Here is a 144,179-nt window from a genome sequence, read left to right on the forward strand (position 1 = left end):
GGGGGGTCTGAGGGCAATCTGAGCGTGTGGGCGGGTGATTGGGTGCCCGCAAGGGGCAGATTAGGGTCTAATCTGATGGGTAACAGTGACAGGTGGTGATAGGGGGTGATTGATGGGTAATTAGTGGGTGTTTAGAGGAGAGAATAGATGTAAACACTGAGCTTGGGAGGTGATCTGATGTCGGATCTGCGGGCGATCTATTGGTGTGGGTGGGTGATCAGATTGCCCGCAAGGGGCAGGTTAGGGGCTGATTGATGGGTGGCAGTGACAGGGGGTGATTGATGGGTGGCAGTGACAGGGGGTGATTGACAGGTGATCAGTGGGTTATTACAGGGAAGAACGAATGTAAATAATGCACTGGCGAATCGATAAGAGGGGGTTTGAGGGCAATCTGAGCGTGTGGGCGGGCGATTGGGTGCCCGCAAGGGTCTAATCTGATGGGTAACAGTGACAGGTGGTGATAGGGGGTGATTGATGGGTAATTAGTGGGTGTTTAGAGGAGAGAATAGATGTAAACGATGGATTTGGTAGGTGATCTGATGTCGGATCTGCGGGCGATCTATTGGTGTGGGTGGGTGATCAGATTGCCCGCAAGGGGCAGGTTAGGGGCTGATTGATGGGTGGCAGTGACAGGGGGTGATTGATGGGTGGCAGTGACAGGGGGTGATTGACAGGTGATCAGTGGGTTATTACAGGGAAGAACGGATGTAAATAATGCACTGGCGAATCGATAAGGGGGGGGGGTTGAGGGCAATCTGAGTGTGTGGGCGGGCGATTGGGTGCCCGCAAGGGTCTAATCTGATGGGTAACAGTGACAGGTGGTGATAGGGGGTGATTGATGGGTGATTGATGGGTAATTAGTGGGTGTTTAGAGGAGAGAATAGATGTAAACGATGGATTTGGGAGGTGATCTGATGTCGGATCTGCGGGCGATCTATTGGTGTGGGTGGGTGATCAGATTGCCCGCAAGGGGCAGGTTAGGGGCTGATTGATGGGTGGCAGTGACAGGGGGTGATTGACGGGTGATTGACAGGTGATTGACAGGTGATTGACAGGTGATTGACAGTTGATCAGGGGGGATAGATGCATACAGTACACAGGGGGGGGGAGGGTCTGGGGGGGTCTGGGGAGAATCTGAGGGGTGGGGGGGTGATCAGGAGGGAGCAGGGGGCAGTTTAGGGACTAAAAAAAAAATAGCGTTGACAGATAGTGACAGGGAGTGATTGATTGGTGATTAGGGGGGTGATTGTGTGCAAATGGTGGTCTGGGGGGTGGGCAGGGGGGGGTCTGAGGGGTACTGTGGGCGATCAGGGGGCAGGGGGGGGGCAGATCAGTGTGTTTGGGTGCAGACTAGGGTGGCTGCAGCCTGCCCTGGTGGTCCCTCGGACACTGGGACCACCAGGGCAGGAGGCAGCCAGTATAATACACTTTGTATACATTACAAAGTGTATTATACACTTTGTAGCGGCGATCGCGGGGTTAACAACCCGCCGGCGCTTCCGATTGGCCGGCGGGTTGACGTCGCGGGTGGGCGGAGCCTATTGCCGGTGGATGCGCGCGCATCCCAGCGCGCGATCCCCGGCCAGAGAGTGCCCCAGGACCTGACGCCAATCTGCGTTACGTGGTCCTGGGGCTGCCACTTTGCCGCCGCCAATATGAAGTAGGCGGTCGGCAAGTGGTTAAACATGGTGGAACGTGGATAAATTATACCTTTCAGACAACTCTGGATTTGAACATACTGGCCCATTTGCTAGTAACTTTTTCTCCCAAATTTTCTCCCAGGTGATATTTTCATATCTTATCAATAAATTACCTTTTTAAAACACCAGCAAACAAGAAAATACTCAAAATATTTTTTAATTTTTTTTCATCAATAAGGTTTTTATTAACATATTGCAAACATACAATTATACTATACGTATGCAAATGACAGTAAGTAACATTTGGACAGAAATTAGTTTCCGGTGTGGGCATTGTCCTTTGGAATTTACACGACCTAATAGGTATCCAAGGCAATCGCTGCATATAGGTCTTTGATGTCATCAGTCTGCCAAGGCCAGCACCAAAGATATAAACTGTGAAGTCTGTTCTCTGCATGTTAGTGATGGCTGCTTAGTCTCTTGCATATTTCCAAAATGTAACAGAGGTCGCTTAGATTGTATGATCTCGAATATACATTAGTCATACAAATAAATACTCTAGTAGTATATTATAATATAAAAAAAAAAAATAACCATAAACCGAGGTCTAACTCCAACCTCAACTGTCTATCTATGTTCCTCTCACTCTTCAACTTATGACATCCTGTGTGAGTATTGCTTAAGGTAAGCACTCATTTTGTGGGTGGGGTCTGACCAGGGATAGGTCAAATTTCAAGGGGTGCTATGTGTGGGGATAGGGTCTATCGAAGGCAGCCATGATCGAGGGATAGCATAATGTTCTCTATTTATGCCTAGTCTGCTTCTGATCCATGTTTAGTTTAGGTTGGATCTGGTGTTATTTAAGATATAGGCTGAGGAAAGTTCTTCTTCTGATTTCCAGTTTGAGAGAATTAAGTGTTGGGCACTGAGTATGAGGTGGCAGATGAGGTTTCTATATTTATTGGGCAAGTCTCCGGCACCCACAAAAAGTAGGGCCAGCTGGGGGGTAAGTTTAAACCTAGCCCATAAGATTCGTCTAATTAGGGATTCAACGCTGGACCAAAGGTGAGAAACTATAGGACACTCCCATAACATGTGTATGTATGTGCCTATACCTTCCTTGCATTTCCAACATAAATGGGAGGAGTTAGGCGAGAATGCGGCAATTTGTCTGGGGGTCAAATACCATCTGAAAATAATTTTCCTCAAGGTCTCCCAGTATGTGTTGCATTTGGAGATATATAACGCCATTTTATTAGCTAGAAGTAGCTGTTCAATTGTTATGTTTCTTTTGAGATCAGTAGACCAGACATCAGCATATCGTTTAAGGGGAGAAGATTGGGCTGCGTTCAGAGTTTTGTACCAAACAGCCAAACTACTTTTGGGGGCTGCTTAGTCTCTTGCATATTTCCAAAATTTAACAGAGGTCGCTTAGATTGTATAATCCCGAATATACATTAGTCATACAAATAAATTCTCTAGTAGTATATTATAATATAAAAAAAAATAACCATAAACCGAGGTCTAACTCAAACCTCAACTGTCTATCTATGTTCCTCTCACTCTTTAACTTATGACATCCTGTGTGAGTATTGCTTAAGGTAAGCACTCATTTTGTGGGTGCGGTCTGACCAGGGATAGGTCAAATTTCAAGGGGTGCTATGTGTGGGGATAGGGTCTATCGAAGGCAGCCATGATGGAGGGATAGCATAATGTTCTCTATTTATGCCTAGTCTGCTTCTGATCATTAGTTCCATGTTTAGGTTGGATCTGGTGTTATTTAAGATATAGGCTGAGGAAAGTTCTTCTTCTGATTTCCAGTTTGAGAGAATTAAGTGTTGGGCACTGAGTATGAGGTGGCAGATGAGGTTTCTATATTTATTGGGCAAGTCTCCGGCACCCACAAAAAGTAGGGCCAGCTGGGGGGTAAGTTTAAACCTAGCCCATAAGATTTGTCTAATTAGGGATTCAACGCTGGACCAAAGGTGAGAAACTATAGGACACTCCCATAACATGTGTATGTATGTGCCTATACCTTCCTTGCATTTCCAACATAAATGGGAGGAGTTAGGCGAGAATGCGGCAATTTGTCTGGGGGTCAAATACCATCTGAAAATAATTTTCCTCAAGGTCTCCCAGTATGTGTTGCATTTGGAGATATATAACGCCATTTTATTAGCTAGAAGTAGCTGTTCAATTGTTATGTTTCTTTTGAGATCAGTAGACCAGACATCAGCATATCGTTTAAGGGGAGAAGATTGGGCTGCGTTCAGAGTTTTGTACCAAACAGCCAAACTACTTTTGGGGGCTGCTTAGTCTCTTGCATATTTCCAAAATTTAACAGAGGTCGCTTAGATTGTATAATCCCGAATATACATTAGTCATACAAATAAATTCTCTAGTAGTATATTATAATATAAAAAAAAAATAACCATAAACCGAGGTCTAACTCAAACCTCAACTGTCTATCTATGTTCCTCTCACTCTTTAACTTATGACATCCTGTGTGAGTATTGCTTAAGGTAAGCACTCATTTTGTGGGTGCGGTCTGACCAGGGATAGGTCAAATTTCAAGGGGTGCTATGTGTGGGGATAGGGTCTATCGAAGGCAGCCATGATGGAGGGATAGCATAATGTTCTCTATTTATGCCTAGTCTGCTTCTGATCATTAGTTCCATGTTTAGGTTGGATCTGGTGTTATTTAAGATATAGGCTGAGGAAAGTTCTTCTTCTGATTTCCAGTTTGAGAGAATTAAGTGTTGGGCACTGAGTATGAGGTGGCAGATGAGGTTTCTATATTTATTGTGCAAGTCTCCGGCACCCACAAAAAGTAGGGCCAACTGGGGGGTAAGTTTAAACCTAGCCCATAAGATTCGTCTAATTAGGGATTCAACGCTGGACCAAAGGTGAGAAACTATAGGACACTCCCATAACATGTGTATGTATGTGCCTATACCTTCCTTGCATTTCCAACATAAATGGGAGGAGTTAGGCGAGAATGCGGCAATTTGTCTGGGGGTCAAATACCATCTGAAAATAATTTTCCTCAAGGTCTCCCAGTATGTGTTGCATTTGGAGATATATAACGCCATTTTATTAGCTAGAAGTAGCTGTTCAATTGTTATGTTTCTTTTGAGATCAGTAGACCAGACATCAGCATATCGTTTAAGGGGAGAAGATTGGGCTGCGTTCAGAGTTTTGTACCAAACAGCCGAACTACTTTTGGGGGGGCCTTTGTAGTTGAGCATAGTGGCTATGCTGGCTGGTAGGCAAGGTATAGTTAGGCCCTTTGTTTTGATAAGGTGATTGTTAGGAACTGACTAGAATTCTCTTCAGTCCCTGTTGACCTTCCCACGATGGAAGAGACTTTACCCAGTAGTGGAGTCTAGGTGACCACGGGTCTTCACCCACACCCCCTTGAGGGGGATGCAGGACCACACTCCCAGGAGGGGAATGTGGAACTTCGCTGCCTAGTGCCCTACCAGGTCACTACTGGGATCGCCTCAGCAAGTGGTTGGGAGAACAGAGACACTAATTGTGGAGCAAGCGTGGTCAGACAAGATCCGGAAGTCCAGGCAAACAGAGATCAGCAGTAGTTGGGGTCACAAGCCAGGGGTCAGGGCAGGCGGCAGACAACGGTAATCCAGGAGACAAGCCAAAGGTCAGGGCAGGCGGCAGACAACGGTAATTCAGAAGACAAGCCAAAGGTCAGGGCAGGCGGCAATCAGGAGTAGTCGGGGTCACAAGCCGGGGTCACAACAGGAGATCAAATCAGAATATCAGTAGAACTGGAACAACGGTTCACCAACAGGCTAACCAAACTGATCAGAACGAGCAGCACTGCAGTTAGGGGCAGTGCTGCTTTTATACTGTGTATTGGCGCCGAAATTAGCGCTCTGCGCATGCGCAGAGCGCGCGCACCCGTTTGCGCATGCGTGCGTGCGCATAACTATGCGCGCGCACAGTACTGTGCGCATGCGCACCGCGCGCAGTGCCAAACGCCGTGCAGGAAGAGGGACTACAAGGACCAGAGAGCCCCCGTGCGTGCGCACTAGAGGACGCCCCCGAGAGCTCCGAGGAGGACCCCGATGGTGAGTATGACATTGCCTCCCTCCCAGGGGCAACCTCCGGGTGCCCCTAGGACCCGGTTTGCCAGGGAATCTCTTGTGGAATTGTTTGACCAACCTAGGGGCATGTACATTTCGGGCAGGTTCCCATGAGTTCTCCTCCAGGCCATATCCCCTCCATTTGATGAGATACTGAAGCGACTGTCTAATTCTTCTGCTGTCCAGTATCTTCTCCACCTCAAATTCTTCCATACCGTCAATCACAACTGGTTGTGGTGGATCCGAGGAGCGGCCTGGAAAGCTATTTGGAATCACCCTCTTCAAACTGGAGACGTGGAACACGGGATGCACCCGGAGTGAAGTAGGCAAAGTAAGTTTGAACGCTACTGGGTTGATTTGTTTGGATACCGGGAAAGGCCCAATGTACCTGGGCGCCAGTTTCTTGGAGGCACAACGCAACTTAAGGTTCGCGGTGGAGAGCCAGACCAGGTCTCCGGGGGCGAAGACTGGACTCTCTTTCCGTCGACGGTCAGCAAACCTTTTCCCCTTCTTCTGGGCCTGTTTTAAAGTATCATGGACAGTGTTAATATTGTCCTTAATGGCAGAAATCCTTTCTTGGGCTCCGGGACAGACAGAGGTAAAGTTCACATCAGGTAAGAATGAAGGATGAAAACCGTAGTTGATGAAGAACGGTGACTGCTGAGTAGAGGAATGAATGGAATTATTGTATGCAAATTCTGCCGTGGCCAGCAGTGGGTACCAATCGTCCTGAGAGGCTGAAGTAAAGCACCTTATATACTGCTCCAGGGTCTGGTTTGTCCTTTCAGTTTGTCCACTGGATTGTGGATGGTAACCCGAAGAAAGGGAGACCCTAATTCCCAGACCCCTACAGAGTTCTTGCCAGAATTTGGAAGTGAACTGGGTGCCCCGGTCAGATACGATGTCCTCAGGTAAACCGTGGAGTCTGACAATTTCCCTCACGAAGGCTTGAGCTGTCTCTGCAGCAGACGGAACGTGTTTGAACGGCAGGAAGTGAGCCATTTTGGAAAAACGGTCAACAATGACTAGTATAGTAGTAAACCCCTCTGAAGGTGGCAGATCCACCACGAAATCCATTGCGATGGCTTTCCAAGGTTGTGTTGGCACCGGAAGAGGTTTTAGAAGACCCCATGGTCGGCCCCGCGTGGTCTTAGAACGGGCACAGACCTCACAAGAGGCCACGTATGACTTGCAGTCCTGAGATAGTTCAGGCCACCAGAAGTTCCTCTGTACTAGGTCTTGCGTCTTATGAACCCCAAAGTGTCCAGCCAATTGATTATCATGGCAAGCTTGCAGGACTGACAAGCGAGTCTCGGAGGGTACAAAGATCTTCCCTTGAAATAAGTAGAGTCCTTCTTTTAGTGGTAAATCCGGGGGCGAGCTCAGGCCCGCAGATGCTTGTCTGATAGAATCCATCAGGTTGGAATGCAGGAGCAGGAAATGCTGTGGAGACAGGATGTTTTCAGGTGATGACCCAGGGCCTGACTCGGACTGGTACATGCGGGACAATGCGTCTGGCTTTATATTTTTGGATCCGGGACGGTAGGTCAAGTGGAAGGTAAACCTGAAGAAGAAGAGTGACCACCTAGCCTGACGTGGTCGGAGTCTCTTAGCAGTCTTGAGGTACTCTAGGTTTTTATGGTCTGTAAGTACCAGTATGGGATGTTCAGCACCTTCGAGAAGGTATCGCCACTCCTCCAGAGCTGCCTTGATGGCCAAGAGTTCCCGATCCGCCACGTCATAATTCCTTTCTGAAGGATTCAATTTCCGGGAGAAGAAGGCAACTGGATGGAGGACCGCCTTAGGACCGAAGCGTTGGGAGAGGATTGCTCCAATAGCAACTTCGGAGGCGTCTACCTCCAAGACGAAGGCTTTGGTGGGATCGGGGTGTTGAAGGATGGGTGCTGAAGTGAAGCACGACTTTAATTTTTCAAAAGCTGACTGGGCTTCTGGAGTCCAGCGTAAGGACTGACGGGTACTGGTCAACTGAGTAATGGGTGCTACAATCCGTGAGAAATTCTTGATGAAACGTCTATAAAAGTTGGCGAATCCAATGAAACGCTGTATGGCCTTCCTATCAGCAGGTACCGGCCAGTCAAGGATTGCCGAGACCTTCTGGGGATCCATCTCCACTCCTTCCGGGGAAATCTTTAGACCCAGAAACTGGATGTTAGTTTTATGAAACTCGCACTTCTCGGGTTTAGCGTAAAGTCCATGGGTTCGGAGACGGGCCAAGACCCGTTTTACATGACTATAATGGGCCTCCTGAGAAGGTGAGAAGATAAGGATGTCATCTAGATAGACCACCATGAAGTTGTCAATAAAATCCCTGAAGATATCATTGACGAAGTGTTGAAAAGTGGCTGGAGCATTGCACAAGCCAAACGGCATCACAAGGTACTCGAAATGTCCGAAACGAGAACGGAAAGCCGTCTTCCACTCATCTCCTTTGCGGATCCTGATCAGGTTGTAGGCCCCTCTCAAGTCAAGCTTGGAAAAGATGCAGGCTGATCCAAGTCGCTGAAACAAATCAGGCATCAATGGTAGAGGGTATCGGTTCTTAATGGTTATCTTGTTCAGATCCCGATAATCGATGCAGGGACGAAGGGAACCATCCTTCTTTTCAACAAAGAAAATCCCGGCCCCAGCGGGAGACGTAGAAGGTCGGATGAACCCCTTTTTGATATTTTCCTCTATGTACTCCTTGAGGATCTGGGTCTCGGGTTCTGATAATGGATAGGTTCTGCCGAAAGGGATGGGAGCACCTGGCTGGAGGTCAATCGGACAGTCATAAGGGCGGTGTGGTGGAAGAGCATCCGCCTTGGACTTGTCGAAGACATCTAGGAAGTCGTGATAGACTCTTGGGATAATGTCCTTCTTGGGTGAGTCCATGCAGAACAAGGACCCAGCTCGAGGGAAACAAGAACGAAGACAGTAGTTGGAATTGAAGGAAACTTCACGAGAAACCCAATTAATAATAGGGTTGTGAGTTCTCAGCCAGGGCATCCCCAGGATGACCGGAAATAAGGGAGAAGGCAGAAGGTCGAAACTCAAGTATTCTTGATGTTCTCCCTGGATGGAAACAAGGAGTGGTAGTGTCTCGGAGACAATAGGACCGGAGCAAATAGCAGATCCATCTGCCAACTGAATGGATAAAGGTTGACTTTTGCGGCGGACAGGGAGGAGTAGTTGCTGTGCCAGTTGAACATCCAGGAAACAAGAGCAGGCTCCCGAATCCACTATGGCCTCAATAGTTGCGGTCTCTCCGTGTGGGCCCTGTAATGAGAGAGTAAGCGGGACATGAGAGGAGGCCAGTGGAGGAACAGGAAAACCACTAGCACACACCACTAATTCAGGCTCACCAGGTGGTCTGACTGGGCAATTGTTGCGGAAGTGTCCGGAGGCCCCACAGTACATACACAAGTTGGATGATCTCCGACGTTGCCTCTCCTCTTGTGAAATAGCTGGTCGGGCAAGGCCAATCTGCATGGGTTCCGGCTCATCCGAAGTCACGGGAACGGGAGGTATCGGAGCAGACAAAGTCTTGGGAGTAGGTATATTCCAGGCCGGTCTGACTGAACCGGAGCGTTCGGCTCGTCTCTCCCTCAGTCTTCTGTCAATTTGGATAGAGAGACGAATGAGCTCCTTTAGAGTGCCTGGTACCCCAACCCTGGCTAGTTCATCTTTAAGGGCTTCTGAGAGACCCTGGCGAAACTGAAAGCTCAGAGCGGAGTCATTCCAGTCGACGTCTGCCTCCCAACGACGGAAGTCCAAGACATAGTCCTCGACAGGTCTCCTTCCTTGTCGCAGGGCTTGGAGCGCGTTTTCAGCCGACGCCGCTCTTCCTGGATCATCAAAGACCTCAGACATGGTCTCAAAGAAGGTGTCGAGGGTCAGTAAAGCCGGGTGCCGCTGTTCCACCAGGCGAAGGGCCCATGCCTGGGGTTCTCCTTGCAGGAGGGAGATGACTGCTCCCACTTTGATCTCCTCGTTAGCAAAGGTGCGAGGCAAAAGCGAAAAGTGAAGCCGGCAAGCACTCTGGAACCATCTGAATTTGGATCGATCCCCTGAAAACCGTTCCGGTAAAGGTAACTTGGGCTCTGGAAGCAATGCTGCGGCTCCCTCTCCTAGGCCCGGAGCAGGTTCGTTATGAGCCGGAGGAACAGCTGCTTGAGCAGGGACTGCAGGAGGAACCAAGACAGGAGCAGGGGCACGCAGTTGGTCGTGGATCTCCTGGTATCCCTTCTGTACTTCGTCCATGGAGACTCGAAGTTGGGTAACCAGGTCGTACAGGATCTCCACCGGGGTACGAGCTCCACTAGTGTCCATTATGGCTGCTCGTTACTGTTAGGAACTGACTGGAATTCTCTTCAGTCCCTGTTGACCTTCCCACGATGGAAGAGACTTTACCCAGTAGTGGAGTCTAGGTGACCACGGGTCTTCACCCACACCCCCTTGAGGGGGATGCAGGACCACACTCCCAGGAGGGGAATGTGGAACTTCGCTGCCTAGTGCCCTACCAGGTCACTACTGGGATCGCCTCAGCAAGTGGTTGGGAGAACAGAGACACTAATTGTGGAGCAAGCGTGGTCAGACAAGATCCGGAAGTCCAGGCAAACAGAGATCAGCAGTAGTTGGGGTCACAAGCCAGGGGTCAGGGCAGGCGGCAGACAACGGTAATCCAGGAGACAAGCCAATGGTCAGGGCAGGCGGCAGACAACGGTAATTCAGAAGACAAGCCAAAGGTCAGGGCAGGCGGCAATCAGGAGTAGTCGGGGTCACAAGCCGGGGTCACAACAGGAGATCAAATCAGAATATCAGTAGAACTGGAACAACGGTTCACCAACAGGCTAACCAAACTGATCAGAACGAGCAGCACTGCAGTTAGGGGCAGTGCTGCTTTTATACTGTGTATTGGCGCCGAAATTAGCGTGCGCACCCGTTTGCGCATGCGTGCGCGCGCATAACTATAACAGTACTGTGCGCATGCGCACCGCGCGCAGCGCCAAACGCCGTGCAGGAAGAGGGACTACAAGGACCAGAGAGCCCCCGTGCGTGCGCACTAGAGGACGCCCCCGAGAGCTCCGAGGAGGACCCCGATGGTGAGTATGACAGTGATAGATTCTGTGGTACGTGAATAATTGGGATTGGAGCAAGGGCAATTGTTTGGTGAGCACAGAAAAGTGTTTAAGTTGAGCATTGTCGAAAATGTTGTGTAGGTTGTCTATCCCTGCTTCTTTCCAGGCCGCAAGATCTAAATCTTGTGTGAAGTGTGCTAGGGCTAAAATTGAGGTTGTGATGGGGATTAATTCACCCACGGGAGGGGGGTGTTTTATAAAAAATTCCCAAGATTTCAGTGAAGCTTGAATTGTTGGGTATGTGGACGGAGGGGCTTTTGCTCCCATTAGGATGCTAGTTAACATAGGCCTAAATTCAGTGTTTAAAGCCTGAGATTCAAAGACCACCCAAGGTTTCAGAGACGTCGGGGACCACCACTGTCTTATTGTTTCCAGAAGTGAAGACCTGTAGTATAATTCTAGGTTGGGGAGACCCATTCCTCCTATTTTGTTTTTTTTGCTAGAGTCATTACTTGGAATGAGGTGCGGATTCTCTTCCCCTTCCAAACAAAGGTATTAATACATTTCCTCATATCACTAAACCAAGAATTAGGGATCACCATGTGTACAGTACGGAAGACGTAGAGTATCTTGGGCATGAGAAACTGCTTAAAAGTTGCAATTCGTCCTGACCAAGTGACCATGACAGCCAAAGATTAGACATGTCAGAACATTCTTTCCGTATTGACTCTAGTAGAGGTACATAGTTTAGTTTGAACAAATTAGATAGTTGACTAGGTAGTTGTATTCCCAGATAAGTTACCGCCTCATCCACCCAAGGAAATGGGTACGACTCTAGGAGGGAAGCTTTTAATGGACAGGGGATATTTAAACCTAAGACAAATGATTTGGTTTGATTCAGTTTGTATAATGAGGCCAGGGAGAATTTTTGAAGATCTTGTATGAGGGCTGGGAGGGATGTAGCTGGGTCCGATATAATTATTATTATAGATTTATAAAGCGCCAACATATTCCGTGGCGCTGTACAAAGTAAGAAACAAACATGGAGTACATAATAATACAGACAATGGTGTACACCAATATACAAGATACATAATTAGTGACAAAATACAAAGAATAATACAAAATACAAATTATAGAATTGGTAATGACAGTGATAAAATGAACATGATGAATAAAATGTATAATGGTTACCAAGACACAAAAGGGGGAGAGAGGCGACATCGTCTGCGAACATGCTAATTACATGTTCAAGGCCTCCAAATTCTATGCCTGAGATGGCTGGGTTAGATCTAATTTTTTGGGCGACTGTCTCCATCAAGAGCACAAATAGTATCGGGGATAGGGGCAGCCCTGTCGCGTTCCATTGGTTATTAGGAAGGATTCTGAGATAAAGCCTGCTGCATTAACTCAGACGGATGGAGCGGTATATAAAGCCATTATGGCCGACATAACAGTACCTGAAAAGCCAAATTTGTCTAATGTGGCCTTGAGAAAGCGCCAGTGAACTCTGTTGAACGCCTTCTCCGCATCCAGTGTTAGTAGCAGTGAAGGCGTCCGACAGAGCTCAATGTGTCTCAAAACATCCAGCATGCGCCTGGTGGCATCAGAGGCCTGACACCCTCTGGTAAATCCCACTTGATCCTGGGCTAGCAGTGTAGGGGTGATTTCCATGAGCCTGTTGGCTAGTAGTTTGGCGTAAAGTTTGACATCCGAATTGAGTAGGGAAATAGGCCTATAGTTGGCTGTATTAGTAGGGTCCTTCCCTTCTTTATGTATGACCGTGATCATAGCTTCCAAATATTCTGCTGGGATTAGTCCTGTGTGGGCAAATTCTAAGAAAAGGTCTACCAGAAGGGGAGAGATAGTTTGATTCATAGCCAGAAAGAACTCCCCACTAAACTCATCAGGGCCTGGGGCTTTGTTTCGTTTTAGGGATCTGATCGCTTTAGTAGTTTCCTCCAAAGAAAAGGGTTGGTTCACTCGGTTAAGTTGGGAAGGGCTTAAAGTCAGTAAATTGATAGAGTTTAAGAAGGAGGCAATGGTTTCATCGGTGGGTTGGGGAGTGTTAATGTCGTTTTTAATATTATACAGTTTGGAGTAATAGTCGCAAAAAAGATCCGCTATTTTCTTGGGGTTGTATACCGTTTGTCTTGTTGCTGGATTTACTAGTGAGTGGATTTTGGCTTTGACTTGTTGTTGCTTTATATATCTGGCTAAGTAAGCCCCAGCCTTATTGCCTTGGAAGTATGAGTTTAATTTAGCTTTTTGGATATTAAGGTCATATTTAGATTGTAGTAAAAGTTGAAGGTCATGTCTCAGTTGGAAGAGTTGTAGGGACATCACACAGCAAGCGATGGTGGGGGAGATTGAAGCGCTCCTGCATCTTGGCGAGTGCCCCCGAAGCAGTACTGGAATTTCTACAATGTTTGGCCACTCGTTGCACCTTCAACAGAAGATCGGCCACGCCTGGGTATGTCCTCAGGAACCGCTGAACTACTAGGTTCATCACGTGCGCCAGGCAAGGGATGTGTGTCAGCTTAGCCAACCTTAAAGCGCGAATGAGATTACTCCCATTATCACACACAACCATGCCCGGTTTCAGGTTCAGCGGTGCCAGCCACAAATCCGTCTGTTCCTTTATTCCCCTCCAAATTTCCTCCCCTGTGTGCTGCTTATCCCCAAGGCAGATCAGCTTCAGCAACGCTTGCTGACGCATGCCAACAGCTGTGCTGCACTGCTTCCACGATCCTACTGCTGCTGGGTTAGCGTTTCCGGATGAGGTACAGCTTTGAGATGCGTTGGAGGAGAAGGAGTCAGAGAGGTAGGTGCTGCTGTTGTTATCCAGTGGGAGGGACGGCGGTGCAGCTGTTTGCGGCGTGGGCAACACCCGCGCCGTAGCAGGTGAGGAATCGCTGCCAGGATCCACAAGGTTCACCCAGTGCGCGGTAAGGGAGATGTATCGACCCTGGCCGAACGCACTCGTCCAGGTGTCAGTGGTGAGGTGAACCTTGCAGGCAACGGCATTCTTCAAGCTTCGGGTTATTTTGCTGACAACGTGCTCATGCAACTCAGGCACTGCAGAGTGCACAAAGTGGTAGCGGCTGGGATCCAAGTAACGTGGGATGGCCACTGACATCATGCCCTTGAAGCTGTTTGTCTCCACCACTCGATATGGCAGCATTTCGCAGGCCAGAAGCTTGGCTATGCTGGCTGTTAGTGCCACGGCCTGGGGGTCATTTGCTGGCAATTTCCTCTTGCGCTCAAACATCTCCGAGACAGACAACTGAACCGTAGGGCTGCACACTGAAGGGCTGTTGGTTGTTGTGTTTGATGAAGACTGGGAGACCTCAAGAGCACTATTCCGGAAAGTGACAGTGTCAGCGTCGTCTGATGTTTGTGAATGTTGTTGTGAACCACGCAATAGCTGGGCTACTGCTGCTGCTGAGGAGGGTCTGGTGGTGAGTCTGGTGACCCCAAGGGAGGCAGTGTTGCTGGTACCCTGTCCTGCCGCGTTTGCCCACAGAGTGGGATGTTTGGATACCATGTGGCGGGTCATGCTGGTGGTGGAGAGGTTGTTAATATTTTTTCCCCTGCTCAGGCGGGTCTTGCACACCTTGCAAATCACCATAGTACCGTCCTCACTGCAGTCTTCAAAGAAAGGCCAGACTTTGGAGCACCTGCCTTGCTGGCGATTTCTGTTTGTGCCTCTTTTGCATCTCACTTGAACTTCCACGCTTGTGGTGCCTGAAATTTCGCGCCGCCTACCTTGTGGCACAAGGCGAACTCGTGCAGCAGTGGGTTCTTCAACAGACTCATCTGTGCTGCTACGACGGCGATGTTCTCCTTCACATACAAAATCTGGGTCTGTGTCCAAATTGTCCAAACCTTCCTCTTCCATCTCCTCAAACTCGTCATATGTGATTGTGGGCCGCCGCCGTGGAGTAGAGCTCCCCAGAACAACCTCTGCGCAGCTCACTCCAACGTCGTCTTCCAGATCTTCTCGGCCGACCTCCTGCAATTGAAACCCCTCCTGCCCAACTTGCTCTGGGATTTGGGTTTCAAAGTCCTCGGACTCGCCTTGCATTTCAGTGCGCGGTGCATTTCCCACAGTAAATGGTTGTGAATCCGGGCACAACATTTCTGGCTGTTCCATTGACCTTTGAAAGGTGGAAGTTTGTTGGGCTGGGAATAGCTCCTGCGAATACCCCATTGTGTCCTGAGGAAATTCTTCAGACTGGCTATTTGGCAGTTGTGTGCGTGGTGTCGCTGCCGGTTGTGTCAGCTTTGTGCCCACTGGCTCCTTGTAACTGGCTGAGGACTCGGACCTCGTGCGTGATGTGCTGGTGCTGCTTAACCCACTGCTGGACGCTTGAGAGGTCATCCAATTAATTATCTGGTCCTGTTCTTTTAGATTTGTGAGGGTTGATTTCCTGGACAACATGGGCGGTATTGAGTGGGTTTTCTTCGGTGCTCCACTGTGGCCTGTACGTGAACCGTCAGGGGAAACACCTCTTCCCTTGCCCCTCCCTCTTTCACAGGATTTCTTCTTCATTTCACTTATCCTTAAAGTACACGCTGACTGGCAGCAGTACAGTGGCAGTACAGAAATGCTATATAGTGGTGGGTGAGCGGTGTACTACTATTCCCAGCAGCGACACAGAGCACAATGCTATACAGTGGTTGGTGAGCGGTGTACTACTATTCCCAGCAGCGACACAGAGCACAATGCTACACAGTGGTGGGTGAGCGGTGTACTACTGTTCCCAGCAGCGACACAGAGCACAATGCTATACAGTGGTGGGTGAGCGGTGTACTACTATTCCCAGCAGCGACACAGAGCACAATGCTATACAGTGGTGGGTGAGCGGTGTACTACTATTCCCAGCAGCGACACAGAGCACAATGCTATACAGTGGTGGGTGAGCGGTGTACTACTATTCCCAGCAGCGACACAGAGCACAATGCTATACAGTGGTGGGTGAGCGGTGTACTACTATTCCCAGCAGCGACACAGAGCACAATGCTATACAGTGGTGGGTGAGCGGTGTACTACTATTCCCAGCAGCGACACAGAGCACAATGCTATACAGTGGTGGGTGAGCGGTGTACTACTATTCCCAGCAGCGACACAGAGCACAATGCTATACAGTGGTGGGTGAGCGGTGTACTACTGTTCCCAGCAGCGACACAGAGCACAATGCTATACAGTGGTGGGTGAGCGGTGTACTACTATTCCCAGCAGCGACACAGAGCACAATGCTTTACAGTGGCGCGTGAGCGGTGTACTACTGTTCCCAGCAGAGACACAGAGTGGCAGTAAACACAATGCTATACAGTGGTGGGTGAGCGGTGTACACAGAGTGGCAGTAAACACAACGCTATACAGTGTGGGTGAGCGGTGTACTACTGTTCCCAGCAGCGACACAATGACTGGGGGGACCCTGGCTAGCCTGGCTGGAGAGAGAACTACCCTGCCTGCCTACCCAAAGCTAAACCCACAGACAAATGGCGGAGAAATGACGTGGATCGGGTATTTATTTACCCGAACCATGTGACCCGTTCGGCCAATCAGAGCGCGTTTGGGTCCGAACCACGTGACCCGTTCGGCCAATCACAGCGCTAGCCGAACGTTCGGGGAACGTTCGGCCATGCGCTCTTAGTTCGGCCATATGGCCGAACGGTTTGGCCGAACATCATCAGGTGTTCGGTCGAACTCGAACATCACCCGAACAGGGTGATGTTCTGCAGAACCCGAACAGTGGCGAACACTGTTCGCCCAACACTAGTGCCTGGTAAGAGGGCCTTCGTCAGGTTCTGTAAGAAATGCTTTAACTCCTGCTCTTGTGTACTTGTTCTGGGATGCCTCTGAACTTTAAATTGTTCCGGCGGTTCCTGTCCTCCAGATCTGCGGATTTGGCTTTTAACTATCTAATATCATCTGTGGAGGCTGCTGCAGAATCAACCATGACATTGAATTCTTTAACCACTTCACTCACTTTCTCTTCTACTGTGTTAACTCTATTGCCCAGAGAGGCTATCTCTGTATGTAAGCCTGCATTAAGTGATGAGATTTCTGCCATTAGAGATGAGCGGAATGACAGGAGAATGTCCTTGATAAAAGTTTGTGTGGCATAGGTGTCAGAGGCAGAAAAGGCTTCTATAGAGAGAGACATGGTGTCTGGATGTGCTGCCACATGGGGCTGATTGCTTACCGAGGCTCCGGAGTCCCTTCTCGGTCTAGATTTAGCTGGACTGCCTGTGGGAGATGATTCATTGTCCTGCAATGAGGGCTCTTCTTGTGTGGGCTCAGGCGCATTATCTCTGCTGCGCGAGGAGACAGCCTGTGATGGAGTGGTGTCTCCTACAAGCGCGGCGCCATCTTGGGCCTGCTCCGTCCGTCTGGACTGGAAGAAGTCTGTCAGTTTGCGTAGAGCTGGCGGGCCTTGCTTCCTTTTTTTCGAGATGACCGTCTCCAGCGGCATCTCCTCCACGTTTTGCATCGTGACCCCGGCTGGGTTGGTGTCGCTGTGAGCCCCTCTATCTGCCATTCAGCGGGAGCTGAGCTAGTGTGCGTCCGTCTCTTCCACAGCGGAAGCCACGCCCCTCCCTCAAAATAATTTTGATAGTGCTTTTACACCAACTTTTTGGTACTTTTTCAACTGCAAGTGTTAAAAAGTTATTCTAAATAAAAAATTAAAAATGATCTCCCAAGAGAAAATGCAGGAGAAAAAGTTAATTGCATATGGGCCACTGTGTAGTAAAAACAGTGTTTTTTTATTTTATTTTTGTTTTGTTTTTTTGTTTTCAATGTGCTATTAGGCCTAGTGCACACCAGACCGGTTCGGCTGCGTTTTGCGATCCGCTTGCGGCTACGGATACGCTTGGGTAATGTATTTCAATGGGCTGGTGCACACCAGAGCGGGAGGCGTTTTGCAGAAACGCATACTCCCGGGCTGCTGCAGATTTTGTTCAGTAACAGCTTTACTGTAACAATACATGAAATCTACTACACCAAAAACGCTTCACAAAACCGCAAAATGCTAGCTGAAACGCTACAGAAAAATAAGAAAAAGCGTTTCAAAATCTGCTAGCGGTTTTTGGTGTGCACTAGGCCTTAATGTTTTTTTAATCTACTTATAACAGCTTATACAACACTGTAACATGCAACAATGAAAATATGTAATAATAACAGTATGGTGAAGTATGAAAGACAACTTTGTATGTACGAAAAGTTGTAACTTGAGCTGTTTGTAACTAAGTAGGGGACTGCCTGTACTCTTTTTCACCTACGGTATTTTTGGGACTTTTTCAATTGCAAAATGCTGAAAATGTATTTAAATAGAAGATGAAAAATAATCTTCTAGGAGATATTGTAGGAGAAAAAGTGAATTGAATAAGGGTCTCATGCCCATATGTTATTAACTTTTTCTCCCGTGTTTTCTCCGAGGTGATATTTCACACCTTGCAAATAAAATGCCCTTTAAATCACCAGCAAGCAAGAAAATACTCAAAATAATTGTAATAGTATTTTCCCCTACTTGGTAGTACTTTTTCAATTGTGAAGGGCTGAAAGGGTATTTTAAAAAGAAGTTAAAAAAGTATCTCCTAGGAGAAAACTTGAATTGCATATGGGTCTCAGGCTCTTAACTACTTAAAGACCAGTCGGCCGGCCACCATGCGTATTATTGGACGCATTCCCTACTGCAATTGGCGCTGTTGCGGACTGCAACGCGTACAAAGATATGCGTGGCCACATATCTACGTATGCGGAATGCGGCAACGCGTATTTGCGGTCCCCAACAGCGCTAGTTGCTGTAGGGAATGCATCCAATAATACGCATGGCGGGCGGCCGGCCGACTGGTGAGTCGTCAAAAACGAAACTAAGTGACAGCGGGGGACCGGAGGATTCCAGAGTGGCTCCGAGGGCACAGGACTGCTGCAGGGGGCTGGTAATAGCCCCAGGTAAGTGAAACTCTTTACCCCCTGTTCAGTTAAGGTTCCCTTTAAAGGACCTCTGTCGCGAAAATCTTTAAACATACACAAATAAGAAGTACATTTCTTCCAGAGTAAAATGAGCCATACATTTATTTTCTCCTGTGTTGCCGTCACTTACAGTAAGTAGTAGAAATCTGACATTACAGACTAGCCCATCTTCTCATAGGGGGTTCTTAGGGTTTTCTTTATTTTTAAAAGCGCTTCTTTATCTGCATTTAAAGGGGGCTTAGATGCTTTCCTTGCGTTGAAAGACATCCATGGCTACAATTACTAGGAATGCCCAATGATGTTGATCCAGGGATGTTATCTAATTGCCACCTGGAGTCGGGAAGGAATTTTTCCCCTTTTGGGGCTAATTGGACCACGCCTTCCTCTGGATCAACAGGGATATGTGAGGGAGCAGGCTGTTGTTGTACTTTGTTCTCTGGTTGAAGTCGATGGATGTATGTCTTTTTTCAACCCAAGTAACTATGTAACTAAAGAATGACAGTTCCTCCGCCCAACTGTAAGTGACAGCAACATAGGAGAAAAATCATTTATGGCTCATTTTACTCGGGAAAAAATGTACTTCTTATTTGCATGTGTTTTAAATTTTAAGATTTTCGTGACAGTTCTTCTGTAATAAAACTTGGCTGAAGGGCTTTGCAGGCCCAAAGACGCCATGTTGTTCATAGGCATCCATTTCTCTTAAGATAATAATACATTTTTATATTTTTTATAGAATAAGGTAAAATAGGATAACATGTTTAGTTTAGCTATGATATTAAAGTGTAGTTACATAGATGTGTCTTGCAAAGCTCAACCTGCAAGCTTGCATCCATTGTCACTCTTATGATAAATTTTCCCTAATGGCCCAGCCACCGCATGTCCTGGGCACACAGCCAAAGAATGTTACACTTGATTACTGATTCTTGTAGCAAGAAATTTTGGGGACTTTTTATATGAGCTGTAAGATATATATTTTGATCATGTATAATTACTGCGCATGTGCTAATGTTTTACCGCTCTGCGGTTTCTGTCTTTAAAGGGACACTATAGCGAAAATTTTCATAATGTAACCACTTAATGACATGCTGACTTATAAAAACGTCCTGCTAGAGCCTCTTAATGGCTCCAGGACGTTTTTATAAGTCAGACAGTGCTACTGCCGCTGTGCGCGTTCCTGCACGTGCACGTGCATTCCCGTGCGCGTGCACATGAAAATAGTGAAAAAAAAACCTTTTAAAGAAAAAATACACCTTTATTTCCAAATACTATATTGTCACCATACTTTGCACTAGGGACATAATTAAAATCTTATGATAACCAGAACAAATAGTCAGATAAAATGTGTGGTGTTTAGGTACAGTAGCAGTGTTTATATTAAAGCTGTAGGGGATGAAATAGGAGAAATAGTGTTTGTTTTTTTTTTCGTTTTTTCCTTGTTTTTCCCTTTAAAATGCACAGAAAATAAAGTAATTACTGAAAACAAATATCAACCCCAAAAAGCACAATTGGTGGTGAAAAAAACAAGATATAGATCATTTCATTGTGATTAGTAGTGATTAAGTTATTGACAAATGAATGAGATGAGTACTGAAAGGTGAAAATCGCCCTTGTCCATTAGGGTAAAAACACCTTTGGGGTGATGTGGTTAAAATATGTGCAAACATAGACAAATAAGAAGTCAATTTTTTTCCAGAGTAAAATGAGCCATAAATTACTTTTCTCCTATGTTGCTGTCACTTACAGTAGGTAGTAGAAATCTGACCGAAGCGACAGGTTTAGGACTAGTCCATCTCTTCATAGGGGATTCTAAGGGATATATTTATTTTTAAAAGCACTTAGTGAATGGCAGTTGCTCTGTCCAACTGCTGAAAAACTGTGTAGCGAGCAGGGAGGCTGGCCAGCATCATTGTTTAAATCCTTTTTAGGGAATATCTTTATAAAGAATAAAAGCCTTGCTGAGAATCCCTTATGCAGAGATGGACTAGTCCAAAACCTGTCACTTCTGTCAGATTTCTTAAAACAGAAAGAATTTGCGATAATTCAGGTTGGAGTGAGCTTGAGATGTCTGCCAGAGCATCACTGCTGAATATATGCAAATTAACCATTGTACCCTTAGAAGCTAAACACACCTCCAGAACCGCTGGAATGCAATGATGTGTCAGCTTGTTAATTTGTACAGAGCCATAATAATCAAACATGCATACAGACTGTTTCGGATTGTTTGATCCTCATCAGTGCATGGCATGGATTAATTTGGCTCTATGCAGTAGGGCTTGTAACACCGAGAGGTACAGACTAACCAGCAAGCTCATGGTGACCCAGAACTCATTGGAGATGCTCTGGGAGACATCTCAAGCTCACTCCAACCTGAATTATCGCACATTTTTTCTGTTTTAAGAAAGCAAACTTTTGTTTTTTTAACATCTTAGTAAGGGGGCTTTTAGGACCATTGTAGTCCCTTACACACTCCAATGAGTTCTGGGTCACCATGAGCTTGCTGGTTAGTCTGTACCTCTTCTGTCAGATTTCTACTACCTACTGTAAGTGACAGCAACATAGGAGAAAAGTCATTTATGGCTAATTTTTCTCTGTTTTGTATTGTTTTTCTCTGTTATTATTGTTTTGTATTTGTTTGCACATATTTTAAAATTTTTCACCATAGCGCCCCTTTAAAGAGACTCTGAAGCGAGAATAATTCTCGCTTCAGAGCTCATAGTTAGCAGGGGCATGTGTGCCCCTGCTAAAACGCCGCTATCCCGCGGCTAAACGGAGGTCCCTTCACCCCCAAACCCACCCCCACAAACCTTTGGTCGTAAATTATCTTTTCCTGGAGGAAGGGCTAACGGCCGCAGCCCTGCCTCCAGTCGCGTCTATCAGCGGCGCATCGCCGCCTCTCCCCCGCCCCTCTCAGTGAAGGAAGACTGAGAGGGGCGGGGGAGAGGCGGAGATACGCGCTGACAGACGCGGTTAGCCCTGCCCCAACCAGGAAGCGCTCCCCCGCTGCACCGAGGGCATTTGGGGGTTAAGGGACCCCCGTTAAGCCGCGGGATAGCGGCGGTTTAGCAGGGTCACACATGCCCCTGCTATCTATGAGGTCTGAAGCGAGATTTATTCTTTAAATACTGAAGGAAATTTATTATAGATTCATCCTGTTCACTAAGCACCAGACAACTGAGTTTGTGTGTTTCTTTCATGTGAATAGGAGCGGGCATGCCCATGATTAAACCATTAAGAGTGTTTATTGATATTATACAAATATCTTATAATAGTGTTAAATAAGTTTTGCTTTCACTCTTCAATGCCTTCCTGGCTGGAGGTGGGAGAAATAAATCACAGACAAGTGAACTGAAAAATATGGCATTCCCAGCATCCTCACCGATGTGTCCTTTCCCTCCCTGTGTAGTGGAGTGATTTTCAGAAAACCCAGAGGTAAAATACATGCAGCGTTGTCAGAAGTGACACGTGACCTGATCAGATACACATAGGTACATAGTACTGGTGTATAAGACTACTTTTTAACTCTTGAAAATCTTCAGTCAGGGGTCGTCTTATACACCGGGTGTCATTGATGCCGGGTGATCCGCCCTATCCTGTTACCGCCTCTCAGATCTCGCTGCTGAGGACTGTAGTGAAGCAGCGCAGGCGCACATGTGCGAGATCTGAGAGGCAGAGAAGGAGGTAAATAGGATACAAGGGTGGGCCAGAAGGGTGAAAGAGGCGTGTTTTATGGGCACAGCACCATCTATTCTTCCATACTGCTCTGATAAACAGGGAGACAGGGAGAGCTGACCAATCCGCTTAGGGAGAGGGAGGGTTGACCAATCCAACCAGTCAATCCCCTGTATAGTGTGTTATACTGGGTACCACATACAGTACAGCACTAGTATCTGTTCATACATAGATCCAGTAGATGATGTTTTTTTTTTTACATTTTTATTTGGTGTGCAAGAGGGGCAGTCTTATAGTTACATAGTTACATAGTTATTTTGGTTGAAAAAAGACATACGTCCATCGAGTTCAACCAGTACAAAGTACAACTCCAGCCCGTCCCCCACATACCCCTGTTGATCCAGAGGAAGGCGAAAAAAACCCCACAAGGCATGGTCCAATTAGCCCCAAATGGGAAAAATTCCTTCCTGACTCCAGATGGCAATCAGATAAAATCCCTGGATCAACATCATTAGGCATAACCTAGTAATTGTAGCCATGGATGTCTTTCAACGCAAGGAAAGCATCTAAGCCCCCTTTAAATGCAGGTATAGAGTTTGCCATAACAACTTCCTGTGGCAATGCATAGGGCGAATATATACCAAACTCTATATTTCAACTGGAAAGGATGGGGGGGGGAGGTCACGTTATACGCTCAGTCGTCTTATACGCCGGAATATATGGTAGTACTAGTCCTACAAGCAATTTGTCTTCTAAAGTTCATTCGTGATTTCCAGCGGGGCAAGTGTTAAACAAGTTGTTATCTATGCAAATGAGCTTGTGAAACAGCTTATAAGATTCAGTGCAATTTGTCAAAAGTTAATATAAGCCAAAAGAGTTGTATCTGGCTGAGAAAAGGTTTTGAAGCTAAAAAGTTGAATTGGTCATTACATCTGTTTCTTCTGCAGCTCAGCAATGCTGATCTTACATCAAGCTGTCACAGCTCCTGTTTAGAAGTCTTAAAGCTAATGGGAATCGATAACTAAATAAAAATAGTCAGATACCCACATAAGGAGAGGGAAGGCTCGGGTCCCAATGAGCCATCCCTCTCCTCTCCCGGTGCCCTCGGTACTGCGCTGGCTCCATCATTCAAATCCCCCGCCACTGGGGACTTCGGAAGTCTTCAGGAGCCAAGTCCTCCCGAAGACTGGCGGCTCCATACTGCGCACATGCGAGTGCGTCATAGAGGGCGCATGCGCAGTGTAGAGCGGCCCGTCTTCGGGGGCACCTGGGCTCCCGAAGCATTTCCGAAGCCTTCCTTCGGCGGGGAAACAGCGGTATTTGACCAAAACGGTCGAATACCGCTATGGGGGAGCCAGCGCAACAGCGGTGACCAGGAGAGGAGAGGGAATGCTCTATGGGACCCAGAGCTTCCCTCTCCTTAGGTGAGTATCTGACTTTTTTATTTAAATTTCGGTTCCCATTCACTTTAAGAATGAAGCTCTGAAAATAAAAGTATGAAACTCAGTTCTATATTACTACTGCAGTATTTTCAGAGTGATCCTGTTGCAATAGCATTCAATGTCTGCAGGGCAAAATTCTGATCACTTTGAGAAACACGTTTAAAATCCCTGTATTTCACGATTTGCATACTCCAAGAAATTTTAATGTACGTAAACTATAACACGATAACCATTGGCGTACACGTACACGATAACTATTGGCCAAGATGGCTGATAAAGGGCCCTTATGACCTCTTCTTGACCCTTGACTGTAAATTGGACTGCCGCTTACCATAATCTCTTTTATTACAGATATGTTCCTATCTCCCCTCAGCTTGTACTTGACTTTTCGTTTATCATGCCATGACCTCTAATACTAACCCCTAGCCTGGCTCCTGAACTCTGGCTCTGTTTGGCTTTAAAGGGAACCAGAGACGAGGGGAACCTTAAAAATGGAAAAAGATTTTATACATACCTGGGGCTTCCTCCAGCCCATAAGCCTGGATCGCTCCCACGCCACCTTTCTCCGCTGCCTCTATCCGCCGGTACCGGGTCCCGTCACTTCCGTCTGACGCGGTCAGTTTTCCGCATCCACAGGGACTCCCTATGTCTCTTTATGCATGCACCTGCACAGTACAGAGGGAGCGCACTGCGCTTGCATCGACTGGCCCTGACTGGCTGAAATGACGGGGCAGAGGCAGCGGAGAAAGGCGGCGTGGGAGCGATCCAGGCTTAGGGGGCTGGAGGAAGCCCCAGATATGTATAAATCTATTTATTCTTTGTCTCTGGTTCTCTTTAAGGTATTTTATTGGTTTCCTCAGTCTCAGATTCTATATCTTGCACATAGATGAGCTCTGAGAGACGTAACGCGCAGGGCGGAGCTTAGGACAGAGTGTGCAGGACACTGGCAGCCACCTGGGAACTTTGATATTACATGCCCATATGATCTTATTGAATGTGAGTGCTTTTTTTAAATAACTTTTTTATATCTGATAAATGGAGTTACACTATGTAAGGATGTGATTGAGAACTGTTTCCTGTGAGAAGACAGAGGAGAGACATCTGATCTGCATTGAATGCTCTGTTGCTGGTATGTGGTCGGTCAGCCAGTTTATCTGGTGCGCGGTTCATTTGTATATTAGTGATTGGGATCGCAAGTGGTAAATAGTAGTTCATGTGCACAGGGTTATAAGGAGAGGTAACAACTGGAATCACCAATACTGCACCATAAGGAATTCTTGTTTGGCTGTTCCAAGGATTTGACAGGACAAGGAGCTGAGACAGTGAGGAGATCGGTGGATGTTTTAAGAGCTGATTGCTGGTCTGTTGCTGGTCAGCCTGAGATCTGGTGAGCGATTACTTCACATGTCAATAGTGGATCAAATCTACGTTGTTCTGTGTGGAATTTGAAAATTATTGGAACTTTGTCTGTCACGTTATTATGTGGGAGCACCTACACGCCATACAATTTATTTAAGATTTAACTGTGAGTAACTCTACCTAGAGGTGTAGCGAACCAATAAGGTTTCTAATTGTGTAATATTAGGAAGCAACGCAATTATATTAAATACAGGTAGTCCTCGGTTAACGAACGAGATAGGGACTGTCGTCTCGTTCTTAACCTGAATCTGTCCTTAAAGGATACCTCAACTGACATGTGACATGATGAGATAGACATGTGTATGTACAGTGCCTAGCACACACATAACTATGCTGTGTTCCTTTTTTTCTTTCTGTGCCTGAAAGAGTTAAATATCAGGTATGTTAAGTGACTGACTCAGTCCTGACTCAGACAGGAAGTGACTACAGTGTGACCCTCCCTGATAAGAAATTCCAACTATAAAACACTTTCCTAGCAGAAAATGGCTTCTGAGAGCAAGAAAGAGATAAAGAGGAATTTCTTATCAGTGAGGGCCACACTGTAGTCACTTCCTGTCTGAGTCAGGACTGAGTCAGCCACTTACATACCTGATATTTAACTCTTACAGATAGAGAAAGAAAAAAAAGGAACACAGCATAGTTATTTGTGTGCTAGTCACTGTACATACACATGTCTATCTCATTATGTCACATTTCAGTTTGGGTATCCTTTAAGTCGGGACAGCCACCATTGCCCCTGTTTTTAATGCAGAGTATGCGCAGCGGAAGGTAGATAGAGGACATCTCACCTGTTCCACAGCGGTAGAAGGTCCCATCGTGCTGCTCGAAAGCTTCGCGGCCCGTCCTCTCTCTTCGTTCACTGTCCCCCCGGCAGCTTCTCATGCGTCGCATAATGACGCATTAGGAGGCGCCGCCACTAGGGGACATTTCCTGATTGCGTCATTATTCGACGCATAAGAAGCCAACGGGGAACAGTGAACGGAACGAGAGGACGGGCCGCGCAGCTTCCAGGCAGCACGATGGGACCTTCTACCGCTGTGGAACAGGTGAGATGTCCTCTATCTACCTTCAGCTGCGCATACTCTGCATTAAAAACGGCAGCAGAGGATGTAGTCCCCGGCGGTGTGACATCATCGCGGCGGTTTGGCGGGCGTTCATTTCAGCGGGTCGTTCGTAAGTTGGGCATTCGTAAACCGGGGACTACCTATATATATCTTGCACATACAAGTCCTTGAGGCAACCAGAGTCGGGTAGACACATTCAGTCTCCTGTTCAAGCCATGGCTTTTCTATAGCTAAAGAGCATGGCAAAGATAGGATCTGAAGGCAAACCAGTGATTGCCTGGAACCCAATTACAGTTTCTTATACCCTTCCTTAAAGGGGCACTATGGCGAAAAATTAAAAATTTTTAAATATGTGCAAACATAAATAAATAAGAAGTACATTTTTTTCTAGCGTAAAATGAGCCACAAATTACTTTTCTCCTATGTTGCTGTCACTTACAGCAGGTAGTCGAAATCTGACAGAAGTGACAGGTTTTGGACTAGTTCATCGCTTCATGGGTGATTCTCAGGTATTTATTTATTTTCAAAAGCACTTAGTGAATGGCAGTTGCTCTGTCCAACTGTCAAAAAATTGTGTAGCGAGCAGAGAAGCTGGCTAGCATCATTGTTTAAATCCTTTTTAGGGAATATCTTTAATTCTTTATAAAGAATAAAAGCCGTGCTGAGAATCCCCTATGAAGAGATGGGCTAGCCCAAAACCTGTCGCTTCTGTCAGATTTCTACTAGCTACTGTAGGTGACAGCAACATAGGAGAAAAGTAATGTATGTCTCTATCACGCTGGTGCGTGACGAGGTAACATACAAGTAAATACACAATCAAAGGACAAGGTGTAGTCTTACAGTCAGAACTTGTACACAAGTTAATAATATCGAGGTACAAAGTCGTAAAGCTAAATCGTAATCAATTCGAGCAGGGTCATACATGTGAATCAGATGTCAGTTGTGTTGTAAGGTTTAGGCAGTAACAGGGTCAGGGACAGGCCGAGTCAGTAACGTAAATCAGACGGCAGCGGTTCAGAAGGACTAGACAAGAGCGAGGTCAGAAAACAAGTGAAAGGTCGGTACAAAGGATAATTATTCAATCAAGAATAATACGAAAATAACAAATGACTGACTAACTGGAGTACATATATATTGTGCGTCTACACAATATATTAATGTAGCTCAAAGTAGCTAGCTAGACCTAGAGCCAGCGAACTGATTAGTATCAAGGTCGCCGAGCAATGAATGCTCTGGCTTTAAATACATGAACTCCCTATCAACAGCCACTCCCATTTGGTGATGTCACCTAGTGGCATCACCTGCAATCATCCCTAACCCTCCTCCTGAGCCTTTAAGGCTCACTAGAACTCGTGCGTGTGTGATGTGACATTTGGGTCGTGCGCGAGCCGGAAGACACCACCGGAGGGAAGCCGGGGATGCCGCCAGAGGATTCCAGCACGGCTGTCCCGCTGCTCGCCCGGACCACGCCGGAGACGACGCGGGACCTGCCGCTGGAAGTTAAGCTCGTCACAGGCTCATTTTACTCTGGAAAAAACATACCGTACTTCTTTTTTGTTTGTTTGCACATATTTTAAATTTGACAGTTTTTCGCCATAGTGCTCCTTTAATACTCTTCCTACTTCACTGCTATCTTGCTGCAAAATGGTAACTATAAATAAAAAGCGCTATAATCAGGAGACCACAGTGCGTGAAGCACTATAATGAAGGGAGCATTTCTAATGAGGTACTGTAGTGGGAGATGTACCATAATGAGTGGCACTGAAAGGAAGGGAGCATTATAATACAGGGAGCCCATGAAGAAGGGCAGTACTATAATTAGGCAATTTATAGTATAGCGAGGAATGTTACAAAAAGGTAATGGTGGCACTAACATGAGCAGCAGAATAATGAAGGGAGCACCATGATTGTGGCACAATTACGGCGTCCCTCCCACCCCTCCGATCCCCGCCGGCGCAACACCCGCCGGAAATCCCATTCTGAACGGGATTTCCAGAAGTGCTTGCCCCGTCGCCATGGTGACGACCGCCGTAATGTCATTGGCGTCATGACGTCACAGGGAGTCCCGATCCACACCTCAGCGCTGCCTGGCACTGATTGGCCAGGCCGCGCACGGGGTCTGGGGGGGGAAAGAGGCTATATCGCAGCGGGTAGCGGCGGATCGGCGGCGAGTGGCGGCGATCAGGCACAACACGCAGCAAGCAAAGTGCTTGCTGCATGTTTTAAAAAAAAATTATTCAAATCGGCCCAGCGGGGCCTGAGCGGCGACCTCCGGCGTCTCTGGACGAGCCTAGCTCGTCCAGAATGCCAGGGAGGTTAATAGGGAAGCTTGGCTCCATAATGGGTAGTACCATACTCAGAGCACTTTGACACAAACTCTAGAGGGAAGGGATCAGGCATCAGACTGGTTGGGCAGACTTTGGGCACTATGGGCCCAATCCAATTCACTTTTTTATGGATTGGAAAGAAACCCAACACTGCCGGCAATGTGTCTTTCATTGTTAACAATGTAGTGTGACATACGGCAGGATTACATATCGACATACTTTCATTCCGCTGATGTAAGTGCAATATAGTATACTTTGTCCTACCGTGTCATTTGAAGGGAGGATGGCGCAGTGGGTGCTGGGCACTGAAGGTGGGCCTGACAGCCGTTTAGCACATCATGTGCTTCTTCCCAGGCCAATCCACCTGACATATGAAAGTGGAGCAAGGGCTGGTGCACACCAAGCGTTTTTGGTAGCGTTTTCAAAACCTCTTCCGCCTGTAAAAACGCATGGCTAATGTATCTTAATGGGATGGTGCACACCAGCGGTTTGAGGTTTTTAGCAAACCGCAAATGTGGCTCCTGCAGCATTTTTGCGGTTTACAGAAGCGATTCTGCCTCAATGTAAAGTATAGTAAAAGCTAAAACCCCTCTGAAAAACGCCAGATCAGATCTGTTTTCCAGGCGTTTTTGTTACAGAAGCTGTTCAGTAACAGCTTTACTGTAACAATATTTGAAATCTGCTCCACAAAAACGCTCAAAAAACCTCTAGGCATGTTTAGAAAATATCTCTAAACATGCCTAGAATCGCTCTGAAAATCTGCTTCAAAAACCTCTAGCGTTTTGCAGATCTGCTAGAGGTGTTTGGTGTGCACTGGGTCAAAGCTGGCTTTCCTGCTCACATCCCATTACCACCATCTTTACAACAGATGGATGCAACAAAATACTCAGAATAATTTTTGCTGTACTTTTTCATTTACTTTTTGCTACTTTTTCAGTTGAAGAGGATACAAGTAATTATAAACAGATGATGAAAAATGATCTCCTAAGAGAAAATTTAAGAGAAAAAGTACATTCAATTGGACTGGGCTCAATGTGTTTTTCACGCACTTATATTATGCTTACCGTTTAATACACTATACCCTATTGGATTATGCTTTTACATTCAATTTTGTACGACCTCTCTGTTGTTTCTTCCTGTTCACATACCCAGAGGGAAACCAAAGCCACCAATGAGCAATGTGTGTGCACCGCAGAACTAAAGACACAGAAGAGCATGAATTCTGAAAGATTGTGTAAACCAAACATCATACCGTTACCATGGCTTCAAGGAAACTTCTTTATTGCCAGTAGCAGAAAAGTGCAGCAGCTACAGACTGAGATGGAAAGTACTTTTAATAACATTAAAGTACAGAATAATTTGTACAGCATCAAGGAATGTTATATCAAGCGTTTGATGAAAAGTGCCCATGCCAGTACAGTGGTTTGGCATCGCAGATGGACCATACCAAATGCTTCTTGCCTCTTGTTCCTGGGTTTGTACTTTTTCACAATGCAGTTTACAATATTTGAACATGATGGGAAAACAAAACCCCATCCATGATGTGTAGTTTTATTTGCAAACAAGGTGGGTTCCTGTGTACCTTCCATTAACCTTTCTGCGTGTCTTCATTTGGGTATTAAGCTGCAAAATAAAAGTAAAAAAAGTAGATGATGATGAGTTGTACAAAGCCAGGGCCAGTCAGGGCAGCGTCATTCACACCTGTTCCTAATCCTCCCTTTACTGTGACAATGACATCACTGTTCTCTTGCTCACGCCTGACAGGCAGGGGGGTTATGCTCAATAATCCAGTGCTCTTTTCGAGACTTATTTAATAGCTATTATTACAGGCACATCTGACACACAAAAGATGGAGAAGGCATTGTTGCAACTTGATCATCTAATATTATGGTGGCTTAATAGCTTGTAATATCGTCTTTGCCCTTTTGAACTTATTATTCACAGTCATATCAATTATCTGGCACCAAAATACAGCTCTGCTAAGCATCTAAAGGAGAACTACGTCATCTGTAAAAAACTTTTGCAGTCTATGGAAAGATGCCAGTTGTCACTCAGTTCTTTGTAACATTGAAGTGGTCACTCAGGCTTTGCTAGCATAGCAGTGGTTTATTGGGCTCATTGCCAAAGCAGTGAGAAGGACGACTGAATGCTGAAGAATCAATGCCTTTGAAATCTAGTGCTGGAGGAGACTTTTAAGAATCCTTGGACTGCAAGAAGATCCAATCAGTCAATCCTTACAGAAATTAACCCTGAGGGCCCGTTTCCATTAGAGCGAATCTGCATGCGTTTTCTGCATAACCAATACAAGTGGATGGGACTGTTTCCACTTGTCAGGATTTGTAAGCGTTTTTCTGTGCAGAAAAAATCTGCACGGCAGAGCCAGGGCCGGATTTAGGACAAGGCCACCTAGGCCATGGCATAGGGCACCACAGGAACAAGGGCACCAAAGCAGCAGGTTAAATTGCAAATGCTGCAATGCAGGAAGATCAGGTGAGCTCCTGACCACGGTACTCTGCTGCTAGCCACCTGTGCAGCAACCACCTTGCTCTCTGTGCACGTTGGCGTTGTGGCCGGCAGCTATGGACTTGGGCAGCATTGGAGACGGAATGGAAGAGGAAGCTTCTGCACTGGAGTCAAGCGGAGAAATGACTGACACTGATGGCTGCTGCGGTGTGAAGGCGAGCTGGCTACCTATACTGAATGAGGGGTGGGAAAAGGAGGAATTAAGGAAGTAATCTGGCTACCTATACCGGAGGGAAAGGGGGGGGGGTCATCTGGCTACCTATACTGTGGAGGTCATCAGGCTACCTATACTAAAGGGAAGGTGGGGAGGGGTCATCTCGCTAGCTATGCTGAAAGGGGGGGGGGGGGGCTGGTGACCGTGGCCTTGGGCGGTAAAAAGTAAAAATCCGGCCCTGGGCACGGCCATCAGCCACCGAAGTTCGCCGGGAACCGTTCGGGCCATCTATACTTCTAATTTGACAGTCAGTTCTGAGTATCATGTCTCCAACATCCAAATATCAACAAACAAGACAGACAGCTGTGCCTGATTTAAAATGTCACAATCAAAACAATTTATGTCACATGCTGATCAATGTCTGGTTGTGAAGGACCTCTACAAATGGTGTAAAAAAGTGTAATACCTCTGGTTCTATTAAAAGCAAAACTTGTACTTGTATAATTAAATCTTACATATTATGTTATCCTTGATATATGGGTATCACAGACAAGATGGCAGCATGTTATGCTACAGAAAGGTTGGTGTGGTGAATAGCACCCTTGCTGCTTAGCAACACTGTGGTCCAAGGGTCAAATCTCAGCCAAGAACTTATCTGCATGGCACATGAATGATCTCCCAGTGTTTGCATAGGCTTCCTTCCAGCGTTCCAACCCACAATCCACAAACATACTGGTAAGTTGATTGATTCCCCCAAAATTATCTTATGCAGGCTGCCATATTTATCTATTTTTAAACTATAGCAGTTGCCTGATAGCCCTGCTGATGATCTTTGTGGCATCAGTAGTATATAAATGACACACCTGAAACAATCATGCAGCTAATCTTGTCAGATTTGAGTTGGAAATATCTGATCTGCATACTTGTTCAGTGTCTGTGGCTAAAAGTATTAAAGGAAGTGGATCTGTAGGACAACCAGGCAATGTGCATTATTTAAAAGGATATAAATGTCAACCTCCGTATGTCTCTCACCTCAAGTTCCCCTTAGGCTCCCTATATATGCTAGACTGAACTCACCTGAGACAGCAATTGTTCAGTCAGCATTGTTGAGTCAAGAATTTAGCATTTGTATAAGCGTCGCCCCAGATGACATAAAGACATGCCAGATCCTTAAAGGGGAAATGAAGTAAGAGGTATACAGGGACGGATCTAGGAGGGGGCATACGGGTCTCTTGCCCTAGGCGCAGTTTGTTGAATTCTTAAAAAGGCGGCAAAATTTGGATGGAGAATGGCAGTTTAGGCGCCAAAACCTGATCTTTAGGCACCAAAACCTGACCACTTGGTGCCAAAACTGGATGGGGAATGGCAGTTTAGGTGCCAAAACCTGATCTTTAGGCACCAAAACCTGACCATTAGGTGCCAAAACTGGATGGGGAATGGCAGTTTAGGTGCCAAAACCTGATCTTTAGGCACCAAAACCTGACCATTAGGTGCCAAAACTGGATGGGGAATGGCAGTTTAGGTGCCAAAACCTGATCTTTAGGCACCAAAACCTGACCTTTAGGCGCCAAAACTGGATGGGGAATGGCAGTTTAGGCGCCAAAACCTGACCTTTAGGCGCAAAAACCTGACCTTGCCCCAGGCGCAACTTGGTCTAGATCCGTCCGTCCCTGGAGGTATACGGAGGCTGCCATATTTATTTCCTTTTAATCAATACCAGTTGCCTGGCAGACCTGCTGGTCTATTTCTCTGCAGTAGTATCTGAATAACACCAACAAACAAGCATGCAGCTAGTCTTGTCAGATCTGACTTTAAAGTCTGAAACAGCTGATCTGCTGCATGCTTGTTCAGGGGCTATGGCTAATAGTATTAGAGGTAGAGGATCAGCAGGGCTGCCAGGCAGCTGGTATTGCTTAAAGGGAAAAAACATGGCAGCCTCCATATACCTCTCTCTTCTTCAGTTGTCCTTTAAGTGAAAGCAATGGCTAAGCACATTGTTCCCCTCCTTTACCCTACCTGCTGGAAACCGCTCCATCATGCACTGTGCCATAGCTAGAGCTCAGATCATTTGGTCAAAGACAAAGGCTTCAGACAGCCACTGCCATTGCTGATATATCACTTTGTCAATTACATTGTATTGTGCACTTTTACTTATAATAGTGTGTTACTACTGCTACTGCAGAAGGATGAGATTGTGCAGATTTGTGCATAACTGTGCATTCCTGTCATCAAAAAGGTTGATATTGTGCACACTTTCATTTATTTCTGCATCATCTGCACACATTTTCAAGAAAAAAAAGTTGGTGACGTATTAACTTTTTGCCTACATCAAAACTAAATGATTAAAAATTGCGTAACAACTGAGGTGAGACAGTGCAGCAATAGCTGTTAATAGAAATGATTACAGTGTCCCATTAAGATGACAGTAAATTGCATAGTATTATCATGGGAAGTTGATGCACATCACCAGAGAGGGTGTTTGCTGCATGTGTGTGGGCACCTATTGGCAGACGCATACCGTAGTCACTTTTTAATAACTATTTGAGCACTTTCCCAGCCCGGGTGTTTTGCAACGTCTATTTCAACAGATTGATTTTATTTACGTGATGTGTATTCATCCCTTATAATAATGCATTTTAATATCTCTAATTTGTTCTCATGTAAATATAGATTGGTTACATAAATACAGGATAGTATGATATTTTTGCAATGTAAATGTTTTCATTAACTTTTTTTTTAATCACACTATTTGTACTTTATTGTGAAGAAGAAATGGAAAATATGTGATATAAATGGATGATTAGTTTACATGCAGAGATAAAGTCTATTTAAAGGGTCACTACAGCGAAAAACTGTAAAATTTTAAATATGTGCAAACATATACAAATAAGAAGTACGTTTTTTCCAGAGTAAAATGAGCCATAAATTACTTTTCTCCTATGTTGCTGTCACTTACAGTAAGTAGTAGAAATCTGACAGAAGTGACAGGTTTTGGACTAGTCCATCTCTTTATATGGGATTCTCAGGGATATATATGTATTTTCAAAAGCACTTAGTGAATGGCAGTTGCTCTGTCCAACTGCCAAAAAACTGTGCAGCGAGCAGGGAAGCTGGCCAGCATCATTGTTTAAATCCTTTTTAGGGAACATTTTTATAAAGGATAAAAGCCTTGCTGAATATCCCCCATGAAGAGATGGACTAGTCCAAAACCTGTCGCTTCTGTCAGATTTCTACTACCTACTGTAAGTGACAGCAACATAGGAGAAAAGTAATTTATGTCTGATTTTACTCTGGAAGAAACGTACTTCCGATTTGTGTATGTTTGCACATATTTTACATTTTACAGTTTTTCGCTTTAGTGCCCCTTTAATTAATTTATGCTTATAGAGACTGCGCTTCGGGTTATTATTAGTTAGATTGTGTATACTTTATATGCCTCCTTGGCATTGTTTTATGGAATTTTATTTATTAAGGTTCCCATGCTCATGCTGTTAGAGGTTTAGATCATGATATAACTCCTGTAGACATTTGTCTTTATTGTGCAACAGGTTGTCCATCAGCTACGTCTTCTGCCTTAAAGTAAACTGATGAGATAACAATTATATTTATCCTCCTACTCCTGAAAATGACTTTAAGTATCCATGGTTTGCTTTTATATTTAAACATTTACATAGTAGGTTGAATGTTTTACTGTCTTTAATCAGTGGCAGCCTATTAAGTGTCCCAGACTTAAAATACATGAACTATTTACCTTTTTATATCTTTCTCCTGAGCTTAGATGTTGTATTCTGCCAGGAAAACTTTTATGGCTGTAATTGGCTTATCAGTGATGTTAACTGTAGTAAAACAGACGGGTTATTTATATGTTTTGTACTGTATTTACATGTTCATCATGTCACATGTCACCGCGGGTACACTTTAAAGGGAAGGTTCACGGTCCACTAAAAAAAAAAAAATGCTAATCCACTTACCTGGGGCTTCCTTCAGCCCCCGTGGCAGGCAGGATGTGCCCTCAACGCCGCTCCGGAGGCTCCTGGTCCTCCGGGCTGTACTGCGCAGGCGCAGAACTACTGCGCCTGCGCAGTACAGCCCGGAGGACTTCCGATGACATCAGCGCGCATGCGTGAGATGCATTTTGGAGCGCAGAAGAGCCCGACCTGGAAGCCGGCCTGGCCAGGTCGGGTGCACCACCGAAGAAGACCGGGAGCCTCCGGAGCGGCGTCGAGGGCACGTCCTGTCTGCCACGGGCTAGAGGAAGCCCCAGGTAAGTGGAGTACATTTTTTTTTTTTAGCGGACCGTGAACCTTCCCTTTAAGTTTGTTTAGAGTGCTTTTATATAAGAGATTTTTATATGTTTCTGTATTAATCTTCTATGGATTAATTTTGTTTGTATTTAAAAATACACATTAATCTATTATTTGTGTTATGCGTTTTATCATAATTGATAGTTTATGAATAGTTAATGTCTCCTGGAACTACCTAGAAAATTAATGCAACCTGCGGATGGAATTAAGGTTGAAGCTGGTTTCACAGTGGGACGTTAAAGTCCCACGTTACAGCAGCCAGTAACGCAGCCTAACTCACAGCACTGTAAAATCAATGTGCTGTTCACAGTGCCCACGCTGCGTTACATAGTAACGCAGCACGTTTAAACAAAGTGCTACATGCTGTACGTTATACTGTGCTAAGCCAGGTAAGACTATTTGCACATGCTCAGTAATGTTGGAGGAGGAGGTCTCCCCTCCTCCTCTGCGGCCAGCCACATGGCTAATTAATATTCACTGCACCGAGGAGACTCCTGGTGGGCCTGTAGTGTTGTCCGGATCATGAACAAATCGTTCATTTGATCCGGATCTTTTTTGTGAGTCGAATCATCCGGATCATCACAATGAAAGATTCGGTTCACAGTGGATGTCTTCCTGGAAGAAACAGGAACATACAGAATGTACAGCGCAGGGAAAGTCCTGTCTTGCTAATCATTTCACGCAGTCTACTTCCCTAGTAAAATGATTCAAATGATTCGGTTCAAAGATCCAGATCTTTTCAATGATCCAATTCAAATGATCCGAATCCTTAAAAAGATCTGGACTTTCTATCACTAACCTGGAGCGGCTGCTTTGAGAGCTGCATAACGCAGCTCAATCTGACGTCCAACTTCAACACTACCATGCGTTGCGTTAGTGTAACGTTATGCGACCATAACATCCCCTAAAACGCAACGTCTTGGTGTGAAAGTAGCCTAAAAAAATTCAGGCCGAATTTTACACTAGTGGAAATAGGCCCTTTGTCTTTACTTATATCTGGTAATTGGTAGACAGTCAATATAGTATTACCCACCTAGTTCCTCCATCAAGAAGGTTACGGTAAGTTGCAATTTCGGCCTCCAGCTGTGATTTCAAGCTCAGGAGAAGAGTGAATTCAGAGATTTGGTGGTTGACGTCTCTTCTTGTTTGCTGATGCAATGTCTCAATGTGGGTAATACGTTCTTGGGCTTCCGCCAACTGTATAGCGTATTGAGCATTTATATTGTCCAGCGCCACATTTGCTGCATTTTTCTGTCAACGGAACAAGAAGTTATGAGTGGCTAAACCCTAAAAGGTCAGGATAGAAGACATATATCTGGAAAGGGCCTCCTTCTAGCTTCAAAGTGTGGTTTAGGTGGCATGAACATGATTAAGTTGAGGTTTTTACTCATAGTTTACCTTGGCAAGACAACTGATTATTATTTTGACATTAATACAAAACTAACAGTAACGTGGAATTGTTCGGTAGTTCAACTTCAACAGTTTTGGTGTGAATGCTTTCAGTTAGCCTCCAAAGTTCTTGAGGTCTAACTGTCCTCTGATCCTAGGGTGGCCCTTTTCATAAGAAAATCTTCACCCCTTAACAAATACCTGTCCTTATTGCTCGATCAGCTTTGTAACGTGGTTAAAGCGATCATAGCCAAGGACTGGAAATCTCCCTTCCTTCACATCAATGTATTTGATAGACGAGATATACCTACTAGAGAAGATCACCTTCTCCCTGGCCAATCAAGAAGATCATTTCATAAAGGTCTGGTCCCCCTGGTTTATGAGTCGCCTCACCCATTAATCATATTGTATGCCTTATTTCATTCAGATTTGCCTTGTCATGCCTTATCCAATGTTAATGTTCCATATTTTCTAGTCACTGGAGTGTATCAATATTTGTACAGAATGAACACAATTGAAGAAATGAACAAAGAAGTCCAATGTTTAATGTAAGAGTCAATTTTTTTCATGGCCCAGGTTATGTGCATAGGATTTAAAGTGGTAAGATACTCAAAAATACATGTTTGCTCTAAAACATTAAACATAGCAAACAAAAAGAAAAACAGTCAAAAGAAGAGAACAGTCATTGCGTAGTGTCACTTAAAGACATAGCTGCACTTCACCGAAGCTAATTGATACTGTTGCCTGTTGTAGGACAAATTATCAGATTGTCTTGTAACTTTCACAAATCACTGCGCCTTTATCACCCTGTAATAGAAATCAAAGATTGCACATAGTGCCCAGTATTGCCTAGGACAAATCACTATAGACACCCCGTGCCGCACTCCAGGGGGTAGTGTCACCACCTTATAGGGATTATAACTTGCTCTCCCCCTTTGTGGGTGCACTCACCAAAAGCGCTTCTTGAGTCACTGCATATAACAACCACATCTCTGGCCAGCCAAGAAGTAGAGGTACGCGTTGTCACAGCACTCACTTTATTAAAATCCTTGCTCACAGGCTTACAGTTCATGTGTATCGGCTCAAGCCGCGGACAGCCGCGGACACTAACTCATTCAGGGGCTGGAGACTGCGTCCCGACGTCAGGCTAAAATAGACGACTATTTTAGTCTCCAGCCCCTGAATGAGTTACGTAGTGTAACGAAACGCGTAGGGCGGAGTCGGAGGCACGCTGACGTCATACCAGGAAGCAGGAAAGACAGGGACGTGTGGCTTGATAGTGTCCGCGGCTGGAGCCGATACACACGAACTGTAAGCCTGCGAGCAAGGATTTTAATAAAGTGAGTGCTGTGACAACGCGTACCTCTACTTCTTGGCTGGCCAGAGATGTGGTTGTTATATGCAGTGACTCAAGAAGCGCTTTTGGTGAGTGCACCCACAAAGGGGGAGAGCAAGTTATAATCCCTATAAGGTGGTGACACTACCCCCTGGAGTGCGGCACGGGGTGTCTATAGTGATTTGTCCTAGGCAATACTGGGCACTATGTGCAATCTTTGATTTCTATTACAGGGTGATAAAGGCGCAGTGATTTGTGAAAGTTATTGTTAAAGGTGAAGTGTCCTGTTCATTGCTGCGATCCACTGGTGTATTGGTTGTTGGTCCAGTGGAGCGCAGTACATTTTCCTCATATTTGGTCAGATTGTCTTGTAGTTAAGTAATTGCTGTCCAAACAAAGAAGAGATTATTTTCAAAGCTCCGTATTGCTCAAGTCTCTAGTAATTTTGATATGGCAACCTTATCAGTTGGCTTCTGACTGAAGTAGATGTTTGCGTGTTAACCTTTCTAGTAAATTGGTAGCTATTTATAGCTTTTTGTTGTTGTTGTTGTTGTTGTTTAGTTTTATCCAGTTTATAATGCTTTAGACCACAGGTGTCAAACTCCAGGCCTGGAGGGCCAGATCTATGCCAGTGTTTAGGATGGACTGAGAAATGGAGAAATGTGTTCTACCTGATGGACCACACCTCTCCTAATTCAGTCACATCAATTCATTTGAGCTGTGTCAAAAATGTGGGAGGACCTCGGCCCTCATAGGACCGGTTTGACATGCCTGCTTTAGACCATGTAGATTTGAATGGAATACAACTTCAGTTACTCGATAAATCACTTCTCTAGGTCAAGAGATCTCTAAAAACCAACTGCTCTAAAGTACCACGTGGCCAACGGCAAGTCAATTAGCCTCCAATCACAAGTGGACAAGTTATGCCCAATGTGGTCTCAGGTCTGTTCTCTAAAGCTGTGACACAGGAAGATGGCTCCTAGCGACGTCCCACGATGATGAGCATTCTCCGATCAATTTTTCTGCCAGCGGGTATACATGTTGTCACAGCAGGCAAATGATGAGTGTATACTAGAGTTTAGGTGATCATGGTACTATGAGCTAGAGTTCCTGGGGATCTTATGCTGGGAATACATGGTACGTTTTTGCGGCTCGATTCTGCGCCCAATCGATTCCCCGCTCGATTTCACACCCGATTCTCTTATCATCCATTCATTTTTTTAAATCTTTTACCATTGTTCCCAAATCGAGCGTAGAATCGATCGGGCGGGAGATCGGACATGTTGGAAATTATCAATCGAGCCATCTATATGGCTCAAAAACGTACCGTGTATTCCCAGCATTAAAGAAAACATGAAACGAAAAAACCTCCCCTGGTGGGTTCTCACCTCGGGTGGGTGAAGCCTCCGGATCCTATTGAGGCTTACCCCGTCCTCCTCGGTCCCACGGCAGCGGCCATATAGTTCCTCGAACAGCGGGGATGTAAATATTTACCTTCCCGGATCCAGCGCAGGCACAGTATTGGCTCTCCGCTCGGAGATAGGCAGAAATAGTCGATCGTTGTCGGGACGCTCTACTGCGCAGGCACAAGTCTCCTGCACCTGCAGGATCGGACCCGATAGAGATCGGCTATTTTCGCCTATCTCCACAACAGCGACCCTGCTGGTGCCAGGGGAGGTAAATAAATCAGCGCTTATCAGCTCTTGTCAGAGTTGTCGAGGGAGGATTCCGTGATGCTTCGGGGGAGGTAGCCCTGGATTGCCTGCAGCTACAGGGGAGGAAGAAGCCTCATTGGGACCCTGAGGTTTCCCCCTCTCAAGGTGAGAACCCCCCAGGGGAACTTTTTGTTGTTACAGGTTCTCTTTAAAGATCTGATCCGCCGTAGTCACCGCCCATCACCAAACATTGTTTGCATGATCGCTTGTGCCTACGTTGTGATATTGTGGAAATGATTACTAGTCGGACACAAAAATCACCAGTAGTCAGGCAAAATCATCAGAAAAATTGCATAGAGGGTACGGCCTTCACATAGAAGAAAAAGTCCTCAATGACTTTGCTGAATTATTAGGGTTGTATTATTACCGGACACTGACCTTGTTGACTTCCGCTTGGGATTCTATTTCCAGCGTTTGCACTGTTTGCTTGAGCGCCTTTAGTTCCTTGCGACTGTTCTCCAGTTCAGTGGTGTTAATGTGCACCTCCTCATTACATTCTTCTACCTGGAATATTACGTGGAACACACCAGTGAATCTGTCTCTGTCACCATAGTGGGTTATTATGATTGATTAATATAGCAACAACACCTTTCGTGGTGCATTACTAATAAGAAGTATATAGTACAAATAAATTACATGAATAAATAAAAACAATTATCTCACCTTGTACAAAGTTTTTGTAGGTGAGACAGCCAAGTAAATACAATTATACCAAGACACAACAGGCAAGTGAGCCCAACCCATGTGAACTTGCAGTCTAAAGAGATAATTGGTGGACATAAAGGGCCTGTTTTACAAACAGAGATCTCCAAGCAACTCCAGTAGGTACATTATAAGGAGGTCCTGGAAACCTAGTCTGGATTTTTAAGTAATTGTCCATTATTATGCGGTAATGTGGTAAGGTCTCTGTCATAATTGGAGCATAGTAGGCTTGCTGAAAGGTAATTACGTTAGCAGTTGTATGATTGCAGTCTTATGCAAGCACTAACAGTAAGAACTTTTGTCATTGAACTTAGGTTATGCAACATTCTCAAAGGAAGATGTGGAATGCATTGCCACAGGAAGTCGTGATGGCAAACTCTATACCTGCATTTAAAGGGGGCTTAGATGCTTTCCTTGCGTTGAAAGACATTCATGGCTACAATTACTAGGTAATGCCTAATGATGTTGATCCAGGGATTTTATCTGATTGCCATCTGGAGTCGGGAAGGAATTGTTTTCCCTTTTGGGGCTAATTGGACCATGCCTTGTAAGGGTTTTTTCGCCTTCCTCTGCATCAACAGGGATATGTGAGGGAGTAGGCTGGTGTTGTACTTTGTTCTCTGGTTGAACTCGATGGACGTGTGTCTTTTTTTAACCAAAATAACTATGTAACTCTGTAACATTTAGTAATGAGCACAGATTACGCATAGATGTAATTTCGCATCAAAATTCGCAATTATGATGCAAAATCGTAATGTGAAATTTAGGGAAAAATCTTAATTCCATTGTAATTATAATCATTCATAATTTTGCGCAATGTTCAAGTCATTTTGTGCCGACATTAGCGGTTAATAGCAAAGCCCCCTTTACATGTAGTTTTTGAGAAAATCTATTTTTAAAACTTCAAAGGAAAAAGGGTTTTTGAACGGTTGATTTTCTGAGTTTAAAAACCATTTCTCCTTTGCATTTTTAAAATCAATCCTCTCAAAAACGACAGGGTCTTTTTGAATTTTTTTTTCTTTTTGACTTGCACTATTCCCCTTAGCATTTGGTGACAATGGCATTCATGGGGGCTTTGCTAGTCAATCCTCATGTAGGCATGAACTTTAGCAAAAAAATAATTCAAAATTGTATGCATGATTACACGAAATCAATTGAGTTTTCAAATCGTAATGACCTATTGGCGTTATTGCTGATCATCACTAGTTCTGAAGAAACATTTCTTGACTGTGAATGCTGCATGCAACTGCAATAACTCAACCACTAATTCACAAACCTTTCAGCAGAAGCGGCCAATAAGTTGCAAAAAAATCCAGCTTGCATGTAATGTAATGCACATGATATATAGCTAGGAATTGGGTCAACAATCAAATGCAATAGCTGATTACCTTGATTAGCCCAAATTGAATTTGCAATAAATTTGCATGTAAGCCAGACTTTACTGGCATCTCATTGAACATCTCTGCCTTTTTTTTGTGATTTCATATGACCCAGATGAACCACTTCCGGACCTTGGCAATTGAAATTTACAGTTTGTTTTGGACCTGTTATCCCTGCCGATAGATTTTAAAATACGGCGCCGCACTCTACCGCTGATCACAATGCTCTTTCATTGCTGCAGCCTGCCCACTCACTCTGCTTTAATTATTTCACAGAGGCGCTCGGCCACGAAAAAGATTTTCTGGAGTTTCTCCAAATATTGTCTGATAAAGTGGGTTTGTGCGCGCGCGAAACGCGTTGCAAAGTGGAGTGTTATTAATAAATGTAAGAGTGAACAGAGGCGCCAGCAGGATAAAAGGTTCTAAAAGGCTTAAAATCCCTCAGGAGGTAGTGGTGGACTCACCTCCCCGAAGCAGACAAGATACCGTCAGTTTTATGACAATGGGTTTATTAATATACTCCAAAACAAACAGTGCAACGCGTTTCACGGGTATGTTCCCGCTTCCTCAGGCAATAAACAGATTGGAGTACACAGTATACCGTATTTTTCGGACTATAGGACGCTCCGGACTATAAGACGCACCTAAGTTTAAAGGGCAAAAACTAGGGAAAAAAAATATGAAACATAGGTGAGTCCATGGTCCAGGAGGGTCTTATTGATCTTTCCTCCCCCCTCCCCCAACAAGATATCTCTATCTAAATTACACTGACAAGCTAACTAACCCCTGCTGCTCCCCTAGCTACACTGCACTACACTACACAACAACACCCCATCCTCCCCAGCTACAATAATCAATCACTAAAATTAAATTTCAGGTTATCTCACCAGAATGGGTGGCAGTAGCTGGGTCCCTCTGGTCTGGGCATTCAGGCTGAAAATGATGCTGCTGATGTGCGCAGAGGGGAGGCTGCAGCGTGATCCATAGTGTTTCCATGCGGCATTGAAGAAGCCGCTGTAATTACCCACAATGTATTTCCTCTAATCTTTCTCTTAAATAATGCCCGGCATCGGTCCCGCAGCATAGCACGATCCACGTGGTTTTCATGTTGCATAGTAGCAGCCACTGTAAATATCCGCGTTGCTGAGCCCTTTGATCCCCGCAGCGCAGCACGATCCACGTGGTTTTCATGTTGCATAGTAGCAGCCGCTGTAAATATCCGCGTTGCTGAGCCCTTTGATTCCCCCTCTTTCTTCATGCCGGTATCAGCGCGATCCCCGCTGACAGGCACATCTTCAGCCGCTATAGCGGCAGAGTCCTCAAAGGCTTCTGTACTGCAGTGTTTACTAGTGTTGGGCGAACATCTAGATGTTCGGGTTCGGGCCGAACAGGCCGAACATGGCCGCGATGTTCGGGTGTTCGACCCGAACTCCGAACATAATGGAAGTCAATGGGGACCCGAACTTTTGTGGTTTGTAAAGCCTCCTTACATGCTACATACCCCAAATTTACAGGGTATGTGCACCTTGGGAGTGGGTACAAGAGGGAAAAAAAATTAGCAAAAAGAGCTTATAGTTTTTGAGAAAATCGATTTTAAAGTTTCAAAGGGAAAACTGTCTTTTAAATGCGGGAAATGTCTGTTTTCTTTGCACAGGTAACATGTTTTTTGTCGGCATGCAGTCATAAATGTAATACATATAAGAGGTTCCAGGAAAAGGGACCGGTAACGCTAACCCAGCAGCAGCACACGTGATGGAACAGGAGCAGGCGCAGGAGGAGAAGGCCACGCTTTGTGAGACACAACAACCCAGGCCTTGCATGAGGGCAAGAAGCGTGCGGATAGCATGCTTTGTACCGCCATGCAGTCATAAATGTAATAAAGATAAGTGGTTCAATAAACAGGGACCACGCGGCAACGCTAACCCAGCAGCAGCAGACGTGATGGAACAGGAGCAGGCGCAGGAGGAGAAGGCCACGGTTTTTGAGACACAACAACCTAGGCCTTGCATGAGGACAAAAAGCGTGCGGATATAGCAGCAATGCTTTTTGCCGCCATGCAGTCATAAATGTAATACAGATGAGAGGTTCAATAAACAGGGACCGGAAATGCTACACCATCCCAGATGTTCATTGGTCATGTTACTTGGTTGGGGTCCTGGAGTGTTGCGTAGTCATTTCCAATCCAGGATTGATTCATTTTAATTTGAGTCAGACGGTCTGCATTTTCTGTGGAGAGGCGGATACGCCGATCTGTGACGATGCCTCCGGCAGCACTGAAACAACGTTCCGACATAACGCTGGCTGCCGGGCAAGCCAGCACCTCTATTGCGTACATTGCCAGTTCGTGCCAGGTGGCTAGCTTCGATACCCAATAGTTGAAGGGTGCAGATGGATTGTTCGACACAGCTACGTCATCTGACATGTAGTCCTTGACCATCTTCTCCAGGCGATCGGTGTTGGAGGTGGATCTGCACGCTTGCTGTTCAGTGGGCTGCTGCTGCATGGGTGTCAGAAAATTTTCCCACTCCAAGGACACTGCCGATACCATTCCCTTTTGGGCACTAGCTGCGGCTTGCATTGTTTGCTGCCCTCCTGGTCGTCCTGGGTTTGCGGAAGTCAGTCTGTCTGCGTACAACTGGCTAGAGGAGGGGGAGGATGTCAATCTCCTCTCTAAAGTCTCCACAAGGGCCTGCTGGTATTCTTCCATTTTGACCTGTCTGACTCTTTCTTCAAGCAGTTTTGGAACATTGTGTTTGTACCGTGGATCCAGAAGGGTATAAACCCAGTAATTGGTGTTGTCCAGAATGCGCACAATGCGTGGGTCACGTTCAATGCAGTCTAGCATGAATTGAGCCATGTGTGCCAGAGTCCTACCAGAATCCTCATCATCCTCTTGTGAGCGTTGTGATAGTTGTTGTGATGCATCATAGTCGTCACCTTCCTCCTGGTCTGCTTCTGCTGACCATTCACGTTGAATTGTGGAAGTCCAACGTGCACCGCTCTGGCCCTCGTCAGTGGTGGCATGAAATTCCTGCTCCAACTCCAGCTGTTCCTCCTCCTCTTCTTCGTCATAGCTGCTGGGGCCAGCGTTCCCTGAGGCGGATGGCCTGATGTTGGTACCATCACGCTGATCGTTTTCTCCTTCAGATTCCCCCAGTTGCATCATGACAGCTGTTTCCTTGATTTTCAACATTGACCTCTTCAGTAAACACAGCAGTGGTATGGTAATGCTGACTGAAGAGTTGTCACTGCTCACAAGCAACGTGGATTGCTCAAAATTTTGGAGGACTTGGCAGAGGTCCAACATGTTGGCCCAATCGGATCCACAGAAGCTTGGCAGCTGTCCGGATGCGCCTCGGTACTGCGCCGTCATGTACTGGACCACTGCACTCTTCTGCTCACAAAAGCGTGCTAGCATGTGCAGCGTAGAATTCCAGCGCGTAGGGACATCACACAGCAAGCGATGGTGGGGGAGATTGAAGCGCTCCTGCATCTTGGCGAGTGCCCCCGAAGCAGTACTGGAATTTCTACAATGTTTGGCCACTCGACGCACCTTCAACAGAAGATCGGCCACGCCTGGGTATGTCCTCAGGAACCGCTGAACTACTAGGTTCATCACGTGCGCCAGGCAAGGGATGTGTGTCAGCTTAGCCAACCTTAAAGCGCGAATGAGATTACTCCCATTATCACACACAACCATGCCCGGTTTCAAGTCCAGCTGTGCCAGCCACAAATCCGTCTATTCCTTTATTCCCTTCCAAATTTCCTCCCCTGTGTGCTGCTTATCCCCAAGGCAGATCAGCTTCAGCAACGCTTGCTGACGCATGCCAACAGCTGTGCTGCACTGCTTCCACGATCCTACTGCTGCTGGGAGACCTCAAGAGCACTACTCCGGAAAGTGACAGTGTCAGCGTCGTCTGATGTTTGTGAATGTTGTGAACCACGCAATGGCTGGGCTACTGCTGCTGCTGAGGCGGGTCTGGTGGTGAGTCTGGTGAACCCAAGGGAGGCAGTGTTGCTGGTACCCTGTCCTGCCGCGTTTGCCCACAGAGTGGGATGTTTGGATAGCATGTGGCGGCTCATGCTGGTGGTGGAGAGGTTGTTAATACTTTTCCCCCTGCTCAGGCGAGTCTTGCACACCTTGCAAATCGCCATGGTAACATCCTCAGTGCAGTCTTCAAAGAAAGCCCAGACTTTGGAGCACCTGCCTCCTTGCTGGCGATTTCTGTTTCCTCCTCTTTTGCCTCTCACTTGAACTTCCACGCTTGTGGTGCCTGAAATTGCGCGCCGCCTACCTTGTGGCACAAGGCGAACTCGTGCAGCAGTGGGTTCTTCAACAGACTCATCTGTGCTGCTGCTACGACGGCGATGTTCTCGTTCACAAATAAAATCTGGGTCTCTGTCCACATTGTCCATACCCTCCTCTTTCATCTCCTCAAACTCGTCATATGTCATTGTGGGGGGCCGCCGCCGTGGAGTAGAGCTCCCCAGAACAACCTCTGCGCAGCTCACTCCAACGTCGTCTTCCAGATCTTGTCGGCCGACCTCCTGCAATTGCAACCCCTCCTGCCCAACTTGCTCTGGGATTTGGGTTTCCGAGTCCTCCTCGGACTCGCCTTGTATTTCAGTGCGCGGTGCATTTCCCACAGTTAATGGTTGTGAATCCGGGCACAACATTTCTGGCTGTTCCTCCATTGACCTTTCATAGGTGGAAGTTTGTTGGGCTGGGAATAGCTCCTGCGAATACCCCATTGTGTCCTGAGGTAATTCATAGGACTGGTTATCTGGCAGTTGTGTGCGTGGTGTCGCTGCCGGTTGTGTCAGCTTTGTGCCCACTGGCTCCTTGTAACTGGCTGAGGACTCGGACCTCGTGCGTGATGTGCTGGTGCTGCTTAACCCACTGCTGGACGCTTGAGAGGTCATCCAAGTAATTATCTGGTCCTGTTCTTTTGGATTTGTGAGGGTTGTTGTCCTGGACAACATAGGCGGTATTGAGTGGGTTTTCTTGGGTGCTCCCCTGTGGCCTGTACGTGAACCGTCAGGGGAAACACCTCTTCCCTTGCCCCTTCCTCTTTCACCGGATTTCTTCCTCATTTCACTTATCCTTACAGTACACGCTGACTGGCAGCAGTACAGTGGCAGTACAGAAATGCTATACAGTACCACTATTCCCAGCAGCGACACAGAGCACAATGCTATACAGTGGCGGGTGAGCGGTGTACCACTATTCCCAGCAGCGACACAGAGCACAATGCTATACAGTGGCGGGTGAGCGGTGTACTACTGTTCCCAGGCCCAGCAGACACAGAGTGGAAGTAAACACAATGCTATATAGTCTGGCTGAGCGGTGTACACAGAGTGGCAGTACACACAATGCTATATAGTCTGGCTAAGCCGTGTACACAGAGTGTCAGAAAACACAATGCTATATATAGCGTGGCTGAGCGAGGTGCACAGTGGCAGTACACACAATGCTATATAGTCAGGCTAAGCCGTGTACACAGAGTGTCAGAAAACACAATGCTATATATAGCGTGGCTGAGCGAGGTGCACAGTGGCAGTACACACAATGCTATATAGTCAGGCTAAGCCGTGTACACAGAGTGTCAGAAAACACAATGCTATATATAGCGTGGCTGAGCGAGGTGCACAGTGGCAGTACACACAATGCTATATAGTCAGGCTGAGCCGTGTACACAGAGTGTCAGTAAACAATGGTATATAGTCTGGCTGAGCGGTGTACACAGAGTGTCAGTAAACAACGGTATATAGTCTGGCTGAGCGGTGTACACAGAGTGGCAGTAAACACAATGCTATATATAGCGTGGCTGAGCGAGGTGCACAGTGGCAGTACACACAATGCTATATAGCCAGGCTAAGCCGTGTACACAGAGTGTCAGAAAACACAATGCTATATATAGCGTGGCTGAGCGAGGTGCACAGTGGCAGTACACACAATGCTTTATAGTCAGGCTGAGCCGTGTACACAGAGTGTCAGTAAACAATGGTATATAGTCTGGCTGAGCGGTGTACACAGAGTGTCAGTAAACAACGGTATATAGTCTGGCTGAGCGGCGTACACAGAGTGGCAGTAAACACAATGCTATATATAGCGTGGCTGAGCGAGGTGCACAGTGGCAGTACACACAATGCTATATAGTCAGGCTAAGCCGTGTACACAGAGTGTCAGAAAACACAATGCTATATATAGCGTGGCTGAGCGAGGTGCACAGTGGCAGTACACACAATGCTTTATAGTCAGGCTGAGCCGTGTACACAGAGTGTCAGTAAACAATGGTATATAGTCTGGCTGAGCGGTGTACACAGAGTGTCAGTAAACAACGGTATATAGTCTGGCTGAGCGGTGTACACAGAGTGGCAGTAAACACAATGCTATATATAGCGTGGCTGAGCGAGGTGCACAGTGGCAGTACACACAATGCTATATAGCCAGGCTAAGCCGTGTACACAGAGTGTCAGAAAACACAATGCTATATATAGCGTGGCTGAGCGAGGTGCACAGTGGCAGTACACACAATGCTATATTAGTCAGGCTAAGCCGTGTACACAGAGTGTCAGAAAACACAATGCTATATATAGTGTGGCTGAGCGAGGTGCACAGTGGCAGTACACACAATGCTATATATAGCGTGGCTGAGCGAGGTGCACAGTGGCAGTACACACAATGCTATATATAGCGTGGCTGAGCGAGGTGCACAGTGGCAGTACACACAATGCTATATTAGTCAGGCTAAGCCGTGTACACAGAGTGTCAGAAAACACAATGCTATATATATAGCGTGGCTGAGCGAGGTGCACAGTGGCAGTACACACAATGCTATATATAGCGTGGCTGAGCGAGGTGCACAGTGGCAGTACACACAATGCTATATATAGCGTGGCTGAGCGAGGTGCACAGTGGCAGTACACACAATGCTATATTAGTCAGGCTAAGCCGTGTACACAGAGTGTCAGAAAACACAATGCTATATATATAGCGTGGCTGAGCGAGGTGCACAGTGGCAGTACACACAATGCTATATATAGCGTGGCTGAGCGAGGTGCACAGTGGCAGTACACACAATGCTATATATAGCGTGGCTGAGCGAGGTGCACAGTGGCAGTACACACAATGCTATATTAGTCAGGCTAAGCCGTGTACACAGAGTGTCAGAAAACACAATGCTATATATATAGCGTGGCTGAGCGAGGTACACAGTGGCAGTAAACAATGCTATATATAGTGTGGCTGAGCGAGCGGTGTACTACTGTTCCCAGCAGCGACACACAATGACTGGGGGGGACCCTGGCTAGCGTGGCTGGAGAGCGAACTACCCTGCCTGCCTACCCAAAGCTAAACCCACAGACAAATGGCGGAGATATGACGTGGTTCGGGTATTTATTTACCCGAACCACATGACCGTTCGGCCAATCAGAGCGCGTTCGGGCCCGAACCACGTGACCCGTTCGGCCAATCACAGCGCTAGCCGAACGTTCGGGGAACGTTCGGCCATGCGCTCTTAGTTCGGCCATGTGGCCGAACAGTTTGGCCGAGCACCGTCAGGTGTTCGGCCGAACTCGAACATCACCCGAACAGGGTGATGTTCTGCAGAACCCGAACAGTGGCGAACACTGTTCGCCCAACACTAGTGTTTACTGGCGCCCTCTCATGACCACGTGGGTCGCAGGTCATGAGAGGGCGCCAGTAAACACTGCAGTACGGAAGCCTCTGAGGATTCTGCCGCTATAGCGGCTGAAGATGTGCCTGTCAGCAGGGATCGCGCTGATACCGGCATGAAGAAAGAGGGGGAATCAAAGGGCTCAGCGGCTATTTACAGCGGCTAACTTGAAAGTGATTGGAGGCGCCCGTGTTGGATCGGGAGGACTGTAACTATTGTCCCCGGTTTGTGTGCATGTATGTGGTCCTGATATTACAGCTCTACAATTTGAAAGGTAGCCTACCTTATTAGTAGTAATCAAACCATGTAAAAAGAAGTTCAAGGTTTATTGGTGCACATCGACAACGCGTTTCACGGTCTTAGCCGCTTCATCAGGTCAAATATACGTGCTTGAAATAAGAACATAAAAACAGATTGCAAAGGCGCTCAAGATACCAATTCATACAGAAAGAACATAAAATACATATAGCTACAGAAGCCAGAATTCTTTTAAAAAAGCATAAGAAGATCAATACATTTAGTACTATAGTATGCATAAACATAAATATAAAATACCTAACATAGGTAGTAATCTTAGCTGGGCTAAAACAGTGATAAGTATCACATGTGTGTCATAGATAATATAGTGGCCACGGAGGACAAATGCTGCCCTGGATTATCATGAAATGATAAAAATATAAATATAACCAGGGAGGAGGAAACCAACAGTACTCTCTTGTTTATGAGATAAGTGGCGCTGCACATGGGTGGAATATAAGCACATCACATGTCCGCTCCTCCCCACGCCAGACAGGGCAGAGCGCACGTCTACGGAGTGACGTACGCTCGGGCTCTACACTAAGCCGCCTCACCAGGGCGGGCAAGCGTAGATGCGTCTCCGGAGAGATGACGCTGCTCGCCCGTCCTTGACCACGCCCCCTACTTCTTTTTCCTTGGCCACACAGGGCCTGTGTTTTAGCCCAGCTAAGATTACTACCTATGTTAGGTATTTTGTATTTTATATTTATGTTTATGCATACTATAGTACTAAATGTATTGATCTTCTTATGCTTTTTTAAAAGAATTCTGGCTTCTGTAGCTATATGTATTTTATGTTCTTTCTGTATGAATTGGTATCTTGAGCGCCTTTGCAATCTGTTTTTATGTTCTTATTTCAAGCACGTATATTTGACCTGATGAAGCGGCTAAGACCGTGAAACGCGTTGTCGATGTGCACCAATAAACCTTGAACTTCTTTTTACATGGTTTGATTACTACTAATAAGGTAGGCTACCTTTCAAATTGTAGAGCTGTAATATCAGGACCACATACATGCACACAAACCGGGGACAATAGTTACAGTCCTCCCGATCCAACACGGGCGCCTCCAATCACTTTCAAGTTTACGCTATATCCCCCTAGAGGATCCAGAGATACCAGGTATACCCTGTCATATCTGAACTTTTTCTGGAGTGACGACCGAACCGGACGGGAAAAGGCCGAGTGAGGGCGGTACTCCCCCACATGCCAAGACGAGTGGTTGCCTACAGCAACCCACACTTGTGAGTATTATTTTTATACCACTAGTTACCTGACGTCAGTCCAACGTTAATACACCAGATTGGGCTCCCGATCTCCCTGTATTTTTGTCATTTCAAGTTTGGATTTACAGCGGCTGCTACTATGCAACATGGAAACCACGTGGATCGCGCTGTGCTGTGGGACTGATGCCGGGCATTATTTAAGAGGAAGATTAGAGGAAATACACTGCGGGTAATTACAGCGGATCTTCAATGCCGCATGGAAACACTATGGATCACGCTGCAGCCTCCCCTCTGCGCACCGCAATAGAGTACGGTAATTACTGATGGAAACAAATGCCAGGATTGCTACATTCGGAGTATAAGACGCAGTAACTTTTTCTCCCCACTTTTGGGGGAGAAAAAGTGCGTCTTATAGTCCGAAAAATACGGTAGTCTCAAGGTCACGAATAGCACCTCTGTTATTAATACATGTTATTTTTTATATAAAATACCAAACCCCTGTCTGTAATTCCTTGAGGGAGGTAAGTCCACCACTTCCCCCCTTTCTAAACGGCATTTAGACATTTTTATTTTATTTTGAAACCTCTGTTCAAAATTTTCAACAATGTTTAGTCCACCCTGGGTGAAGGGGTGTTACCCCATCTACCTTCCTATCTACAGAGATCGACTTCTTAAACCTGAGTGGGGTCAGGTAATAATTCTCCCCACCTGCGATTACAGTGGTTGCCCAGTGGTTACAGTGGTTGTAGTAAGTGGAAAATTCACATTGTTAACAATGTAATTCTGTATATATCAAAGATACTACTCGGTTTTTACCTATTCTCTTCTTACAAATCATGACTGCAGAGCTCTGTGTGTCGGTCAGGAGAGGATTTCATTGGCTCTTAACCCTGTGATCACTGTGATTGACTGTGATTGGCTCACAGTGATCACAGGGTCAAGAGCCAATGAAATTGGCTCCTGACCGGCTCACAGTGGCTATGCTGTCATACTGACAGCAGAGCAAGTGGGCTGCAGCAACAAGAGAGAGGCGGGAACAGCAAGAGAGACTGGTCTGTGTGGCCTGATGTCGGTGAGCCCCGTTTCTTAACCAAAAAGTCTCTGGTCCTTAAGGGGACAGAGGCTACTGGTTAGGGAGGGGTTAAGGATGAAAATCTTATTTATATCTGAGCAGATGATGAATCCAGTCCAGGTTTGCTGGAACACTTGTGATATCTCCAGGGGATGCTTTAGTGATGTAGGCACATTAGGTAAGTTGGAAACAGCAAGCTGTGTCTAAGGAGATAGTGTGGGACTTTTAAAGGAAACCAGATACTGTGTATTAAAAAAATGTGTTACTTAACCAGGGCTTCCTCCAGCCCCATAAGCATGGATGTGTCCCACGTTGTCCTCCTGAGTGCCTCCATTTAGCACAATCACTCCCGTAATCTGGCTCAGGAGGCACTCGGGAGGACGGCGAGGGGCTCACACGTGCTCATGGGGCTGGAGGAAGCCCCGGGTAAGTAACAAATCTTTTTAATACGTCATCTCTGGTACACTTTAAGTGCATAGATTAGGAGTAAACAATGATGGCCGAGTCATTGGCTAGAATGGCTCAAGTCACATGATATACTTTTGTGTTTAGGTTGCACTGGAACTAAGAGGAACACGGAACATGAAATGTAGTTTTATGTACCTTGGGCTTCTTCCAGCCCCCAGAAGTTTGGGACCCTTGGTGCAGCTCCGGTCCTCTCCGGGGTCCTGCTTGAAGCTTGTAAGGATCATCAACCCCCAATGAGTCGGCACCTTCTGCGCATACGTGGTTTATTAGCGGGACCCTGGAGAGGACCGGAGATGCGACCAGGGACCCAAATCACTACTAGGGACTGGGAAAAGCCAAATAAAAGTAAAACTACATTTTTTTTTCTGGCCTTGTGAGTCCTTTAACTACTTTAGGACCGAGCTGATTGAAATCTACGCCCTGTTTTGGTGGTCACCTGGCTGGCAGGGAGTAGATTTCAATCAGCCGTTGCTGTGCGCATCCGCTGTTTCCATAACTCCTGCCGATCTCGCCGCTAAAACCTGACGTCTCTTGCCTCAGCTCACTGGCTCTGCCTGTCTCTATGACGGCAGAGCCATGTGAGCTGGTCAGGAGCCGATTTAATTGGCTCCTGGCCGTGTCTATCTATGTAAGATGCTCCCATAGGCTTTCATTGATAGACATGGTCAGGAGCCAATGAAAGTGGCTCCTGACCGGCTCACATAACTCTGCCGTCATAGAGACGGCAGAGTGGATGTCAGGAGGATCACGGCATGCAGCGGTGACGGCGGATGCAGCGGGTATGCGTGGCAATTCGTTGGGATTCCGTCAGTATTGTACCAGCGGTCTCTGGTCCTTAAGGGGGCAGAGACCGCTGGTACTTAAATGGTTAAACGATCCACATTGCCTGGCTGCCCTGCTGATCATCTGCCTTTGTTACTCTTAGATAGAGGTCACAATTGCATCCCTGGAAACTGGCATGAATATTCAATGTCTACTGACGCGACTGACAGCAGTAGGGAATCACCAGAGCCGAAATTTACCATAATGCACTGTCTGTTGGCACATGCCTACAGGCACCTGATGATGGATAAGTGGCTCACTCCCCTTCCCGATAGCCTCCCTTCTCCCCTTTGCAGAGTCCTGATGAGAGTGTAAATGACAGGTTACTCACCCTCTGCATACTCTTGGATTCCACTGGCGAGATTTCCCTTCAGTCAGGGACACCTCTAGTTACTTAATATTGAGGGTACCTCTGGCTACCTAATATTTGGAGGAACCTCTAGCTACCTAATATTGAGAGTGCTTCTGGCTACCTAATTCTAAGGGGCACCTATAGCTACCTGTAATGGGCAAGGGAAGTAAGTGAGAAGTGACAGCTGGGCCAGCCAGCACACTAGTGGTGCAGTCTGGTGGGGGTTTGTAGGTTCATGGAGGGCGAAGTCTAAAGTGCCAGGACATCTGTGCCTATAGGCACCTTTGAGATAAATCCAGGCCTGGGAATCACACAAGTTGTGCGAGAAAAAGCAGCACTGCCAGTATTTTTTTTCTGCTGCAGGAAAACGCACATTACTCCCACAGCATTGCAATTCTGCATTGGGAAGCATTTCCCAAGCATTTTAGTGGTGTGGGGAAAAGTCCATGATTTTTGGCAAGTGTGCTTCCCTGCCTTAGCCATAGACCCTGAAGAAGCATGGCAATTGGGTGTTCCTGAAGTGTGACTGGATTAGCTGCATGCTGGTTTCTGCTCTCATGGAAGCGGACATAGGGTTAACATCCTGTGTTTACAAATTGGCAGCTCTCCGTTTGTATTTCTCTGCTTTCCTTTGTGTCCTGTGCAAGAGTTCAGGTCCACTTTAAAGGACACCCGAAGCGAAAATAAACGAATGAAATAAACGATTCTATCTATCTTCCTTCTCCTAAAAATGCCTTTTTAAGATATTCCACAATTTTATTTTATGTTTTAATCTACTTTTTAAGTTGTAACTGTTTTATTGTTTTTGCTCAATGACACATCCATTGAAGTATACGAGAGCTAAAATCTATGAACTATTGACCTGTTTTATCTCCTTCCTGCTCTCAGAAACCATTTTCTGCTAGGAAAGTGTTTTATTGTTGGAATTTCTTATCAGTGAGGGTCACACTGTAGTCACTTCCTGTCTGAGTCAGGATTAAGTCAGCCACTTACATACCTGATATTTAGTGTAACTCTTTCAGGCAGAGAAAGATAAAAAGGAACACAGCATAGTTATTTGTGTGCTAGGCACTGTACATACACATGTCTATCTCATCATGTCACATGTCACTTCAGGTATCCTTTAAATGAATAAAATCTTCTTTAAAAAAAATGATATATTACTGTATTTCAATTTGAGCATTGGGCATTCAGAAAAAAGAATTCTGCGAGAAGTGATCAGACCTGATGTAGAAATCACAGATCACTGATAGGTAAGTTACGCTGTTGCACACTCCTTGGCTATCAGGCGATGCACAGCGACTGGGGCAGGGGAGGTGTTGAGTCAAACCAGTAGCACATTATAATAACTGCGTGATCACTATCAGGAGGCATTTGTGAATTCCTTTAGAAAATATGTTTTGTAACTACACATATACTATGGGCTTGATTCACAAAAGTGTGCTAACTGTTAGCATGGCCGTTTTCGCGTGAATTTTCGCATTGCACGCGATCGCGAATTTTCGCGTGAATCAATATCGTTTTCGCGCGCAAACGCAATTTTTTGTGCGAAATCGTTATTGTTTTCGCGCGAAAATTCATGTTTGTGCGCGAAAACGATATCGATTCACGCGAAAATTCGCAAATGCGCGCAATGCAAAAATTCACGCAAAAACGGCCATGCTAACAGTTAGCACGCTTTTGTGAATCAAGCCCTATATGTTTAATGATATTCCCACCTTCTTTTCAAACCAGTACTTTGCCTCCAGACGTTGTTTTTCAATCATTTTTTCGTACTGTTCTCTCATATCTTCCATGACTTTACCAAGATTAGCAGTTGGAGCAACGTCCACTTCTACCTCGATGGCTCCACCAGATCGCTTATGGAGTTCAGTGATTTCCTGCGTAATGTGAAGAACACATGTAATTATAGATGACTTCGAACAGAACTACAACCGTGAATTCAGGCAAAATAAAGGATGCCTGGCCTGAGGCAAAGCTTCCTAAGCTAAGCACAGAGGTATACTCATGCTATATATCGACATAGCTCTGTGCATTGCACGTTCCTTCCTAGTTTCCCCAGGCTATCGTAATCATCATTCATTGAAAAATCTGACTTTTGGCTAAAAGACAGGAGGCAGGCTTGCTGCAATGTTTCCTCCCATCACCCTCCATTTCCCTGCCCAATTCACTCCCCTTAGGGGTGAGGAAGAGGATGGAATTAGAGGGCGATAGGAGGAAACATTCTGGCAAGCCTGACTCTTAGTCTAAAAATTTGACTTTTTGCTAAAGTGATTACGGTGACCAGTGGGGACAAGGAGAGGAATGGACAACACACAGTGGGTTGCTTTGCCTCGGGTCAGGTGTGCTTTAACCACTTCAGTGCCGGGGGGGGGGGGCTGCCTGATCGGTGCTGCGTGGGCTCTCCAGCCCGCAGCACCGATCAGCTGGCAGCCAGGGCGATCAGGCTTCCCCCCTTTTTTCCCCACTAGGGGGATGTCCTGCTGGGGGGGCCTGATCGCCGCCGGCTGCCTGCGCTTGCGGGGGGGGGGGCTCTTCAAAGCCCCTGTCCACAGCGCTTCCTGGCCTCCTTCCCCTTCCCTCCCTCTCCCTCCCCGTGTGAGGCGGCGCAGGACAGAATTCGTCCTGCGCCGGATAGGATAGGCTTCAGCCTATCAGGTGCCGGCGGTCCCCGGCCAATCAGAGGCCGGGGATCGCCGATCTCAGCCACGGCGCTGCTGCGCAGCAGAGCCGTTTACATGTAAACACCGGGGAAGATCTTCCCCGTGTGTTTACATTTACCCTGCGAGCTGCGATCAGCGGCTCGCAGGGTGTTCACGGAGACACGCTCCGTGAACTGACATGGAACGGCCGCTCTTACGAGCGGCCGTTTCCATGGAAGCCACTTCAGGATTCAGGGGCGTAGTTAAGCGTACGCCGAATCCTGAAGTGGTTAAACATCTGGAATCTACAGTAGGCTTCAGTAATGCAAAACAGGATGCTTTTAACTTACCATACCCAAAATGTCTCTGTTAACTCACCATACTTAACATTTTAAATAGAATTAATGAAAGGTGACCAATCACTAGTTACCAAATCTGCTACCCTTCCAGAAAGCTGCCATTGGGGAGAAGGTTCACTTTTCAACATGACCCAAGCAACTCAGCAAGACTATAAATGTAATAGATATAGATGAATGGCCTTGTGTGAGCTAGTCAGAGCCCAGACTTAAAACCTATTGAAAATATGTAGACTGACTTGAAGATTACAGTCCATAAATTGTCACTATCCAGTTTGACTGGATTGAACAGTTCTGTTAAGAAGAGTGGGAAAATATTGCACAGTCCAGAGAAAAGACTGGCTCAGCTCTATATCGTATACTATCTTAGTTACTCCATACAGGTTATGTTAATTTATAAGAAATCAATTCCCAGACAGCCCCAGATGAGACTTGTGGGATCCATCCTTAAAGGGGAACTTCAGCCTAAACAAACATACTGTTATTAAGTTACATTAGTTATGTTAATTAGAATAGATAGGTAATATAATCTCTTACCTACCCTGTTTTAAAAGAACAGGCAAATGTTTGTGATTCATGGGGGCTGCCATCTTTGTCATGGGGGCAGCCATCTTTTTGGTTGAAAGGAGGTGACAGGGAGCATGAGACACAGTTCTAACTGTCCTGTGTCCTGATAACCCCTCCCAGCTGCACGCTAGGCTTCAAATGTCAAATTCAAAATGTGTAAAATAAAAATTGCACCAAAAACAGCAGAACGAGAGCAACAACATCAGAAATCCCATCATGCTTTGCACAGCATAAGGGGAAAACTGCCCGGGCAGTTTTCTTTTGTGCAGCTAAAAATGAGGCTTGTATAAGAGAAACAAAGTTCTGATGCTGTAAAACTGTTAAAGAACCACCAGGCCTTTTCAGTGCTGCTGAGTCGATTTTTAGTCTGGAGGTTCACTTTAACTGAGAGTGATATGGATGTTTCCTTTTAAACAATACCAGTTGCCTGGCAGTCCTACTGATCTATTTGGCTGCAGTAGTGGCTGAATCACAGACCTGAAATCAAGCATGCAGATAATCCAGTCTGATTTCAGTCAGAGCACCTGATCTGCATGCTTGTTCAGAAGCTGTAGCTATTAGAGACACAGGAACAGCAGGAGAGTCGGGCAACTGGTATTATTTTGAACGGAAAAATCCACATCCTTATCAGTTTAGGTTTCCTTTAATGCTCCGGACCCAGATATGCTCTCCCCACCATAAATAACCTTTGGAAACAGGTACCGTATTTTTCGCCGTATAAGACGCTCCGGCATATAAGACGCACCCAGATTTAGAGGGCAAAAATCTGGAAAAAAAGAAAAAACTAAATCTAGGTGTGTCTATGATGCAGGGGTGTCTTAAGGACTTTTTACCTCCCCCTTTCCAGTTACATTACATACTATTACACCACATATGGGGACAGTGTTATGTGCTGTGTCCCCCTGTGCCTGCTGTGTCCCCCTGTGCTGTGTCTCCCTGTGCCTGCTGTGTCCCCCTGTGCCTGCTGTGTCCCCCTGTTCTGCCTGCTGTGTCCCCCTGTGCCTGCTGTGTCCCCCTGTTCTGCCTGCCGTGTCCCCCTGTTCTGCCTGTAGCCCCCTGTGCCAGTGTCCCCCGTCCCCCTGTTGTGGCATTGTCCCCCTGTTGTGGCAGTGTCCCCTGTGGCAGTGTCCCCTATTGTGCCAGTGTCCCCTGTGGCAGTGTCCCCCTGTTGTGGCAGTGTCCCCCTGTTGTGGCAGTGTCCCCTGTGGTAGCATCCCCTGTGCCTGTGGCCCCGTTATCCGTGTGTCCTCCAGTGCCGGTGTCCCCCTGTGCAGGTACACATACATTACCTGCTCCTGCCGACGCGCTCCTGGCTCCCCGATCCTCTTCTTCCATCTACCGCTGCCCGCTGCTGCCCCCGCCGAACATCGCTGGCCGGTCTTAGCCGCATGGATACGCTATCAGCACACCACGTGCCGGGGTCACGCATGCCGCCTTACAACGCTGGCCGGTCCTAATTATCCGCGCAGGGATACGCTATCAGCGTGCGCCGGGTCACACATGCGTATGCGTGACCCCGGCGCACGTGGTGTGCTGATAGTGTATCCCTGCGCGGCTAATTAGGACCGGCCAGCGTTCGGCGGCATGCGTGACCCCGGCACGTGGTGTGCTGATAGCGTATCCCTGCGGCTAATTAAGACCGGCCAGCGATGTTCGGCGGGGGCAGCAGCGGGCAGCGGTAGATGGAAGAAGAGGATCGGGGAGCCAGGATTGGAGCCAGGAGCGCGGCGGCAGGAGCAGGTAATGTATATAGTGCTTCCCTGCGCACCTCTGCATCCCGAAATCCGTACCTTCGCCGCATAAGATGCACCCACTTTTCCCCCAACATTTTGGGGAAGAAAAAGTGCGTCTTATACGGCGAAAAATACGGTAATCTCCTTCCTGCATAATTGTATGCCCAGTGACACCTAACCCTCAACATTGGCTTCTTGGTATCTTCTCAGATTAACTGCTGTGCAGTGCTGGGCCGAAATTACGCATGAGCGTAATTACGCATCGTAATTCAATGTAAATTTACGCGTAAGCGTTACGCGTAACTTACGGTCTTACGCGTAATTATTTACGCGTAAGACCGTAAGTGGTATCGTAATTACACTGTCTACCGTAATTGCTAGGCATGCGTAATTTTACGAACACTTACGCGTAATTTTACGCGTAATTACTAACGTAAAATCTCCTATTTTCTAAGAGTAGCCAATCAGTCAACATCCTAAGCAACCAATAGTATCTTCTCCCGCCCTTCAGTATAAGCGTACGTTTTGACGCATACGAATGATATGTACGCAATAACTGTCACATTGACGGCTATTGCGTACATATCGTCCGCATGCGTCCAAAAATACGCATTAATGGTCATTACGGCACTACGCGTAACATCGTAGTGTAAGCGCCTTCATTACGGTATCCTTACGCGTAATTGCGTAAGTTTACGCGTAATTACAGTGATGTACCGTAGATAATTTCCTACGCCGTAACCGTAATTGCGTAATGCGTAATAGCGTAAAATTACGCGTAATGATCCGTAAGCGTAGATTTTTCCATTACGAGCAGCACTGCTGCTGTGTAATGTGTGTGCCCCTCCCACCCCTGTGTAATGCTGTGCAATGTTCATACATACCTCCCACCCCTGTGTCATGCTGTGTAATGTGTGTAGAAAAGAGACTTCTCGTCACCGACGAGAAGACGGCTTGCCAAAAAGAGTAGGAGCCGGCGGGAGTCCCCAGTCCACCAGCCTGACATCGTGTACGGACCCTGAAAGCCCTGGCCAGGCTCAGGAAGTGGGAGCGACTCGCTGGTGGCTCCCTACATGTGCAAATCTTGCACATTCACTGTAAGTGCAACTGTTTTAAGCGTGATTCAAACTAATAAAGTGAATGCACCATAGGAGCGCACCTCTGTTCTCTTTTCTTCACATACTAGATTCCTGGCACCACCCAGTAAAAGGAGCAGCACCGTGGGCATTATATTCATTTAAAGGGCCATACTCAGCTAAAGCTAGCGCCGGATACATACTTTTCTTTGTGTAATGTGTGTACATACCTCCTACCCCTGTGTCATGCTGTGTAATATGCGTACATACCTCCCACCCCTGTGCAATGCTGTGTAATGTGTGTGCATACCTCCCACCCCTGTGTAATGCTGTGTAATGTGTGTGCATACCTCCCACCCCTGTGTAATGCTGTGTAATGTGTGTGCCCCTCCCACCCCTGTGTAATGCTGTGTAATATTTGTGCCCCTCCCACCCCTGTGTAATGCTGCGTAATGTGTGTGCATACCTCCCACCCCTGTGTAATGCTGTGTTATGGGTGTGCCCCTCCCACCCCTGTGTAATGCTGTATAATGTGTGTGCACACCTCCCACCCCTGCGTAATGCTGTGTAAAGTGTGTGCCCCTCCCACCCCTGTGTAATGCTGTGTAATGTGTACATACCTCCCACCCCTGTGTAATGCTGTGTAATGTGTGTGCCCCTCCCACCCCTGTGTAATGCTGTGTAATGTGTACATACCTCCCACCCCTGTGTAATGCTGTGTAATGTGTGTGCCCCTCCCACCCCTGTGTAATGCTGTGTAATGTGTACATACCTCCCACCCCTGTGTAATGCTGTGTAATGTGTGTGCCCCTCCCACCCCTGTGTAATGCTGTGTAATGTGTACATACCTCCCACCCCTGTGTAATGCTGTGTAATGTGTGTGCCCCTCCCACCCCTGTGTAATGCTGTGTAATGTGTACATACCTCCCACCCCTGTGTAATGCTGTGTAATGTGTGTGCCCCTCCCACCCCTGTGTAATGCTGTGTAATGTGTACATACCTCCCACCCCTGTGTAATGCTGTGTAATGTGTGTGCCACTCCCACCCCTGTGTAATGCTGTGTAATGTGTGTGCCCCTCTCACCCCTGTGTAATGCTGTGTAATGTGTGTGCCCCTCTCACCCCTGTGTAATGCTGTGTAATGTGTGTACCCCTCTCACCCCTGTGTAATGCTGTATAATGTGTGTGCCCCTCTCACCCCTATGTAATGCTGTATAATGTGTGTGCATACCTCCCACCCCTGTGTAATGCTGTGTTATGTGTGCGCCCCTCCCACCCCTGTGTAATGCTGTGTAATGCGTGTGCCCCTCCCACCTCTGTGTAATGCTGTGTAATGTGTGTGCCCCTCTCACCCCTGAGTAATGCTGTATAATGTGTGTGCATACCTCTCACCCCTGTGTAATGCTGTGTAATGTGTGTGCATACCTCCCACCCCTGTGTTATGTGTGTGCATACCTCCCACCTCTGTGTAATGCTGTATAATGTATGTGCCCCTCCCATCCCTGCGTAATGCTATGTAATGTGCGTACATACCCCCCACCCCTGTGTAATGCTGTGTAATGTGTGTGCCTACCTCCCACCCCTGTGTAATGCTGAATAATGTGTGTGCATACCTCCCACCCCTGTGTAATGCTGTGTTATGTGTGCGCCCCTCCCACCCCTGTGTAATGCTGTGTAATGTGTGTGCCCCTCCCACCCCTGTGTAATGCTGTGTAATGTGTGTGCCCCTCCCACCCCTGTGTAATGCTGTGTAATGTGTGCGCCCCTCCCACCCCTGTGTAATGCTGTGTAATGTGTGTGCCCCTCCCACCCCTGTGTAATGCTGTGTAATGTGTGTGCCCCTCTCACCCCTGTGTAATGCTGTGTAATGTGTGTGCCCCTCCCACCCCTGTGTAATGCTGTGTAATGTGTGTACCCCTCTCACCCCTGTGTAATGTGTGTGCCCCTCCCACCTCTGTGTAATGCTGTGTAATGTGTGTGCCCCTCTCACCCCTGTGTAATGCTGTGTAATGTGTGTGCCCCTCTCACCCCTATGTAATGCTGTATAATGTGTGTGCCCCTCTCACCCCTGTGTAATGCTGTATAATGTGTGTGCCCCTCTCACCCCTGTGTAATGCTGTATAATGTGTGTGCATACCTCCCACCCCTGTGTAATGTGCGTACATACCTCCCACCTCTGTGTAATGCTGTGTAATGTATGTGCCCCTCCCATCCCTGTGTAATGCTGTGTAATGTGTGTGCCCCTCCGACCCCTGTGTAATGTTGTGTAATGTGTGTGCCCCTCTCACCCCTGTGTAATGCTGTATAATGTGTGTACATACCTCCCAACCCTGTGTAATGCTATGTGTTGTGTGTGCCCCTGCCCACCCCTGTGTAATGCTGTGTAATGTGCGTACATACCTCCCACCCTTGTGTAACGCAGTGTAATGTGCGTACATACCTCCCACCCGTGTAATGCTGTGTAATGTGTGTGCCCCTCCCACCTCTGTGTAATGCTGTGTAATGTGTCTGCATATCTCCCACCCCTGTGTAATGCTGTGTAATGTGTGTGCCCCTCCCATGCCTGTGTAATGCTGTGTAATGTGTGTACCCCTCCCACCTTTGTGTAATGCTGTGTAATGTGTGTGCCCCTCCCATACCTGTGTAATGCTGTGTAATGTGTGTGCATACTTCCCACCCGAGTACAAACTTGTAGTTGATTTGTTCACTGCATCAGTTGTACTCCACCATTGGTCTTGTATTGTTAACTGTTGTATACTAGTATAGAGATGGCCCGAACCTACGATTTTCGGTTCGCGAACTTACTGCGAAAGTTCGGTTCACGCGCACTTTCGCGAACCGCAATAGACTTCAATGGGGGAGGCAATCTTTGAAAACTAGAAAAAATTATGCTGGCCACAAAAGTGATGGAAAAGATGTTTTAAGGGGTCTAACACCTGGAGGGGGGCATGGCGGAGTGGGATACATGCCAAAAGTCCCAGGGAAAAATCTGGATTTGACGTAAAGCAGAGTTTTAAGAGCAGAAATCACATTGAGTGCTAAATTGCAGGCCTAAAGTGCTTTAAAACATCTTGCATGTGTATACATCAATCAGGGAGTGTAATTAGTATACTGCTTCACACTGACACACCAAACTCACTGTGTAACGCACCGCAAACAGCTGTGTTTGCGTATTGACAGCCGTGCTGGACTGGTGCGCACCATGGCGAGATTGCTCTTCCTCAGTGATGTCAGGTAATGTCTGGCTGCCTTATCAACTTTCAATGGTTCTTTCTTTACCATTCTTAAAGCTTACATCTATTTTTTTAAATACTTGTTCTGCTTGCTATTCAGTACCTGCAACGAGAATCTTATGGAGGGCAAGTCTGCCATTGCGAGTGACCACAGGTAATGGCCGGGGAATCCTGGTTCGATTCTGTTCCGGAGTGGGAGCCTAAGAAATGGATACCACCCCCGCACATCCAAGGAAGGCAGCAGGCATGGCATGCACGTCCCGACTCGAGGTAGTGACCAAAAATAACAATACAGGAGGACTTTCGAGGCCCTGCTGTATATGTGAAATGAATCAACTTTAAATCCTTTAACGAGAATTTGTTATGGAGGGAAAGTCTGATGGTGGCATGGTGCCTTCACTGCGACTCACCAGGTTGGTCACCTCCTCAAGGAGGCGAGAATCTGTTATGGAGGGCAAGTCTGCCATTGTGAGTGACCACGGGTAATGGCCGGGGAATCGGGGTTCTATTCTGGAGTGGGAGCCTGAGACCCATGCTGTGTAAGTAATGTATCTGCCCTGACCGTGCTTTGCAGTAGTGTTGGGCGAACAGTGTTCGCCACTGTTCGGGTTCTGCAGAACATCACCCTGTTCGGGTGATGTTCGAGTTCGGCCGAACACCTGACGGTGCTCGGCCAAACCGTTCGGCCATATGGCCGAACTAAGAGCGCATGGCCGAACGTTCCCCGAACGTTCGGCTAGCGCTGTGATTGGCCGAACGGGTCACGTGGTTCGGACCCGAACGCGCTCTGATTGGCCGAACTGTCACGTGGTTCGGGTAAATAAATACCCGAACCACGTCATATCTCCGCCATTTGTCTGTGGGTTTAGCTTTGGGTAGGCAGGCAGGGTAGTTCGCGCTCCAGCCACGCTAGCCAGGGTCCCCCCCAGTCATTGTGTGTCGCTGCTGGGAATAGTAGTACACCGCTCGCTCAGCATTCTGTTTACTGCCACTCTGTGTACCTCGCTCAGCCACACTATATAGCATTCTGTTTACTGCCACTCTGTGTCTGCTGGGAATAGTAGTACACCGCTTGCTCAGCCACACTATATAGCATTCTGTTTACTGCCACTCTGTGTACCTCGCTCAGCCACACTATATAGCATTCTGTTTACTGCCACTCTGTGTCTGCTGGGAATAGTGGTACACCGCTCGCTCAGCCACACTATATAGCATTCTGTTCACTGTTCTGTGTCTGCTTGGAATAGTGGTACACCGCTCGTTCAGCCACACTATATAGCATTCTGTGTACTGTTCTGTGTCTGCTGGGAACAGTAGTACACCGCTCGTTCAGCCACACTATATAGCATTCTGTGTACTGTTCTGTGTCTGCTGGGAACAGTAGTACACCGCTCGCTCAGCCACACTATATAGCATTCTGTTCACTGTTCTGTGTCTGCTGGGAATAGTGGTACACCGCTCGCTCAGCCACACTATATAGCATTCTGTTCACTGTTCTGTGTCTGCTGGGAATAGTGGTACACCGCTCGCTCAGCCACACTATATAGCATTCTGTTTACTGTTCTGTGTCTGCTGGGAACAGTAGTACACCGCTCGCTCAGCCAGAGTATATAGCATTGTGTTTACTGCCACTCTGTGTACACCGCTCAGCCAGACTATATACCATTGTTTACTGACACTCTGTGTACACCACTCAGCCACACTATATACCATTGTTTACTGACACTCTGTGTACACCGCTCAGCCAGACTATATACCATTGTTTACTGCCACTCTGATTCTGCTGGGAACAGTAGTACACCACTCGCTCAGCCAGACTATATACCATTGTTTACTGACACTCTGTGTACACCGCTCAGCCAGACTATATACCATTGTTTACTGACACTCTGTGTACACCACTCAGCCACACTATATACCATTGTTTACTGACACTCTGTGTACACCGCTCAGCCAGACTATATACCATTGTTTACTGCCACTCTGATTCTGCTGGGAACAGTAGTACACCGCTCGCTCAGCCAGACTATATACCATTGTTTACTGACACTATATAGCAGACTATATAGCATTGTGTGTACACCGCTCAGCCAGACTATATGCCATTGTTTACTGACACTCTGTGTACACCGCTCAGCCAGACTATATACCATTGTTTACTGACACTCTGTGTACACCGCTCAGCCAGACTATATACCATTGTTTACTGCCACTCTGATTCTGCTGGGAACAGTAGTACACCGCTCGCTCAGCCAGACTATATACCATTGTTTACTGACACTCTGTGTACACCGCTCAGCCAGACTATATACCATTGTTTACTGCCACTCTGATTCTGCTGGGAACAGTAGTACACCGCTCGCTCAGCCAGACTATATACCATTGTTTACTGACACTATATAGCAGACTATATAGCATTGTGTGTACACCGCTCAGCCAGACTATATACCATTGTTTACTGACACTCTGTGTACACCGCTCAGCCAGACTATATACCATTGTTTACTGCCACTCTGATTCTGCTGGGAACAGTAGTACACCGCTCGCTCAGCCAGACTATATAGCATTGTGTTTACTGCCACTCTGTGTACACCGCTCAGCCACACTATATAGCATTGCGTACTCTGCCAGTCAGTGTGTATATTGCTGGGATCAGTAATACTCCACTCACCGTCAACCACTATATGAGCTCAACATGAGTTCCCCAGAGACCTCCGCTGTGAGCAGCACTCCCAACAACAGCAACAGCCAACGCCCCACGCAAGCTATAACATCCACCCCAGCAGCCAGTGGTCAGCAGCAGCCCTCCCCGGAGGAGAACGTTGTGTCCATCAGTCCGTCGCCAGAGCGATTAATGAGGGCTGCCATTGAGGAGATGATGGGGCCTGATGTGGAGGAGGAGGTCTGGCTCAGGCCAGCATCCCAAGTTAATGTTGAGGACGATGAGGGGTCTGTGTCTGGGGATGTTGGGGTGGCAGAGGTGGTGGGTGGGTCAGACTCAGGAGAAGAGTTGTATGATGAGGATGATGATCGGGACCATCTGTATGTGCCTCAGAGTCCGACCCCGGAAAACATGTTGTATCGTGTGTTTAGGTACTAAAATCTGCGTTCCCTCCCAGTAGTGTTGGGCGAACAGTGTTTGCCACTGTTTGGGTTCTGCAGAACATCACCCTGTTCGGGGTGACTATATAGCAGACTATATAGCATTGTGTTTAATGCCACTCTGTGTACACGGCTCAGCCACACTATATAGCATTGTGTTTACTTCCACTCTGTGTCTGCTGGGAACAGTAGTACACCGCTCACCCGCCACTGTATAGCATTGTGCTCTGTGTCACTGCTGACAATAGTGGTACACCGCTCACCCACCACTGTATAGCATTTCTGTACTGCCACTGTACTGCTGCCAGTCAGCGTGTACTTTAAGGATAAGTGAAATGAGGAAGAAATCCGGTGAAAGAGGGAGGGGCAAGGGAAGAGGTGTTTCCCCTGACGGTTCACGTACAGGCCACAGGGGAGCACCCAAGAAAACCCACTCAATACTGCCCATGTTGTCCAGGACAACAACCCTCACAGATCCAAAAGAACAGGACCAGATAATTACTTGGATGACCTCTCAAGCGTCCAGCAGTGGGTTAAGCAGCACCAGCACATCACGCACGAGGTCCGAGTCCTCAGCCAGTTAAAGTCTGGGCTTTCTTTGAAGACTGCACTGAGGATGTTACCATGGCGATTTGCAAGGTGTGCAAGACCCGCCTGAGCAGGGGGAAAAGTATTAACAACCTCTCCACCACCAGCATGAGCCGCCACATTCTATCCAAACATCCCACTCTGTGGGCAAACGCGGCAGGACAGGGTACCACCAGCAACACTGCCTCCCTTGGGTTCACCAGACTCACCACCAGACCCGCCTCAGCAGCAGCAGTAGCCCAGCCATTGCGTGGTTCACAACATTCACAAACATCAGACGATGCTGACACTGTCACTTTCCGGACTAGTGCTCTTGAGGTCTCCCAGTGTTCATCAAACACAACAACCAACAGCCCTTCGGTGTGCAGCGCTACGGTTGAGTTGTCTGTTTCTGAGATGTTTGAGCACAAGAGGAAATTGCCAGCAAATGACCCCCGGGCCGTGGCAGTAACAGCCAGCCAGCATAGCCAAGCTTCTGGCCTGCGAAATGCTGCCATATCGAGTGGTGGAGACAAACAGCTTCAAGGGCATGATGTCAGTGGCCATCCCACGTTACGTGGTTCCCAGCCGCTACCACTTTGCGCGCTCTGCAGTGCCTGAGTTGCATGAGCACGTGGTCAGCTAAATAACCCGAAGCTTGAAGAATGCCGTTGCCTGCAAGGTTCACCTCACCACTGACACCTGGACGAGTGCGTTCGGCCAGGGTCGATACATCTCCCTTACCGCGCACTGGGTGAACCTTGTGGAGCCTGGCAGCGATTCCTCACCTGCTACGGCGCGGGTGTTGCCCACGCCGCAAACAGCTGGATAACAACAGCAGCACCTACCTCTCTGACTCCTTCTCCTCCAACGCATCTCAAAGCTGTACCTCATCCGGAAATGCTAACCCAGCACCAGCAGCAGTAGGATCGTGGAAGCAGTGCAGCACAGCTGTTGGCATGCGTCAGCAAGCGTTGCTGAAGCTGATCTGCCTTGGGGATAAGCAGCACACAGGGGAGGAAATTTGGAGGGGAATAAAGGAACAGACGGATTTGTGGCTGGCACCGCTGGACCTGAAACCGGGCATGAAGCTAGACACCTGGCACGAACTGGCAATGTACGCAATAGAGGTGCTGGCTTGCCCGGCAGCCAGCGTTATGTCGGAACGCTGTTTCAGTGCTGCCGGAGGCATCATCACAGATCGGCGTATCCGCCTCTCCACAGAAAATGCAGACCGTCTGACTCAAATTAAAATGAATCAATCCTGGATTGGAAACGACTACGCAACACTCCTGGACCCCAACCAAGTAACATGACCGATGAACATCTGGGATGGTTTAGCGTTTCCGGTCCCTGTTTATTGAACCTCTCATCTGTATTACATTTATGACTGCATGGCGGCAAAAAGCATTGCTGCTATATCCGCACGCTTTTTGTCCTCATGCAAGGCCTGGGTTGTTGTGTCTCACAAAGCGTGGCCTTCTCCTCCTGCGCCTCCTCCTGTTCCATCACGTGTGCTGCTGCTGCTGCTGGGTTACCGTTGCCGCGTGGTCCCTGTTTATTGAACCTCTTATCTTTATTACATTTATGACTACATGGCGGTACAAAGCATGCTATCCGCACGCTTTTTGTCCTCATGCAAGGCCTGGGTTGTTGTGTCTCACAAAGCGTGGCCTTCTCCTCCTGCGCCTCCTCCTGTTCCATCACGTGTGCTGCTGCTGCTGCTGCTGCTGGGTTAGCGTTGCCGCGTGGTCCCTGTTTATTGAACCTCTTATCTTTATTACATTTATGACTACATGGCGGTACAAAGCATGCTATCCGCACGCTTTTTGTCCTCATGCAAGGCCTGGGTTGTTGTGTCTCACAAAGCGTGGCCTTCTCCTCCTGCGCCTCCTCCTGTTCCATCACGTGTGCTGCTGCTGGGTTAGCGTTGCCGCGTGGTCCCTGTTTATTGAACCACTTATCTTTATTACATTTATGACTGCATGGTGGTACAAAGCATGCTATCCGCACGCTTCTTGTCCTCATGCAAGGCCTGGGTTGTTGTGTCTCAAAGCGTGGCCTTCTCCTCCTGCGCCACCCTCCTCCTGTTCCATCACGTGTGCTGCTGCTGGGTTAGCATTACCGGTCCCTTTTCCTGGAACCTCTTATATGTATTACATTTATGACTGCATGCCGACAAAAAGCATGTTACCTGTGCAAAGAAAACAGACATTTCCCGCATTTAAAAGACAGTTTTCCCTTTGAAACTTTAAAATCGATTTTCTCAAAAACTATAAGCTCTTTTTGCTAAATTTTTTTTTCCTCTTGTACCCACTCCCAAGGTGCACATACCCTGTAAATTTGGGGTATGTAGCATATAAGGAGGCTTTACAAAGCACAAAAGTTCAGGTCCCCATTGACTTCCATTATGTTCGGAGTTCGGGTCGAACACCCGAACATCGCGGCCATGTTCGGCCTGTTCGGCCCGAACCCGAACATCTAGATGTTCGCCCAACACTACTTTGCAGACCAGGCATCTGTGGTCAAATGGACCCTTGACCCAGCGCAAGACGAACCAAATCGAAAGCATTTGCCAAGAATGTGTTATTATGGAGGGCAAGTCTGCCATTCATTCAACTGTGTGAAACTTTCTATGGTACTTTCTCAGTACCATGGTGACCACGGGTAATGGCCGTTGAATCCTGGTTCAATTCCGGTCCGGAGTTGGAGCCTAAGAAACGGCTACCACCACCACACATCCAAGGAAGGCAGCAGGCAAGTATGCATGTCCCGAGGTAGTGACCAAAAACAACAATACAGGAGGACTTTCGAGGCCCTGCTGTATATGTGAAATGAATCAACTTTAAATCCTTTAACGAGAATCTGTTATGGAGGGCAAGTCTGATGGTGCCTTCACTGCGACTCCCCAGGTTGGTCACCTCCTCAAATGGCCGCATGAGCCTGCATGCATTTCACATCAGTGTCCAGTTGTTGGGCCACAACATCCCCATTTCCCCAGATTGTGTCCTTCTACTGTAATTGTACAGGTAATGGGTGACGGCTTTCTCCTAGCGGGCGAGAGAACATGACCAGGGTCAAATTCCAGCGATTAGGGCTATCACATATCAAGCGTCTCACCGGCAAGTTGTTTCTCCGCTGAATGTCCGTGAAGCGTGCCACTGAACATAACAGGTAGGCATATGCAGTGATGAGGTGGGTTCACTGAACACAACAGATAGGTATATGCAGTGATGAGGTGGGTTCACTGAACACAACAGGTAGGTATATGCAGTGATGAGGTGGGTTCACTGAACACAACAGGTAGGTATATGCAGTGATGAGGTGGGTTCACTGAACACAACAGGTAGGTATATGCAGTGATGAGGTGGGTTCACTGAACACAACAGGTAGGTATATGCAGTGATGAGGTGAGTTCACTGAACACAACAGGTATGTATATGCAGTGATGAGGGGGGTTCACTGAACACAACAGGTAGGTATATGCAGTATTGGGTAATACAATGTGCACCTGTCATACACACAGGTAGTCACTGAATGTGCTGGGCCTGGCTGGCAGTGGCACACAAACAGTATGAATTAGCAAGGCTGTCTATGCAACACAAGTGTCAGTTGGACACACAGAAAAAAAATAGATCACAAGAACAAGATTAGCTCTCAAAAGAGCTGTTGTGGGATGCTAAGAATCAGCAAAGAGCAAGCTAACAAGCCTACAATAGCCTAACTAATATTTCCCTATGAGAGAGTCTGATGCAGCTGTCTTTTCTCTAATGCAGGCACACGAGTAAGAGTAATGGCTGGCGGAGCCTGCCTTTTATAAGGGGGGGAAGTGGCTCCACGAGGGAGTGTAGCCTGATTGGCTACAATGTGCCTGCTGACTGTGATGTAGAGGGTCAAAGTTGACCCTAATGGTGAACTATGGGGGCGAACTAAACTTCTGGGAACGTTTGCCTTACATGGTGAATGCGAACCACCGGAAGTTTGCCGAGAACCGTTCGGGCCATCTCTATACAAGTATTGTTATACCCTGTATGTTTTTGTACAGCACCACTGAAGATGCTGGTGCTATATAAATTAATAATAATAATAATAATAATAATGTCTTATATAAGTGCAGAATGACAATTCCAACTGTGATGTGACCTTATGGATGAGAGAGAATGAAAGCATCTGTATTCTATATTTAGTGACCACTCCTTGAAAATATTTACAGTTTTAAATGCACCTCATGAAATGCCAGTAAATGAAGAGATGAGTGACATTTTAGTTAATCTGTGTAATTTTGTTATTATGTATTTCTACCTATTTAACGAATGTCAGTAAGGCTGGTCCCAGACAGGGCTATTCCCGGCTAATAGATTACCCTGGCTGAACAAGTCACTGTCTGAGACATTGTTTTCCTACTGTGGCTTTTGTGAATGACTGAATGACACATTGTGTTTAAATCTTGTTTCATGGTACCTATAGCTACCCAAGATCAAAATGATATGTATGTTAATGAAACCGTGCTTCCTGTTGCTAGCATGGCAAGCTTAGAACAAAAAGAAACTTACAACACCATCAATTTCTTGAGGAAAACATGCTACCCTCTTCCAGTAAGCTGTCAGTTGGAAGAATTTTTTTTTTTTCAAAACAACAATGACCCAAGCAGCCCAGCCAGGGCCGGCCCGCTCATGAGGCATGGGCCGGCCGCCGAGCTGGAGGGGTAGCGGGCAGGACGGGAGTATTGGGCCTAGCGGTGGGGAGGGGGGTCGGACCCCCCCTCCCTTGCCTGGGTCCCCCGATCTGCGCTCCCCTCCAGCTTTAAATAGTGAGTAAGCAGCCGACAGTAAGAGGCACGGGCAGGGGATCACTCACCTCTTCCTCGTTCCAGCGTGCTCTCCACTGATGTAATTTCCTGCAACGCTGCCCACTGTATTGTACGTGGCCGGCGTTGCAGGAAGTGACGTCAGTGGAGCGCAATTGGGGGGGGGGGGGGGGGTCGGCAATTTTTTCAAAATTTGCCTCAGGTGGCAAAAAGTCTAGGGCCAGCCCTGAGCCCAGCAAGTCTGAATACAAAGGTGGGTGAAGGAGAATAGATGAGTGGCCTTGTTTGGGCTAGTCAGAACCCAGACTTAAAAGTTGTACAGGATGAGATCTTTTGTTCCAACACAGCAATGGACACAACTAACACAATGGACATGTCAGAAGGTACGTGTATGGATCCTATACCCAACTTAGGATACATCAAAATGTCCATTTGTTACTTGTAGTCTATTTTGGTAAATGTAATGTTTTCCACTCTAGCATTGTCCAAGCCTAAGTCTGCTATTACAAGCTCTTGTTTGCAAAAGTCCCTTAACCCTTTGCACTCCTATGTCCCGCAGAGTGGGACATGTTTGCAGCGGCAGGTTGCGGGCTTGCGGCACATCTATCGCCCCTGCAAACCCCAATCTCTCTCTGCCTATTAGTGGGCATGTAAAACTACATGCCCACACAGTCAGTACCCCTCCTTCCCCAAACCGGAAGTGAGCGATCAGCGCACCAGGAAGTGACAGATGCAATGAAATTTTATTGCATCTGTCCTGTACAATCCCTGGAAATCTCTTGCCTCTCACACATTGACTCCTTGCTGATTCTACATTGCAGATGCCCCTCAGCAGACTCCATGCAGATTCCCTGCACAGGGGTGCTCTGATACCCATTTCCAAAATGTGAATTGATCCGGATATCCGGATCCGAATCGGATCTCCGAATCCGAACTTTTTGTAATCCGAGTAAACTCTGATATCCGAACCCAATATCCATCTGGATTCGGATATCCAGATAGAAAACCGGAAGTGAACTGAAAATGGCTTAAAATCCCTTTCGGAGGTTTCTCTCTCTCTCTCTCTCTCTCTCTCCCCGAGTTTGTCAGATAGTGCTATTCGGATTTAAAAAAAAAATATACGAATTGCTATTAAAAGTTCGGATTATCTGGGTAGTTCGGATATCCGGAATCCGGATGAGCATTACTGTTCCTGCAGACCGCCCGCAAAGTCGCACAGAGAACCAATGGCAGTCTACGTAATGGAGGTGTAGGAGAGTGTAAATAGTAGCCAGTATTTTATTGCTAATATGCCCCATTGGAATACCAAAGATTGCATTGTGTGTAGGGACAGTAAGACCCCGGGTGGCAGGCATAAAACCACCTATTATTGCGAAACTTGCTCACGCAGGCCAGGATTACGCCCAGGAAACTGTTTTACAATTTACCATACCTTGGCTTTCTCCTCTGCTACTAGCCAATAGAAGATGCCAAACTGTCCAAATAAGGTATCAAATTAAACGTTATAATGTGTTCTTTAAAATAAGATATACCATGCTACTATGTATGTTATGTTCCATGTTAAAATGGGAGAGAGAGTAAGAGGGAGAGTGCATTTCTGTAATAAAAAAACTCAGAACAGAAACGACTCCTTTTAGAAAAGAACTCCGAGTGGAAAGGGTTAATACATGATCCATTTTGTGTCCACCTACCTCAATATGATTCTTCTTGAGAAAAGCCAGTTCCTCATTCACGTTCTCTATCTGTGACTCAAGGTCCGCCTTGGCCAGGGTGAGCTGATCTATGACTTTACGCAACTCACATGTGTCTTTCTCAGCTGCAGCACAGAAGGCCTGCTCGCTCTCAAACCTAGGGAACAGGACATCATAGTGAAGGCTGCTTTCTGGAGTTCTTTCCTTACCAAAGACAATACAATATTTCCATGTGCTTCCCCATGTAACCTCTGTAACCTCTATATGATTTCTGATGTTATGCTAAGTTCTTCTTGTTGATAAATTTTAGACACTTAAAGACCTGAGGAAGCGGGACATGAAACAAATTGAGTAAGGTTCTGTATCAACATATTTGTCAATATTCATGTTGGTTGTCTTCATTAGAAAGTCGGCCAACACTTACTGTTGCCTTTCAACCAACTTTTAAACTTTTTGATGAATTTTTTGGCCACTATCTCGTTGCAGTATTTTATATTCACCTGGGAGGCTTGTTGTGCTTTTGGAGAGTGTTTGGTTATATCCTGGAAGAACAACCCCATGCCCAAGTGAGAACAACATCCAGAAGTTGTCTGTCCCAGTTTTGTGACTACCCTCATTTAATCTTACCTTACATCATCCACAATATACCCTAAATTGGAATGATTGGTATGTGGCTGCCAGAATTGAAAAAAGACAAAAAATTGTCTTTACTAGGGATGCTCAATCGGATTCTGCAGAATTGACATTTCCGCATTTCTGATCGGAAACCACATTTCCACATCGGTAAACGGAATGAAATACTCCAAGTGCGGTAAGTGGATTTTGGTGGAAATGGCGGAAATTTCTGTGGAAAATCTGCATTACCGATATTCTGTAATTTTAAAAGGATACTGTAGGGGGGGGGGGGGGGGGGGGGGGGGTCGGGGGAAAATGAGTTGAAGTTACCCGATGCTCTGGCCCCGCCTCCGGTTCACTTCTGGAATTTCAGACTTTAAAGTCTGAAAACCACTGTGCCTGCGTTGCCGAGTCCTCACTCCCGCTGATGTCACCAGGAGCGTACTGCGCAAGCCCAGTATGGTCTGTGCCTGCACCGTACGCTCCTAGTGACATCAGGGGGAGTGAGGACACGGCAATGCAAGCGCAGTGGTTTTCAGATTTTAAAGTCTGAAATTCCAGAAGTGAACCGGAGGCGGGGCCAGAGCATCGGTGAGCGGCTGCACGGGCACGGGAGGTCTGCGGGGGACCATTAGAAGCCCCGGGTAAGTTCAACTCATTTTTCCCCGACCCCCCTACAGTATCCCTTTAAGTCAATCAGAGGACTCATAATCAATAAACCAATCAAAGTTTCATATTTTACAATTTGTAGAACTCTGACTACCACTATTTTTGAGTCTCAGAATTGGCCTAAAACATCCACATTTCTGCACTTGTGGATTTCCACGGAAAGTGGAAATGTTAGACCAATCTGAGAACTCAAAAATATATGGTAATAAATCAGTTTTGTGATTGGTTGGAAATTCCTAGGGAAAGCGGCGAAATACCGTCGGTAATAAGTGGTAGTGTTAATCGACATTGGCAGAAAGTAGAATTTCCACAGAAATAGAAATCATCATTTCTGACCATCCTTGGTCTTTACACATATACCAAACAAGAAAATAAAGAATAGACCATTTACCATTAGTGAGCCATGAGCAGGGCTGGTTCTAGACTTTTAGTTGGCCGCCTGAGGCAAACTTATGAGGATGCACCTCCCCCCCCCACCACCACCACCACCAATTTGGAATGATCACATAGCACCAGACAATTTAATGTTCTCACATGACATGCTGCAGCTCCACAATAGCACACTGCTGACCCTCAGCCACTCCATTCCTCCTCAGTCCGGTCAGCAATGCCACCTCCTCCATTCTGCTGTGCAAGTCACATGAAACACCGCTGCTCTCCTGCCTCCCCACTCCTCAATCACTGTCAGAATCCTCACACAGCACAACAAGCTGCTTTTCCCCAATGATGATCTCTTCTGCTGTTAGTGTATACACAGCAGAAACATATGCTGCCCCTGTAATCTCTGCACCTGATGCAAATGTTTCACCTTGCATGAGAGAACCGGACCTGGCCATAAGCTACATACATACTGAGATTTTTCTTGACTGAAATGATTGTTTGTGATCACCTCAACCTCAGAAAAGGCCTGAAGAGGTCATCAGTGATCCATTACACTGGATCTCTAATGACAGCCTTCTGTGGATCTTGTGGGGACCCCTTGTGGACACTGTGCCACATCTGACACTAAATGGACACCTCTATTCAAGGTACTTTATTTTAGTGCTGGTGTTTCAGGTGATCATACAACCTAAATGCAGCACTGTTATCGGGATAGGGTGCTTATTATTAAACATTTCTTACTTTATTCTGAAGTCCTCAGCCGCCAGTCTGGTGTTATCGATCTGGAGCAAGACACTGGCATTTTCCACGGTGGCGCTTAGGACCTAAGACAAGTAAAAAGAGTAGAAGGATGACTACTACATTTAAAAAAATTGAAATAAAAAACAATGGCACCATAGAGAAATGCACATCAAATGGTTCAATATGTAGGGATGGTCAAAAATGACCATTTACAATTTTGTGGAAATTATGATTTCCGATTTTCCATCTTTCCGATTTTCAAGGAGAATTTTATTAGTCTTTTTTTTTTTTGCATCAGAGAATGCAAAAAAAAAAAAAAAATGCAAAACGGAAAAATGGATTTCTGTGGAATTATTAAAATGTCTTTCTTATATTGGCGCTGCCCCTTCCAATTCTTGGTTGAAGTTCCTCTTTAAGGCTAGTTACACACCAGGACGTTGTGTTTAGGGGACGTTATAGGGCACATAACGTGCCCCTAACGCAACACCTGGCGCTCTCTGGTGTGGACGTCGGAGTGAGCCGCGTTGTGCAGCTCACTCTGACGTCCGTGGTGCCGTGATGCGTACTCTTGGACGCATGCGGCATCACGTGGTCTCACCCGGCCAATCGCCGCATAGAGCGGTCGCTCCAGGAAGTAAACACTGCACGTCCCTGAGTGCAGTGAATATTAATTAGCCATGTGCCCAGCCGCTCTCCCCTCCTTCCCAACATGACTGAGCATGTGCAAACAGTCTAACGCAGCTTAGCCGCGGAGAACGCACAGCATGCAGCACTTTGCTGCATTACAATGTAACGCAACGTGGGCAGTGTGAACAGCCCACTTGCTGTGCGTTGGGGGAGCGTTACAGGCTGCACTAACGTGCGCCTGTAACGTCCCTGTGTGCAAGAAGCCTAAGTGCTGAAAAGGTATTATCAAAAGAAGACGAAAAATTATTTCATAGGTGAAAAATTGAATTGGATCAGGCTTATAATTTCTCATGCTATAACCTTCTTCTTCAGAGAAGGGTTGAGAGATGAAAGTCAAGCATAATAAATGATCACTGAAGGATGATAATTGCACACCAGCAATTCATGCAGTGCCAAAATCTGCCGCTCTAGTCAAGCTGCTCAAAGCGGACATGAGTTCAAATAACATTTCAACATTGAAACTGTACAAAATACACAAAAAGAAAAACAAATGGAAACCCTGAACTTATGAACCGCACAGCTATAGGAATAATAATCTAAATATTGAACAAAGTAATAATGCAATGTAATCGGAATAAATAAAGTCACTAGAGCATATCCACCTCCTCTAGTACAGGGATTCCTCGCTATTCACGTCCTTTCGGTTTCTGTTTTGTCAACGGCTGTAGTTTAGATAATTTATATAAATCATTCACCGCCGGTAATAAAAGGTAGCTTTTTATTACAAAGACACATTTAAAAGGAATATTAAATCAAAAAGAGACATGAAAAGAAACAATATTTATGGTTCACTAAAGTACTAATAAAAAAAGGATTAGGTTAGGAGAGCTCACTGAATTAACGCAGGAAGATGTTGGCACTGTGTGATGACAAATCTCCTATAAATGCCATGAAAAGATATTGCAAATGGGAATTAACAAGCTTAGTGGTTTTCCAAGGAAGATTTAGCTAGCAGAGATTTTATAGCTGTTTTATATGGCAATAAAATATTATTATTATTCTTTCAAGCAGTGGCGTAGCTAAGGTGCTATGGCCCCCGGTGCAAGTTTTTCATTGGGGCCCCCCAAGCACTCTATACATTACAATTGATACGGCGCACCAAAACCAATCAAGGACAACCACAGTGTCAGAGGTACTAGAAGGGGGTGGGGAACAGCTTGTTAATGATTACCACTATTCAAGGCATCTATAGAAGTGATTATTATGAGCACAGGACCAATAGAGAGCTAATATTGCAGTTGAAGGGGGGACCCTTAGGGCCTCTCTGGCCCAAGGTCCTCGATGCGGTCGCAACCTCTGCACCCCCTATTGCTACACTCCTGCTTTCAAGATAATTTTCCAAATGCAAGACCTGAGGAAGCCATTTATAAATGTGAAAGCATCAATAATACAAACTTCTTGCTTACTGCAAGGTACTGGTACTCTTACTTGTGTAGCGCCGGGACCCTGGTAATGTATGCGTTTCCTAGGTAGCGTGGGTCGCTCTAATTGCGCAATACATGTCACCTTGCTATTGGGATTACAGGTAAAATTGTCATGGCTGGATGGTGTAATGGTTAAGGGCTTTGCCTCTGACACAGGGGACCAGGGTTCGAATCTCGGCTCTGCCTGTTCAGTAAGCCAGCACCTATTCAGTAGGAAACCTTAGGCATGTCTCCCGAACACTGCAACTGCCTATAGAGCGCGGCCTAGTGGCTGCAGCTCTGGCGCTTTGAGTCCGCCAGGAGAAAAGCGCGATATAAGTGTTATTTGTCTTGTGTGCGCTCTGCGCAAACCAACTTTACTATAGGTTGCTGAGTACACTCCGGTGGCTGGAGATGAACTCCATAGTAGGATCTAAAGGTGTGTACACACAAACTCTTACTGTTGCCCACAAGAAACAGGACTCGATGCCTAAAGCAACAGTCAGACCCGGATTTACCTCAGAGGAGTCTATAGGCACAGATGTCTTGGCACTTTAGACTTTGCCCTCCATGAACCTACAAACCTCCTCCAAGCTACACCGCATATGTGCTGGCTGGCCCAACTGTCACTTCTCCCTTACTTCCCTTGCCGTCATAGGTAGCTACAGGTGTCCCTTAGTATTAGGTAGCCAGAAGTACCCCCAATATTAAAGTGAACCTCCAGACTAAAAATCGACTCAGCAGCACTGAAAAGGCTTGGTGTTTCTTTAAAAGTTTCACAGCATCAGAACTTTTGTTTCTCTTATACAAGCCTCATTTTTAGCTGAACAGAAGAAAACTGCCCGGGCTTTTTTCCCCCCAGATGCTGTGCAAAGCATGATGGGATTTCTGATGTTGTTGTTCTCGTTCTGCTGTTTTGGTGCATTTGTTTTTTTGTTTTTTTTTTACATTTTGAATTTGACATTTGAAGCGTAGCGTGTGCAGCTGGGAGGGGTTATCAGCACACAGGACAGTTGGAACTGTGTCTCATGCTCCCTGTCACCTCCTTTCAACCAAAAAGATGGCTGCCACCATGACAAAGATGGCAGCCCCCATGAATCACAAACATTTGCCTGTTCTTTTAAAACAGGGTGGGTAAGAGATTATATTACCTATCTATTCTAATTAACATAACTAATGTAACTTGATGACAGTATGTTTGTTTAGGCTGAAGTTCCCCTATAAGTAGCTAGAGGGGGCCAAGCATTAGGTAGCTAGAGGAACCTCAGTATTAACTAGCTAGAGGTGACCCTGACTGAAGTCAGTGGACTGTCATCAGTGGAATGCTGAGAGCTGGGTGAATAACCTCTCATTTACACTCTCATCAGGACTCTGCATAGGGAAGGAGGGAGGAAGGCACTGTTGGAGCAGAGTGAGACGCCTTCCCATCATCAGGCGCCTGTAGGCACCTGTCTACAGTGCCTTATGGTAAATATGGCCCTGGCAACAGTTATAGCTCCAGGTTCGTTCACACATATCCCTCAGCTACAGCCAAGAGATATGTTCTTTTGCTGGGGAGGAAAGGAGGAACGATGGAACAGCACACAATGGAGCAGCTTCCTGCAGGTGAAGTAAGGAGAGGTAAGCAATGCCCTTGAGGATGGCTGTGCTGGAGCTTAAAGCGGATCTCCAGCCTAAAGTAAAAATCTAGCAGCCTGCCTGTAAAAGAAAGTGACAGTTACCCTTCTCCTGCGAAGCCGTCCCAAAGACCTTGAATCAACCGACTTCCAACGAGCGGCCCCGCCTCCTCTCTCACCCTGGAGAAAAATCCCAAGATGTCTAGGGCCTGTTTCCACTACACACTGTGTGATGCGGCTACATAGACGCATCGCACCGCGGCTGAACTGAAACCAATGCACGGCAATGGAGCAGTTTCCATTGTGCGCTGGTTCTGCAGAGTGGTGCCGGAGCAATCCGAGAATCTGCAGCATGCTACAGATTGTCACACGGCCGCACCCACATCCTGTCTCCTCCCACTCACTTCCCCATCGGGATGCGAATGGGAGCGGAATTGATGCATAGTCGCATCGCATCCCTTTGGATCCCATACACCAGTAGAAACGGTCCCGTACTGCAGTAAACATCTCCTAAGAGAGAGTGGAGGCAGGGTCACACGCTGGAAGGTGATTCAGGGTGTTTGGGACGGCTTTGCAGGACAAGGCAGCACAGGAACCCTTGTTAGATTTTTACTGTAGGCTGGAGATCTGTTCTAAGGGACACTTTCTAGGCATGCAAGATTCTCATCCAAGGGGCCCAGAATGGCTGCCTTGGCAGAGTTCCAGCTAGTGTGTGTATTTAGCTTAATTGCTATCTCCAGCCTGCACATTGGGGCATAACAACAGCAGCCTGTAATCTCCACCATCCCTGGAGGGGGGATATGGGGGAACTCTCCTGCGGGGACTTGCAGTTGTTTAAGAAGATTGGGGCCCCAGTGTGAGAGTTTTAAATGGGGCCCCAAGCACTGTACTGATATGGCGCTCCAAAACCAACCAAGGATAGCTGCCGTGTCATAGAGATGTATTTTAAGTAAGGAAACTGTTTGTTAAGGATTTCTACTATGCAATGCACATATAGAGGTGTTCTTTAGTAGTATAGCATCATTGAAAAGCTAATTAGATGGATGAAGGCCCCTAGTGGGCCCCTCTGGAGCAAGGGCCCCGGTGCGGTCACATCCTCTGTATCCCGATTGCTACACACCACTCGTGACTTGCCTATCTGGCATGGTTTTCCTTCCTGCACAACTCTGTTATTGAGTAAAATCATGTGTCTGGTAGTCAGTTTAAAGAGACACTGAAGCGGAAAAAAAAATTGATGATATAATGAATTGGTTGTGTAGTACGGATAATTACCAGAACATTAGTAGCAAAAAACATATTCTCATATTTTCATTTTCAGTTATATAGTGTTTTTTATAACATTACATCATTCTCTAATATTTGCAGTTTACACACTACTCAGCATTCTAAATGATTTTGCAGAGCAGGCAGTGAACTATTGACCTGTCCTCTGCAGAAGAAAAAAACTATTCAGAGACTGACAGTTGAGATAACAAGCTTCAGAAGACCGAGCTCTCTGCGACTTCGAAAGTCATGGAGCTCAATGGCTCTTTTGCATAGATAACAACTGGAGTTTCTTAACTCTTCCTGTACTGGAAACAATATTAGACTTATATCTCTGCTCCTGATGTTTTATTTATTAGCTGTACTACACTACAACACATACTGTGTGCATAAAAACAAGCTCAATACATTACAGCAGTGTCAGTTGCTGTGGAATCAATTCCTATTCACACTCAGTGATTTGTGACAATGCATTGATATGAATATGCTTTTACAGTACAGCTGCTATGAGACAATGTAGTAAGTCCTACCTTGCTGCAGGAGTAATTAGATGCTCAGGGCAGGAGGCGTTGTTCGTAATTGTGAACACCTGGACTAACCTAACGACTGACAGCAATCTCTGACACTCCTAACTACCAGTTTCTGTTAGACGCACAATGAAATGCTTATGTTTTATCTGCCCATAAAAACAAACTTATCAAGTTGAGAATATTTGGTTTTAATACAGGAGCGAAACTGAGAGCTTAACATTGAACTTTCTTATGGCAAAAAATGTGCTGTTTAGGCCGGATCCACACTATAAGCACTTTTCTAAGCACTTTGTGATTGATTAGTGCTTTTTAAAGGGGAACTGAAGTAAGAGGTATACGGAGGCTGCCATATTTATTTCCTTTTAATTAATACCAGTTGCCTGGCAGCCCTGCTGGTCTATTTCTCTGCAGTAGTATCTGAATAACACCAGAAACAAGCAGGCAGCTAATCTTGTCAGATCTGACATTAAAGCGGAATATAACCCTGCATTTCGACTTTGCACAGGGCTTTAAAGTTCCTGGAGATTTCTGCAGATGCATCCGAAGCTGAAATAGATACATTTTGTTTACATGAATGTATCTATGGCCCAGTGCACACCAAAACCGCTAGCAGATCGTCAAAACGCTAGCGGTTTTGGGAACAGAGAGCAGATATTTGGCCGGGTGCACACCAAGCGGATTTTGTATGCGATCCACCAGCCGCATCAGCCAGTGAAAATGCTTGGCTATTGTATTTCAATGTGTGGTGCACACCGGCGGTTTGAGGTTTTCTAGCAAACCGCAAACGCGCAGCAGGAGGCGCGTTTGCGGCTTGGCAAAAACCTCAAACCGCCGGTGTGCACCATCCCATTGCAATACATTAGCGAAGCATTTTTCCAGGCGGATGCGGCCGGCGGATCGCTCCAAAAACTGCTCGGTGTGCACTGGGCCTAAGTGTTGAATGTGACTCACTCTCTCTCACTGAGAAGGAGTTGGAGGACAGCCAAAGAGTGTGTAACATTTATCAATAGATACATTCAACTAAATAGAATGTATCTATCTGAACTTCTGCATATCTCTCCACGGAACTTTAAACCTCTGTGTTTAACCCTTCCAATGCTGGTCTAGTAAAAAAAAAATGCTTTTTGCATTTAATATGCTGTAAATAATATTTTAGAGCAAAGTTGAAATGCAGGGTTATATTCCGCTTCAATGTCAGAAACACCTGATCTGCTGCATGCTTGTTCAGGGGCTATGGCTAATAGTATTAGAGGCAGAGGATCAGCAGGAGGGCCTGGCAACTGGCATTGCTTAGATGGAAATAAATATGGCGGCCTCCATATCCCTCTCACTTCAGTTGTCCTTTAAAAATTTCTCTCATTCACTTTCATTAAAATCATGGTTAAAATTGCTGCGATTTTTCATGTACATTATCGCTGCGATTTTTACCTCGATTTTAATGAAAGTGAATGGTAGAAATTTTTAAAAAGTGCTCAGAAAGCGCTAACCAATCACAAAGCGCTCAGAAAAGCACTTATTGTAGGTTACGATCACAGTGGTGTATTGCAGTGCTGCATAACAGCCGCCTCGTAACACAGCTTCCCGCGCTGCAGGGCATCACATATACAATGTTCAGAGTGTGATGGGTGTGGCATAGCAGTTGCATGGTAGTACATAGCCTGGGCTGGCGCTACCATAGAAGCAAAGAGGGCGATTGCCCCAGGGCCCCCAAGTGCTGCTGGGCCCCCAGGTCTCCCCTTGACTTGTGCTCCCCTGGAGCCTCTGCAACGTTTTGCCAGCATAGCAGCTCAACACTCCAGTGTACTGCTCAATCCATTCTCCATGTCTTCATCCCTGATCACTGCCTCTTCACCATGACCCATTGCAGCTCATTAGGTAATAACATGCACCAGGTCACTGAGAAGAGGTGGCCCTGTAAAGGTTCATATACACGTCCGATAAAGATCATTCGTTACGAACGATTCGTGACGTTTACACGATATTCAAATTAGACCGAAAAGATCGTTCGTAATGAACGATTGTGTACACACGTGAACGATATATATGTATAAAGTGCTGAACGACGAACGATAAAAAAATGCGTGCGCAAACGGAAGTGACGTTATGACAGGCAATAAGAACATGCGTACTACTCCCCAGATAATCATTATCGGATGATCTTTGTACACACTGCAACGATTGAACGATTATCTTTCAAAAAAATCCGCCGGGTTGGATCGGCCGGATTGAATGATAACGGTCGTTATCGTCCCAAAAAACGATCGTTGGAAAATTTGGAATGCACGATTATCGGTCCGATTGTCCTTATCGTTCGTTTTTGAACGATCGTTATCGTACGTGTGTACTCACCTTAAGGATGAAGACGAGAGTGCATGGATCAATGGAGCAGCGCATCGGGATAGGTGACAAAAAAATGATGTGGGGGCCCGGGGAGTAAAGTGAAGTTGAGGGCTGTAGATCTGGGGGAGGGCGGCAGCTGACTCAGGGGCCCAGGGGGTGAATATGTTGTGGGGGAGGGGTCATGGGGGGCAGGTTAATTTTGCCCCAGTGCCCCATTGAGTCTTGAACGGGCCTGTACATTGCATTACGTTACCGCAAAAAAACCCTACAGTAACAGTAAAGCATAGTTTTCATTGATTGTATGCCTCACTTTATGCAATGCCTCGTACAGATTAGGGATGGCCAGAGATGCTGATTTACGATTCCGCAGAAAATCCTATTTCCGCCAATGCCAATGACTGATTCTGCAGATTTTTTATTGATTTGCGAGTTCCAATTTTCTAGTAGCCGCCTTCTTGGTCATTTTTTGCATTCTCTGACTTAATTCCGAGGAGTACTTTTTTGGTCATTCATTTTTTGCATACTGTGATTGGCCAAATACTTCTGAGTTGACTCTACATTCTGTGATTGGTCCAATGCTTCCAAGCTCTGTGATTGGGCTAAAATTACTAAGTTGTGGTAATGCGCTATTTCAACCAAAATCTGATTTCTGAGTTCCATTTTCTGATCGGAATCCAATCAGGATTTCCGTATGGAAATGTGAAATTTCAATTCCACAAAATCTGAATGAGCATGCTTAGTACAGATAATGTACGGTGCCCCTCTCATGATCCATTGTGTTGCATTCCTGTTGTTAACCTCCTAAGCGGTATGCCCGACACTGTGTCTCAAGAGGTTCTGCTAGCCTCAGGAGTCCCCCAGTATAAAACTATTAGGTTATATGGCTGCATACGGTGTTAGCAAGCACTAGGCTAACTAGTATTAGTGTCCACAACCAGGGCTGCTCATCAGGATTCTGGATATCCGAGTAACCCGGATATCTGAACTTTTTTCCGCTATCCGATTCGGATTCCGGATTTTTTTTATTAAATCCGTATGCTATCTGCAGATATTTGGGCGCATAACGCGGATATCCGGGGATATTGCGGATATCCAGATCCGAAATACTGTAACTAAGGAGATGACATCCTGGATCCAATCAGAGGGCTCCCAGCAGAAGCCCTAGCAACCAATCACAGAGGGGAACCCTGGCCAGCCCCACCTGACCTCATTGAGCCAATCATAGGGCTCCCCACAGGCGCCTAGTCCACCAGGCCGATCCAGCCAGTCGGCTGGAGCGCTGTGCAGTGCGTGAGCGCTCCCTCCGCCAGATGATGTGCCCCAGAGCGTGGGTATCGGGAGTCTGTGCGCGCTGACATATTTTTTTTTTTTTTACAGAACTTGGCTGCAGGGATTCCCGGGGATGAGGAAACTACCAAGAGAGGAGGGGGAGCGGAGCTAGACCAGGCAATTAACAATCAATTATCAACTAAAAACGCTCCGCCACCCTTCCTTTTCAAGTGCAGGACAATCAAGCACGGACTGCAGCCTCCAAACAGGAGATTCACAGAGGGGTGCAGAGCTTACGATAGCCTACAGGAGATAGCTTAACAGCATGTAGGCTACAGATCCATACTCCCCCTCGAGTCTTGTGGTCCTGACCTGCACCTCCAGCCGAAGAGAGAGTGTGACAGGCAGCTACAAAGGGTGGTGAAGACATGTGTTTGTTTCCTTCCCTGGGGGGAGGGGGGGGGGGGTGTTGTATGTGTGTGTTTATATACATGTGTGTATGTACAGTCTGTATGTATGTGTACAATGTGTGTGTGTGTACAGTGTGTCTGTATTTATGCATGTTAGTGGTGCTCATCTGAGCTAGGATATCCGAGATACTCGGATATCCTAGCACCTTTTTCACTATTCGAGCTCGAATACCGAGCTCGAATAGTATTAGCTATCCGGGCTGTGCTATCCGAGCGCACTCGGATAGCAAGCAGCTATCTGGAGATATCCTAGCTATCCGAGCTCGGATAGCGTCACCAGCTCAGATAGCGTCACGTCAGACGTCACCTCGAGTCCTCACAAGCGAATCAGAGGGCTCCCAGCCCTCTGACTGCAGCCAATCACAGAGGGGGAGCCTGGCCAAGCCCCCCTCTTGAAAAAGCGGGCACCATCTTGCCTCACTCGTCCTGCTTGCGACTTACTGACTGATTGTACTGAGAGATTGCTCCAGTGCTTTTTGTCTGTGTGCAAGTGCATTTATTGTGTTCTAAACCAAGCGTTTTTACACTCCAACACTTGATATTCAACTGTATTGCTTTGTATTGTAGATAGATTGTATTTTAGGCAGTTTAGTTTGTGTGATTAGGGACTAGGGAGGGAGACTGTCACTGCTGCAGCTGCAGCCAGCAGCTAGGCCCTGTGCCTAGGCAAGGCAGCCTGCCCTGCTCTGTGCTCTAGTCTCTAGTTACCTGTGCTCTCACCTGTTCTACTCCTGTACTACTTCTGTGTTAGATAGATTTAGATTTGCACTATTTTGTAGTTAGCAAGGCCCAGCTTTACTGCTATACCTGTCCTGTATCTGCTCTCTGTAATCTAGTCACACCTGTTCTATTATTTAGCTAGATTCTTCTATTGTTTAGTTAGTACTGTAGTGTACTCTAGTCTGTGTATAGGGACCGTCCGTCACCGCGTTACCTAGGGTCTTTGTGTGCGCAGTGCACGTCTGCGCTGTCCGCACCCTCTTGTTAGTGCTACACCCGTCCTATTTCTTTATATTACTTCTATTGTGTATTCGCTGACTTGTACTGTACTGTAGTCTGTGTATAGGGACACCGTCAGTCAGCGTCAGCTAGGGTCTTTGTGTGCGCAGTGCACATCTGCGCTGTCCGCACCCTCTCGTTAGTGCTACACCCATCCTATTGTTTATATTACTTGTATTGTGTATTCGCTGAATTGTACTGTACTCTAGTCTGTGTATAGGGACACCGTCAGTCAGCGTCAGCTAGGGTCTTTGTGTGCGCACTGTGCACTCTCTCGTTAGCGCTACACCAATCTCTGCTGTAGAGTACACCTGTCCGTCACCTCACACACCCACCACCAGTCCCACCCCATTAAAGTACCCCACTTGTCCCACCCGCCTATACATAACTTTTTTTTTCATTTGTATAATATTAAAAATATACGATGCCTGGCACTGGCAGCCGCGGTTTGGGCAGGGGCAGCAAGGGCATCGGCAAGAGAGGAGGTCATGGGCGTGGCAGCCGCGCCACCACCACCACCATGCGCAGTTCTGCGTCTGCACCAGTGGCTATTCCGCCATTAGCCACTTGCCGTGGACGCCTTGGCCGCCCAACAGCTGGGAGTCACGCTGCAGAGACACAGCAGCAGCAGCAGCGTGTGGCGCAGATGTTCCTCCCACCGCCAGGTCGTAGCCGTCCTATTGAGGAGAAGGACGCAGACTCTGTGGTGGAACTGATGGTGGATGAGCAGGCCACAATTAGCTCTGGAACTGAGTACTCCACCCCCGCCACCACTCCTGTTCGCAAGAGCAGCAGCAGCCACCAGCACTGCCTGGGGAGGAGGAGGAGTAGTGCAGTTCTCCAGCCCCAGCGGGCAACACCAGCACCCTGTCACTCAGCACCTTCTTATCCCCAAGCACAGCGGGGCTATGGAGTGCTGTTGCGGCAGAATTGGCAATGGAGGAGGAAGAAATGCTGATGGGCACTTTGGGGGATGATGCTTTGGACAGTCAGACAGTGGTGACTGTCCCTCAGCCCATGCATGCAGAAGGGGAGTTTGTGGGGTCATCCCAGCAGGACATGTTTGCGGAGGGGGAGGATGATGACAGGGTGCATCTGCGGGCCTTGCTAGAAGGATCAGCATCGCAGACATATTAGGCAGGAAAAGAAGTGGGGGTGGTATGCAGGCCACACAGCGTGCTGATCTGGAAAGTTCTGCCAGTGCCACCACCAGCCGCACACCGAGACCCCCCCCCCCCCCCCCCAAACCACCACAGGGAGACCAGCGGCAGCAGCAGCACCTTCGAGTCGAAGGGGCAACTTCACCTCCCCAATTTGGAATTTTTTCACCCTGCCATATGTGGAGTGCAAGTATGCCACCTGCAACCAGTGCCGCCAGCAGCTCAGCAGAGGGAAGGAGCCCTCTGCGTTTGGCACCACCTCTCTGGTGAACCATCTGGCAAAGAAACACTTTCATGAGCATGAGGAGTTCATGAAGTTGAAGGAAGCTGGCAGTGGCAGACCCGCCACCACTGCGAAGGCTTCAGCCGCAGCCACCCGCCCTCCTCCACCTCCTCCAGCAGCACCAGCAGGAGTGCATCAGAAACGCACTGCTCCTCCTCCCTCTGCAACTCCTGCCGCCGACACTAAGGCCTGTTCTGGCAGCCAGTCCTCAGTGGCCTCCTCTGCTCCCTCCAGTGATTCCCGTGCCAGCAAAAGGCGTCGCCAGACCCTGCTCAGCGACACCTTCCAGAGGTGGTCAGGGTTCTGCCTCCCAGCAGCCGTCGCGTGCGTCAGCTGAATGGCTTGCTGGCACGGGCCATGTGCTCCCAACTCCTGCCTTATTCCCTTGTGCAGGAGGGGAGCGACATGCATGCGCTCCTGATGTGTGCAGTCCCCGATTGGCAAATCCCCAGCCGACATTATTTTGCACGCACGGCCATCCCTGCACTTCACCGCTCTGTGATGGCCAATGTCGGGAGAGGGCTGGAGCACGCGGTGGGTCAACGGGTCCACGTCACCATGGACTCGTGGAGCAGCCGGTTTGGGACAGGCCGCTATCTGTCCTTCACCACGCATTGGGTCAGCTTGGTGGAAGGGGGTGAGGAGGGGGGAGCAGCATCGGGCACTGTCAGAGCGGCAGCAGCAACAACGCAGTGGGTGGTGCCACCATACAGGGTCAGCGGAATTGCAGCAGGTTCCTCTGATCCGCTTCCATCCTCCGGCACACCAGCCCAACCCCCCCGCCTCAGCAGCAGCGTGAAGCCCCACCACTGCCAAGCGCTGCTGGAATTGGTCAGCCTGGGGAAGACCAAACTGACGGCGAACCATGTCTTGGCCAAACTCCGAGAGCAGGAGAGGAATTGGCTGACCCCCAGAGGCCTCAGAGTCGGAGAGGTGGTGTCCGACAATGGGGCAAACCTGGTTGCTGCAATCAGCAGGGGAGACCTGACCCACAGCCCCTGCCTTGCGCACATCCTGAACCTGGTAGTCCAAAAGTTCCTGTGGACCTACCAGGGGATGGACCGACTCCTTGAGGCGGCAAGGAAGGTTGTGCATCATTTCCGACACTCGCCTGCAGCCGTAGCGAGCCTGGAAGAGGTGCAGAAGGAGCTGCACTTGCCACAGCACCGGTTTATGATCGATGTTCCAACTCGCTGAAACTCCACCCTGGCGATGTTGGAGCGTCTGGTTGAACAGAGGCAGGCTGTCAGCCAGTACCTTGCACGAGCAATAGTTGCCTCCATCACTGCAACTGGGCGTGCCGCCACCAACCTCCCGTCCATCCATCCACGGAGGACTGGGGGCACATGCAGCAGGTGTGCTCAGTCCTGGCACCCTTCCTGCAGGCCACCAACATGGTAAGCAGGGACCATGCAATGGTGTGCGATTGGGTCACCTTGGTGTGTGTGCTGGACAGGGCCCTGTATGCACTGCTGGAAGAGGGATCGGCAGCCTTGGACCAGCAGGAGCTGCAGGCAGCTTCACAGGCCACCTCTGAGGAGGAGGGCTTGGAGTTGGTGGAGGTCCCTTACCTTGCTGCTGATGAGGGGGAGCAGCAGAGCGCAGCTGGACTGGTGCGGGGGTGGAGAGAGGATGAGATGGAGGAGGCAGAGGAAGAGGAGGACCGCACTGTCGGCTCTGGGGCTGCCGATGATGTGCCAGCAGACGTGGCCAGACTCCCAATGGCAGCGCACATGCTGAGGTGCCTGCGCAAGGACCCAAGGGTCATCCAGATGAAGCAGAGGGAGGCCATCTGGATCTGCAAGATGCTGGACCCACGTCTGAAGGGGAAGCTCAGCCAGTTCCTGCCTGCAGGAGGAGACCGTGCGCAACAAATGAGGGATTTGCAGCTGTCCCTTATTGAGCGCTTGGAGGAAGCCTTCCCTCAGCCATCCACCCCCACTGTCCAGCCAGCACAGAGGCAGCAGCAGGTGCCTGCATCCACCAGCAGCAAGTGCACGTGCACCACAGACCTGCTGTCTCTGACCATGGAGCTCTACATGAGTGTAGAGCTGCCAAGGACTAGAGAGGAGGTGCCTGCAGCAGCATCCTTCTCCAGTCACAGGCAGCGCTTGACCAGCATGGTGGCTGACTACATGGGGTCCTTCAGCGGGCTTGACAGTGCTGCCCCTGTTGATCCCATGGAGTATTGGGTCAAGCACCTGCCGATCTGGAGCGAGCATGCGCAGTACGCCCTGGAAGTGCTCTCCTGCCCCCCTTCCAGCGTACTGTTGGAGCGTTGCTTCAGTGCAGCCGGTGGAGTCGTCACTGAGAAGCAATCTCGTCTGTCTCACAAGTCTGTGGACAGACTGACGTTTCTCAAAATGAACCAGGTTTGGGTGGAAGGCGAATTCATGGCCCCTGTTGTCGGCGAGAGGGGGACATGAAGTGGCGCACACACATTACACCTGCTGCTGCTGCTGCTGTATTTCTTCCTGCTGTCTGTGTCTTCACTGCCAGGGAACACATTACAAGGTGGTGCTGCCCATTCGCCACCAGCTATTACGCTCAAAAATAGCTGCCTGCCCTGCATTTTTTATTTTGAAAAAAAAATTAAATTATTTTAGAGGTGTCCGGGTTGAAAACTGTGCTGTCCCAATTGTGCATTGGACACAATGTGGGATTAACGACCGCTGTCTGGAACCTCATGCTGTTTATTTACGGCCCTGGAACCACCGCTCGGAACCAGGGCCTATTATGTCTCGCTGCCTGCCCTCCTGCTGCCTGCTGCCAGTCTGCCACACACTCATCCTCCTCACGCTGCCTGCTGTTGTATTTCCTCCTGCTGTCTAAGTCTCCACTGCCAGGGAACACATTACAAAGTGGTGCTGCGGCTGCCCATGCGCCACCAGCTATTACCCTCAAAAATAGCTGCCTGCCCTGCATTATTTATTTTGAAAAAAAAAAATTTAAATTATTTTAGAGGTGTCCGGGTTGAAAACTGTGCTGTCCCAATTGTGCATTGGACACAATGTGGGCTTCACGACCGCTGTCTGGAACCTCATGCTGTTTATTTATGGCCCTGGAACCACCGCTAGGACCCAGGGCCTTTTATGTCTCGCTGCCTGCCCTCCTGCTGCCTGCTGCCAGTCTGCCACACACTCATCCTCCTCACGCTGCCTGCTGTTGTATTTCTTCCTGCTGTCTGTGTCTCCACTGCCAGGAAACACATTACAAGGTGCTGCTGCCCATGCGCCACCAGCTATTACGCTCAAAAATAGCTGCCTGCCCTGCATTATTTATTTTGAAAAAAAATAAATACATTTTAAATTATTTTAGAGGTGTCCGGGTTCAAAACTGTGCTGTCCCAATTGTGCATTGGACACAATGTGGGCTTCACGACCGCTGTCTGGAACCTCATGCTTTTTATTTACGGCCCTGTTACCACCGCTCGGAACCAGGGCCTATTATGTCAGTCACATCACACTGCCTGACACACACTACTCCTCCTCCTGTAGCTGCATTGAGCTTCTGCTGTCTGTGTGCTGCTACCACTGCCAGGGAGAACAGAAGAAGAACTATTTTTTCTGCTGCCACCCACTCTCCTACCAGCTATTAAATTTACCACACTACAACTTGCAACTACTTCCTCCTCCTGCTGATGTCTGTGTTTTACCACCGCCAGGGTACACAGAAAAAGGTGCTGTGGCTTGCAATGTGCCACTACCGATTATGCCATCAACACAAATATAACTATGGTGTTGTTATTAAAATAAAATATTTCCACAAATGAAGTAAACATTTTTTTACAAAAGTAAGGAAAACCAAGACACATAATATAATGATAGAGAAGAAGAGGAAGAAGAAGAAGAAGAAGATATAGAAGAAGAAGATATAGAAGAAGACGAAGATAAAGAAGATATAGAAGAAGAAGACGAAGAAGACGAAGATATAGAAGGAGAAGGAGAAGAAGAAGAAGATATAGAAGGAGAAGGAGAAGGAGAAGGAGTTATAGAAGAAGAAGAAAAAGAAGAAGATATAGAAGAAGAAGATGAAGACGACGTAAATGAAGACTTCCAACAACCATTTTGGACACACCTTCTCATGCAAACACTTTTCATGAAGTTAATTTACTATTTTTGATACCTTTTTATAACTACTACATCACCACATAATCACTTGATGTTTTTCTTCATAAAAAAGGTGGTTTCATGCATCATTGACTTCCAATACAAGTTTTAAAAGCTATTTAAGGCCAGCTCGAATATTTTACTTGAATACAGACACGGATAGTGACGTCGGATATCCGAGGTCGAATCGGATATTCGATTAACTCGAATAGCGAACTTCGAGTGAATTCGGATAGTTTACTATCCGAATTCGACCAAACTCAAATAGGATAATGAGGTATCCGATCAACACTGATGCATGTGTGTATGTACCGTGTGTGCATGCATGTATGTAAAGTGTGTGTGCATGCATGTATGTACAGTGTGTGTATGTGTATGTAGTGTGTGTGTACAGTGTGTGCTTGCGTGTATGTATAGTGTATGTACAGTGTCTGCATGTATGTACAGTGTGTGTTTGCATGTTTGTTTTGTGTGTGTATGTACAGTGTGTATTTTCTGGTGAAACAGTGCCGCAATACATGTATTTTCTGGTGAAATGCTTCCCACATTACGATTATTTTCGTGTGAAACGCTGCCACAATACGTTTATTTTCTGGTGAAATGCTTCCCACATTACAATTATTTTCTGGTGAAACGCAACCACATTATGATTATTTTCTGCTGAAACACTGCCACCATATGTGTTTTTTTTTGGGTTAAATGCTGGTGCATTATGATTGTTTTCTGGTGAAACGCTGCTGGAATATGTTTATTTTCTGGTGAAGCGCAGTAGCATTACGGTTGTTTTCTGGTGAAATGCTGCTGCAATACGTTTTCTGGTGAAGTGCTGCTGCCATAGGTTTTCTCGCCTGGAGTGACAAAATGGCTAGAGGCACTCCTGGGGCTCCCAGCCTAAACCCTGGCACCCAATCACAGAAAGGAACACTGGCCAGCCCCTCTGTATAAAAAGGAGGGCTGGCATGATGACACATCGTCTTAGCTTGCTGAATGCTCACTGAGAGACATGCTCCAGTGCTGGTGGCACTTGCAAGTGACACGTGGCAAGTGCAAGTGACACGTGGCAAGTGCAAGTGACACGTGGCGCTTGCAAGTGACACGTGACACGTGCCAAGCGACACGTGCTAAGTGCCAATTGCAACGTGCCACGTCCAGCATGCTCCTGGCAAACATTACACCTGCTGCTGCTGCATTGCCCTGCTCCTGCTGCCTGTGCAGCTCCCAACGCCAGGCCAGGGTGCCACAGGCCACTGATACCACCTATATTTAACCCAAAACCCAATTGCTGCATAATTGTTTGGAGGTGTCTTGGCTGAAAACTGCCATGTCCCAGTTGTGCAGTTGGACTTTGGACACAATGTGAGCTGCACGACCGCTGTCTGGAGCCTAGGCCTAATGTTAATTGACAGCCATTTTAAGTCCCCACATCATCAATTAGTGTTCCCCTTTACAAAATAATGATGCTACATGCCTCATATACCCTAAAAAACGTTTTAAAGCAATTTAAAGGCCACTTCCAGTTTCTCTATCCGGATATCCAAATTTGCCCGGATATTCCGGATACTAGGATACTAGGGTGGGATATCCGATTTGGATTTGGACTGGAAAATTTTGAAATTGGATATCGACCCGGATCGGATATCTGGGTATCCAGATCCGAATCGGATCCGGATTTTGAAAAGGGGTATCCAAGCAGCACTATCCACAACCCCCCGATTGCCTCCGATCCCCCGATCCATCCGCTTATACATTACCCAGCCTTGTTCCAGCGATCGCCATAGCCTCCCGCACAGCTTCAGTCTCTCTATGGGGAGGATTGGGACTACGCATGACGTCGGTGGCATCATGACATCATGTACGATCCTCCCCATAGAGAACACCGGAGCTGTGCGGGAGGCTGCAGAGATTGATGGAACCAGGCTGGGAAATGTATAGGTGGCTTGATCCGGGGGATCAGAGGCAATCGGGGGGTTGTGGACAGTCACAGGACACTTAAACTAGCTAGCCTAGTGCTAGCTAACACCTTATGCAGCCATATAATCTAATAGTTTTATACGGGGGACTCAGGCTAGCCAAACCTCCTGAGCGGCGTAACGCTCAGGAGGTTAAAGGAGATGCAACACCCACTGTGCACACCTTGGCTTAGTATGTGCAGGGAGTTACTAAGGGAAATGTATCTCTATAGATGATTTTTGCGAGAAGAATATAAATATAGCTGACATTCGATTGCATTTTTTAGCTCAAAACTTTAGCTCAAAACTTAAATACCGATTTACCTGATCTCTCAGATCCTTTATAACTTGGAAATAATGTCCATCATCTCTTGCCAAGCTCTCAGTATTCTTGCTGTACCAATCCCTGATTTGTGCTTCCAGCTCGGCATTAGACTTTTCCAAAGACTGGACATTTTCGAGGTAGGAAGCCAGCCGCTCATTCAGATTCTGCATCGTTTGTTTCTCATGTCCGAAGATTCGGTTTTCTTGGCTTCTGAACGAAAGGTGACCTCCGGCAAACACAACATTCCCTGAAGTGGAGGAAATTCTGGTGCCCAGACCTCCTGCTCCGGCATAAACACTAGAGGCATACCCAGGTGCTGACACTTTGCTGTAGGTTCCACCACGTACACTGGTCGCCTGCACACCGCCAGCTTTGACAGAGCTCACCTTCTTAACGGTGACTTGGCTGTACATTGTAGAAAGCAGCTCAGAACTATACGCTGATACCAACTTCACTTTCTTTTATACCAGAATTTAGAAACCTCCTACAACCCGTTGAAAGTTACTTCACAAAAGCCTGACTTCATTGAAATAGTGAAAGTTCCCTCTGATGTTTAATAAATGATAAGTGAACATTCATGACTCGCTGGTGGTGTCATCTCCTGTAGGTCAGTGCTCGAAATCAGGAATTTTGTTTACTTTTCTTCTGAAGAACCTGTGCAGTGATGCCTGTGGAATTTACAGGGTCAAATTTGACAATGATTCTCTCGTTTGTGTAATCTCAACCAACAAATCAATCTTTGGCCTAACACTCTTTAGCTTCTGACTCCCAATGGAATGTGCCATCCTGCAGTAGCATGGCAGAAGGTGACACAGACCTTGCTTAATTGTAAAGTTAGTTTGTAAAACAGGTGTCTGGGTTATGTCCTTTGATAAATGGTATGGAGTGGCCATTACCTAGTTGTGTGCGGGTAAGGGTTGCCCATTCAGATAAAATCTCTTCTCTCAGCTCTCTGGTCCATCGACTCATAAATCAAAAAAAACACCTCGGGTTCTCTTAAAGTGAACCGAGCATTATTTTTAACACCCAGTGCAGCTCTATAGCAAATTAAAAATGCATTCTAAAAATGTGGTTTATTATTAAATAAACCTTTTGTTTGACCTCATCTTTTTACATTTAAGGGTTAAAATACACACTTCTTGAGTCCCTGCAAGGACCTGGGGACGGAGATCAACAGATGATGGAAGGCTGATAAGAAATCACCTCATTAGACTTAATTGACCACAAACAAACCCTGAGCCTTCCCCATTGTACTTCAAACAGAAAACATAAGACGCACTTGAAGAATTTCACACCTAGCCTGGATAAGACATTGTAAAAGCAGCAGGAGTTTTTGAACTCCTGAAACATGGCAGCCCTTTCAGCTATTTGAAGCCAGGAGCTGCTTAGATCACTTTAAGTGTGAGTTCTGTGTAAATGGTTTCAACAGATAACTACTGTGTTTTACTTTTTAAATGCAAGATAGCAGCAGCTGCATTTCATGAATTACTTGTCTCGTAATTGTAGCCCTTAGCTATACAATATAAGTTGTTAGCTTGACATTCACCTGTGTACCCGTCATCATAAATTATCTTTATTCTCTAGTATGTTAAATGCTCTTTTCAACTTTACTGCGCAAATGGAAAAGTGTTGTGCATTTCTCTTGTGAAATTACCTTAGCAGAGAGTTGCAGTCATAGGCATGGTACATAATATCCCCGGCTCCCTTTCAGATAGCCCAGATTCAAAGCAAAACTCTGCGTATCCCACTGAAAATGGCTCTGGTGTTGCTACACAACTACCATGTTTCCCCCAAAATAAGCCCTCCCCTGAAAATAAGCCATAGCTGTAAAGAAAATTGGATGCTATGTTAGTGCATGGGAAGGTGTGCAATCTCTTTCCACAACTCTCTTGTGGCTGCATCCCCCTACCTTCCCTATAAATGGCTATAAATCCTAAGGTGGTTGGTGCCCTTTGACCCAGTCAGTGCACATGCGTTGTATGCTGCTCCCTTCTCGTCAGAATCAGTGTGCGCGCACGCACATGCTGATGAATCCCCAGTGTGGTCCCAAACGAGCCAACCCAGCATACAGCCAACCCTAGCCTCACACAGAACCCTCCCCTAGTGGTGCCTAAAACTAACCACTCCCCTGTGGTGCCTAAACCCTAACCCCCCCTCCCCTGGTGGTGCCTAGCCCTAAACACCCCCGGTAGTGCCTAAACCCCCTGGTGATGCCTTACCCTAACCCTAACCCCCCCTCCCTCCCCCGCGTTGCCTAACCCTAATCCTTCCCCCTGTAGAAACATCCTTTTACACATAGAAATGATAATATCTTTGATAATTTAAAGTCTGCCCATACAAACAAAATAATATGATAAAAATTATAACGTTGCAAGCTTCTAAAATGATAACCTACTTAAAAAAAGGCTCAGTTCCCACTTGAGCAGAGGAATGGACATTTTTTGTCCATTCTCTGCTCCACAATGAATTGCTCCTATTTTATAAATTGGAGCACTTCACACTTGTCACGCTGTAATGGATCCGCAGGATCCGTTGCAGAAAGTGGACCGCACTTCTTTGCAGTCCGTGATAAATAATCCCAGGCAGGCGGATGCATTCCCCCATATAGCCTATGGGAATAATGCATCTGCCCCGAGTTACAGTTGGACCATGGCGGTCCATCTGCTCCCGCTGGCCACACATGGTCTGGCACAAGTAGGAACACAGCTTAAAGCACAAAATTAAAAGAGAACACTCAGTTGTATGTAGGTTGGAATCAGGAAAAATGGGCAAACATTAGGATCTTTGTGAATTTGGACAGCAGCCAGATTGTGATGGCTAGACAACTAGGATCCATCTGAAAATGGCGCCTGCGAATAATGGCGCACGGTGTTGCCGTTAATCCGTTATCGCTTATCGCTATTTAACGTTAAAGCCTTATCGTTATTTAGTGCTAACACACAGAACCCTCTCTGTACCTATCCCTAACCCCTAATCACCCCCCTGGTGGTGCCTAACCCTAACCACCCCCCTGGTGGTGCCTAACCCTAACCACCCTCTTGGTGGTGCCTAACCCTAAGATCCCCCTGTTGGTTACTATCCCTAACCACCCCCTGGTGGTGCCTAGCCCTAAACACCCCCGGTAGTGCCTAAACCCCCTGGTGATGCCTTACCCTAACCCTAACCCCCCCTCCCTCCCCCGCGTTGCCTAACCCTAATCCTTCCCCCTGTAGAAACATCCTTTTACACATAGAAATGATAATATCTTTGATAATTTAAAGTCTGCCCATACAAACAAAATAATATGATAAAAATTATAACGTTGCAAGCTTCTAAAATGATAACCTACTTAAAAAAAGGCTCAGTTCCCACTTGAGCAGAGGAATGGACATTTTTTGTCCATTCTCTGCTCCACAATGAATTGCTCCTATTTTATAAATTGGAGCACTTCACACTTGTCACGCTGTAATGGATCCGCAGGATCCGTTGCAGAAAGTGGACCGCACTTCTTTGCAGTCCGTGATAAATAATCCCAGGCAGGCGGATGCATTCCCCCATATAGCCTATGGGAATAATGCATCTGCCCCGAGTTACAGTTGGACCATGGCGGTCCATCTGCTCCCGCTGGCCACACATGGTCTGGCACAAGTAGGAACACAGCTTAAAGCACAAAATTAAAAGAGAACACTCAGTTGTATGTAGGTTGGAATCAGGAAAAATGGGCAAACATTAGGATCTTTGTGAATTTGGACAGCAGCCAGATTGTGATGGCTAGACAACTAGGATCCATCTGAAAATGGCGCCTGCGAATAATGGCGCACGGTGTTGCCGTTAATCCGTTATCGCTTATCGCTATTTAACGTTAAAGCCTTATCGTTATTTAGTGCTAACACACAGAACCCTCTCTGTACCTATCCCTAACCCCTAATCACCCCCCTGGTGGTGCCTAACCCTAACCACCCCCCTGGTGGTGCCTAACCCTAACCACCCTCTTGGTGGTGCCTAACCCTAAGATCCCCCTGTTGGTTACTATCCCTAACCACCCCCTGGAGGTGCCTAACCCTAAGCACCCCCCTGGTGGTGCCTAACCCTAAGACCTCCCTTGTGGTGCCTAACCCTAACCTTGACAGTGTTGCATTAAATCCATTCACCGTTTTGCAGTTAAATAACAGCTGCAGTTTGGCTTATGTAGGTTAGCTATTGATAAATAACGTTACTGTTCACAATAACATCTGCTGTTTGGCATATGAACGGCGCTATTGATAAATAACGTTACTGTGTGCCGTTTTTCTTCTTGTTTCCCTGTGCGCCATTAATATGCAGTACTAACGATAAATAGCGATAAGTGTATCTTTTTAATGCGGCTCCATTTTTATGCAGAGGCGCTGTGCGCCATTATTCACTGATCTGAGACAACTAGGTCAGAGCATCTCCAAAACTACAGGTCTTGTTGACTGTTCTTGATATGCAGTGGCTAGTACCGAACAAAAGTGGTCCATGGCAGAACAGTTGATGAGCTGGTCCCAGGCAGGGTCATTAATATTGTAGACTCACAGATACATTTGGAGAGCAAAAGCTGCACTGTGTGGTTCAGTCCCACAGAAAAGCTAATGTGTCACAGATTACTAAAAATATAAGTGTTGGCAACAAAGGCGTAACTACAAGAGATGGGCCCACCCAGCAAAACTTGCAGAGGTTGCTCCCCTGAGCTTATGCCCCTGGTGGACAATGATGGTAGTGGGGTGTCAGAACACATTGTAAATCAAAGCTTGCTGAGGTTGTGAAGCTGAAGACCAGTTAGAATATCCATGCTAAACCTTTTCCACCTCTGAAAGTGATTACAGATTACATGAGCAATAAGACCTGGACCATGAAGGAACAGACGGAAGTGGCCTGGTCGAATGAATCACTTTATCGTTGCCTCCAAATTCTCCAGATCGTCATCTGATCGATCATCTTTTGAATGTGCAGAGGAAAATAAATAGTCCAACCATGGAGACCCCAGCTTGCAACTGCTGCTTCTTGGTGCTAGATACCACGGGACACCTTCTCAGTTATTATAAAGTAATAAGGAGTCCATCTCTCCACCATTCAGTCCCCAGTCATTCCACCAAAATAGGGGCCGGGGTTGTCACTAATAATTCCCCTGTGGTCAGTCTGCCAAGTTTCAAGATTCATTTGGATTCCCTTTTTATTAAACAACAATTTAAAGATCATCTCTCTTTTTCAATACAATTATGCACTGTAAACCTTTATTTCAGCTTCATGGAAAAAGAAATGTGGTATGAAACTGTAAGTAAACATGTCCCTGGGGAGCATATTTAAAAGGTCTCCTATTCTACCGAAATAGTGTTTTGGTATTCATTACCCATCCTCAGCAATGGGATGGTAAATATCTCCCGTCAACCTGACCAAGCAGCAAGAAGTACAGTTCTACTGTGGAAGCCAAACTCCACTCCTTCCTTTCATGCCGAACTAGTAACATGCATGTGTAATATGGAGGAAACGATGAATTCACTGGGGTCATGACAGCTGCACGTGTTATTTGGAGAATAGGATGGCTGCATTTGTTAAATGTTGCACACAGTGTAGGAAGTGAATGTACTCAGAGACTGAGAGAGGAAGCATTAAAGTGTACTTGAGGCAATATGTGACATGATGAGATATGTACAGTACAAAACAGTAATAACCAGGCTGTTTTAATTGTTTTATTTTGATGCCTGAAAGAGTTAATTTCTAGGCATGGAAGTGACAGCTTCTGTCTTGTCGGTACCTTGTTGGGGAATATAGTTAACATCACTGATAAGCAGATTACAGCTATGAAAGATTTCCTGGCAGAATACAACTTCTGAGGGCAGGGACAGATAAAATACATGAACTATTGACCTTTTTCTAACTCTGCAACACTTAATAGGCTGCCACTGATTGGAGACTGTAAAACATTCAACCTACTTTGTAAATGTTTCAATGTGAAAGAAAACCAAGGGATATCTAAAAAAAAAAAAAAAAAGTCATTTTTAGGAGTAGGAGGATAAATGTTATTGTTTATTTCATCAGTTTATTTTCACCTTGGCGCCTTGTATAGACCTGGACGGCATTAGCTGTATACTCCTGTCTTACTCCCTGATGAAGCAGGGGTCACGCCCGTGAAACGCATTGCAAAAATTGTGGAGTGTATGAATACACCTTTTGTTATCCGTTCCTTTCCGTTGAGTCATTTGGAGTGGGTAAGAGTCCACCCCCACCACTTCCATGTTTTAAACATTTTATTTTGTTTTATCCTTCTGGTGCCTCTGTTCACCTGCATACGTTACCAATCCACTCTTGGTGGAAGGGCGGAAATCTTCATATTTCTTTCTATCTACAGAGAGTGACTTCTTACTCCTGAGTGGGGACAGGCTTGTTCTCCCCACCTGCCGTCACAGTGGTTGCCTATGGGGTAACCCTGGTTTGTGAGTATTACTACACTTACTCTTTCATTTTCCATACAATCCAGTACATACTACACCATACTGGGCTGTCGATGTCCTTGTATTTCTATTTTCACATTGGGTTTCCTTTAAAGGGAACCTAAACTGGGAGGGATATGGATATTTCCTTTTAAACAATACCAGTTGCCTGACTCTCCTGCTGATCAATTTGTTGCAGTAGCTGAGTCACACACCTGAAACAAGCATGCAGCTAATCCAGTGTGACTTCAGTCAGAGCATCTGATCTGCATGCTTGTTAAGGGGGTGTGGCTAAAAGTATTAGAAACACAGGATCAGCAAGAGAGCCAGGCAACTGGTATTATTTTAATAGGAAAAATCCATATCCTTCTCAGTTTAGGTTCCCTTTAAATAACTGAGGGTCAGGAATGCCTTGTTGGGGGGGGCTCCAAAATATTTAGAAATGGCCCTGGATCTGCTCAGGAAAACCTTTGTCTAAATAAATAATACATTTCCTTTAAAACTTTTATTTGTAATTTTCTTATATTGATTTTATTCCAGTTCCCCAGCAGCACATCTGAAAGTATCATAGCCAGTTTTGTGCCATTTTATTATTCTGCTTTGTAGATGCTTGGTAGAGCTTCTTGTGTTTCTTTGACTTCCGAAGTAACGACCTTCCCATCTATCACCTCTTCCACAATCATCTTTATCTTGCGGTGTCGTTTCAGCTCTGGAAAAGAAACAAGAGGTGTATTAGATTTGGGTAAAAATTAAAAAAAAAATTATATATCCCTTCATATCTCTTCCTTAGAGGATACCCGAAGTGGCATGTGACATGATGAGATAGACATGGGTATGTACAGTGCCAAGCACACAAATAACTAGGCTGTGTTCCTTTTTTTCTTTCTCTGCTTGAGAGTTGAATTCAAGTGAAAAGTTGGAGGAACACTCATCCATTAAGAGGAACTGTCGTGTGCCCAAGCCTCAGATCCCAGCATCCATGAGATCCATCAGGAATTGTTGCGCAAAAAGGCTGGCACCACACACAAATAGGAATATAAAAAGTTTAGCTCTTTACTTGAAAATGCCATTAAAATGACAAAAAGTCAGAAATAGCCTATGTATTTCTGGCTTTTTGTCATTTTAATGCCATTTTGAAATAAAGAGCTAATCTTTTTATATTCCTATTTTTGTGTGGTTCCAGCCTCTGCCTGAAAGAGTTAAATATCAGGTATGTAAGTGGCTGATAGGGATGGTCGGAATGCCAATTTCCGATTCCGCGGTAAAGCCGCATTCCGTCATGTACCAATTACCGATTCTGCTTTCCGCTACCAATTTACGCATTCCAATGCGGAATTTCCGCCGGAAATCGCGGAAATTCCGCCCGACTTTAACATCGATTTTCTCAAAATCTATAAGGTCTTTTTGAAAACTTTTTTTGCATCTTGTTCAGAAGATTCTGTTTAATAAACCCTGAAAATTTGGTGTTTCTAGGACTTATGAGGGCTTTGCTATTAACCGCTAAATTTGGCAGAGTTTTACTGTAATGTAAAATGCAGAAAATAGGCAGATGCAGGTTTTCTGCATTTTACATTACAGTAAAAATCCGCCGACTTTAGCGGTTAATAGCAAAGCCCCCTTAAGTCCTAGAAACACCAAATTTTCAGGGTTTATTAAACCGCATCTTGTGAACAAGATGCAAAAAAAAGACCTTATAGTTTTTGAGAAAATCGCTGTTAAAGTCGGGTGGAATTTCCACGATTTCCGGCGGAAATCCGCCTACGGCACTTGGATTACCGATTTCCGCATTCCGATGCGGAAATGCAATTTCCGATCGGAATTTCGGAAATTGCATTTCTGCGGAATCCGAATGAGCACCCCTAGTGGCTGACTCAGTCCTGACTCAGACAGGAAGTGACTACAGTGTGACCCTCACTGATAAAAAATTCCCCTTTTTTATCTCTTTCTTGCTCTCAGAAGCCATTTTCTGCTAGGAAAGTGTATTATAGTTGGCATTTCTTATCAGTGAGGGTCACACTGTAATCACTTCCTGTCTGAGTCAGGACTGAGTCAGCCACTTACATACCTGATATTTAACTCTTTCAGGCAGAGAAATAAAAAAGGAACACAGCATAGTTATTTGTGTGCTTAGCACTGTACATACACATGTCTATCTCATCATGTCACTTCTGGTATCCTTTAAGCTTTGTTCACATCTAAAATCGCAATCATTGAGGTCTCCCGGGGCTTAACTGCGCGCTTCGATTTTTTTATGTGCTTTTGCAGAACGATTTGTTTGTTCACTTCCTGACGCTTAAAAGCGCTGGGGAAATTAAAATACAAATCGCCTTTTTCAAGTGTTCTGTGATTTCCCTATAACTTCCATTTAGGCATATCGCCCCAAAAATGGTTCAGGCATCGCTTTGGTGAGCGGATCTGAATCAAACCGCTCAGATATGAACAGTCTCATAGGGAATCATTGCACACGCGCTTTTAAGGCAATTTTTAAATCGCTGGCACTTAATAAAAGGTGAAAACGCCCTAGGTGTGAATAAGCCCTTACTGTGATTGTGCAACAGTGGGCATAATTAGAGCAAAAGTCATGCAATTACTGAGATAAACTAGCCAGAATCCTTCTTTACTCTTAGGACTGAAATGTGACTGGTTACCCTGACAAGTGTTGGATTTTTCCTTCTGTTTACTTTGCAACCATTTTTGATGAACCAACCCCAGTGTTCCCTCTCTATCCTGTCCACATTCTATCAATATAAGATAGATATTTGAAAAGGGAAGAGTCAAGGTAGGTTATATTTGGTCTGTTTCTTTCTTTATGTAAAAATAACTATCAGCCTGATTATTTTTATTTCTCATTTAGAGAACAGGCATTCGTTACTATGATGCTGTAGGGAGGAGCCAAAAGTAATAAAACGAAGAAGGGTCGTAATACTACTTCCTCCACAGAAGTCTACTCTGTAGGTCAAAAATATATCTGTATGATGATGACATGTTTCTCAAGACAGCCCTGCTTCATCAGGGTAAAATACACAAGTGTCGCAATGAAGCCATATGAGAGTGGAGTTGGAGGCACTCTTCTCATTGATTACTTGGCATTGATCTGAAGGTAATCAGTGGTTACTGCCAAGGAGATATAAAAAAATCTAAGATCTTAGGCTCAACACACACCATACAATCTTGGTTGTTCAATCTTACCACTTTCATGTAGTATAAGAGCTTATCCAATCAATCATTCAAGGTATTTTCAATCTGTTGGCCCTTATACTACATAGATTTGGTAAATCTGTACAACCAAGATTGTATGGTGTGTGTTGAGCTTAAGCCTTGGTCATTGTGATAAAGGTCAGGTGGTCTTAGTCCTACATTGTTTGTGCCTCTGCACAGGATTAACCTGTTGGTTATTAACCCTTCAGACGTGACCATCTTTTCTGATAGGGCACATGGGTTGCAGTTGCAGTCAGTGCAGGCATGCATCCCTAGCACATGTTGGGCAAGATTTTGATTCAATTTGGGTAGATAACAGTCAACAATATTTCCACTTTGGAATTTGCAGTAAACTAGTAGTAAATTGGAGCGGACATAGTCATTAGCTATCATGGACAAGCACTGCCTCTAGGTGCCACCTTTGGCAAGGCCTGGCCACTGTGGCCATTGCAGGACCTCAACCATCTCCACTTTTTTTTTAAGATGTCCCAAGCCAGTAGTGGTAATGCTGCTTCCCTCTTGTTCCCTTCTCTTTTAAGAACTCAAAGTATGGGGGTACATTTCTGGGGTGAAAAATGTTTTATGTTACCTCTTAGCTTTTCTTCTTCTTCTTCTTTTGTCAAGCTGGAAAATGAAAATTGATATAAACTAATCAGATGATGGGAATAATATAAAGAAAAAATTTACCGCAGCACTCACACATGTACAAATCAGTAGATATTCAAAGTTGACATTTTAGAAGCATCTTACTTCATTTATATAGCAAAAATGTACATCCCTTCTAAAGGAAAGATTAGCATTATTCTTCCAGCATTGAAGACAGTCATATGGTATACAGTACATGTCTTGTGACCACCACCACCACCACCACTCCTCCTCCTCCTCCCCCCCCCCCCTCCCCCTGGAAACCCCTCTGAAGTTGTACCACTTTGGCCAGGAATCGCTATACAGCCGCAATATGTATAAAGATCCCTGGCAACTTTACCTATTTTTGGAATTGTTGTTTCTAATGTTCAGTGTGAGTGTGGGAAATAAAACAAAATGGTGTTCAAGTCCCCTCTCCCAAGCCTCTTTAACTCCTTGTCCCCAATGCAGGCTGGAATAGCCAGAATTCGGAGCCCCGGCCGAGTTGGGCTTCGCACCCTGAGCTATACCAGCCATACCAGCCTGCATGGTCCATGGTATGGGGGGAGGGGGCTCCGGGGGCGAGAGGCCAGGGATAAGGGGACAGGGACAAAGGGCTCTTCCCCATCTTCGGTGCCCCAGGAGGAGGTGGGGTCGACGACGCCCTAGGGGGATTCATAAAGAAGGGGACCCCCAGATCCCCGCCCCCTCACAGGATAAATGAGTATATGGGTACAAAGTATCCCTTACAAATTTCCATAAAGGGTTAAATGAAATAAAAACAGAACAACAAAAAAGTCCTTTAACCCTTTCGGGACCGGCTGCCTAACCCCCCTTAAGGACCAGGCGTTTTTGCTGAAAGGAAGGGGGGCCCATTTAGGGGGGGGGGGGTTAGGGCAGCCAGATCCCTCCAGGGTCTTGCTGGGAAAAGTGTCCCCTGTGTGGCAAGGTGTACCCCCTTTCACCAGCAGCCTTCACTCACCTTCCAGGCTCCAGCAGTGAACCACAGCGGACCCCTCTGCTCCGGCCGGCATCTCTGCTCCTACTGCCGCTCAGTTCAGCTTGATGGCGTCATCAAGTCGGGACCCGACGCTGACGTCAGAAGGAGCAGAGATGCTGGCAAGAGCGGTGGGGAGCGCCGATCGTCGCTGGAACAGCAGGGTGGTGAGTGGATCTTATTCTTTCCGCCCTACCGCCGCAGCTGTCAAATTGATCACTACCATTTGCTGGCGTTCGTAGTGATCACTGAGGGGAGAGGTCAACTGTCATATGACAGCTTAATCTCCTCTCTCCGGTGCGTGCGATCGCGTCGGGATGGTTCGTTAGCGCGGACGTTGAATCAACATCCAGTCAGGGCGGCAGCACCACCTGTTGGACGTAGATTCAAACTACGTCGGTCCTCAAAAGGTGAATATCTTTAATTAACCAGAAATACTTACGTGTACCTTTAATAAAAAGTTCCCATGCCAATATCCTCCTGGTGTGTCCCGAATGGAGAGGGATGCTTTAACACAGGAGGTGCAGTAAAAGTCTACACACCTCCCCGCACACTAATATATCATCCATTTTTAATTTACCATTCAATTAAGGTATCCTTGAAGAAGCTTTCCGTAGGATTGAACATGTTTAGCTCTACAGAAAGCCAAAAAGTCAGGAAAAAGGTGATTACCCACAGCTCCAATTTACATTATCTAGAATGACTAATATGCAGATCACTCTTAACCTAGTCCTCCTGAGCCAACCCACGGCAGCAGGCTGTTAGATTTTTATTGATTACTGTACTTAGTATTGCAAGAAATGTTCACTTAGGCACAAATGATGCAAATGTGTTACTCTATCCGCCAAGCCAAGTGCTAAACTAATGCCAAACTGCTCATGCTTGCTAAATTCCTCTGATGCTGGAGATAAAGCAAAGACAATAAAATCCTTAGGGCCCTTTCACACTGTTGTGGTGGGTCATTTTAGCGCACCTTACCACTATGCTAATGAAAGCCTGCGGGTGCTTTCATACAGTATGCAGTGCGGTGGAAGTCGCCAATCTACCGGCGAGCGCATACCGACGTTACCGCGCGACCTGTGCGATGACCTGCGGAGACCCGTAAGTCATGTAAGTCTATGGCCATGCAGGGTTTGCCAAAATGTTGACGTTGAGGCACAAATGCGTGGAATTGAAATTTTCCAATACGCTTCTGTGTGCTTCTGTATTTCTGAAACAGGAAGTGACCACCACCAGTGAACGTGAATTCTTGTTTGGATCTGAGCCAGAAGGGGATTATGGTAATCCACAAAGGCTTGCCGCACTGCATCGCTGCCGCCAATCCGTAGTCTGAAGCCGGCCTTAAAGCCAGTGGGTACCACTTTAAAAATAAAAAAGTCAGATACTCACCTAAGGAGAGGGAAGGCTCGGTCCTAATGTGCCTTCCCTCTCCTCTCCCGGTGCCCTCGGTGCTGCGCTGGCTCCCCCGTTCGCGTCTGCCACCGCAGGGACTTCTGAGGTCTTCGGGAGCACTCGGGCTTCCGAAGACGGGCCGCTCCATACTACGCACGCGCGAGTGCGCCATAGAGGGCACTCGCGCATGCGTAGTATGGAGCGGCCCGTCTTCGGGAGCCCGAGTGCTCCCGAAGGCTTCCGAAAGCTCCCTTCGGCTGCGGAAGTGGCAGTATTTGACCAAACTGGTCAAATACTGCCACGGGGATCCTGCGCGGGACCGGGCACAGGGAGAGGAGAGGTAAGGCTCATTAGGACTGAGCCTTCCCTCTCCTTAGGTGAGTATCTGACTTTTTATTTTTAAAATGGTAAACATTCACTTTAAATTAAACCTGAGCTTAAAAAGAAATGTCAGAAGTCATACATACCTCCAGTAGGAGCTCAAGGGTACGTGCTCTTTCCATCCGTGGGCCCTCTTTGCACACGCTCCCACATGACTGCATATAGTAGCAGTCGCTGGGAGCCTCTTGAGCATGAGCATCATTTCCTAATGTTCCCGAACCATGTGCTCTGCTCCAATCTAAACCAGTCAGAGCAGCATGGAGGTCTGAGCACCATAGGGAAGAGGTCAGCGCATCTGGAGACCTTATAGTTTACGGAGCTTTCTAGCAAAACTCTTATGGGCTCCCCTCAATGTTCACAACCCTTCCTTTGCCTCTTCTTGGTGACCCTCACAGCCTTGGAGCCCATCTCACAAGGGTCATAAAACAACTGTGGCCATCAGGATCTTCACACCCGTAAAATGTGTAGCCACAAAAACACCTGATCTGGAGTATCAGAGTAAGGGAAGGTTAGTAGTTGGGGGCCCTCCCACACCTCTGAGCCTCCTGCAGTTGCAAGGGCTGCTCCCCCCTAGTTACACCCCTGACCTCAGGTACACTTTAAAGAAAACCTGTAACTAAAAAAAGTTCCCTTGGGGGAACTCACCTCGGGTGGGGGAAGCCTCCAGATCCTATCGAGTCTTCCCCGTCCTAATCGGTTTCACGGTGGTCTCGCTGTGCCCCTCCGGACAGCGGGGATGTAAATATTTACCAGCACAGTATTGGCTCTCCGCTCGGAGATAGGTGGAAATAGCCGATCGCTGTCGGACCATTCTACTGTGCAGGCGCAAGTCTCCTGCACCTGTGTAGTAGAGCGTACTCGACAGAGATCGGCCATTTCCGCCTATCTCCATGCTGAGAGCCGCAACAGCGCCTCCGCTGGAGCCAGGGAAGCTAAAAATAGCAAGCCTTGTCAGGCTTGTCGGGGGAGGATTGCGGGAGACTTCGGGGAAGCCAGCGCTGGATTGATTGCAGCTACAGATGAGGTGGAAGCCTCATTGGGACCCTGAGGTGAGTACCCCCCAGGGGACTTTTTTTTCCGTACAGAGTCTCTTTAAAAAAGAATCTAAAACCAGCATTAAAGTCACCAAATCCATATTCTAATCTAAACCAACTCCTACATGTCATGTGGACACAAAGCAATAGCATTACTTGACGTGTTATACATACGTTGTCGCTTCTCCCTCCAATAGACGGCGGTACTCTGCAATCTCCATCTCCAGACGAATCTTGATGTTCAGAAGGAACTCATATTCCTGGGATTGACGCCCTATGTCTGTTCTAATCTGGACCAGCTGACCTTCAATATTGCTAATTTGTCCTTGTATCTGGGCCAGGCGTGCTGCATACTGGGCATTAATGTTGTCTAAGATGCTACTCAGGTTGTCTCTCTGTAAGAAAACAGATGTTTACAGGTAAGTAGGACCTTATTCCAACTGCTGGGGTCAGTAGATTGCTAGCAAATGTATCCACCTTTCAAAACTGATTTTTACTGCTGTCCTTGAAGCAAGCCTGAAGCGAAAATAAACCTATGAGGTGATGAACTGTATGTGTAGTTCAGCTAAGAAATAGAACATAAGTAGCAAAGTAAAAAGAGTCTCATATTGTTTTCCAGTACTGACAGAGTTAAAAAAAAAACGTTAGTCGTTATCTGTGCAAAAGAGCTTCTCTGAGCTATTTGACCCAACTGGGTTGAATACAGTCCTGTTTTCGGATGCACTTAAACAGCCAAGAAACAGGGAGACTATTAAATACTCAGGGATATAGTAAAAACTCAGGAAGCCCAAAAATTGCAAAAAATACTTTTCCTTTAATATTAAAAAAAAAGTGCAGAGTTTGTATACAATACACCTTCAATCTCGTAGTAAAGTGCATATAATTACCACCTGGTCCAGGCGTCCTGCTTCCATGCGGCTTATTTCTTGGACCCTTATGCGGTGGTCTACCCTGGCTTACTTGTTGTCCAGATGAGGTCCTACTGTGTATTTGGATTGTGCAGATGTTCACTGTATGTATAAAGGCCTGAAGAAGGGGCGCGGACCCAAAACAAATCGATGTTGCCTTTTCAACTAATTATATGCACTTTACTACCGAACTGGAGATATTGCATACAAACTCTGCACTTTTTTGGAATATTAAAGGGAAAGAATTTTTTGCAACTTTTTGGCTTCCTGAGTTTTTACTATATCCCTGAGTATTTAATAGTGCTTGTGGAGGTGATTGTGGTGCAGGTGAAGGTGCAGGGCTTTTTGTCTATTGTGTATTCTCCCAATACAACATTACAAGAAACAGGGAGAGGCAGCTTGATATAAGGTTTTACTGCAGGAATGTTCAAAAGTGCATTATTTTTACTTTGTTTTATAGCTTAGAAATACAGAATGTGACAGAATGATGCAGCGTTATTAAAAAAAAGAAAAAGCTATAGAACTGAAAATAAAAATATGAGACTTTTGTTTGCTACTAATTGTTCTATTCAATATCTTTATTACATATACAATTCATTATATCATACGTTGCTGTTTTTCTGGAGGCACAAAAGAATGTGGCGCTGCAATGCACGTAAAAAAAAAAAATAGCAGGCAAAACTTTAAAACTAAAATAATTATTAAAGCGGATCCGAGATGAAAAACTAACTATATATATATATATATATATATATATATATATATATATATATATATATATATATGTATATATATGTATATATATATATATATATATATATATATATATATATATATATATATATATATATATATATATATATATATATATATATATATATATATATATATATATATAGTTTACACAGCATACTGTATCTAGCTGCAAACAGCTTCAAAAGTTTATGATTATTTATTCCTATGATACAATAAGGGCAGCCATTGACACAGGCTGAGGAGATGCTATCAGCTTGCCTGTGTGCAAATTCAGTCCCCTCTGCCTCTGAAATCTCTGGCTAGTAACCTCCTCCTCCTGCCCAGACTGAGCTCCCATAAGCCCTTGCTACAGTGCCAAGGCACAAAAGGAGCTGTGGGCGAGACTTGTTTAGTTTATAGGGAATTCGAGTATTACAACAAAACAAAAAAAATATTTGGCTTGAGGAATTCCCTATAAACTATATGAAAGGAACACAATTATGCAATGCGTAAAAGTTTATCTCGGATCCACTTTAAAAGAAAAAACTAGAACTGGAGGTTTAATGAAAATTGCACTAGTCCTGTTGTCTAACATGAATAATATGTAATTTTAGCAAATACGCAATGTAGTAGTTTTCATTTAAAATGTAGATAATTAAATCATGTTTTTCATGATCAGCTTTATATAAAAGTAACCATAATGATGTTGGTACCTTGTTCTGTTCGGCTTTCAGCTCAATCTCCAGGTTCTGCACGCTGCGTGACAGCTCTGTGATGGTCGTCTTGTATTGCTCCATCTCACCCGTGCTGCTGGTTATCTGGTGGTTTACTACTTCTATCTAGGAAGCAATAGAGAAAGATCACACATAAAGCAGGAAAGATATACGGTAACTTCTCTTGTACCAGGTCGAAAAAGAATTTGCTCTACTGCGTTGTGTATTAAACTCTGCATTAGCTTGTGCCATGTAATGATCGTAATCTGTTTACTTATGGCCATAAGTAATTAAGATTTAGACATTCAACTGATTTTGTGTATCCATTTGTAATTTTGCGTAATGTTCGCGTGATGTTGTTCTAAATTTAGTGGTTATAGCAAAGCCCCCATATATGTTATCTTCCCCAAAATTGCTACGTATGTTAACTACCTGCCGACCGCTCCACATCAATCGGCGTGAATGCGGCGGCAGCCCCAGGACCACTCCATGCCGATTGGCGTGAATAGCTTCCTATGGGGCTTGCAGGAGAGCGAGCACATCTCCGCTCTGATGATGGAGCTCCGCCTTCAGTCTTCAGTCGCTGCTCGGAGACTGTTAGATGCCGAAACCGCCATCTAATAACCCTGTACAGCGCTGCGATCTAAGGCATCGCTGTACTGGGGATGGCCTATGACAATCCCTGATAAATTATTTTATGTGGGACAGTAAAACAACTTTTTGGTCTTGATTGGCTAGATGTATGTCTTTTTGATATGTAAACATAGAATCTGTACAGTGTTTTCATTACTGACAGCACAGAACTTTCATACCTTCTGCAAAAGTAATGACCCAAATAGAAGAATAACCTCTTTTACTTATTCTCATTTCAAGGGCTAATCTACAGTTTGACAGCAGATTGTTACTCTACCTAGTACCATCTGACAGCTTTTGTAAGGCAAGCTGATAAATCACTTTTGTATACACCAAAAAACCCTGTAAGCAAGCTGAAACAATGTTTCCCAACAAGTTCCTGCAATATGTGAGACCAAACTGAGGGGCGTGCTTGTTTTTCTAGAGAACAGTCAATTTTTGCATTACGACATGCAGCAATATGTCAAGCTACCAGTTTACTTACTTGCATATCAAACTGATCCTTTGCGTCTTTGCGTATCTTCTCACACACTGTCTCGCACTCCAGTCTCATATCATTCAAGATCTTGGCAAGATCTACAGGAGGCGCTGCGTCCACTTCCACATTGACTGTTCCGCCAACTTGCTTGCGGAGTACGCCAGTCTCCTATATACAGAAAAGAGAGGTAAACCTGGGTGAAATTTTAGTGCATGAGGCTCCAGGCAAGTGATCAAAAAGGGCGCGCCATTCATTCAATAATAAATATCGTTTGATGGACGCCGAACACGAAAAAGGGCACCTGGAGATTAACGGTTTCAAACTGCGCTTGTGATGATTTAAGTTTACAAAATGTGCCCGACTGCCCGTGACAAATAACGTTTACAAAAATACTAAACATATCTATCGTATTTAGCTAAAACGTTATTTAAAATTGTATCCCTTACTGTTTGTAAAACATTATTATTCACATAATAAAACGATCAATAAGTTGTAATATATTTTGCAGTCACTATTTGTAAAACATTATTATACACACAATAAAGTGATCACTAGGGGGTGGGGGGGGGGGTTAGGGATAGGCACCACTAGGGGGGATTTAGGGTTAGGCACCATCAGGGGGGTCTTAGGGTTAGGCACCACCATGGGGGTCTTAGGTTTAGGCCCCACCAGGGGGGATTTAGAGTTAGCCAGCACCAGAGGGGGGGTTTAAGGGTTAGGTACCACCAGGGGGGTCTTAGGGTTAGGCACCAACAGGAGGGTCTTAGGGTTAGGCACCAACAGGAGGGTCTTAGGGTTAGGCACCACCAGGGGGGTCTTAGGGTTAGGCACCAACAGGAGGGTCTTAGGGTTAGGCACCACCAGGGGGTCTTAGGGTTAGGCACCAACAGGGGGTCTAAGGGTTAGGAATAGGTACAGTAAGGGTTCTGTGTGAGAATAGGGTTACGTTTAGTTGTAGTGATATGTTAGTAATATTTACTAATGTTTTACAACAGTTATTACGAACATACGGTGCTCATATTTTTTTTTCATCGTTATAAACAATATTTTCAGATTTTATTACATGAAGAAATAATAAATGAAGGTTATACACAATATTATACAATTATAATGATTATACATATATCATCGTTTTTTTAACAAACGTAATTATAAGTTTTACTTTTAAAACAGGGAAGATTATCATTTTCACAATTTGAGATTTCATACACATTTCTAAATGTTTTTTAAATTGTAAAACATTATTGTAATGTAAATGAAATACAACACTATTTTTATAAATGCTATTAGCGCTTATCGTTTACAGCACGGGCCCTTTTTTCCCGATGCCCTTTTTGCATGGATGCGGTAAACCTGAAGTAAAAATAAATAATGGCATTTCTAGTCCTAATCCTAAACAGAACTTTCCTGGAACCCTTAGGGCCCTTTTCCACTAGCTGAATCGCAAAAGTCAGGAAACCTCCGGCGATTGCGTTCACGATTTTGCTATGCACTGTACTGCATAGCAAAATCGCGGCAAAGATCGCTCCGCGGCGCGATCGCGTTTGACAAAAAAACGAATCGCGGTAGTGGAAATACCCTACCGCGATTGCTATGTTATTTAGCAAACCCTAGCGATTGTAAAATCGCTAGCGGTTTGCGATTTTTTGATTCAGCTAGTGCAAACGCGCTAGTGGAAAAGGGCCCTTACAGTCTTTTTCGATGTTAGGCAAATTATGTCACGCATGTCACACAATTTGTGGAAGTTGCATCATAAACACAAAGTATACTACTCCATACTATTTCCATAACAAACACAATGCATGCTTTGAGTGTGTAACATGAATTAGGCCTGAGACACACTGCAGAGTGCTTTGCTGACCATCAGTGCTACGTCTGCGGTTTTTTTAAAAAACACTCCTATTGACTTGCATAAAAATTGCGGTACAAATCGTAGAGGTACGAATCATGGTGGGTTTGGAAAAATCACAATCGCAATGATTTGGCTGCAATTTACACCACAATTTGTATGTAAGTCAATGGGAGCGTTTTTTTTTAAACGCAGATGCAGCGCTGCCGGTCAGCAAAGGTGCTCTGCAGTGTGTTTCGGGCCTCATGCAAACTGTGTAACAGCTGTCTTTGCATGCAAATTTTAGCACTGTTGTGAAAATACCCCATCTCACATGTCAGTACAGATATGATTTAAAATAGGAGATACTTTCATATTATCTCTTCCTAAGCAGGAAAAAATATCACAGGAGCCCTTTTGGAAAAAACTGCACTGCCAAAGGCGCCTATTATAAAAGCTGTGATTAGAGGCAATTGGCAAAGAAAGGACATTTGGGCGCACGGCGGCAGCCACTATTGGAAATTTACCTTCTTTGGCTCAAAGCTAGTCTTTTACAATGGATGTGATTTGCGGCGAACAAGGTAAATTTAAGCGCCTGGAGAGCGCCAATATTTCTAATCATTATCACTAATCGGACACCTCCAGGTGCCTCGTTTGCCACACATTGCGGCTTTGCGGTAGAGGGGGGAGGAAAGGTTTAGGGGGGTTTCAGGTCAGTCGCTGCCACGACCGTTCCATAGCAGCCGCCCGCCATCCCAGCCAGGTCAGTAGCTTGTGTGCATGTGCGATTGTGCGCACGTACCTCTTGGGTCTGCACACACATGGCCGGAGCTTTCTGCATAGAAGCTACCAACCTGGCCAGGTCGGCGGCCGCTATGGAGGGGACCGCAGAAGAGTGGCTGCCAGTAGAGCTGTGATGGGGAACACAGAGATTTGAGCCCCTAGGGGAATATGGAACTGCAAACCCAAATGATGCTAGAAGCTACACGCAGCGCCTTAGAAAAATCGTTCAACCGCGGCCATGCTTGATTTCATCTCCTTGCAGGATGCAGTGCATCCCAGTGCTAAACAACGAAGGACATTGCCGGCAGCTGTTGGCTTGAAATGGCCCTAAAGGATCCTAAAAATCCTGTTGTGAGAAAGCACTGCAAGGTACTTTAATGCTTTCTTAAACCAGCCAACAACCCACTGCTGGAGAGACACTGACGTTCTCTGAACATCCTGGCCTGGTGGAGTGTCCAGACCAGCAATGAGAAGCAATGGTGTATGGTGTGTTATCCAATCAGGAAAGCCATATCTCTACTACGGTAATGGAGAAATCAGATAAGTACTTCAATCGCGTATGTTAGATATGTATATGTATGCCGCCAGTGAGCTGTACGCAGAGTGAGCCAATTGATGGCTTACCCTGCTGCCGATCAAAACACCGGCAGCATAAAATACTATTTCCCCTCCAAGTCATCGCAACTTCCTTGCAACCCACAGTCTTTTTCCATGTTGGCTGAACAGATGTGGTGATCAGCATTATCTAAGCAATTGGATACCACCATAAATCTTGCTCTCTTAATATTGTAACCCCTGTTCGGGGCTCCAAGAAAGGAACAGCTTCTTCCTGATATTGTGCTTGGTGTAGTTTAGATGCTCAGAACATAGCCAGTTGAAACCAATGCCGAGGAAGAGCGAGCACTCGCAAAAGCATTGGTAGCACTATATTATTTGCCTAATATATCATCTTTTCCTTGAGGAGGTAAGTTATACTTACACTTTTTTGTTCTTTGGTGACTCCGTAACTATAACTAAACTAAAACAATATAATGTTTGCCAATGATCATTGCAAAATAAAGTGCCAAACTAAAAGCATAGAATTCCCATGAACTGCAGCCAGATCTGCTTGGGTTGTTTGGGATTTATGAAATCCGTGGATTCTATCAAACCTCACTTGGTAAAGCACTATTCCTCGTGGCTCTAAGTCAAAACTATTCCACCAAAACGGTGACATTCTGGAAGCATGTTGACTAAAGAGCAATTTACACTCACCTCTTCATGGTTCTTCTTCAGATAGGCCAGTTCCTCCTGCAAAGACTCAATCTGTAGCTCAAGGTCAGCTCGGGTCAGGCTCAGGTCATCGATCACTTTGCGGAGACCACCAATGTCTTTCTCAACTCCAACTCTCATGGCCTGCTCGGTCTGAAATCTAAAGGGAATAAGATTTCAAATGTAAAAGGAGTGTTCTGTGTTTATTCATATATGCATGACTGAATTATATTATTATGACTGCCGCCGACCTCTGATATCAGGGACTCCAGTGCATAAAAGTAAATTCTGCACATACATAGTTAGTAAAGATTTGTAACTGCACATGGAGGCGGGACGGCACATGTTCTGTATTGCACAACCCAGTTATGTTGTGGACTTTAATTGGGGTAACGGGAACAACAGATGGGACCAAGAGGACACTAAGGTATCTTAAAGAGTATGAGGGCTGGAAGAAGCTCCAGGTAAGTAAAAGTTAACTGTTTTTTCCCCGTCTCAGGTTTGCCTTAAAATTGGCATGATCAAAGGCAGCTGCCCCAAGAGGGGCAGTATTCTGGATGCAATAAACAGGGATGCTCATCCGGATTCCGGATATCCGGGTAACCCGGATATCCAAACTTTTTTACGCTATCCGAGTCCGATTCAGATTCCGGATTTAAAAAAAAATCCGGATAGCTATCTTCGGATATTTGGGCACATAACGCGGATATCCGTGGATATTGTGCATATCCGGATCCGAAATACTGTAACTAAGGAGATGATGTTCTGGAGCCAATCAGAGGGCTCCCAGCAGAAGCCCTAGCAACCAATCACAGAGGGGAACCCTGGTCAGCCCCACCTGACCTCATTGAGCCAATCAGAGGGCACCCAGCCTAAACCCTGGCACCCAATCACAGAAAGGAACACTGGCCAGCCCCCATGTATAATAATGAGGGCTGCCATGATGAGACATATCGTCTTAGCTTGCTGAATGCTCACTGAGAGACATGCTCCAGTGCTGGTGGCTTAGCAAGGGCTGTACACAGTTATAAACCAAAAGCTGTTCAGTGATTAACCTCTTCACTACTATCACTACACTATTATAAACCGTTAATTAGCTTGATTGATATCATTGTATGACAGTCAGAGTGTGTGCTCCAGTGCTGCCGGCCTAGCAGTGATAAACCGAAAGCTGTTCAGTGATTAACCCCTTCACTATCACTACACTATTGTTAAATCATTAATTAGCTTGATGTCATTTGTGTGACAGTCAGAGTGTGTGCTGCAGGCAGCTGCTATGTGTCTGTGTGTGTGATGTGCACAGACCAGGCCAGCTGCTGCCTGCTGGCCAGCTATTAGCCTTAGGTATAGGTTAGGGATTAGGTGATAGGAATACTGTGTTATTGTGTAGTTAGTACTGTAGTACTGAAGCCAGTGTGCTAGTAGTTGTTAGAGTAGTAGTACTACTGTGTAAGCTTTCTACAGAACTGCTGTGCTGTGAGCAGTGCCAGTGTGACAGTTAGTGTGCACTAGTGTCATCTCCTCTGCTGTCTGACTGTCACTTGGGCACTTGGCACGTGTCACTTGCCACATGTCACGTGGCACGTGTTACGTGGCACTTGCCACGTGTCACGTGCCACTTGCCATGTGTCACTTGCCAAGTGTCGCGTAGCGCTTGCCACGTGTCCCGTGGCGCTTGCCAAGTGTCATGCGGCACTTGCCAAGTGTCACATGGCACTTGGCATGTGTCACTTGGCACGTGTCACTTGCCAAGTGCTACGTGACATGTGCTAATTGCCAATTGCAACGTGCCAAGTGCCACATGCTAAGTGCCAATTGCAACGTGTCACGTCCGGCATGCTCCTGGCACACATTACACATGCTGTTGCTGCTGCCTGTGCAGCTCCCACCACCAGGCCAGGGTGCCACAGGCCACTGATACCACTTACATTTAACCCAAAACACAATTGCTGCCTAATTTTTTGGAGGTGTCTTGACTAAAAACTGTCATGTCCCAGTTGTGCGGTTGGACGTTGGACACGATGTGGGCTGCACGACCACTGTCTGGAACCTAGGCCTAATGTTAATTGACATCATCAATTAGTGTTTCCCTTTAAAAAATAATGATGATACATACCCTAAAAAACGTTTTAAAGCAATTTAAAGGCCACTTCCGTTTTTTCTATCCGGATATCCGAATCCGGCCGGATACTGAGGTCAGATATCCGATTCGGATTGGAAAATTCTGAAATCGGATATCCGACCCGGATCGTATATCTGGGTACCCGGATCCGGATTTTGAAAAGGGGTATCCGAGCAGCACTGCCCATGTGTACATTTATACATTACTTTTCCTGTGCCACCACCTAAGCGGTGCTCATCCATCTTCAGAATCCTCCGCTCTTCACATACACACCGCCAGCGAATAGCACGCAGCGCTTGTGTGATGTCATGCTGGCTGCGTGTATTCCACAAATGGAAGAGCGGGAGTTCCAGAAGACGGATGGGCACCGCAACACAGGACAGGTAATGTTGTATAAATGCACACATGGGGGGCACATTTACATACTGGGGGGCAGCAGGGAGGTGATGGACTGAGAGATTACATGCTGAAATTGATTAGGAATTGGCCTGCGGTGTATGGGCAGCCTACAGATCTCTCTCTAATCAGATTCTATCAGAGATGTGTCTCTTGGTTAAATATACCCATCATCATTAGATTTATGTCCACCTTTAGAAGTAGATTTGACTTACTTGAGACTGAAGTCATCTGCAGCCAGCTTGGCATTGTCTATCTGCAGCAGAATGCGGGCGTTGTCCAAGGTGGCGGCCAGTATCTGCAAAAATACACGGAGACAATTACTTAATGATTATCTTTCTTGTATTTTGTTTGAAATGGTAACATTTAAATGAAAGTTATGCAAAGCCATAAATGGAGGCTGCCATCTCTAATCTCCCTTAAAGCGGGAGTGTCACCATATAAATCAAATTTCAACAGCAACTGGTCTGAGTGTATTAAGTGATAAAGATGCTAATCCTGCATTCCAAACTTGCAAAACTTTTTCTGCTGTTATGGTTTGTAATTATCACATACTTTAGGAGCACTGGCCCTAGTGCCAAACAGTGCCAAAGAGTTTAATGCTGGGAGTTCTTTTTATCTATAATATATTTTTCCCCTTCCATCTATTTCCCTGCCTAGCTCCTTATCGGAAACCCCCTCTGATCACTTGTGTTTACAAACAAAGCTGAGGTGACTCAGTGATTGGAGGATAAGACAGTGCAGTTCCTAGTATACACCTTAGTGGGAGTGTCTGAAGACTCTGGGAGGAGGGCAGCTAATGAATACACAATGAGCAAGAGAAGGGAGGGGGGAAAACAAGAGTCAGGGGGGATATGATGTCAGCATTAGCTTGGCAAGATGGCTGCTGCCTAGAATAGGATTTTCTGCTTTTCCTTTATAGAAATTCACAGGAATCATTATGTGGATAGCACAATACAGTTGATATGTAAGTAGAAGTAGTATTTATCTACTTCTATATGTGTTTTTTATTTCTAGGTTAGCATGGGTGTCGCTTGTTCTTTAAAGGAACTCCGAGCACCTCTCATGGGCATGCCTTTAAGACTCTGACCAGTACTGCAAAGTACTTAAAGATGCATACCTTTCTGTAGCTTGTGCTCTCCTCTTCTATTTGATGCCTGAATCGTTCTACACCAAATAGTTTTCATTTGATTTCAATTTAAAAATCGCAGCTGGTTATAACTTCCGGGTCACCCCTGTCTTCTCTGTTAGAGAAGTGCATCACTGAATGAAGCAGGAAGAGGAAGTGACACGCATGGCCATTGCAAGAGGCTCCTCCAGAGGGGTCATAGCATGACTTTGTTGGAAGTCGTCTGGCTTAAAGGCATGCCCATGAGAGGTGCTCGGAGTCCCTTTAAAAATGTCAGTTACCTGATCTTCTGACATTTGTCATTTTTGAATGTCGTACCTGTAACAAGCATGCAGCCAGTGGAGTCAGAGCAGAGTTAGAACATTCATAGGTGTAACATGAGGCCCAATACAAAACATGAGGCCCAATATTTTCAGATTTTATTACATTAAAGAAAACCCGAGGTGGCATTTCACTACGTTAGTGGGGCACAGAGGCTGGTTGTGCACACTAACACCAGCCTCTGTTGCCCCATCGTGTGTCTCGAAGACCCCCCTGATCGCCGCTATAGCCCCCGCAGTGCTGGCGACACGCAGCGTGTCGCCAGCACAATGTTTACCCTAGCGCTGTCTGTCAGCGCCGCTCCCCCGCCTCCTCCGCATCGCCGCTACCCGCCTGCGTCCCTTCCCTCCAATCAGCGGGAGGGAAGGGACGCGGGAGGGTAGCGCCGATACAGAGGAGGCGGGGGAGCGGCGCTGACAGACAGCGCTTAGGTAAACATTGTGCTGGCGACACGCTGCATGTCGCCAGCACTGCGGGGGCTATAGCGGCGAGCAGGGGGGTCTTCGAGACACACGATGGGGCAACAGAGGCTGGTGTTAGTGTGCACAACCAGCCTCTGTGCCCCACTAACGTAATGAAATGCCACCTCGGGTTCTCTTTAAGAAACGATAAATTAAGGTTATACACAATATTATACAATTATAACGATTATACATATATTATTGTTTTTTTAACAAACGTAATTATACGTTTTATTTTCAAAACAGGGAAGGTTATCTTATTCACAATTTGCGATCTCATGGACATTATTAAACGTTTTCAGTTTTGAAAACATTGTAAACGTAATACAACACAATATTTATATAAACGCTATTAGCGCTTATTGTTTACACCACGTGCCCTTTTTGCATGGATGCACACCACTGAGCTAAGCTGATCAGTAGCAGGCTCTGTGGGTGATACTTCTATTGCCCCTTGATTAGCAGCATCATGCTGTAAAGAATGAATAGAGCCGGCACAGACTGAGAAGACTGAGATTGGAGAAGATTGCAACCAAAAATCTACGGAACTCTGTACTGCAGGAAGAGATCTTGGGCTTGATTTAAAAAGTTGCCCTGCTACAGCAGCGTAGCTTAATGATGAGTGTAGAGAGAGCTATAATTGCCTGCACACGCTATGCAGCCATAGCGTGCGCAGTGAAATTACACTGTGATTAACTATTGTAAAGGGCGCTCCACTGAACCCACCTGGAGTCCGGGGAGTCCAGTAGCTTTAAAGGGAAGGTTCAGGGAGTGGGTAAAAAAAAATCCATATCCACTTACCTGGGGCTTCCTCCAGCCCGTGGCAGGCAGGAGGTGCCCTTGCCGCCACTCCAGAGGCTCCCGGTCGTCTCCGGTGGCCGACCCGTCCTGGCCAGGCCCGGCTGCCAGGTCGGGCTTTTCTGCGCTCCAATCTGCGCCTCACGGGGGCGCGCTGACATCATCGGACGTCCTCCGGGCTGTACTGCGCAGGCGCAGTAGTTCTGTGCCTGCGCAGTACAGCCCGGAGGACGTCCGATGATGTCAGCACGCCCGCGTGGAACGCAGAAGAGCCCGTCGTTGGAGCGCAGAAGAGCCCGACCTGCAGCCGGCCTGGCCAGGTCGGGTCGGCCACCGGAGACCACCGGGAGCGTGTGGAGCGGCGGCGAGGGCACCTCCTGCCTGCCACGGGCTGGAGGAAGCCCCAGGTAAGTGGATATGGATTTTTATTTTTTTTACCCACTCCCTGAACCTTCCCTTTAAAGTACGAGATTCCTGCACTTTGATTGGCCCTGTAGGTTGCCTGTCCCGACGGCCTCCGGGCGGGTTCAGTGGAGCGCTCGTTAAGAGTACCGAAGCGTCCTTTATGGCCCCCTGTGTTTACAAATTAGCTGCTCTGCCACAGTAAGTAGATAAGATTCCTGAACCGACACAGCTGAGAGATCAAGTTACAGTTATTATTAGTTACAGATGAGGGGGAATTAGACAGGCTAACTCTCTAAATACATATAGAGTACATTTCTCTATGTTTTCCTTCCGTCCTGTGCAAGAGTTCAGGTCCACTTTAACCATTACTGCCACTGGGACGTGAGCCTGTGTGCGTGATCGTGCGGGCAGAAGCCGGCAATCGCGATGTTCCCGGCAACAGGGGGGATTGGCGGCAGAGAACAAAAGTTCCCTAAGCCAATCCGTTCTGTCCGCTTAGAAGGGTCACTGTTTTTGTTCAAAATCAGTGATCATTCTTAAATAGTACATCCGCGCTCCCTCCCACTTGCTTGTTTCCGCTGCTCTCACCACCAATCGTTAGATTAAAGAATGGGAAAATGTTTCCATTTATTCATCTCCCCTCTAGGCCACCGTGATTGCAGACATAAATGGATGCCTGCGTCACTTCCTTAGTTACAGTGTAACACATTACTTCCTATTAAAGAGACTCAGAAATGAGTCATCTTGCCTTTTTTTTTACTTACTCGAGACTTCCTCCAGCCCCACAAGCGTAGATGTATCCCTTGCCGTCCTCCTGTGATCACCCATTCAGCCGCCGTCTACTCCCGGTACGTGGCTCATTCAGACTCAGTCTGACTGAGTGACGTCAGCCGGGGCCTTCTGCGCTTGTGCGCATGCGCAGAAGGACCGCCACTGATGTCACTGAGCTGCTTACCAGGGCTCACCGAGGCTCAACGGGACATCGCAGGAGGACGACGAGGGACACATCCATGCTTATGGGGCTGGAGGAAGCTCTGGGTAAGTAAAAAAAAAAAAGAAGTAAGACTCATCTCTTTTTAAGCGTACTTATCGTATTGGAAGTAATGCGCAAGGACATCTTGTGGCCAAATAGTAAATGGCACCTACATACAATAAGGGACAAACATTTTTTTAATATTTATGTCAAGGGGGTATATTATTTTTAAATTATGGGCATGTTATTCGTGATGGATGTAAAGCTGAAAAAATGCACCTTTATTTCTAAATAAAATACTCTCGCCATACATTATACTAGGGACATAATTTAAATGTTACAATAACCGGGACAAATGGGCAAATAAAATGTGTGGCTTTTATCCACAGAAGAACATTTTATTTTAAAACTATAATGGCCGAAAACTGGGAAATAATGATTCTTTTTCAATGTTTTTCTTATTATTCCCGTTAAAATGCATTTAGAATAAAATAATTCTTAGCATAATGTACCACCCAAAGAAAGCCTAATTGGTGCCGGAAAAAAACATGGTATAGATAATTTTGTTGTGATAAGTAGTGATAAAGCTATTGGGAAATGAAAGGGAGGAGCGCTGAAATGTGAAAATTTCTCTCATTTATAAGGTGAAAACAACCCCCGGCCTGAAGTGGTTAAAGTGAACCTTAAACCAGAAAAAAAATGAGTTTTACTCACCTGGGGCTTCTACCAGCCCCCTGCAGCAGTCCTGTGCCCTCGCAGCCAGTCACTAATCCTCTGGTCCCCTGCTGCTAGCTAGTTTCGTTTTTGCCGACAGGCCTGTCAGGACTGGCCACGCGTAGCTTTTTCCGCATTCCCGACTGTAATTAGCGCTATTGTGGGCCGCAACGTGTACAAAAATGCACGCGTAATGTGGCAACACGTATTTGTGTACGCGTTGCGGCCCGCAATAGCACTAATTACAGTCAGGAATGCGGAAAAAGCTATGCATGGCCAGTCCTGACGGGCCTGTCGGCAAAAACGAAACTAGCTGGCAGCGGGGGACCAGAGGATTAGTGAGTGGCTGCGAGGGCACAGGACTGCTGCAGGGGGCAGGTAGAAGCCCCAGGTGAGTAAAACTCACTTTAAGCAAGCTGTTTCTATATGGATTTCAATAAGCTTGGCTACGAAACATATGGCCCAGCTAGGAAACATTTATACCTGGAGCCGGGCTTAAACAGTTTCCTAACGTAGTGATAAAGTTTCTGTACTGCGTGCCAACACTCGTAGCTGCTCCTGGCAAGTGTCAGTTTCTTACAACATTGCCCAACAGGTAAACAATGGCATCATTGCTCACTATTAGAAAGTGGTTTCAATTACTGAGGAGAAATTATTATATAACACCCCGGCATTAGGGAACGTAGTAGTTTCTCATTAAAATAATATACAAGAGCACTTGCCAAAAATAAATTATAGTCATCAAACCAAAATTGGCAAGGCTGAGTTACAGCGCACAGCTCTTATCAATAATTCAATGCGTAAATAGCAGACAATCTATGCTTCATAGTTTCCTTTCTGAATCACTTGTACTTGGAACAGAATGATGTATAGAGATGGGTGTGTTAATGTTCCCTATTTTTATTGTGGTTGGAAGGTCTTATACAATGATTCTTTCATAACAAAGGTCCCCTCCCTTAATCGTTTACCGGTCGGTGTGGCGTTCTACTTTCCCTAAGGTGTGTTTGATCAAATATCAAAGCTTATTAGTGTCAACCGTTCATGCAACTTCCAACTGCGGCTTGTTTGCCGATTTCCAGGAATTACTCTATTCCAGTGTGACCACACGGTGTAGGACACCACACTCAACTGTAGCCAACCATATTTATTTCACTAGACTGTGCTACACCATGATCAGGGATGGTCGTAGTCAGCCAACTTCGCTACGCTGGAACTACGCGTATTTTTACGCAAATACGCTTCGCAATCTACGGCTATGTAATCAGAAACTTCACTACGTTTGCATTTCGTAGACTACGTGTTAACTTACGCAAGTTTCGCGTAGTGCGAAGCGTAGTTTATGCGACCGCTTATGCCCTTATGCGGAAAAATTTCCGCAATAATCTTCAACCTATTTGCAAATATAAGCGAATATAAGCGTACATTCCACCGTCCAATGCGGAATTGTATGCGTATAAAAGGGCAATAATATTTCTGCGCATGCTCAATGATCGATATAGATGCAGTTACCACACGCGTAGTTGACTTCGCAATACATACGTCAACTACGCGTAGCGGGCAAAGCTTCGCATAGCGGGACTACGACTACGCGGAAATGTGTATGTGTAGTTCTTAAACTTCGTCTACGAACTACGATGCGTAGTTGCGTACTACGACGCGTAGATTCGCACTGGCGTAGTTTACGAGCAACCCTGGCAATGATCTGACTAATTATGTTGAGGGGGGGGGGAACCAGTACAGGATGGTGTGCACTTCTTTGCATCTCTGCTAGTGTTTAGTCCTCATCTGACCCTCCAGTGTAAACACATTTCTCACAAGAGACCAGCACAGGCAGAGATAAATATTTTAGCTTCTGAGACTGATGCTAGCTATTCAAAATATCAGTAGCATTGCTTAGGCTAATGATTTTTGGTTGGGGCTCAGGATCCCACCACAGGGCTAAATAGTCCACCTTGGGATCTCCTAGGTGTGAACTGGAGGTGAGGTGCAGTAGCAGCAGAGTGATACCTTGCACTCTGTGGATGTCAGTAATGACAGATTTGGGTGATGTGGAGTGAAATATGATGCAGTTCCATCACTTGGCCCTTCATTATAGTCTGGCCCGATGCACCATACATTTAGTGCTGAAGATAGGACAGCTGCAGGAGGCAAGCAAGCTAAAGGTGAGTATAGTGTGTTTATTGTATTTATACAAGTGCCATACAATTGCCCCAATGATATGAAGTGGAAGGGGAGGGGAGGGAAACTACCTGAATATGTTTGTGGGCACAGTGCTTGCTTATGTTAATTGTTTTGTAATAAGGGGATATACAATCTCATTATGTTGTTTGGGGAGTTGTGCTGCATAATTATGTTGTTTCGAGGCTATGCTGCATAATTATGTTGTTTCGAGGCTGTGCTGCATAATTATGTTGTTTCGAGGCTGTGCTGCATAATTATGTTGTTTCGAGGCTATGCTGCATAATTATGTTGGGAAATACGGTGAATATGCCTGCTTAATCATGATTTAAAATTCTATAATTGGTTATTGTGGAACACAGAAAAAACAGTAAATATGCTATTTTATTATGTACCCATATGGCTATTTGTATGATACTAAGGACTTGGGTTTTTTTTTTCTTTCCTCCGAGGAGGCTTTGTCCAAACTTTTCCTGAGAGATTTGTCATTGATTTCTAGTTATACCCCCAGTTTCTAGGTTCACATACATAGTTTGGCCATGTTCACAAATGTTTATGCCCACTTTTTGCTGCAATATGCAGAACATGCAACACAATTGCCTTTGTTGGTGTCCAGAGTCTCTCTGGATTTAACACAATCCTAGTAGACCTCCAGTTCAGAATTTAATTCATATCCATATTTCTCAATAAGAAAGATAACAGCATCTATGAAACTTAAAGGGGCATTATGGCGAAAAATTGTAAAATTTAAAATGGGTGCAAATATAAACAAATAAGAAGTACGTTTTTTTTCCAGAGTAAAATGAGCCATACATTACTTCTCTCCTATGTTGCTGTCATTTACAGTAGGTAGTAGAAATCTGACAGAAGCGACAGGTTTTGGACTAGTCCATCTCTTCATGGGGGATTATCAGGGATTTACTTATTTTTCAAAGCACTTAGTGAATGGCACTAATTGCTCTGTCCAACTGCCAAAATCTGTGTAGCGAGCAGGAAAGCTGGCCAGCATCATTGTTTAAATCCTTTTTAGGGAATATCTTCATAAAGAATAAAAGCCTTGCTGAGAATACCCTATGAAGAGATGGACTAGTCCAAGACCTGTTGCTTCTGTCAGATTTATATTACCTACTGTAAATGACCGCAAAATAGGAGAAAAGTAATTTATGGATTATTTTACTCTGAAAAAAACATACTTCTTATTTGTCTATGTTTGCACATATTATAAATTTTACAATTTTTCGCCCTAGTGCCCCTTTAAATAGTTCCCTCTCTGACCAGGAAGATGAGTAGACACCATGAACAATGTCATTTAGATAGAATATGACGTCATATATTAAAGTGAACCTGAAGTGACTAAAATTATTTAAAATAAACACATGATGTACCTGCAAGTAACAATGGTCTCAATTCACTAAGCAGTTTAGACTACTAGTCTACAGATGGTTTTTAGTCTACTGATAGTTTGGTGTAATGTTTAGACCTGTGTTTAGGCCTGGGCTTACATTCAGTAATTACACAATTCACAAAAGGCATACAAGGAGTAACCACGCCCACTTTTTCCGACAGAGATTAGATCAGCTGATTCCTGTCGGTAAAGTAATTCTGTGAGGGATTTTAGATGTGAGGATGGAACCTTTTGAATGAATTATGCAGGAGCTTAATTGTATGCAGAGGAGAGCTCATCAGAGGAGAAGGATGTCAGTCATAGCTACTCATTTGTGAATTGCATCTTTTGATCGTTTCCCCTGCTTTACCCACCTACTTACCAAATGGTTTAGACCAGGTCTAAAACAGGTCTAAAACATTTGGTAAAAGCAAATTCCCCTTTGATGCAACTGACCAAACCATCAATAGACTAAAAACCATCAGTAGATTAGTCAAAACTGCTTAGTGAATTAAGGCCATTGAGTGTTTTGTAGCAGCCAGAGAGCTTTGCAGCAGCAGGGAGATCCGTCATTCGGCTCTGCCGACGCCCAACTCACCGTCGCCATGTACATGCGTCTGCCTTGTAAGACCTTATTCGTACTGCTTGCTTTTTTCCTCCTATACATTTTTCTGCAATACAGGAATGGATTGGTACTAGCAGTCCGTACCAGTCAATAGGTCCACTCACATCAAATATGTTTACATGTTCACATTTGAAAAAGCAAAATATATACATTATATAATATCTTAGCGTGCTGCTTTTTTCCATATACTATGCAGGTTTGCACAATATATTTTATGTACACTTTATAAATTGGAAGACATACCGTCCGTATGCACAAAAACGTGTACTGTACAGCAAATGCATGTGAAACAGTAGATGGCTTACACTACATGCTGGAAAAACTCATGCTTTTTAACTTTCCATAGCAGTGCATTGTGAAAAAGCTTTCAGTTAAAATGCATATCGTGTGAACTAAGCCATAGGAAAACATGGGCATTACTTTGAAAATCAGTTGTTCTTTCAGCTACAACTGAGAACAACTGATATAGTGTAAAAGGACCCAAAGGGGCACTATGGTGAAAAATTGTAAAATATATGCAAACAGACAAATAAGAAGTACGTTTTTTCCCAGAGTAAAGTGAGCCATAAATTACTTCTCTCCTATGTTGCGGTCACTTACTGTAGGTAGTAGAAATCTGACAAGTGACAGGTTTTGGACTAGTCTATCTCCTAATAAGGATTTTTCAGCCAGGCTTTTATTTTTTATAAAGATATTCCCTAAAAAGGATTTAAACAATGATGCTGGCCAGCTTCCCGGCTGGCTGCACAGTTTTTTGGCAGTTGGACAGAGCAACTGCCATTTACTAAGTGCTTTTAAAAATAAATAAATCCCTGAGCATCCTCTATGAAGAGACGGGCTAGCCCAAAACCTGTCACTTCTGTCAGAGTTCTACTACCTACTGCAAGTGACAGCAACATTGGAGAAAATTACATTATGGCTCATTTTACTCTGGAAAAAAATGTACTTCTTATATGTATATGTGTGCACATATTTTAAATTTTACAAGTTTTCGCCATAGTGCCTCTTTAATGCTTTGGTATGCTTTAGTACGCAATTTTTTTCTCCATAGCAGTGCATTGTGGAAAAGCTTTCAGTTAAAATGCGTATAGTGGGAATTGTCCCACTTTTACCCAATGCACTGTCTGCTATGGAGAAAAAAACAACCCAAAACACGTATCAACGCATAACGCAGAACAGTGTAAAAGGGTCCTAAGAGTAAAGGTGCGTGCAATGCTAGATAAAGCTTGGCTGAGAAAGCCAATCCATTGTTTGCTGCATTCTGCCCCTCCTTTCACCTCCATAGCAACAGATTGATCACTCTGCTATTGCAGAATGACGTGTCTGTACAGGACTCAGCTTCCAAACTATCACCTAAAGGAATCAAGTCCTTTCCCCATGGGGGGAAAAAGCAGTTGAAGGTGTCTATGCACCTGAAGGGTTTTTAACTACTATACCATTTGGTGTGAGCGGAGCGGCAGCCACAGGACCGCCTTATGCCGATCGGCTTGCAGCCCTGGGGGCGTGTTTTGCTGGGGATCGCACGCGCTGGTGCACATGCATCCCCGCTTGAATGAATGAGCGATCGCCGCTAGGATACTGAAACTGCCATCTATTTACACAGAGCAGGATCATTCACCAGGCAACCTAGGCAAGTGCCTGGGGCCTAGTGGGTGTCACTTCAGCTTACCAAAAAGACCACAAGGGGGCCCCAAATCTACTACCTCGCCTAGGGCCCCGTTACATCTCAATCCATCTCTTTATTTACATAGTACAGCGCTGCGATCTACGGCTGCGCTGTACCGGGGACAGCCGCGTGACATGGCTGTACCCTCTGGAGGCAGGTAAGCGATCCACTGGCTAAAGCCTATGACAGCTGATCGCGCTGATTGGCTGGTAGGGGGAGAGAGGGCTGGGATTATTTTTAAAAAACTGGGGGCTGTAACTAGTACAGTGAAAAAGAAAAAGAAAAAAAACGCAGGGGTGCCAGGAGCCCTTATGGTGCATTATCTTCAAGAATTAAGAGTAAAATATACTCACAAGTGTGGGTTGCTTTAAAGGCAACCACTTGTACAGGAATGTAGGGAAGTCCCATCCCCACTCGGTCTTTATAATGGTTGGTCGCTGCTCCTTTGGAAAAAGGCTTCACTTCTGGTTAGTCGTGAAGGACCCCACTAATGGGGTGGTACAAAGTCGTTTTTCGAGAAGGATAGGAGGCGCCCTTGTAGTATGTTCAGTGCTCCCTTTGTACAAAGAGACTCCACTCGGCAAAGAGTTTAGAAAGTAGGTTATGTTAATTAGACTCTCTTTACAAATCACTTGTATAATTGATGTGCTATTTGACTGGTAAATAATACCAGTCTGTTCAATAAAGCCTTTAATATGAAAAAAAAAAAGAGTTTAGAAAGTTCCATTTAGCACCATAGACAACGCGCCTCGCGGCTCAAACCGCTTCCTCAGGTCAAGCACAGGTGCCTCTCAATGACGAAGTCTTTGTAAACTACAGATTTTTATTTAGCACAGGCAAAGCGTTTCGCGGGTCTGAGCCCGCTTCCTCAGTGCCAAATGATAAAAGATCAGTCAGCATAGGAGGCTTTCTTGACCTGAGGAAGCGGTTTGAGCCACGAGGCGCATTGTCTATGGTGCTAAATGGAACTTTCTAAACTCTTTCACGCTGATTGGCTGGCGGGATCGGGGGACAGCACACACAAAAATAGCCTATTTTATTAAAAAAAACACAAATATTTATATTAAAAAACAACAACAAGGGGGTGGGTGATCAGACCCCACCAACAGAGAGCTCTGTTGGTGGGCAGAAAAGGGTGGGGGGATCACTTGTGTGCTGGGTTGTACGGTCCTGCAGCGAGGCCCTAAAGCTGCAGTAGCCTATTTTGTAAAAAAAATGGCCTGTTCACTTAGGGGGTTTCAGCCCATGTTCCTTAAGTGGTTAAACTACCCATTGTATTAAATGGAATTTATTAAAATTGCCTTTTGTCTAGTGGTATCCATATTTGTCTCACCCCCATTCTACCTGAAAAACTTCAGCTCTATATAGAATATGATGAGCAATGTTAACTAGACGTCAAGAGAAAATAATGTCAGCTGTTCCTGTAAACCAAAAACATCCATGGCTGCATTTTATTATTGATTTCCGTACCAACGGACGCATGTGAATGGATCCATTAGGTTAACATTAGATCCATTTACATCCGTTTGTACAGTATACCTTCGGTTACGTTCTGGAAAAAAAACTCTAATGTGAACCGGGCCTAAGATAATTGTGGTACTTCAGTGTGTACACTTGAAAATGGTAGCTAAGCAAATTCTTTTTACACTACTTCTGTTTGCAAACATTTTTAAAAGAATATTGAGTCATAATGAACACTTTGGGATCTTCAGGAGAGGTAACCCAACCATACCTTTACTTTTTAAACTGCTATTAATTATTTTATACATTTTTGGCATCTCCGCCCTCAAGTATTACTCTTATACCTTTTTTGAGAGGTTGTATTTTTATTGTATCCTTGTTTTGTCAGGATCTACCTAAAACACTGGGAACACGACCTTCTGAAGGACCCTCGCAAGCCCGAAAGGGTTAGGGAAATCTTCAGCAAATCTTCGGGCAGCAGAAAGTCTAGAACCAGCCTTATAGCCTTGCAGAGATAAAATAGCAGAAATAATGGAGCAATGGGGCACTAGGTAGGTGTTTTAACATGAAAAACTGATTTTATTTTTTGGCGGGGCAGGCAATGAAAATAATGATTTGGTTTAGTTATCTTCACCATTCATTATTTACTTATCAGGCATCATATGGTCTCAGGTTGCAATCCCACACTAGATAATGGCACTTTAAGATGGCAGATGTTAGTTTGCCACCAGCAGTCCCAATGTAGAGTTTAGAGACCTCTGTCCCCTAAAGTTATCCCACATGTGGCAAACTCAAATGCACAAAGGGGCTAGCTGTCTCAGCGGGACAGCTCTCATGGTCTTACAAAGTCTTCTACCTTCTACTACTACTTGTAGGCCTACATTGAATTTGGAGTGACAAAGCTGAGTTCAGCTGTCACCAGTTGGTCAACACCCAGAAGAAATAGTGGACAGGAGCTTCAGTAGGTTTTCATTTTCGATAGTGTTGGAAACAGTCATCAGGTAGGCTAGAAGTTTGGCCACCAAACTTAAACCCCAATAACTTGTAAGAACAGCCCCCCAAATGCAGCACCAATCAACTCAGGAGCTTGAAAGAGGTCTAGGCTTTGGTGGCCCTTTGGGACTTGGAGCTCATCACCACCACACAAGGGGAAGATAAAGAGACTTCCAATTTTCAGAACACAAACTCTTCATCCTCAAGAAATCTTGGTCCAACTATAGAGTCCCAGAATAGGCCGAGACCAAAGCAGAACAGGAGTAAATACTAGGGATGGTCAGAAATACTGATTTCCAATCCTGCAGAAATTTGTCCTGTCGCCAATGCTGATTACTGATTCCATAGATTTCCTTTTTTACGATTTATAATTTCTGAGGAATCTTTTTTTTCGGGGGGTAATTTTATTTGCATTTTCCGATTTGCCAAATACTTCCAAGTTGACTGCACTCTCTGATTGGTCCAACGTTTCCGAGTTCTGTAATTGGGTTTAAATTACCGAGTTGCGTTAATGCTGTATTTCCACAGAAAGGTGATTTCCGTTTTAGTTTTGATCGAAAATGTGATTTCTTGCGAAATCCAGATGAACATCCCTAGTAAAAATGTTGAAACAACTGTTTGACAGGCACCTCTTGAACGCTGGTGTGGATGGAAACAGCATAAGGAAATAGCACAAGGTAACTTTTATTATCTACTACAAAAAAAATTAATGCAAGGCAAAAATATTTTCTATTTTATTACCAAAATCTACAATGAAGCCACCCGGAAATTCAAAGGTCTCCATTTAGTCAATTCCCATTGACTTTATCTGCAGCAAACACCACATAAGGTCCTTACTAACGTTAATGATTTAATCCTCGACACCATTCTACAGAATACAAACTGTGATTTCTGTGCTTATACTTCACAGTGTTTCAAAAATAGTTAGGTGACGGGTAGCACACTTTGTACACACCAGCAATATGCACCGAAAGGTGAACATTTTCATGACTATATAAGGTAACATCATTCACACAAACGAGGGTGTGGCTAGCAATTGTGGATGTCAAGCGGCATGTCTTATCTGGCACAACCCTGACAGGTGTCACATGCTGTAGGACCCGTCTATATCCATACTGAAAAGAGCTGCACCACTGAATCACTATGTAACAAACTTTATTGAATATTTTGTATAAACATCATAAAATCACTTAAAAAATGCTAAAAAACAGCAACTCACCACAGTACAGTAATATGTGAATATACATTCAAAAATGCCTCACCTCCTATGTAATTAATAAGCCCTATGGGCCCTCATTCACAAACCAGTTGTGATGATTGCTGCTGCAGCAGCTGTTGCTGGAAGTAGTAGTGCTGCAGCTCAGGCAGTTCTGATCTATTTCCATGCAAGCTGCATAGCTTTGTCTGTCTTTCCCTGCTGTCAGCTTGTGACTGATTATCATTCACCTGTGTGGGAATCTGCATGTCTGCTCCCATTGGACGACCTCAGTATAAAGATCTGCTTCCTGCAGGGTTTCCTTGGGTTTTCATAGCTTCAGTTTAAGCCCGTCTTGCTGTCGCTTCAGCCCCCGATCGTGTTTCTTGTTCTAAAGATACTTTGCTGGTTTTGCATCATATATTGGTTCATTGCCAATATATATGCATACCAGCACGTTTATTATTTTCCTTGTATTCGTGTTACGTTGATACATCAGTGTCGCTGATATATACGTACACGAACTGTTTATTTCCTGTGTTCAGTTAGTCAGTTTTCCAGCACGTTTTGGTAGTTTGCGCGTACCGTGAGCACCCGTGCTGAGCTAGTTATCCTGTTCCTGGTCCTGTTTGTGGATTGCGTTCATCTCTGCGAGGAGATAACGAATCCTTCTGAATCCTGTTCTGTTGCTGATTGTGGATTGCGTTCATCTCTGCGAAGAGATAGCGAATCCTTCTGAGTCCTGTTCCCTGTATTACTCCAGTCCTAGTCAGCGTTCCTGCTTATGTCATATATCGGTTCATTGCCGATATATACATAAGTTAGTCAGACGTTACAAATAGTTTCATTGATAGCTGTAATTGTAATACGCTAGGAAAACATACTTATTGTATATTTATCTGTGTTACGTTCATCTATCTTGATCCTGCTGTTTCCTGACTGTCCTGTCCTGTCTTTGTGAGGCACGCCATCGCCGCAGCGCATTGGCTGCCTCATTCCAGTCTGTCTGGTTTTGGACGCTTGCTGTCGCTAAGTAGCCGCTAGCTAGCAAGCGTTCATTCTGTCTACCTGTCCTGATCTCCTCAGTTCTGGTTTGTGCGCTCAGCGCTACTTTGCGCTGAGACGTTATAACGAAAGCATTGTTTGTGGCTGTCAGATCTGCACCGGCTCTGTGCGCCACAATCTCCTATTGGAGTCAGTCCTCCCCTCCACTATACTAGGGATAGCCTGTTTCCTGGTGCTAGTGTGTGTACCTCCTCCACGCCAGCTCATGCGTTGCATGCTGACTGTGGAGAATACACCACCAAGCCTTACACCAGTGCTAAGCTGGTTAGTGTGCCTTAATATCTAGTGGGCCCAAACCACGGAGTTAGGTGGTTTGCGCCCCTACATTGCGCATAGCCCAGCGTAGTGCATGCGCAGCCGTTAATAGGGCACGGTGTGACGATAACGTCGCACCCGCTGCACTGAAAACAGCGCATTGGGTGCCCTCGAAGCTGCGCACTGATGCGTCGATTCGGGGGCAACCGTTGCTCCATTTTCGTTGCACCTACAGGGCATCGGGTGCAACGTTATCGTTGCCCCCCCCCCGGCACTATTAACGGCTGCGCATGCACTATGCTGGGCTATGCACAATGTAGCTTTGCGTGGCTATTAGTGCCTGCAAAGGTACTTTTCAGGCACTAAGTGGCTTTTCACTCCGCTATCACTTAGGTTAGTGAATCAAGCCCATGAGCTGCAATAGATTCTCAATATGGGTTCAAATTCTGAATCCAATACGAAACAATGCTGGACCCGGGTCTGAGAATTCTAAGACAATTCTAAACACCTATGACACCTCCTTGGACAACCATAGTGCAAGGTGGTTGTCCAAGGAGGTGTCATAGGTGTTTAGAATTGTCTTAGATTTCTTAGACCCGGGTCCAGCATTGTTTCATATTGGGATCAGAATTTGAATCCATATTGAGAATCTATTGCAACTTATATGGCTTATTAATTACATAGGAGGTGAGGCATTTTTGAATGTATATCCTCATATTACTGTACTGTGGTGAGTTGCTGTTTTTCAGCGTTTTTTAAGTGATTTTATGATGTTTATACAGAATATTCAATAAAGTTTGTTACATAGTGATTCAGTGGTGCAGATCTTTTCAGGATTTCTTTTGTCTTCTGGGCTTTCACATTGTGTTTTTTTGATCCTGAGGCTTGCACACCACTGCAATTTAGGAGTGTGGATTCTCTTGTTTGTACTACCCGTCTATATCCATATCACAGCTATATCTAAACATAGCAGTAAGAAATGTAACTGCGCCGTGCCAAGCACTTTACTTTGTGCAAACTTCAATTAAATATAACATTATCTTCATACTGAAGTAATCGAGATGCTTGCCACAGTGTGTTTTCACTTGTGTGCCCCTGTGGGCAGATCAGTGAATAATGGCGCACAGCGCCTATGCATAAGAATGGCGAAAAAGATACGCTTATCGCTATTTATCGTTAGTACTGCACAATAATGGCGCACAGGGAAAAAAGAAGAAAAACGGCACACACTAACATTATTTATCAATAGTGGCACACAGTAACGTTATTTATCAATAGCGCCCTACATAAGCCAAACTGCAGACGTTATTTAACTGCAAAACGGTGAATGGATTTAATGTAACACTGTCAAGGTTAGGGTTAGGCACCACTGGGGGGGGGGGGTCTTAGGGTTAGGCACCACCAGGGGGGTCTTAGGGTTAGACACCACCAGGGGGTCTTAGGGTTAGGCACCACCAGGGGGGTCTTAGGGTTAGGCACCACCAGGGGGTGGTTAGGATTAGGCACCACCAGGAGGGTCTTAGGGTTAGGCACCACCAGGGGGGTGGTTAGGATTAGGCACCACCAGGGGGGTCTTAGGGTTAGCCACCACCAGGGGGGTCTTAGGGTTAGGAACCACCAGGAAGGGTCTTAGGGTTAGGCACCACCAGGCGGTGGTTAGGGTTAGGCACCACCGGGGGAGGGGGTTTAGGGGTTAGGGATAGGCACAGAGAGGGTTCTGTGTGTTAACGCTAAATAACAATAAGGCTTCAACGCTAAATAACAATAAGGCTTCAACGCTAAATAACAATAAGGCTTTAACGTTAAATAGCGATAAGCGGCAAACGGATTAGCAGCAATACCGTGCACCATTATTCGCAGGCGCCATTTTCAGATGGATCCATTTAGAACAGAGCTTGCCAGCGAGAATGTAAGAAGTTGCCTTCCTGGCTTTGGCATCATATAGTCATGTGATGTGTCACATGGTGAAGATTCCTTGAAGGCTCCATTTTTCACTCTCCTTGGTGGGCCTAATTCAAGGTATTATATCATTGCAAAGCACATACAAGGCACTTTGAGGGAGAATTGCTGGAAGGTACAGTGCAGAATGGTAATTTCAGCTATAATACCACCAATGAAGAGTTAATGGCATCCCCCATCCCCTAGAACTCCAGGTGCCTCTCCTTGGCCTAAACCTGGGTCTATAAAAATATCAGTACGTACTGACACCAGAAGTGATATCATACCGATGCATGTGGTCTGCAGGTGCCACTCAAGCATAGTAAAAGGTGATTACTAATATTTCATGTGGGATGACATCACCTCATATTAATTGACGTCTGTACCTTGGCAACTAGATGTTTTTGAATTAAATAAAAACTGCTTCCTTCAAGGATGTAGCCAAATTCATACTTGACCACATGACATTTATGTGGCACAGACATTAGGATGAGGCAGTGATCATTTTTGTCTACGCACCATTAACAATAACATTTGGTAAATAAATTAAGATGAAAGTAAATGTGTGATGGGGCCCTCAAATGTTCCCTTGCCTCCCTTAGGTGCCCCCTATGGTCTTGGAGCCCATCTCACAAGGGTCATAAAACAAGTGTGGCCACCATGATCTTCACACCCGTAACAAGTATATCTACAAAAACACCCAATCTGAAGTATAGTCCCCTGTATCAGAGGAGGAGAAGATTAGTAGATGGGGACCACTACAACTCTGGGCCCCCTACTATCTCAGGTACTTCTCCCCTCTAGTTACGACCCTGGTTGTCTGCTGTAGTCTTTTGTTACTGTGTTGCAAGTCTTGCTAGAGTGACTAGGCCCTGTTATTTTTCTATGGGACCTTGGAGGTATAAAATTATGGTCTTCTGCCCATAATTAGAGAAATCAGTCCAGGTCCCCATGGTATTATGTTATTTTGGCATTTTTTGGTATGTAATGAATTGGAAAATAACAAAGGCCATTGTACGTTCATTTTTTTTCTATTTCATTTGATGTACATCACCGTTGCCTATTAATCAGTTCTAATCAGCAGTGTGTCATGTTTATAGCTCACAAATCACATACCATTGTTTGAAAAGTATTATATATCCCTGCAATAAACCTGGACTGTGATTAATTTCTGTGCCAGTAATCAATGAGAGTACACTTGTTTGACTAGCTGTGTCCTCTCCAACCAGCCACTGATTAGGGAACTGGGGATGTGTGAAGTACACTTACACACTTCAGCCAAACAGATCTTGGATTTTTGTATTCAGATCAGTTAAGAGATATTTTATTCTTGGTTAGTCTAGGCACCTATTATGTTGTTTCAAAAATACTGGGAATCACACAGGTCAGGTCATGAACCTGACTTGACCTGACTTTACTCTGTGTTATAGGTACAGGACTGGTGTAGCAAAGAAGGAGACCTCCATAGAAGGTACCTTCCAATGCCTACCAATGTTAGACCTACCACTGGTAGGCCTACCGGTGCCTACCAATAGTGTTCCAGGAAAGATCCAGGGAACATAGCCTCCCATGTGGGAGTTAAACCCCAAAGAACCCTTGCTTTACAAGGAAAGAACTTTAACCCATTTGATTTAATGCTCTCAGCTCTTCAGGGCCAGTAGTAAACCATACTACTGCTTAAAGAATAGCTCACAGGGCCTTAGAGAACAGTGTAAATATATCCATAGCCCACCACATAACTTCAGTACAAGTATGGGCACTACCCCCCCTTCCTTTCCCCCCTCTGAGTGGGGCCAATAAATTCTCCTACTTCCATCCCACTAACACGTACAGCCACCATTCTCCATCCATGCCCCATAAAAATGTGATCTACCTCACCTTTAAAAGTATGCATTCTTCTGTGGGAAAAGGTGCCCTACTTCTTCCTTACCCCGCTTATTGACCCCCTTCTGTGCTGCCCCTCCTAGCTGCCTCTCACACTCCCCTCACCAATGCAGAGAACTTGTTTATTGCTTGTTCGTTGTTTTAAAAAGTCCTAATTCTTATTAGTGTCGATACATCAGAAATGCAGGTTAGACAGTCAGAGGCCTTAAAATGACCTTACTATGCATGTCTACTATTCCTTGTTGTGCCCCTCCCTTTATGCATTTTATCACCTCCAATCATCAGTGATTACTAAAAATTCTACATTTCCAGTCTAAACCTGCCGACTAGGTTTCGTTTTTAACCTGCTGTCACACTAGTGGGCCAATGTAATTACACTGCACAAGGTCGCTATTGAATTTTAGTAACACATAACTACCCTTACTTAGTCCCGCCATCACTTAGGGAGTGATGAATTCTGGGCAGTTGCTTTGGGTGTATGTAGTACGTATACAGTGCAGTTTGCTGTATATAAGAAAACAGCATGCAGAAATAAAAATTAGACACTGAATATCTTAAAAGAAAAATAAATGAGTAAATAAAATAAATAAAAATGTAAGCTGCTGCACTTCTGGCATCACATGAGCTTCTGTCTTGTACTAAGCAAGGTGCTTCGTCAGTAATAAATAATGTTGTTTGCCTTGAAACCAGCAGCAAAGAGCCAAAATAAATACAACAAATATGAAGAGACCTTCTGTGTTATACATCTGATATATTGGGCCTGATTCACAAAGCGGTGCTAACCCAGTTAGCATGCCTAAAAGACTTTAGGCGTGATAACCATTGCACCATGCTGGTGAAAAGCCAGTTTAGGCGTGATAAGTTTAGGCATGCTAAGTTTAGATAAGTTTAGATCGCACGCAAAGTCCCACACGCAAAGCAGTGCCATTAAACTCTATGCGAAGTGCACCAGACTTTGCTAGCGCAAAACTTTTGATCAGCTGTGCACTGCGGTGCTAACCCAGTTGGTGCTTAAACTTATCATGCCTAAACTTATCACACCTAAACTTATCACGCCTAAACTTATCACACCTAAACTTATTATGCCTAAACTGAGTTTAGGCATGATAAAGGGCTTTTCACCAGCGTGCTAACTGTTAGCACCGCTTTGTGAATCAGGCCCCTTGTGTTGTGTTTGGAATAGAAGAGCTCAGTAGATGGATTTTTAGTTTGTTTTTATTGCTAATGAGGCTTTTCTTTTGAAAACGTATTTATAATCTGGAAGTAAAATGTAATTGTAAAAGTATTACCTGGTTCTTTAGTTGTTCAATTGCATCATAGTAGATTTTGTAGTCCCGTTCCACAACACCTGAGTTCTTGATATACCACTCCTTGATCCGTACTTCAAGCTCAGAGTTGGCTGTCTCCAAGGACCTCACTTTATCCAAGTAGGTGGCCAGACGGTCATTCAGGTTTTGCATTGTCTCCTTCTCATTTCCAGTGAGCAGGACATCGCTGTTACTGGAGACCTGGAGGCTGCTGAGGCTGCTACCTAAGCCCCCGCCGTAACCAGAAGTGCTTTTTGAGATTTTGATTCCATATCCTCCGGCACCACCATGGACACTGCTGGCATAATTAGGGCGAACCATCTGGCTGTACATTCCTCCGCCAAACCCTGGGTTTCTCTCCACTGAAGCCAACCTTCGGTATTGCATTTGAATGCCTGACATGGTGGCTATCTGCTGCTGACTAGAAACTGGATGGATACCTGGTCAAGGTGTGCAGCCTGGAATGTTGACGTTGCATGAGTAACCACTTTATATATCCAGGAATTGCCGCTCCTTCTGCCTTGTAAAAGCTCCCTGCCTTTCTGATAAGAACGGCATAAAAACTGTGCAAATACAACCTTTGAGTCCCAATAACTCTACTTTCATGCGCTCCTATTCACGTTCTTGTCATAATGGTCCATTACCCTTAGTTTTGTGTCTACATTTTTATCCACAGCTGTACTATTGTACAAATAGAAATGTCACTGTCACCTACCCACTAAATCGAGACACGTAAATACATGTTGCCCTTCATTTATTCTTTAACTGCTTTTATTATATCCTTTTTTTTATTCTTTGTTATCAGGGTTGAACGCCTCTAGACTTATGGTATTCAGCACACCTATAAGATGACTAATTCTACTTACTATTTCAAGCTAGTGGTGCTGATGTCAAGGTTTATATATATATTATACTTGGCTTCTTAATTAAAATAGATGGTCATGGTCACACTCATTAAAAGTATACATGTGGACTGCTATGTAAAGCCTGCAGTTTTAACCTCTAGCCAACTGTGCCACGCCGATGGGCAGCCCCAGGACCGCCTAACGCCGATCGTTGTAAGGTCCTGTGATCCTCATTGCTTGAATGATGGAGATCTGCTCCGTCGTAACTAAGCTCCCAGCGGCTAGACTGTTAGACAGCAAAACCGCCGTCTAGTTAGTCTCTGTATAGCGCTGTGATCCACGCCATCGCTGCACTGGGTACAGCCATGGGACATGGCTGTCCCCCTGGGGGAGACAGAAGCGATCCGCTGTGACAACTGATCGCACTGATTGGCTGGCTGTGGGAGGGAGGGGGAGTAAAATAATAAAAAAAAAGGGTTTAAGTATTTAAAAAAAAACAAATATTTATATATAAAAAAAAATAAACATCCTGGGAGAAATCATTGCCCACCAACAGAAAGCTGTGTTGGTGGGCAGAAAAGGGGGGTGTCACTTGCTGAGTTGTACGGCCCTGCAGCGAGGCCTTAAAGCTGCAGTGGCCTATTTTGCAAAAAATGGCTTGGTCTTTAGGAGGGTTTAAGCTGTGGTCCTTAAAGGGACACTTAAAGAGAAACTCCAACCAAGAATTGAACTTTTTCCCAATCAGTAGCTGATACCCCATTTTACATGAGAAAGACAATGATTTTCACAAACAGACCATCAGGGGGCGCTGTGTGACTGATTTTGTGCTGAAACCCCTCCCACAAGAGGCTCTGAATACCGCGGTACTGCTGGCAAACTGCCACAATGTAACAATGTTCAGAGACAGGAAATAGCTGTTATTAGCTGTCTAACAGACAGAGCAGCTAGAAACAGCTAAATAACCTGCCCACAGTAACAATGTCACCATGTAATAAATGTCAGAATGTGAATCTGGGAGAGGAAAGATTTTACAATGAGCAAACACTGACTAAATCATTTATACATAATTATGGTAAAAAATGAAGCACTTTTTTTACTACATTATTTTCACTGGAGTTCCTCTTTAAGTCTCCGTAAAAAAATGAGTTTTACTCACCTGGGGCTTCCAGGGCTGTATCGTGCCCACGCAGACTCCATCAGATGCTCCTGGCCCCGCCGGCAGCCACTTCGGCGACAGGAGCCGAAAGGCCGGGAATGCGAGTGATTCTTTGCGTTCCTTCCCGGCCACAATAGCGCCCCCTATGCTGCCATCTCTCACCTGTTATTTAATAAATACCATTGCTGAGAGCAGGTGAGTGCATGACCTGACAATTGCTTCATGTTGCTGTCTCGTCTTGGGGCCAAAGTGCATGGCAAGCAGCAACGTGAAATGGTCATCAGACCTTGTGTCTCTCCCTGTACTCAACTGCTGGTATTTGTGAATATACACATTTCAAATTAAAACCACAGGCTTTACTTAATAGAGCCCTATCTGTCTAGATTATCAATGAAGAGGAGTTGACTAGCACACTGTGGTACTTAGTGAGCATGCTTGGGCCTGACCAGAGTAATGTCAGCCAGTGGCGTAGCTAAGGAGCTGTTGGCCCCCAATGCAAGTTTTACATTGGGGCCCCCCAAGCACTCTATACATAACAATTGATACGGCGCACCAAAACCTGCCAATGGCAACTACAGTGTCAGAGGTGCAAGAAGGGGATGGGGAACAGATTGTTAAAGGACTTCCGAGGCCAACTCTAAATAAAAGTTAAATACCTGCATCACATTTGAAGGCACGGAGGACGCCATCCGCGCCCTCCATGCTGTTCCGCCGGGTCCCCGCCGCTCAATAGCCCCCCGGGCCAACTCCTGACCGCACGCCCGGGTCAGGCTCTCCTGCCTCCACTAACATGGCCTCATGAGCTGGCCCCGGCTGCTCAGTCCGCATAGCCGCAAGTGCGGCTGCGCAGCTCTAGGGCCTACCCCCGATCCACGCTACAGGCTGTTTCCTGGCGGCGTCCACAGTTGGCCTCGCAAGTCCTTTAATGATTACCACTATTCAAAGTATTTATAGAAGTGATTATTGTGAGTACAGGTCAAAGAGAGCGAATACTGTAGTTGAGGAAAGGCCCTTCGGGGGCCCCTCTGGCCCAAGGGCCCCGATGCGGTTGCAACCTCTGCAACCCCTATTGCTACGCACCTGATGTCAGCCATCCAGCCCACCTGCTACTATCCGTTCACTGCCAATTGAGTGACTGTTAGCTCTCTGTTGTACATTTACTGTGGATATGGCCATCACATCAAGGTCCTCTTCATGGTACCCAAATTAACTCACCTCTCATAAATCCATGGATTCTTTCATAATAATAATGCATGGCTCATGTTTGTGCTACAAAAATAACTTGTACTCGGGATATTGGTAAAGTTACTTTTTTGGAAATGTCTCTTCTCATTTTCTCTCTCTCCTCTTCTAACACTAAGCCAAGTGCGCTCATCATACATAAATTAAGTAGCCATGCTTCCCAGATTTAATCTGATCTGAGGTCTCAATGATGGGGAGAAGTGGGGGAAGGCATGGGGCGCAGTACAGAGGCAGGCATGGTGGCGCAGCACAGGAGCAGGAATGGCGCCCATGGCAAAAGCCATGCCTGCACCTCTCTAGATACGCCTCTGGCTACAGTATAGTAGGTGGGTGCACTGTGAACAACAGGTAGGTAGGTATATGCAGTAATGGGTATTACAATGTGCGCCTGTCACACACACAGGTAGACACTGAATGTGCTGGGCCTGGCAGTGGCACACACACAGTATGAATTATCAAGGGTGTCTATGTAACACAAGTGTCAGTGGGACACTCTGACACACAGAAAAAAAAAATAGATCACAAGAACAAGATAAGCTCTCAAAAGAGCTGTTGTGGGGTGCTATTTTAGCAATAAGAATCAGCAAGGAGCAAGCTAAGAAGCCTACAAGAAGCTAACTAATCTTTCTCTATGAGAGTCTGCTCTGTCTGCAGCAGCTGTCCCTTCTCTATTTTACTGCAGGCACATGAGTGAGTATAATGGTTGGCGGTGCCTACCTTTTATAAGGGGGGGAGTGGCTCCAGGAGGGACTGTAGCCTGATTGGCTACAATGTGCCTACTGACTGTGATGTAGAGGGTCAAAGTTGACCCTAATGGTGCATTATGGGGTTATGGGGAAGAACCGAACTTCCGGAAAAGCTTGTGGTTCTCCGCAATCGCGAACCACCGGAAGTTTGCCAGGAATCGTTTGCTGGCGAACTGTTCGGGCCATCTCTAATCACAGTTCCCTCTTCTGCAGGTAAATTGACAACCTGTGCTCCTGTGCAGTATTGAAGGCTCACCTGTCATGCCAGCGTGAATCCTGGCCCCCTATGGTGTCCGGCGTCACCGCAAGCGCCTGCACCCCTTGACCCACCCAGGTAACTCTATGAGCCATTGCAATAAGATTGCAACGTAACATAGCCAAAAAGAAGCACTGTGCATTACCACTGCTGTGGAACCATACAGTGAGGCATACAGTGCAATGAAATGATGCCTATCTGCCACTATAAATGCACATGTTACTCAGTTAACCCACAGCATGCAGTGTCGGAACCTGCTGCATTGCACTTGTGGACTTGCATGTGGAATGTCCCATAGGAATATCATTGCATTGTGTTGCACTGCAGTGATATTGTCCATTGCAGCACAACAGACAAAGGGGTATAGAGCGAGCACAGCCTCAGAATACTGTAAGATCAGGGGAGTAACTAGAAACCATGGGGCTCCCCTGCAAAATTTTGGATGGGGCCCCATTCCACCTTCTCTCCAGGCCAAGATTCTTCAATCATCACTACAGGACACAGCACTTGGGGAGGGGTAGCAAGACTGTACACTGATTAGGGGCTGTC

At 45.9% G+C, this 144,179-nt stretch overlaps 2 protein-coding genes across 2 annotated transcripts; both read right to left on the reverse strand.

Annotated features, from left to right (window-relative positions):
• Window positions 1-29,996: 29,996 nt before the first annotated feature.
• Window positions 29,997-95,354, reverse strand: LOC137540776 (keratin, type I cytoskeletal 19-like). Its single transcript, XM_068261928.1, has 7 exons — window positions 94,732-95,354; window positions 76,330-76,412; window positions 73,924-74,080; window positions 55,869-56,030; window positions 40,532-40,657; window positions 36,747-36,964; window positions 29,997-30,355 (listed from the first exon to the last, which is right to left on the reverse strand). Exons 1-7 carry the CDS (start codon window positions 95,143-95,145, stop codon window positions 30,340-30,342), a joined length of 1,176 nt encoding a protein of 391 aa, XP_068118029.1. The 5' UTR covers window positions 95,146-95,354; the 3' UTR covers window positions 29,997-30,339.
• A 6,296-nt stretch (window positions 95,355-101,650) lies between these two features.
• Window positions 101,651-139,837, reverse strand: LOC137540773 (keratin, type I cytoskeletal 19-like). Its single transcript, XM_068261926.1, has 8 exons — window positions 139,368-139,837; window positions 118,849-118,931; window positions 116,119-116,275; window positions 112,260-112,421; window positions 111,143-111,268; window positions 108,961-109,181; window positions 104,948-104,982; window positions 101,651-101,869 (listed from the first exon to the last, which is right to left on the reverse strand). The coding sequence occupies exons 1-8, from the start codon at window positions 139,785-139,787 to the stop codon at window positions 101,751-101,753; spliced, it is 1,323 nt and encodes a 440-aa protein (XP_068118027.1). The 5' UTR covers window positions 139,788-139,837; the 3' UTR covers window positions 101,651-101,750.
• Between the last annotated feature and the right edge of the window lie 4,342 nt (window positions 139,838-144,179).

This window comes from Hyperolius riggenbachi, chromosome 12 (assembly GCF_040937935.1).
Source record: "Hyperolius riggenbachi isolate aHypRig1 chromosome 12, aHypRig1.pri, whole genome shotgun sequence".
In the NCBI taxonomy this organism is placed as follows: Eukaryota; Metazoa; Chordata; class Amphibia; order Anura; family Hyperoliidae; genus Hyperolius; species Hyperolius riggenbachi.

Coding starts and splice junctions, on each gene's coding strand:
- LOC137540776 (XM_068261928.1), bottom strand. CDS start 95,145: ATGTACAGCCAAGTCACCGTTAAGAAGGTGAGCTCTGTCAAAGCTGGC. Junction 74,081..76,329: donor GCTGAGGACTTCAGAATAAA/GTAAGAAATGTT, acceptor CCTGTTCCCTAG/GTTTGAGAGCGAGCAGGCCT. Junction 40,658..55,868: donor AGTACTGGTTTGAAAAGAAG/GTGGGAATATCA, acceptor GTAATATTCCAG/GTAGAAGAATGTAATGAGGA.
- LOC137540773 (XM_068261926.1), bottom strand. CDS start 139,787: ATGTCAGGCATTCAAATGCAATACCGAAGGTTGGCTTCAGTGGAGAGA. Junction 116,276..118,848: donor GCAGATGACTTCAGTCTCAA/GTAAGTCAAATC, acceptor TATTCCCTTTAG/ATTTCAGACCGAGCAGGCCA. Junction 104,983..108,960: donor TTGGAGGGAGAAGCGACAAC/GTATGTATAACA, acceptor TTCATTTTCCAG/CTTGACAAAAGAAGAAGAAG.